The 144,179-nt window shown below is 41.8% G+C and overlaps 2 protein-coding genes across 3 annotated transcripts; both read left to right on the forward strand.

The window, feature by feature from the left end:
• The first annotated feature begins 8,689 nt into the window (after positions 1-8,689).
• LOC124291859 (keratin-associated protein 5-1-like) lies at positions 8,690-9,613 on the forward strand. The gene has a single exon (XM_046728926.1). The coding sequence runs from the start codon at positions 8,690-8,692 to the stop codon at positions 9,611-9,613; it is 924 nt and encodes a 307-aa protein (XP_046584882.1).
• Positions 9,614-25,361: 15,748 nt separating this feature from the next.
• Positions 25,362-119,570, forward strand: LOC124291836 (myosin light chain kinase, smooth muscle-like). 2 transcript variants are annotated; one of them, XM_046728906.1, is made up of 8 exons: positions 25,362-26,119; positions 82,426-82,565; positions 102,518-102,731; positions 103,291-103,317; positions 104,496-104,537; positions 114,000-114,290; positions 115,481-115,504; positions 115,826-119,570. In XM_046728906.1, exons 1-8 carry the CDS (start codon positions 26,065-26,067, stop codon positions 115,954-115,956), a joined length of 924 nt encoding a protein of 307 aa, XP_046584862.1. In that variant the 5' UTR covers positions 25,362-26,064; the 3' UTR covers positions 115,957-119,570. The 2 variants fall into 2 exon arrangements, with proteins under 2 accessions (XP_046584862.1, XP_046584863.1); XM_046728907.1 differs by lacking the exon at positions 104,496-104,537.
• The last annotated feature ends 24,609 nt before the right edge of the window (positions 119,571-144,179 follow it).

A 144,179-nucleotide genomic window follows, 5' to 3' on the forward strand; every position in this document is an offset into this window, starting at 1 on the left:
AGGTAACTCGCAACCCCACGCTCTGTGTCCGCGCTCCTTGGTGATCAGGCACACGACCTGAAAACCCTTTGTTAACTAGGACCTCGGCACTGGTGGGGATAGCGGCGACCGTCCTAGTAGGACAGCATTAAAATATGTCAAACTGCTTTAAAACGTCTGTGTCCGTGTTCCTTATCCGGGCTATGTATTTTGTAGTTATTTTGTATTGTGTCACTTGAGGCGAAATAGTGAGCCTGTGTCGACTCATTACAAATAAGTCGATCACATATTCATTATCATTAGCATCATATGCTAATTGCAATACAAGCTATTGTTTTTTTCTGCTACAGTATTCGTAAAATTACAGATTAAAAGGTTTCGTTACTTTGTATTCCTCTCTTCTTTTAGCGTATATTAATGAACGCGACGAAAAGCTTTCCATATTCTTAAGTAATCTCTGCAAGAAGCATTTGTGCAATCCCGAAGCATTTGTGCAATAAATAAATTGCGATAATACTACACGCTTCAGAACAACGTCTCATGCTCCACAGGTGCCACTCGTCACAAATGCACGAAAAAGCAAGGCAATTGTAGATAACTGGAAAACAAGAACATATAGTACAGGCCGAAAACCTTTATATGTCATAATTCTACATTATTAACGTCATACTTTATGTCACATATGACAAATATGTCATACTTGGACGTGTAATCTACGTCCACCATGAAACCGTCTGAATCATCCACCATTTCTTGAAGGTTGTAACCTTGGTCAAAGAACATTGCAGAGGGAGAGTCGTAGAACGCCCCTTAAATCTTCGGTGAAATTCATAGTCGGATTTGGCTCAGACTTAGTGAAATGTACACACTAAAAACCGTGTCACTGTTGTCCTTTACTTCCAGTTCAGGTGGGTTAATCAATGGAAGGGATTTGGCTATATGATTTATTCCAGATCATCGATATGTCATAAACCTTTGAAGATATAACTAACGGTCATCAATAAATGAAGGTTTTTCCACATGGGAGATAGTGGTGTACCAAATTCGAAGAATCATATAGGGTATTATTGTGATCCAAATATGCTTATATACATGTGGCGAAAACAATATGGTTTACTCCGTGGGTAATAACGACTTAGCAGTTTTCATATATGTATACACATGGGAAAAAGTATCGCAACACATGTGTGTTTTAACCTCTATATATAGCCATTTGTATTCGTATCATAATTATGTTTGTTTGCGTGAGTACTTTGACCATTGGGCGCACCATTCATTGATTTTAGATATGCACGTGCCACGATCAAAGGTGAGCTTCACGTGCAAAACGTGTACCCGTCAAAAAGCAAATATCAAGTTTCAGTAAACTGCTCTTTTCGCTCGATAACTTAGAAAAACATTAATTTCGTTGTTGGTAAGCAAATACGGGGCCTCCTCAACTGACAACTGCAAAAAAGATTGGTATGCGGAATTAAGTCATGTCACTGAGGGCTATGACACCTCACATCCATCTCACTGACCTGCAGTTAGGACAACGTCGGGGATCTGTATCTACGGTGAGGATAACTTTCAATAGCCTATTTTATTTACTTACGTCTGCGGGTTTGTTCAAATATATTTTGAATGTTAATTATGTTTTACTGTGATCTGTTGAAAAGGCTTCCATTTTTTGCATACAGGGGTGACCCAGCTGCACCCGCGGTCTGTGTTTGGTGTACATCATGAATGATGAAAGCTACCACAAGATGATCGAGAAACACCGCATGCACTGTTATCTGACAACACTAGACTGGCCCGTGTTCTGTAAACCAAGACTATAGAGAGTTATCATGAAAGCAGTGCAATTATCACCAACAAACAGAGCCACGTTAATAAAGGAGTGTAAGTATTCAGTTTTATGTATATGGCTTTTTAGGCTTGAAGTATTATGGGTTTTCAAAAGGAAAATGATAATGGACTTGATTGAGTATACATGATTGTGCTGCATTATTTACAGGTTCTTCAGGCGTCATCTGGCAGGGTAATGGAACTGTCATCAAGGAGGACTTTCAAGTGTTTCCTGAAGACCACCGCTGACACATTCTACAGAAGGTATACGACTTACTACGCTTCATTGACTGCATTATACGTATGTAACGTCCCACTCAAGTGAAACAAGTAGCTCAAATAATTCATCTGCATGCAGTTATTGGTTCGACTCCTACAGACATGATAAGGTAGGAGAGTGCGGTTGAATAAATGAAGGTAATGAGTGCATTGTGTTTTGTGAGAAAATGAACTTCAAAGATCAACAAACGAACACGTTACTAGATGCTCATTGTACGAAGAATGTTAATAGCACAGAAACTCTAAGGAAGTATGACAAATCAAAGCATGAACGTACTTACAAAGACGCAGACAAACTGCATGTGAGTGATTGAGTTTAGTTTTACGCCGCGCTCAGCAATATTCCAGCTATATGGCGGCGGTCTGTGAATAATCGAGTCTGGACCAGACAATCCAGTGATCAACAGCATGATCATCGATCTGCGCAATTAGGAACCTATGACATGTGTTCAACCAAGCCAGCGAGCCTGACCACCTGGTCCCGTTAGTCGCCTCTTACGACAAGCATGGGTTACTGAAGAACAATTCTAACCCGGACCTTCACGGATGACAGGCTGCATGTACCGATGTATAAACGAGGTGACAGACATAGTGTCGGCAAAGTAGCTGTATGCTGCCTGTAGATAGAAATTTGATCAGGACGCCGTATTGATATCTTACGCTGTTATTCGTTCGCAAATCGGTTGTTTAAATCAAAAGTGGTCATAGTGATTTGAAACCTCTGACTGATCAATCATAAAGAAATATTTCCAAATTTCATTTACGGATATTTTGTTAGGGTGAATAATGTACTCCTGCAATCCAGTTGCTGAAACTGTCTTGTAGTTCAACGAAGACCAAACTTCGTGAGGTTTTGAAAAGCACCACCTTCGGTATAATTTGATCGTTCTTACCTCTTGAGTTACGAGTTTTCAATGCCCCCGTGTCTTGATGTCTTAAATCACGCCAGGACAGCCAATAAGAACAATATTCCCCTTGCAGCCATTCAAATAAACCACAACACACCACAAAACGGTGAGTGCAAAAATTAAGCAAATCAATCCACCTCGGACCTCTCGAACTTTATGGAAATGTGTATGTGTGATGTGACACTCATGTAAATGACAGTGTTCGTTTTGCGGTTGACAGAGATCACATCAATATGGTAAAATATGGTGAATATCTGACACATGATTTAATTCGGATAAGAAATTCTATTTCAGAAATCGTATGCATGTGTACAAAAAGCTCCAACTAAAGTCATTACTCAGAATGTTTGAATAATTAACATTGGCGCAGTGCGCATCTTGAGGGTCATTAGGTTCTGAATGCGAAGCAGCTGGACTGGTGATAATACATGCTTCATAGAAAGAACATATGACTATATACATAGAGTAGAGGAGCCTATGCAGATGTGAGTGAGTGAGTGAGTTGAGTGGTGTGGACAGTGAGTGGACCAGCAGGTGGCCGGACGGGCGAGTATATGACTATGGTTGTCGTCATCTTCAGGAACACTTCAGCATCATCAGATTTCGGTCTCCTATGTTCCCAAAAGAACTCGGGTCTCGGTGCGTCGAGCGAACGCTTTTACTACTAGGCCACCCCATCACCCCGGTTTAAAGACCAATTCCCGTCCTGTGGTTAGTCACCCCCTTCTAAGTATAAATTCTAGAACAAATGCTGCAGTGATATGACGAACAGTAGAGCAGCCCGGTATGCGCGCGCACCTGTCCCACAGGAGTAGACCAGGATCTGAGAAATGTTGGTTGTAATCTGATTAGAAACAGCCTGACGTGCACAGTAGCACGAGTTTCTGTTCCAACCATTCCACTCTAACTGTTATAGAGCATGTGTTCCTGTTGTGTTTATGTGGTAATTTATCAAACTTCAAAGTCACGTTTGCATTACAACAGAAACATAAAACCAGAAAATACAAAACACATCTACCAATGAACGTTGAGCATGATGTTCTGATTGTCGACGCTGTTTCAGTACCACCTTGTCCGGGTGCTCATTAAAACATAATCTGAAAGTAGTTGCGAGCTTATTACCCAGAATGCTGTGGATGTATGTAGTGTGGCGATACAACATCCCAGCATGACTGGTTGAAGTTAACGCAGCAGACACAAGGTTGATCTGGAAGCTGAAGACTGAGCTGAAGACTGAGCTGAAGGCGCCAATACGCACGAAGAATACTAAATGTTAAAATTGAGATAACACGTTCACAGAGATGTTAGTAATTTCAGTAATTTGTACTTAACTAAGAAAGTTCAAACCCATACATAATATTTGACAATTTGACAATTTTCTAAAAGCTTTGTGTATTCAGGTACACTGAGGAAGGCTTAGTGTATATGCTCACCTTCCACAAGCATAGTTGCAGTTCCAGTGGCAGTTCCGTGTCCTTGTGCCCAGAGCTTCAGATCATCGTCATCCACCCCCAACATGTTCAGGTGGAAGGGTGGGTGATACTCCATGCCCTGGGTGTCAGACGGGTGACGTCATGCCGCGAGGATTGGTAACTTCCTGATATCGGTTAGTGATGGAGTTGAACCCGTAGGATCAAGAAAGAGCTGTTCTTTGTATACGGAGATGATGGTGCATTTGTCAAGCAGGTGTACCATTATCAAGCACTTGTTTGATAAAGAAACTAGAACCTGTACCGAAACAAACCTGAATACCGTCTCAGCATTTTTACACTTCATCTCGACCTTCGTATGAAACTGACGAGTGGCCTCTCAGACTCCTGAAGTGTGGCGTTCAGTGTTTTATTGGGAGATGAAGGGTGTGCACTACTTGTCAGTTTAGTGAACAGATAAAGGTTATGTGACTCCGCAATTTCTTCATGGCCACTTTGAGATTAATTATTTGTACTGACAAGGAATACCATAAAATGAGCAGTTAAGAGACGCGAGGTATTGACATGAAAGGCAATATGGATCTTGTTTGTCTCTCCGCCAGACAACTTGAGGAGTTTTTCTACTCGGTAACATGCTTTAACGGCCGTCGTCATGAAGTATCTGTAGATAGCACTCAGGCCGACATGGAAATAATTACCTTCATTTGTACTGACGTGAAGATTGCAAGGTGACTCACACAGGGATGAGTACAGGTGAGGGGAGCTTGGTTGTTTATTAAACAGATACAACTTACATAATACATGTGAGTTGTACTGGAACCAGTAAAATAAGAACCTATCAAAGGCCAGAGAAGTTTAAAATGTATGTATCAATAGAGTGAGTGAGTATTGTTTTACACCGCTTTTAGCAATATTCCAGCAGCATCACAGCGGGGACACCAGAAATGGGCTTCACACATTGTACCCATGTGGGGAATCGAACCCGGGTCTTCGGCGTGACGAGCGAACGCTTTAACCACTAGGCTACCCCACCGCCCCCTGTATCAGTAGAAATAACCAGAGCTGGATTAATAACATTCAACAGAGAGACAAGAAATCTTTGATTGATAACATTTTTGTATTTCCTTCCGTCGTCTCCCAAACCTAACGTCGGTAGGGAAGTCAGAAGGTTTAAGTGCTTGCTCGTGGGCTGCAGACTAGGATTCATCGGGTTCAGTGAGTGAGGCCAATTGTTTAACTCCCGTGGTGATATTTGTTCCGATATTGCTGAGAGCTACGTAGAACTATATTGACTCTTCCCTCAAACCCGAGTCATGTCTCAGTGTCTCCCAACTGTTCAGTGGATGTAAGTGGTGTAACGATTCATCGAGAGTATCGATGTTTGCATTGTCAACTACGCGATACGAATGCATCGATACAAAACACATTTAGGCAATATATCAGGATATTCATATCGCGAGGGTCCATGGTATATCGATGTATCGCCACAAGGGACGATATATCCCGATACTAATTTACGAAATTTACTCAAAAACATATATAAACAAATTAGAAAGCACATTCAATACCCCCAAAAAGATTTGAATTTTTCCTATGATCTTATTATGATTTTGTGATATCCATTCAACTGTAATTTTGGTGACAATTAATCTGATATCTTTGAAGAAATGGTTGTATTTCTGTATCCAGTATTTAAAGGTTTCGACTGTTTAAGGGTTTATTCGTTGAGCTCAGCTGAACGTTATAAGGAATATTGCATTAGGGATAGGAAAGGTAGGCTCTTTAAAATTCTTCTGAATTTTAAAAACAAATTGAACCCAAAATTTGTTTGTATCTGTTATCTTTGTTACATGAACTAAGGAGTTAGTGTATAAATGAAAGAGTGTTAACATTTTCAAACTCTGTGAACTGTAGAATACTTGCCTTCAACTAATTGAAATAAGTTTTAGTTGTTTGACAAATAACATCATTTATTGACAACTATGAATGATGCCTTAGCTTTGTTAAGAACAAAGATAAGGTAAAATTTAGAAAGCAGACTTAAGAGTTTTTTCAGTGATTCTGAATTCTGATATACATTACATTAATTGTTTGTGAAAGCATTGGTGTAGAAACACAACTTTCCTAAGGAAACTAAAGTACAAAAACCATCAAGGTATACTGAATATGTTTCACTACTTTCTTAAGCATTAAATGCTGAAATGGTATTAGATCAACAGCTTTGTAAGTGTGTGTGACTGCAACACAAGTTCTGCTGTATAACAAATAAAGTTTCAGTCATTTTATCTATCATATCTGTTTTATTTTTAGAAATTGTAAAGTATCGGGATACGTATCGTATTGCCACCATTGTATCGTGATGATAATCGTCTCGCAGGTTCCTTGCCGATACTTTCATGAAATATCGTCTCGCCTCATTAAACCGGTATCGGGATATATCGTCTCGCCAGTTAGGCCACAATACACAACTCTAGCACTGGCTATGGCTCCAACATCACCATCACCTCGGATATTACGGTAGGTTGCTGTTGCATACAGTATTTAAGAAGTCTATCTAAATCCTAGACTCGTTTAGAGAATGTAGTTTGAAGGGTGTCAGTTTGCTGAGGGATGAAAGCATAACAAGTCTTAACCATTCTTGATGAAACCTACGAGAATGTGTTCGATATACTGATAACCCAACAATCACAGTCAGGGCGAATCTGGGATTGGATCCCTGTTCCATGGGTTTCTCTCATACCTACGACATTTGCCAGCACCGAGAATTCAGAGCTACTCGACCATATTTGTTCCTGACAGAGAAATGTCTCAGTGCGAAACCTGCAGGTCTTGAATGGTAAACGGGTGATTGTACCAAAGTCCTACTGGCATCATAGTAGGTGTTTTACGATGGCGGCCATGCAACACAACATATCCATTGAACCGCAGGCTTTAAAACCGCTACTTCTGGAAGATACCTCTGAGTGTTACCTGAAAGCAGGCTTGTCTTGATGAAGACAAACAGGATATGCCCTCCGGGTGATTTGTGGTTCATTGTAAGGAGCAATGGTTTTAGTTGTCACATCCGGGCAGTTTGGTATACAGATGACATCAAAGCAGGAGATAATGGCGAGAGTGGCTTGGCCTTCTCGTGTCACCACTTGCCATGTATTTTGTGTTTTACTCGAGTAATAATACTCTTTGGCCCAATATCGCTTTTGGTTCTCCGTCTATGTGCAATTTTCTTTTCACATTACAACTCTCAGACAGCTCTCAGTGTTGTTGTTTATGTATAAAGTGTCATTTCTCCTCTAATCTCAGTGCGTGCACAGGTGAGTCAGTCATGTCACAGGTCCCGGATGTAAGATGTACCTCTGAATAAAATATACCTGCAGATGAGGCCACAGATTCGTGGACATTATGCAGTTCATTCAAAGTAGAATCAAATGGCTATGTAAAATGATCAGAATATAATTATATAATTATACCTCTGAATAAGATATACAGTAGATGAGACTATTCAAAACGAGGATATTCTGTAGGTCATTCACGGTAGAAGCAACGGTCTCACGGAGATGATTAGACATTGGTAGAAATTTATTATGTATTTATATTCTGAGTATATACAGAAGGAGGACAACAAAGGAAGCATGTGTTTCAAGAAACACATCAGGTGCTCACGTTTCAAAATGTGTTCAAGAAACATATATTGAGAGTGAGAGTGTTGTGTTAGCTCAATATGGGAGGTAGGGCCGTGGTGATGCTGGTCACATGACCTTGGTGAAATCTGCCAAGAACGAACCGGTGACATGGGCTGCGTGCCAGGGTGCTGGTGTATGCCGGTGCCAGATGATTATGCTGTGTGTCAATGTGCAGGTGTATGCCGGTGCCAGATGATTGTGCTGCGTGTCAATGTGCAGGTGTATGCCGGTGCCAGATGGTTGTGCTGCGTGTCAGGGTGCTGTGTATGCCGTTGCTAGATGATTGTGCTGCGTGTCAGGGTGCTGGTGTATGCCGGTGCCAGATGGCTGTGCTGCGTGTCAATGTACAGGTGTATGCCAGTGCCAGATGATTGTGCTGTGTGTCAGGGTGCTGGTGAATGCCGGTGCCAGGTGGTTGTGCTGTGTGTCAGGGTGCAGGTGTATGCCGGTGCCAGATGATTGTGCTGTGTGTCAGGGTGCTGGTGAATGCCGGTGCCAGGTGGTTGTGCTGCGTGTCAATATACAGGTGTATGCCGGTGCCAGATGGTTGTGCTGCGTGTCAGGGTGCTGTGTATGCCGTTGCTAGATGATTGTGCTGCGTGTCAGGGTGCTGGTGTATGCCGGTGCCAGATGGTTGTGCTGCGTGTCAATGTACAGGTGTATGCCGGTGCCAGATGATTGTGCTGTGTGTCAGGGTGCAGGTGTAGGCCGGTGCCAGATGATTGTGCTGTGTGTCAGGGTGCTGGTGTATGCCGTTGGCAGATGGTTGTGCTGTGTGTCAGGGTGCAGGTGTATGCCGGTGCCAGATGATTGTGCTGTGTGTCAGGGTGCTGGTGTATGCCGTTGGCAGATGATTGTGCTGTGTGTCAGGGTGCTGGTGTATGCCGGTGCCAGATGCTGGTGTATGCCGTCATGTGCCAGATGGAATGCCGGTGCCAGGTGGTTGTGCTGCGTGTCAATGTACAGGTGTATGCCGGTGCCAGATGGTTGTGCTGCGTGTCAGGGTGCTGGTGTATGCCGTGTGCCAGATGGTTGTGCTGCGATGGTGTGCTGCGTGTACAGGTGTATGCCGGTGCCAGATGATTGTGCTGTGTGTCAGGGTGCAGGTGTATGCCAGTGCCAGATGGTTGTGCTGTGTGTCAGGGTGCTGGTGTGTATGCCGGTGGTGCTGTGTGTCAATGTACAGGTGTATGCCGGTGCCAGATGGTTGTGCTGTGTGTCAGGGTGCTGGTGTATGCCGGTGCCAGATGGTTGTGTGTCAGGGTGCTGGTGTATGCCGGTGCCAGATGGTTGTGCTGCGTGTCAATGTACAGGTGTATGCCAGTGCCAGATGATTGTGCTGTGTGTCAGGGTGCTGGTGTATGCCGGTGCCAGATGGTTGTGCTGCGTGTCAATGTACAGGTGTATGCCGGTGCCAGATGGTTGTGCTGTGTGTCAGGGTGCTGGTGTATGCCGGTGCCAGATGGTTGTGCTGTGTGTCAGGGTGCAGGTGTATGCCGGTGCCAGATGATTGTGCTGTGTGTCAGGGTGCTGGTGTATGCCGTTGGCAGATGATTGTGCTGCGTGTCAGGGTGCAGGTGTATGCCAGTGCCAGATGGTTGTGCTGTGTGTCAGGGTGCTGGTGTATGCCGGTGCCAGGTGGTTGTGCTGTGTGTCAATGTACAGGTGTATGCCGGTGCCAGATGGTTGTGCTGTGTGTCAGGGTGCTGGTGTATGCCGGTGCCAGATGGTTGTGCTGCGTGTCAATGTACAGGTGTATGCCGGTGCCAGATGATTGTGCTGTGTGTCAGGGTGCAGGTGTATGCCGGTGCCAGATGATTGTGCTGTGTGTCAATGTACAGGTGTATGCCGGTGCCAGATGGTTGTGCTGTGTGTCAGGGTGCAGGTGTATGCCGGTGCCAGATGATTGTGCTGCGTGTCAGGGTGCTGGTGTATGCCGGTGCCAGGTGGTTGTGCTGTGTGTCAATGTGCAGGTGTATGCCGGTGCCAGGTGGTTGTGCTGTGTGTCAGGGTGCAGGTGTATGCCGGTGCCAGATGATTGTGCTGCGTGTCAATGTGCAGGTGTATTCCGTTGTCAGATGATTTTGCTTCGTGTCAGGGTGCAGGTGTACGCAGTTACCAGGCGATACACCATCCACTTATAACCCACTCGTCCTTGTCAGTCACCGTCGCCAGCAGGAACTATGAACAGATGAGGAGGTATGACACCCATCCGCCAGATCGTCACGGTTGTTGTCATTCCAGGGATTGATGTCAACGTACATCACTGCACTATGGGGCTCTTCCTCATTTACTCAGTTCCGTAATGTGGGTGTGGCTTGGTGTGGAGTGGCGTTATGATGTGTACATGTTCTGTTGTGTTGTTAGGGGGTGAGTGAGTGAGTTTAGTTTTACGCCGCTTTTAGCGATATTCCATCAATTTCACGGCGGGGGACACCAGAAATGAGCTTCACACATTGTACCCATGTGGGAATCGCACCCGGGTCTTCGACGTGACAAGCGAACGCAATAACCACTAGGCTACCCCACCGTCCCCGTTGTGTTGTGTTGTGTTGTGTTGTGTTGTGGTGTTGTGTGGTGTGGTGTGGTGTGGTGTGGTGTGGTGTGGTGTGGTGTGGTGTGGTGTGGTGTGGTGTGGTGTGGTGTGGTGTGGTGTGTTGTTGTGTGGTGTGTGTTGTGTTGTGTTGTGTTGTGTTGTGGTGTGGCGTGGCGTGGCGTGGCGTGGCGTGGCGTGGCGTGGCGTGAATGAGAACGTTTAACCACGATACCTGTTGCTGTCCTGTTTCTTTTACCACTACCCATGTGTTCTGGAGTTGTTTGACCTATAGTGTGTCCTTCTGGACACAGGCCCAAACGTAAGACTTGCGTTCAAGACCAGTTATCCAATTATACTATTGATCTATAGACATGACCCCAATCAGTCCCAGAACATGTGTACTGGCTTAGCCGTTATGTACCGTGCTTGTCTATTTGTAAAGGTCTGATCTTGCGATCATTCGACAGAAGCCAGATCAGACGACGCTGTGACGACTCAGTATCAAACGATATGCCATATATTCAATCATCTTTGGAAACAGCAAGATCTTAAAAATATTGACCTGGTGTTGCTTGTGATTGATGGATCTTTCAACAATAGTTTGTCTTGAAGTATTCTTGAATGTCAAGCTCAGCTGTTAGGTTTGTTTGTTTCAATTTGTCAGCCGTCATTTATTGTTTTGAACCACGATACTTCCTAAAGATCCGTTTTGCCATTTGTATATTCACTTCATCACCCACGTACCGTCCTGTCTCTTCTGGTTGAGTGTTTCATTCTGTAGGAGTTAAACATTATGTTCCTGCCAGTGCACATGTATAAGGGGCTCCAACTTCCACACAGCTGATGGTGACTGAGCTCAAGGTTCTAGTTGTTAATATTTGTGGCAAGGCGCAAGATGAGGACGGTGGTTTGAGAATCAGATATGGAGTAAGGTATGCATGTATCTAATGGTTGTAGAAGTATAGAATGAAGTCATGTGGAGAATGTCTAGTCTACCCGGGAGTGAAGTTCCTGGAGTGCCATGAATTAGTCACTGTACGTACTATTTACCACCTTGCTGGAGGGCAGGTGAGTCATTGAGTGTGTATATTTTATTCATAGTAACTCCACACAAAACCTTACTACTGAACGTGATGTGTATCAGCTGTTGTGATTTTCGTCTTTCATTTGAGTGAGTGAGTGAGTTTAGTTTTACGCCGCGCTCAGCAATATTCCAGCTATATGTCTGTAAATAATCGAGTCTGGACCAGACAATCCAGTGATCAACAGCATGAGCATCGATCTGCGCAATTGGGAACCGATGACATGTGTCAACCAAGTCAGCGAGCCTGACCACCCGATCCCGTTAGTCACCTCTTACGACAAGCATGGGTTACTGAAGATTCATTCTAACCCGGGACCTTCACGGGTCTCTTTCATTTGACGTAAAACTGACACTTCTGAGTAATGTAAAGATAAACGTTTCTTTTGTTCTGACTAACCAGTGATGTGTGTCAGAATATGTGATGTCCTGTTCGGAACATCACATGCTTGCTGTCCAGCCTATAATATACACGAGGGACAGCGAGCTCGGCGCGCCGGTACCCCCACGGGCCAGCACAGCCGTAAACTGTCCAGCAAAACAAAATATACACATGCAAATCTCATTTGACCAAAACATTACAAACGTAATCAAAAGTTATTCGACTGAAAACAGTCTCCGAGGCATATTTACAGTCCCGTATCAAATACATCACAGTTAATATCCTTCTCCTGCTTCCCATCATACAAAGGGGTATACTTTCTTTCGTCCGATAATTTCTCTTATCTGGTTCAATTGTAGGTTCCGGGATTTCTTGAAATCGTATTATCACAACCACATTCTTTTCCCCGGAGCATGAATCATGAGCATCGCCACTTTTGTTTAGAACCTTGAAACTGTGTGAGAGATACGACACAGTTTTTATGAGAACATATCCTTGTAGTTCTTCCAGCCCTTATCATGTAATCATAACTCTCTCATAAAATAGGTTTCAGTCATTAGTGCGAGACATTGTCACAGGTATGACAGTACTTGACTTTCTCTGACTATGTGTTGCTACAATCTGTATCTGTACACTGGTTTGTGTTTAGAGAACATGAATTTCTCTGACTGTGTTGCGACAATCTGTACTGTATCTGGTTTGTGTTTAGAGAACATGACTTTGACTGTGTTGCTACAATCTGTGTCTGTACGCTGGTTTGTGTTTAGAGAACATGACTTTCTCTGACTGTGTTGCGACAATCTGTACTGTATCTGGTTTGTGTTTAGAGAACATGACTTTGACTGTGTTGTGACAATCTGTGTCTGTACGCTGGTTTGTGTTTAGAGAACATGACTTTGACTGTGTTGCTACAATCTGTATCTGTACGCTGGTTTGTGTTTATAGAACATGACTTTCTCTGACTGTGTTGCGACAATCTGTACTGTATCTGGTTTGTGTTTAGAGAACATGACTTTGACTGTGTTGCTACAATCTGTGTCTGTACGCTGGTTTGTGTTTAGAGAACATGACTTTCTCTGACTGTGTTGTGACAATCTTTATCTGTACGCTGGTTTGTGTTTAGAGAACGTGACTTTTTCTGACAATGTGTTTCGACAATATATGTGGTGGTATCATAACTCATGGGAGAACATGACTATTAATGGCATCTTGAACTGCTTACATTACGGTGGCGGCATCGTTCGGGATCGTGTTCTACTGTTTGTGCAAATGCTGACGTCATGTTGCAACAGGGTAAAGCCAGCCTTGGTGTTGTAGGTGTTGTCACAGACTCAGGCAGCATAACACTGACATTATCTGTTTCCCAAAACTCCCCCATACAGATGATATCTGGGATTAGATGAATGGACACATACAACAGGATCAAAACCAGCCCGTAACGCCAGCTCCGGTTCAATCCATGGTTGACTTTTGAAACAACTTTCCCTGTCATGTTTCCAATCAGCTTTCTGAAGATTAAATTTACAGTAAAATATTTTGCAAAGGACAACCTCATATCTATTGGAAATTACTTAAATTATGTAAGCATCTTATATTATATGATATGAATATTTTCGAAGGTAGTTTACTTGAATCTCAACTTCTGATTATGTTATTCACGTAACACTATGAGAGTAAATACCGTTTGCAGTTCAACTTACAAAGTATATTGCAATTGTTTGGGACACACGTGAGCTGAAACAAATAGAACATCTTTTAACTGGTTAATTGTTGTTTCGTACAATAATGTAGATACTTTAGTCACAAGGAGGCGTCACAAACATGTGGTACAGATCTGTAAACATGGCTGCGAGTCCTTACAGCAGAGTCAATACATATGGAGACATGGCAACGCTTCAATGTTTGATTTAGACGATACATTATATACAAAAATCTGCTCTGCTAATGTTAAATTTTGGCGAGGGTAATATTACATCACAGTTCAACTGCAGTAGCTGGTAACCTGATTTCAGGAGAAGCCGAGGACAAATAAAAGCCATCTTTAATTTACGAGTAATCGGGCCACCCATGTTTAGCGTTAGACTCACTTCAAGGCGTCTGGTCTAGGCATTTCTGGAAAAGTGTCACTGATGATAAAGTTTGTGGAAAATGTTTACGTCATTATGAATATATTGCATTTAATTAATAAAGCAGCAAAGCAAAGTTGTTTGTTTTTGTTTCCATAAAACCGAAAATATGGGCCACTGCATCAAACGAACTCCTGCACCCTGGGCGGGGCTGAACGATGTCAGTGATTTCCTACTGTTGTCGAAGAAGGTTTTTTCTGCGTTGATGAAAGAAGGAGACTGTGAAGTTATTATTGTTGACGTATTTATTTATCTATAAGAATTGGCTTCCATCTGGTTTCGCGTTTATGAAGTTATAAACGGCGAAACTGGTGTGCACAGTTTGCGTAAATCTGCAGAGCGGTTTTTGTGTCAGTACCTTTCAAAAAACATATGGAAGTCAGTTCTTAAACGTCTTCGTGAGATTTAGAACTAACCCTTGCAAGCTTCCTTGAATATTCCACCTATTGTTTCTATGCAGACATTATAAAACAATATACTTTACTGAAGGGGAGTTTGAGATTTCACGTTTCTCTATTCAAGAAAGACCGTCCGTTTTCCTCCACCTGCTGAAGCTGCTATTGTTTCCTTTCTTCCAAAATTGTTCATCGCGGCGTACATATCTACCCCTAATATACCTCCAATAGAAAAAAACATTTTGAAAACAACCGAAGAGAAATAAATAAATTAGGCTGGTATCGATTTAAATGGAGATTCGCGCTATATCGCAAGGTTACTTGATGAACTAAACTTGAACGGGTTTCGTATTACTTCAGTATCACAGACTCACTGGTAAGTCACATTGCTGATTAGGACACGACAAACATCATTGGAGAACATTTGTCATTTAAGTCACAAAAACTGTACACAACCGGAAACAGATCATAAGAAACATAAAATCCAAATAGGCAAGGCTAATCTGAAAATATACTATCCCCAAAAACGCATAGGCATGGATGAGCTATTCATGTTTGAAAATGCACCATTTTCGCTACAGATTTCTGGGTTATGCGTTTCTTTTTTGGAATAGTATAGAATCATTTAGGTAAGTTTGGAAATAACGACTATCACAATAGAAACTACATAAACTAAATCACGTCTCAACTGACGAGATGGCATGATGACAAAATGTTTCCTCCAACAACAGATTGGAAACATTTATTTGTCGATAAAAATATTTTGGAAGGTCCCCTCCACATTTCATCTCAAAATACGTTTTGATAATTGTCCCATATATCCAGTCAAACAAAATATTCCACAACTTGAACAAATGTAGTTTCTTTGTTCTCCATATCGGGCAACCATAGCTTGATATTCCTGTGTGAGCTATTGTTCCATGTCCTGCCATTCCTTCTGGGTATGAGGACAGCGACTTGTAAATTGTTAGTAATACACTCCTAGCCGCCGCCATGGTGGAGCGAAGGCGTGCTGGCTCCAAGGCTCCTGATACACAGGGACTGCGGTTGGTTCACCTTCTAAGGCTGGTCATATTTGCCTGTTGGCGAGTTATTCCACAACGTCATAGACGTACGAATCAACCTGACTACTGACGGGAAGATACGTTCGTCACACCGCTGTGACTGGACTGTGGGACTTATAAATATCATACATCCATTTAGATTAAAATTATTGAAAACGTACATCATATCATTCGTAGAAAATGTCTAATCTTGTGTAAACAACCATCGGTGTCATACAAAGTTTATGAAATGAATACTAAGTGAATGCACTAGGTTTAAAGTTTGAACAACAATATGGCGAAGTATTGGTTCAGTGTCTGGCAGGATCTCCTTGGTGAAAAACAAGGACTGGTGCTAATAAACCATGAATCATGTTCAATCTGGGATTCAAATCCACGGTAATAGGTTTCTCACATGTCTCTACGTTATTTCACTGAAGGGACTGTAACGCTGTTGAAGTAGAGAGACTGTAATGCTGTTTAAGTGGGGAGAGTGTAATGCTGTTTAAGTGGGGAGACTGTAATGCCGTTTAAGTGGAGAGACTGTAATGCTGTTTAAGTGGACAGACTGTAATGCTGTTTAAGTGGACAGACTGCAATGCTGTTTAAGTGGACAGACTGTAATGCTGTTTAAGTGGAGAGACTGTAATGCTGTTTAAGTGGAGAGACTGTAATGCTGTTTAAGTGGAGAGACTGTAATGCTGTTTAAGTGGGAGACTGTTTAATTTGAGACTGTTTAATGCCGTTTAAGTGGGGAGATTGTAATGCTGTTTAAGTGGGGGAGAGACTGTAATGCCGTTTTAGACTGTAATGGTTTAAGTGGAGACTGTAATGCTGTTTTTAAGTGGACTGAGAGTGGACAGACTGTAATACTGTTTAAGTGGACAGAGAAACTGTAATGCTGTTTAAGTTTGAGGAGACTGTAATGCTGTTTAATTGGAGAGACTGTAACTTTAAATGGAGACTGTAATGCTGTTTAAGTGGAGAGACTGAGTTTTGTGTAATGCTGTTTAAGTGGGGAGAGTGTAAATGCTGTTTAAGTGGGGAGACTGTAATGCCGTTTAAGTGTAACTGTTTAAGTGGGGAGACTGTAATGCCGTTTAAGTGGGAGACTGTAATGCTGTTTAAGTGGACAGACTGTAATGTAATGCTGTAATGCTTTTAAGTGGACAGACTGCAATGCTGTTTAAGTGAGGAGACTGTAATGCTGTTTAATTTGAGACACTGTAATGCCGTTTAAGTGGGGAGATTGTAATGCTGTTTAAGTGGACAGACTGTAATGCTGTTTAAGTGGAGAGATGGTAATGCTGTTTAAGTGGAGAGACTGTAATGCTGTTTAAGTGGACAGACTGTAATGCTGTTTAAGTGGACAGACTGTAATGCTGTTTAAGTGGACAGACTGTAATGCTGTTTAAGTGGAGAGACTGTAATACTGTTTAAGTGGAGAGACTGTAATGCTGTTTAAGTGAGGAGACTGTAATGCTGCTTAATTTGAGACACTGTAATGCCGTTTAAGTGGGGAGATTGTAATACTGTTTAAGTGGACAGACTGTAATGCTGTTGAAGTGGAGAGATGGTAATGTTGGTCAAGTAGAGAGACTGTAATGCTGTTGAAGTAGAGACTGTAATGCTGTTGATGTAGAGAGACTTTAATGCTGTTGAAGTAGAGAGACTGTAATGCTGTTGATGTAGAGAGACTTTAATGCTGTTGAAGTAGAGAGACTGTAATGCTGTTGATGTAGAGATACTTTAATGCTGTCGAAGTAGAGAGACTGTAATGCTGTTGATGTAGAGAGACTTTAATGCTGTCGAAGTAGAGAGACTGTAATGCTGTTGATATAGAGGGACTTTAATACTGTCGAAGTAGAGAAACTGTAATGCTGTTTAAGTTGAGAGACTGCAATGTTGTTAAGTATACAGACTGTAATGGGTTTTTTTTCGGTTGAGAGATTGTGATGTTGTTTCAGTGGATTGATCGTAATGTTGAGTTGTTTGAAGGGCATTTAGAAGTATCCACTTTTGGGATATGAACTTTCTTGTCAATGTTTTCTAAAATATTAAAATTCAATAATCTACACGCTAAGAATTTCGAACGTGCATATAGACAAATTTTGAATTAACATGACATCACGTAGTTTAATCTGACAAAATTGTGAACATGTTATAATGTATCTTCAGGGATGCGCAGTCACATTGAACATGAGAGGAAATACGACAGTCGCAAATGTGGTTGATTTGCTTGTGGCTTTTTTTTTATTGTCATTGCCTTTCACGTTCTGCTCCAAACAGCGACGCCTCCTCCTGTAAGGGCTGTAGTGGAATGTAGCATGCGCTGTAAAAGAGCAATAACACCTTTCAAAGCGGAAAGACTGGGTGAAGCTGTGCATTGATTTCTCGCCATTATAAACTGGTGCGTATATGTAAACCAACGGAAACCAACTATGTCTGCAAATGAATATCTACACTTTTAACCACAGTCCTTTTACCTATTCAAGGTCCGAAAGCAAAAACCACTTATTGCTGTTGTTTTGTCCAAGTTTCCCTCCACTTTCATCAATAAAATGGCCTACATTACGCATGTCCTGATACATACACCTCGAAAGGCAATTATACCCCAGTCACTTGGCCAGCACTGGTGCTTGTCACTGCTGCTTGTACGTACAAAGAATCGCATCGATCGTTTCAGTTGAATGCAATATAAAAAGTAATCCTGTTAACAAACCACATATATAGGTCTCGTAGTTCTTCGTGTAATCTGTTTTAACATGCTCCCTTGTACGCCACCCCAGCAACCTGATCACACGATGTACCATACCCCCACAAATGACGTCTTGCCAGACAGGATGCAAGAGAATTCACAAAACTGTATTCCTGACCTTTGTCTGTTGCAATATTTATAGTCAGATATTTCCTCGGTCCGAGAGAAAACTCCATTTCATGGTAGTGTTGCAGTGTGAGTTGGCTAAGTCGCTGCAGTCTTCTGTTGTTGGCTGGGTCACTTGGGCGTGACACATGATCGCTGGTTCGAATCCCGGGACTGTGTTTGTGTGTCTGTAAACATCACCCCCTTGTTCATGGGTGTCGCTAAACGTCTCAGACCTACATTCGTTACTGTTTAAAACTCAGTTCTCTGTCACTGAAACCCTATCACTCATCACTAAGTTCTTCCATAACCGTGCAAGCCACAGTCAATTAAAGAGTGTCGACGGCAAGGTAAACGCGAAACGATAACGTCACTGTCGGTGAAGTTGTATTGCTCTCACGTCATTTCAACTGATTGCCATCTCGGGAAGATCGTAGAGCATCCAACATCAGGTCGGTGATTACCTCTCAGACCAAGCATTCACACACTACTGTCAGAACAAAGATATTTTTGCACAGAATATTCATCATGAAAATAACTACCAGTACTTTAATCTTGTGACGGTGTGACCTCATTTGTGACTGAACAGACTTCGTCACGACCGTGGCGTGATTGTGACAGTCTAAAGATGGATGGTACCCTTATAAGCATAATCTGACCAGTTCATGTGAGTCCGTTGGTTCTACGCCACTTAAAGCATCTTATCATCAATATCACGGTGGGAGGATCGAAGAATGGCCTCTAAGCATTCTTCTCATTTGTGGAATCGAACCCGACTCTTATGCGTGACTCGTCAACGCTTTAACTACAATACTATCGTTGCTTCACTAATCATGTGAGCAATTAAACAATAGCAATAAAACACTACATATGTACAACTGTACCCTGAATTCGTGGCGACTGTTAACCCGTGACGTCAGTGACCAAATGACCAATCTGCACAAGTGACATCGCTGTTGATAATGTAACGTCATCGTATCCCAATTGCGTACATCGATGTACATGCTGTTGATCACTAGATTATTTGGTCCAGACTCGAGTATTTACAGACCGTCGCCATATAGCTTGAATATTGCTGAGTGCGGCGTAAAACTAAACTGACTCACTCAATTAATCCATGGATGTGGACCTCAACCAGCACTGGCGGGAATCCATCTTTGAATTAGATTCGTGCACGTCATAATCACATGACGCAACACAATACGTCACCTGTCGTGAACCTCTTATCACTGTTCAAATTGTGTTTACTTTAGACTTCGGGCAAAGAAAATGCATACACAATCCCCATTATGCAATGAATAAAATCACCTAAAAACGTTGCTATACGACCCCCTGCAGTGGGATCTTGTGGTACACGGTGACGGCTAACTCATGCAGTATCACAACTTTAACGTTACTGGACGTGTCGGCAGCGGAGTTAACCGAGAACAAGGACTGACTGACTGACTGAGTTTGGTTTTACGCCGCTTTTACGCCGCTTGAGACCATGTGGGGATTCGAATCCGGGTCTTCGGCGTGACTAGCCAACGCTTTAACCATTAGGCTACCCCACCGCCCCCCGAGAACAAGGAACATTTGCAGGTTGACATGAAGGTTCAAAGCCGCCATCGGAAAGAATGGGTGGATAACATGTCTTCAGATATATAACATGTAAAATTGGAAAGCACAACAAACTGTTCCATGTAAAAGGAAATGACGCTTAATAAAAACAAAACAAAACCAACTACACAATTTCCCAACTTGGCCTTCTTAAAAACAAAAAGGCTTATTTATCTTTTTCTCCTACCTCGGAAAGTGGAATATCTAATGACGTCGCCTGGCAATGTAGCCGCAGACTTTAGTTTATCGTACTTTTCATATGTTTCCATGACAGATATATATATCACAAGAGTCTTTTTCCTTCATTGGCTTGGGCGCCTCGTGTATAGTTGTCGTTGTGTCTCTAGTCTTTAACTGGTTACTTCAATTTTACTTTTTGTTGTAAGTTTACATGGCATACCTCGTGAATTATTAACTCTTTCTCTCAATCGATCGCTTTAACATTGCATCCCGAATGTACTTTAGGCTATCATCCAAGATGACACACCTTAGTCAACGTGCACGTGAATGTACAGTCAGAACCCACATCCTTGTAACATTACCAGATTATAGTCAAATGGTGTCAAATGGTACCTGGCTTCACTGAAATCATGCTTACAAAACTCACAAACTCTTTCCTCTCTTGAAGTGTCCAGTTGGCACAAACAACCCCCATGTACACACAGTTACGGATCTGTACATAATACCTCACTGCATAACATCCCTCATAGGAACAATTTCTAACATTCCTTCACATTCAATGTCATTCACACACATCCGCTTGGCACCACACAACCCCCCTCCCTCACACACAACGCGCTTGGCACCACACGCACCCCTCACACACACACACACACACACACACACACACACACACACACACACACACACACACACACTGACCCCATCCACTCCCTAGCCCTTACACATCAATTACATTAGTGCGCATGTGTCCGTGTTCATGTGTCCATTGGTGCGTGCATGTGTATGCGTGTTCCCACTTCATGGTGTGCCTCGTGTTCATCAGCGAGTGACACGTGTTGTTGTTGTTTTTGCTGAGAACCGACTTCGGGTCTCTGAGAGTAATGCTTAAGCATTAGGGTCTTTACATTTCTCTTTCTTTTTCGTTATTATTCACGATATGTGACATTCAACATAGGCTGTGCCCACTGTGTTCCTCTACATAACCTGTGCCCACTGTGTTCCTCCACATAGCCTGTGCCCATTGTGTTCCTCTACGAAGCCTATCCCCATTGAGTTCCTCTACGTAGCCTATATCCATTGTGATCCTCTACATAGCCTATACCCATTGTGTTGCTCTACGTAGCCTATACCCATTGTGTTGCTCTACGTAGCCTATACCCATTGTGTTGCTCTACGTAGCCTATACCCATTGTGTTCCTCTACGCAGCCTATATCCATTGTGTTCCTCTACATAGCCTATACCCATTGTGTTCCTCTACATAGCCTATTCCCCATGTGTTCCTCTACAGCTCTACATAGCCTATACCTATTGTGTTCCACTACATCGCCTATAACCCTTGTGTTCCTCTACATCGCCTATACCCATTGTGTTCCTCTACATAGCTTATACCCATTGTGTTCCTCTACGTAGCCTATACCCATTGTGTTCCCTCTAGCATAGTTTAACCATGTGTTCCTCTACGTAGTCTATACCCATTGTGTTCCTCTACATAGCCTATACCCATTGTGTTCCTCTACATAGCCTTATACCCATTGTGTTCCTCTACGTAGCCTATACCCATTGTGTTCCTCCACGTAGCCTATACCCATTGTGTTCCTCTACGTAGCCTATAACCACGGTGTTTCTTTACGAAGCATATACCCATTGTGTTCCTCCACATAGCCTATACCAATTGTGTTTCACTACATAGCCTATACCTATTGTGTTCCATTACATCGCCTATTCCCCTTGTGTTCCTTTACAGCTCTACATAGCCTATACCTATTGGGTTCCACTACATCGCCTATAACCATTGTGTTCCTCCACATCGCCTATACCCATTGTGTTTCACTACATCGCCTATACCCATTGTGTTCCTCCACATCGCCTATTCCCCTTGTTTTCCTTTACAGCTCTACATAGCCTATACCTATTGTGTTCCACTACATCGCCTATAACCATTGTGTTCCTCTACATCGCCTATACCCATTGTGTTCCTCCACAGAGCATATAACCATTGTGTTCCTCCACAGAGCATATAACCATTGTGTTCCTCCACAGAGCATATACCCATTGTGTTCCTCTACAGCTCTACATAGCCTATACCCATTGTCTTCCTGTACATAGCCTATTCCCCTTGTGTTCCTCTACAGCTCTACATAGCCTATACCTATTGTGTTCCACTACATCGCCTATAACCCTTGTGTTCCTTTACATCGCCTATACCCATTGTCTTCGTCTACATAGCCTATACCTATATACCCATTGTGTTCCTCCATAGAGCATATAACCATTGTGTTCCTCTACATCGCCTATACCCATTGTGTTCCTCTACATCGCCTATATCCATTGTGTTCCTCTACATAGCCAATATCCATTGTGTTCCTCTACATCGCCTATACCCATTGTGTTCCTCTACATCGCCTATATCCATTGTGTTCCTCTACATCGTCTATACCCATTGTGTTCCTCTACATCGCCTATACCCATTGGGTTCCTCTACATCGCCAATACCCATTGTGTTCCTCTACATCGCCTATACCCATTGTGTTCCTCCACATAGCCTATACCCATTGTGTTCCTCTGCATCGCCTATACCCACTGTGTTCCTCTACATAGCCTATACCCATTGTGTTCCTCTGCATCGCCTATACCCACTATGTTCCTCCACATCGCCTATACCTGTTATGTTCCTCTACATCGCCTATACCCATTGTGTTCCCCTATATAGCCTGTACCCATTGTGTTCCTATACATCGCCTATACCCATTGTGTTCCTCTACATCGCCTATACCCATTTTCTTCGTATACATCGCCTATACCGATTGTGTTCCACTACATCGCCTATATCCATTGTGTTCCTCCACATAGTCTACAACCATAGTGTTCCTCTACATCGCCTATACCCATTGTGTTGCTCCACACAGCCTATACCCATTGAGTTCCTCTACATCGCCTATGCCCATTGTCTTCGTCTACATCGCCTATACCGATTTTGTTGCTCCACACAGCCTATACCCATTGAGTTCGACTGCATCGCCTATACCCACTGTGTTCCTCCACATAGCCTGTACCCATTGTGTTCCTCTGCATCGCCTATACCCACTCTGTTCCTCCACATAACCTATACCCAGTGTGTCCCCTACAACTCTACATCGCCTATAGCCATTGTGTTCCTCCACATAGCCTATACCCATTGTGTTCCTCTACATCGCCTATACCCATAGTGTTCCTCCACATCGCCTATACCTGTTATGTTCCTCTACATCGCCTATACCCATTGTGTTCCCCTATATAGCCTGTACCCATTGTGTTCCTATACATTGCCTATACCCATTGTGTTCCTCTACATCGCCTATACCCATTTTCTTCGTATACATCGCCTATACCGATTGTGTTCCACTACATCGCCTATATCCTTTGTGTTCTTCCACATAGCCTACAACCATAGTGTTCCTCTACATCGCCTATACCCATTGTGTTGCTCCACACAGCCTATACCATTGAGTTCCTCTACATCGCCTATACCCATTGTCTTCGTCTACATCGCCTATACCGATTGTGTTGCTCCACACAGCCTATACCCATTGAGTTCGACTGCATCGCCTATACCCACTCTGTTCCTCCACATAGCCTATTCCCATTGTGTTCCTCTACATAGCCTATACCCATTGTGTTCCTCTACATCGCCTATACCCATTGTGTTCCTCTGCATCGCCTATACCCACTTTGTTCCTCCACATACCCTGTACCCATTGTGTTCCTCTGCATCGCCTATACCCACTGTGTTCCTCCACATAGCCTATACCAATTCTGTCCCTGTACATACCCCGTGTGTTATTCTACACTATGCCTGACGACTCCTTGATGGACGATAGATGCCTTCGACCCCAAGCCGATGTTCCTTTGTCCACACACACAAACAAAGACACAGTTAGTTAACTGTCAGTGCATCTCGACACTTGCTAGTATGATTAGAGCTATGCTTGTATTTCTGTACATGTAACTGTAGCACAAAGTATCAGATGATTTCTGGTCTTCCCGTATTTTTTCTCTCCAGCTTTCATTTCGGCTGACGCTGCAAGTTATATTTCCGTTATCGGTAGCTTTTTATATCTTCGGATCTAGATTAATTTCAGAAATCACCAATAGATACAGAGCGGACTGGCATTAATTACAACATCGTGTCCTAGATAATTACTCTGAAAATAGATATTCAATGTGAGATAAATGGATATGAAATAAGTGTTGTAAGTAGACCAATGAGTCGCGGCTATGACCACACGAACCACGCTTTCTGCATATAGACTACTCAAGTTATTATAAGTATACAGTAATGAGAGTCGTTGTACAGGGATGAATCATTGACACGAATGGAACATACTTTCCTTAAAAATTATTTATCAATATCATATCGATATTCTTTTTAGTAATTGCCATTTATCCCTGGTAACTGATTATATGGAATGGCATGAGGATTAATCTGGATCTAGATACGGGACAGCCTTTGTGTGAGCGCCGTGTAGCGGCATCGTATTTCTGTCTTAGTCATAATGACTGAACGGCAAGATGCCAAACAAAGACACGCACAATGTACTGCCAGTGATGTGTTTTAGGTACTTTTAACTAATTTCAACATCTGACCCTTGCTATCATTTCATCAAATACTGATTCCATATTTCAGCAAAGCACGTGGGTCAGAATATTTTATTGACAGATGTTAATTTCATAGTAATGTTGTTTCCCCCAACAAAGCACTAGGTGTATTGACCGGGTGTGTATAATGAAGCGACGCGTCGGCATCATTAGCATGTTGGCTTTAAAGTGATCAACTCCATTTTAGGACATTTCAACTAAATTGATTCATTTATGAAAATTAACTAACTTTAAAAGTTTGGGGGTTTCTCCTGGCGTTGGGTTTAGAGTGGTTGTTTCCCATTCATCTTGCGGGACAATGACAGCGAATTGCGAATGCTGGTTTCTGATTGGTCAGAGGCGTGTCAATTTCATCTGACTCATCAATAACACAGCCACGTGCTCGAGCTCGGCAGAACGGCTCAGAGAGAGAGAGTGTACTCGCTACGGGCGCTGTGCAAAGCCTGCGCTACAACAGGGGTCGTGAGCGAAAGCTGGGATTTGAGATATGCTCCGGATTAGCGTACCCGCATTGTGTCAGCGCGGACCAACTGACCAATCAACCAGGGACTAAACTTACGAGAGGCGATTAACACCTTGTTAGAGTCGCCGACAACGCTATGTACATGTCTCGCTGAAAAAAGAAGTATTGTCCCTACACCCCTTTCACAGGAGTAGACTCGCCTGCCCGACAGTTCGAGCGATTATACTTCGCCGCATGTGGTACAATCCCATTCGAGTTTTTCGCCGATGCGAGGAATACTGTTTTAGCGAGCGTGGAACCAACTATAAGCCACTATCGCACCGTTAACTGACTCGGCCCACGGCTGGGAACACAGATTCAAAGGAAAAAAGGTGGAATATTTCATTTTATCTGTTTGACGAGATTTCGGTCTGTGGCGAGCTTGGATGTTCTCCAGCAGTTCCCGATATGTAACCGACGTTGTGTCATTCTATGGAGCGCCCGGAAAGCGACGTTTTAACCAAAATGTTGGAACTAAGCTGGGAGAGATTCCTGGCTTATTGAGAAGGCAATAAGCTCTACCGGAGCAATCAATAGTCACAGCGCTCTCTACCACCGGATTAACATAGTCGTAGTAATTGGAAGTTTTAATATACCAGTGCCATTTCTGTGAAAATGTTGGAGGAACTAAGGCTGTTGTTTCATCTCGTCTTGCTCGTGGTCGTCACAGGTAGGTACTGCATGTTTTAGGGGACTGCCGTTGGTGCATGTACAATGGGAGATTGTTAGACACACTTCATCCTGGTTGGGTCAGTTGTATACACTTCTGGGAACACAGACATGTATATATATACATAACACTTACATAACACATGCTAACTTTTGTGTCGCGTCTCTTCTGGGGATATCAAATTGTTGTTTTTTGTATGATACATATATCCACACACGCTGACGGATAGCATGTAGTATGTAGCGACGTAGGAATGTGTAAATATCAACGAAAACATCACGCAGGGGCTGTCACTAAAGTGAAGGAAGACCTGTCGGTTGGTTAAAAAACACCCACCTCGAGTTGTGACAGGCAGATACCAGAACCGATGTGACAGTGCCTGACAAATATCACCAGCACCATCTGTAATACGGGTGTTTATTGTCAGATACTCTACCACGTCCCAAAACATCCCCTCCCCCCAAACAACCCACGTCTTCCTCTACAGTTAGTACCTTCAGTGTCATATTGGAGACAGCTGGAATATAATATACTTTCTGGACGTTAGAGGTGTAGTGGACATAGATCACATCGACATACGGGTGGATTGGCAGTGTGTACTACCCAGCGTAACGGAAGAAAGGGGTGGATACGACAAGTTGGCTGTTGGAAGTGGGAAGGCGTGTGACAGTGGGTATAACCAGGGGTAATCTACAACAGCGTCTTCTATTCTCCCTGGTATAACGGGTGGAATTAGGTGTGTAGTTGAACCCCGTATAGGTTTGTAGTTCTGTAGTTTAGTACTTTTAAGAACGGGTGGATTGGTTGCGTTAGTTAGTGAGGTGGATAACGGGTAGATTGGTTATGTATTTTATTACTGATGAGAACGGGTGGATTGGTTGTGTTAGTTAGTAAGGTGGATAACAGGTAGATTGGTTTTGTGGTTTAGTACTGTTGAGAACGGGTGGATTGGTTGTGTTAGTAAGGTGGATAACAGGTAGATTGGTTATGTGGTTTGCCTAGTACTGTTGAGAACGGGTGGATTGGTTGCGTTAGGTAGCAAGGTGCATCTGACGGGTAGATTGGTTATGTAATTTAGTACCGTGGAGAACGGGTGGATTAGTTTTGTTATGTAGCAAGATGGATAACAGGTAGATTGGCTATGTGTTTTAGTACTGAGGAGAAAGGGTGGCTTGGTTGCGTTAGTTTGTAAGGTAGATAACTGATAGATTCCTTCTGTATTTTAGTAAGGTGGAACACAGGTAGATTGAGAATGCGCTGGAGAACAGGTAGATTCGTTACGTTTTTTGGTACAGTGCAGGACGGGTGGATTGGTTGTGTTCGATGTGTTACGTCGGCTAGTACTATGCAGAACGGGATATATTGGTCATGTAGTGCAGTACTTCAGTAAACGGGGAGATTGACCACGTTGGGTAGCGGGTAGATTAGTAACGTCGGGTAGCAGCGGAGGACGGGTGAAATGTGGGTGTGTGGACACAGAAAGGGATTAAACGCACCAACAACTGCCATGTGCTCCAGATACAGAGGATCGGTAGCTTTTTTCTCTCAAGTTGTCTGCGAGGTTACTTTTTTCAGTCTTCTTTAATAATCCTCAATCTAAGTATGATACTGTCAGAAGACTGATCGTTTTTACATACATACTTATGCAGATAAACATAAACCAGGTGTAGCTATAAATTCGTTGTATTATTAGAAAGCAATTTCACTCAATGTAGAAATTTACTGCAGCTGTCTTTTGTGCATTATTCAGTTTAATGAGGGAACTTGTCCTGGCCTCTAATGTTTTAACCCTGGGTAATTGAAGAAATGACTTTAGGTATTAAGGCTATGAAGATAAGGAGAAAATATGACATAATTAATGTAATTGTTAATTTTATTTTAACATATTAGTTCTCGTGTCTAAAATGTCGGTTGCTCTAAGTAGTAAATAATTCTGTGCGGCAAACGCGTGTGTACTTCGTGTGTACTCCATGTGTACTCCGTGTGTACAACAAGTTACGCCACGCAGCATACCAGGCTGTTAAACTCCACACACTATACACTGTATATCGGAAGATGCGTGGCATCTTATTGTCTGCATCGAGGGATGACAAATAAATTGATTTAACCTGACTCGTGGTGGGAGAATTTACAGAGCCCAACACCAAGGCAATAAACATCACTTGTGTTACAAGACATATTTGTGTGATGGTTTGTATGTAATATACATGAGCCCAGGCTCGGGACCAGTATTATACTACCGACACGGAGTGCAGTTCCAAATAGAAGCACAATTGTATTATTTACCGATCAATTGTGAAGCAATGCTGAATGCATCAGAAGTCAGGGCATGAAATATACATTTATACCACCATGTAGATTTCGGTAATTGACAGATTTATTTCCAATCGATAACATATAAAAGCTTTTCTACACAGAGAATTCGTGACATTTGACAGTCGTGTTACGAATCCATGCTATCCGCCATAAAACCCTTAAAACTGAAGATAAAAAGGCAGGGTTGTGTTTATTACGTTTAACCTCTTGCCGCGGGTTTACGAGATGTGAAGGTTGTCTGCCAACAACCTTTTTAATTGTTGAATTCTCGAGGTGTTGATATCCAGATTCGGCGATCTTGAGTAATGACGGTGTTTTGTGTCTACCGGCTGAGTACCGGCTAACAATAGTCGGAGACAGATGATCCCCCTGTCCCCCCTCCCATCGTCCCCACTCTCTGTTTCCAGCAATCATACCTACCCGCCTTAGCTTCGGAGATTGGTCCTAAACTTAATTTTCAGACCAGTGCTGTATTTTACGCTCTCGCCCTAATCAAAGTTTGGTCACCAGTGGTGATTCTATTAGGCTGTCGCCGCTGTTTAATCAGAAGTCTCAAGTTGGCAGGGGGCGTCCACCAAGGACTTTTTCAGAAGCATTGAACGCTGTCACTGGTATACATACCCAGCTTCTGGAATCTATCATCAAACATAACAAAATAAATACACGCTTCTGTGGTGGTTTAAACCTCAAACACGCACACATGCATGCACGCATGCCGAACGCACACACGCACGCACACTTGTAATTGTATTGGTACATTTATTCGCATGCTCGATTAACTCCAGGCTGATTATTATTTTTATGACGGTGGGGAACACATTTTTTCTGTTGGGTGTAGTATGAGATGTAGGGGTCGGGCGACGATCACTAGGGGGCGCTTTAACTTCAACCTTACCTCAGCCTTCCACAAACACGACCATACTTCCAAATGTTCTTTCTTGAGAAATGTTCCTGATACCTAATTAACGCTGCTCATTACAGGAGAAGATGCGGCGTGATCATTAGATGTATGATTGATGTTCTGTATACTGGATTCATTTGGACTTTATCGTTGTTTAAGCTTTATTAGTTTTATTTCCACGTGCGTTATTAAAAGTGGATATATACGATCGATAGATAGTCCAACCTTCAACGAGGTTCTAAAAGAGCAAACTTATGGATTACGTGTGAGGTAATTGGTGTTTGGAGATGATTTAGGCAGCACAATCGCCGGTTTTAAATCAAATTGAATAGTTTTTAATTAAGTTGAGGTCTGCTGTGTATTGATTGTAGCGCGAAGGTTTGTCCGTTTAGGGAATCTATTTGTACGAAGGAAAGAACAAATACCGAACTACACACGATCATCAAAGCACGGTTTACGACTCACGTGCATCACGCAACATTTGAATCAGCGCGGAATTTATTTTCCCTAACAATATTCTGAATCAGCAGTAAGTATAGCACTCTATTGACAGTTGGTTTGTAGAACTGATACTTAAAAATGATGTTATAGTATATTGTTTGTTTCAAAAAGGTGTTCTGAGCCGTTTGAAGTTTGCCAAGATGACTCCACTACAAGTACAAGTGTCTTGTTCCGAGCCGCGTGCAGTGCAGCGGGTATTCCATGCACAACAGCTGTCCCGAGTTTGCGATCCTCGATAACGTTAACCCGAGATATGGTTACTGTTCCGGAAATATATGTAATAGGTTAAGGACGCAAGGTTTTTACAGCGTGTAGTGAACATGCCCGTGTTACCACGAATCGCGGTATCCAGGCCGAAAGTGTATCGTGTATGCTGGAGTCCCCGGCAGCCGCAAACAACTGACTCAACTTGAACGGTTTTATATACATAAATCAGTGATATTTGGAAAGTCAATAAATCGTTGCAGAGCATTTCATCAAACAGGACCTGATATTATATCATATCATATCATATATCATATTATCATTGGTGGTGTTATGATTGTTTAAAATATTAACAAATAAACTCAGTATTCTCAGACCACTTGTATTATTCAACAAGCCATATGTGGGTTTTTGTTTTCAAACCTTTGGTTAAATTAATTTTCTTTTATTGGATGCTCAAATGCTATACTTCCATAGTGATATTGCAGGCATCAAGTGAGTGTTCTGTTCCAACATACCGGTCACTACCAATTCATGCGACAGGCGTCTGTATAAGACACACTGTATGAGACACACTGTATGAGACATACTGTATGAGACATACTGCTGATGATGCTTCCACAAGAGTTGAGGAATTCAGCCGTTCCACCTGCTATGCAAGGAAAGCTTATTGGCATAATCGTAGCACATGTTTGACAGGTTTTATGGCAGTTGACGTTTTTTGACAAATTCAATTTCATTGAAAAAGAATTTAAACAGCTAAGTTGTTCACACTTGATTAATTGCTTCTATGGTATACTCATCAGAGTAGCGTCTTCTCTTCACGAGGTGAAGAATATAGACCGCCAGGGAAATAAATATTGGTCTGTTGTTTTATCAACGCCTTTTCTGTGAGCTGAAGTGAAAGATCGTGTATTAAAGTTGTTTGGAGGAACAAGTTTAGTTTCACATTTCTCAGATTGTCCTTGACCCATTAAGTGAGATAGTTGTATGTTTGACGATGTGGACAAAGGTTGTGATTGGTGGTTGCATGTTTGATGATTGTATGTTTGGTACAGAAGGGTTGTGACTGATGGTTGTATGTTTGATGATGTACAGAAGGGTTGTGACTGATGGTTGTATGTTTGATGATGTACAGAAGGGTTGTGACTGATGGTTGTATGTTTGATGATGTACAGAAGACTGATGGTTGTTGTGACTGATGTACAGAAAGGTTGTGACTGATGGTTGTATGTTTGATGATGTACAGAAGGGTTGTGACTGATGGTTGTATGTTTGATGATGTACAGAAGGGTTGTGACTGATGGTTGTATGTTTGATGATGTACAGAAGGGTTGTGACTGATGGTTGTATGTTTGATGATGTACAGAAGGGTTGTGACTGATGGTTGTATGTTTGATGATGTACAGAAGGGTTGTGACTGATGGTTGTATGTTTGATGATGTATGTTTGATGATGTACAGAAGGGTTGTGACTGATGGTTGTATGTTTGATGATGTACAGAAGGGTTGTGACTGATGGTTGTATGTTTGATGATGTACAGAAGGGTTGTGACTGATGGTTGTATGTTTGATGATGTACAGAAGGGTTGTGACTGATGGTTGTATGTTTGATGATGTACAGAAGGGTTGTGACTGATGGTTGTATGTTTGATGATGTACAGAAGGGTTGTGACTGATGGTTGTATGTTTGACGATGTGGACAAAGGTTGTGACTGATGGTTGTATGTTTGATGATGTACAGAAGGGCTGTGACAGATGGAAATATACAAGATGATGGCCCCGTGACGGAACGGAACAACTGTTGTTACGGCTTAAATCTGCCATAGAGGATGTATGAGTTGAAACGAGAAGAATTTAAGCAACATCATCTCGGAGTCATTGGGCATGTCGGTATTCTGCCTCACAGTTCTTGAACCATATCATTTTCTCTTTCGCTAAGCCCTTTCCGTAATTCTTGCGTCAAATGCTACACAGCACACACACATACATACACATATACGCGAGATGTGCCTGCCCGTCCATGTCCCCACACCCTCTACCGCTCACCAGTTTAATGGAATTTATGTTCATCCTGATATTATCTACACACAGTTGTATATTTTAAGCAACCAGCTTGTAGCAGAAAGTTTTAAGCATAAAAGAACCTCAAGCCAGGTATATCTGGATGTGCTTGGGTTAACAGCGTTACGCCATCCGGATCGTCATCATCGATCCCTGCAAGGTCGGCACTAATTAAATAGTTGCGAAAATACTAATTTAACCCTTATGCCTTTAACACGATCTGGCGTTGCCTCGCCGCCTTTCCTTGCCTTGCATTATCGTGTTCCTGACCTGGCGATGTAAACCACTTTGTGTTGACTCAGGCTTTAGATGCCACTTGCATATCACATTTGCTCTTACGGCGAGTTTAATTGAGCTATTTCATACATAAATCAAACAGTTTGACTTTTATTGATTTCTAGGCTGGGATTAAGAGGTTTAGTTTTGAATAAAAACTATTTCTCACCACAACTCAAATCCAACTTTATGTACTAAGTGACAACGTGGTTCAGGTTTGTTATCGCTCCCCACCCCCACCCACCCTCACTTACCCGAAACACAGAGATCATTTGGCCTAGTTTCTGTATTGCGTGCAGGCGAATTTGTGGTATTGAGAGAACGGAGTTTAAATTTGTTTACTTGCGGCATCTAAAAAAAACCCCTAAACGTTCCTTGCCTGCAATTTTGTAAAAATGGGACACTTGGCATATGACCGGTGAATGTAAGGGACAGCAGGGAAATTATACACGTCTGATGGGATATGTCTCTCAACGTCAACGTCGCCACTTAGCGTGGCGGTACAGATGACCTCACACAGGGTGTTGTTACACATGATGTCTACTATCTTATCTGTGTCAAGGGCATACACATAGGGTAGGCGGTCTGTGTCAAGGGTGTACACATTGGGTAGGCGGTCTGTGTCAAGGGTGTACACATTGGGTAGGCGGTCTGTGCCAAGGGTGTACACATTGGGTAGGCGGTCTATGTCAAGGGTGTACACATTGGGTAGGCGGTCTGTGTCAAGGGTGTACACATTGGGTAGGCGGTCTGTGTCAAGGGTGTACACATTGGGTAGGCGGTCTGTGTCAAGGGTGTACACATTGGGTAGGCGGTCTGTGTCAAGGGTGTACACATTGGGTAGGCGGTCTGTTCCAAGGGTGTACACATTGGGTAGGCGGTCTGTGTCAAGGGTGTACACATTGGGTAGGCGGTCTGTGTCAAGGGTGTACACATTGGGTTGGCGGTCTGTGTCAAGGGTGTACACATTGGGTAGGCGTCCTGTGTCAAGGGTGTACACATTGGGTAGGCGGTCTGTGTCAAGGGTGTACACATTGGGTAGGCGGTCTGTGCCAAGGGTGTACACATTGGGTAGGCGGTCTGTGTCAAGGGTGTACACATTGGGTAGGCGGTCTATGTCAAGGGTGCACTCATTGGGTAGGTTACCAGTGCCAAGGGTGTACATATGGGGTAGGATGACTGGGTTAGGTGGGGGGTAATAAATACACCTATTCAATTAGGGGAACACTTAAAAAATATATCACATTAATGTGGTTTACAGGTTTACAGGTTTACAGATCTATATCCCTGAGTCCAAATCTGTTTACATGAACAAGAATGTTAAGTGGCTTGTTAGTGACTATAAAGCACAGATCGCATCAGCCATTGTAACAGTCATAATCGCCTTATCGCTTATCTTGTAGTACTTGATGTTCTCATGACAATGTGGCTAGTGATGTAATCGCTTGGCATATTACGTATTCAAATCTATATTATGCTATTTGCGTGTAATTATTTACACGTTCACTTATCTGCGTTCACAGTGTTACATGTAACAACACAGGGGGGATTTCGGGTCAGAGTTAGTTAGTTCCGAGCAACCACTGGCCGTTCTATGCATCTGGTTATAGGAGGCAGTGTAGTCTGTCATACAAACCCTGAAACAACTATAACCATTGAAACCCATGCAAGTGTGGAATATGTTGGCATGTCTAGATTACTGAAGAAATTCTCTGGGCTCCTTTGTAATTTGTATCATATCTACTGAATATAAGTTAGGGACTTTCTTTTCTGTAAAGTATGTTCATTTCAGAGACTAGATGTTAGTCTAATGTCCGGCTCTCTACTCGACTATTTTACACGCCGCGGAACGACTGACTGACTGACTGAGTTTGGTTTTACGCCGCTTTTAGCAATATTCCAGCAACATCACGGCGAGGGACACCAGAAATGGGCTTCACACAATGTACCCATGTGGGGATTCGAACCCGGGTCTTCGGCGTGACGAACCAACGCTTTAACCACTAGGCTATCCACCGCCTCTCCCGCGGAACGACGTCACAGAGCTGGTTTATTGCAGATGACTTCGTGAGACAATAACTACAGACCCGCTCACACATGACACCCTAACGCATGATAATACTTGCCACAAACATATGTTGACGACAGTTAAGCGACCACCAACAACCAGCAGCTGAATCAGCTGGCTGACGGTTATACTGGTGATTCGTTAATGCGACGACACTCGTTGACGGCCACATATGCCAGCTCACAAACTCATGTTTCAAACAGCGGTTAACATCGTTATGCATATCAGTGGTGACACTCGATATCCCTAATGAATATCAATGCGAGTTGAGTACAGTTATTGTGTTGTAATCCTGTTACAACGTCATTAATATTTCCATAATGTCACTGTCTTGACTTTTAAATATTTCTACAATGAAATTCAAATCTCATTAAAACATTTTTACAGTACGTGGTATTTCTGTATGCGTGAAGTACCATTGTGAATCATTTAGTTACATCGCATCATCGCCATATAAAAGTTTAACATCGCACTATGATGTGATGGTGTACAGTTACAGTAATCAATTTCACGACTCTGTGTCAGGGCTTGGCGATAAACTCCATTCAACGACCAGGAACACAAACACCGTACATCGCGGAGGGTGCACAAATTATAACAGTGCACAGTGTTATCAGTGTGTAGGATGGAAGAATCTGCCGCGGGCGTCCTTCACACAGGCTGCATGTAGAAACATCTTCAAGGTAGCACGGCCTCTACCAGCGTGCAGGTAGATGGGGGATGGGGACGTGTCGGGGGAGACGTTTACGAAGTTAATCGCAATGGGTTGATAGTATTCGTGAGTAACTGTTGCCATGGTGGCCACATGTGTGACATGACTGATGAACAACGTATATCTGGTTACGGTGCAATATACAGGTGGAATGTTTGATATATTCTACAAATTCATCATTGTTAATTCACATATGTTTTTTAAAGCCATCAGATATTTGTAATCATCAGGATTATCCCAATAGTTGTTATTAATGATTTGCTTCAGAGGTTTTGTCCTCGCTCTGAACATCGAAAATACGTTCGATTTTACATTAATTACAAACTGTTGACACTCTTTTCACAGGTTTGTAACCTGTTTCAATACGTAACTCATGACTGGAAATTATTATCTCTTCATCCTCATCACATAAAATCTTCAATAAACAGCCCAATGCATATTAGAATTGGAATCAGTAAACGTATTACGCAGGCGTGTCGAGAAATGAACAACGGATATCGACCAAGTTCACCAAGTGTCCTGCAAATGTTGTTTTCGCGCTGCATTAAATTTTCCAACCAAGACAATATTGTAGCCAAGTAATTAAAGCTGTCCACTGTGTCCTGGCCAGCGAAGAGAGCATTAAGACAGGGTAAAAACCCTAACCATTGCTAATCACGATGAGAGTGATTTGGACATAATCAGGCCAGTAGAAGACTGCAGCGTAGTCGCTGGAATTGAACAACTCGCTTCTGGGCTGCCCTTTAAATAACCACATCACGACACGAAGGCCGACTGAGGCCCATCAAAGGGGAGTCGAGAAATGAATATACTACGCAAGCTTTTGTCCATTTCCACTCCGTAATTGGGCAGCCAAAGGAAAGTCTGAATAATATTTTCGGCCAGTTCAGCGGTTTTGTGGTGGCAATTTCCTTGCATGTGTATTTCCCTCGTCATCTCGGCTACTTACAAAGACAGGGTATTAATATCTCTGGCAGATATTAACGGGATATGAGATTGATACTCGAATTATTCACACATCGACAGTCCTATTGACCAGACTCAACATCAATTTCGTCAGTTTACGGTCAGATGTCAACAGGGACTTTACAAAGGCATCTATCGTCTCTTGCAACACATCATCTGCAACACAGCCCAGCCGTGTGGAGAGAACATCTACTGTTACTACTAGTGGTGCTCCGCGGTCTTCTAACAGTACACATCAGTCCTTGTTATCAACTAGACCTCCAGGCACGGACTATTGGTTCCGACTAATATCTTGCCATAACACCCAGCCAGCCCGAAGAGACAGTTTCATCACCAATGTTCACTTACCGTCACGTGATCTGAGGGAGAAGAGTCTAGAAAAGAACAACTGGTTGAGAGTTCTGTTCAGGGGGCGGTAATTATACACGATTATCAGCTGAGGACTACGATAGGTGATAGCTAAATATACCAGGTTGTTAACACTTGAGATTTACAGATCCATAGTCTAGGTATAATATTTTACATGTGAAATATAGTTTCTATTTGCTATAAATCGATTTCCCAAGGGAGCTGTTCGACTTATCCTCTGAAATCCATTATGCACGTTTCAACTACTTCACGCTTACAATCAAAAGTGTGAGGCTCCAATTCTATATAGGGGCATTGTGTACTAGAATATCGTCATCCGACTCGTACTGTGAAAGACAAGACGCTAAATGAAGTAATAAGGACAGTCTCGGTTGGTTGCTTGACTAACATCTAGTATAGGAAATATTTTATACAACAGTCTCAACAAATTGGCGACGAATTCCACTATTTATTTAGATGTAAAGCATTGGCGAATGAACGTTCTTCTTTTTCAGTGACTGTTTCAATACGTAACTCATGACTGGAAATTATTATCTCTTCATCCTCATCACATAAAATCTTCAATAAATGGCCCAATGCATATTAGAATTGGAATCAGTAAACGTATTACGCAGGCGTGTCGAGAAATGAACAACGGATATCGACCAAGTTCACCAAGTGTCCTGCAAATGTTGTTTCGCGCTGCATTAAATTTTCCAACCAAGACAATATTGTAGCCAAGTAATTAAAGCTGTCCACTGTGTCCTGGCCAGCGAAGAGAGCATTAAGACAGGGTAAAAACCCTAACCATTGCTAATCACGATGAGAGTGATTTGGACATAATCAGGCCAGTAGAAGACTGCAGCGTAGTCGCTGGAATTGAACAACTCGCTTCTGGGCTGCCCTTTAAATAACCACATCACGACACGAAGGCCGACTGAGGCCCATCAAAGGGGAGTCGAGAAATGAATATACTACGCAAGCTTTTGTCCATTTCCACTCCGTAATTGGGCAGCCAAAAGGAAAGTCTGAATAATATTTTCGGCCAGTTCAGCGGTTTTGTGGTGGCAATTTCCTTGCATGTGTATTTCCCTCGTCATCTCGGCTACTTACAAAGACAGGGTATTAATATCTCTGGCAGATATTAACGGGATATGAGATTGATACTCGAATTATTCACACATCGACAGTCCTATTGACCAGACTCAACATCAATTTCGTCAGTTTACGGTCAGATGTCAACAGGGACTTTACAAAGGCATCTATCGTCTCTTGCAACACATCATCTGCAACACAGCCCAGCCGTGTGGAGAGAACATCTACTGTTACTACTAGTGGTGCTCCGCGGTCTTCTAACAGTACACATCAGTCCTTGTTATCAACTAGACCTCCAGGCACGGACTATTGGTTCCGACTAATATCTTGCCATAACACCCAGCCAGCCCGAAGAGACAGTTTCATCACCAATGTTCACTTACCGTCACGTGATCTGAGGGAGAAGAGTCTAGAAAAAGAACAACTGGTTGAGAGTTCTGTTCGGGGGCGGTAATTATACACGATTATCAGCTGAGGACTACGATAGGTGATAGCTAAATATACCAGGTTGTTAACACTTGAGATTTACAGATCCATAGTCTAGGTATAATATTTTACATGTGAAATATAGTTTCTATTTGCTATAAATCGATTTCCCAAGGAGCTGTTCGACTTATCCTCTGAAATCCATTATGCACGTTTCAACTACTTCACGCTTACAATCAAAAGTGTGAGGCTCCAATTCTATAGGGGCATTGTGTACTAGAATATCGTCATCCGACTCGTACTGTGAAAGACAAGACGCTAAATGAAGTAATAAGGACAGTCTCGGTTGGTTGCTTGACTAACATCTAGTATAGGAAATATTTTATACAACAGTCTCAACAAATTGGCGACGAATTCCACTATTTATTTAGATGTAAAGCATTGGCGAATGAACGTTCTTCTTTTTCAGTGATTATTATTATAAATGGCCTAACATGTCAAAATATAAGCAACTTGTTGGGAATAATAAGATTCATGTCCTGAAAAAACTGTCAAGATTTCTGAATGTTGTGTATGCCATCTTGCCGTAACTTCTATATAACTTTGTGTAAAATGTAACTCATGTACGACCGTTGGTGGTTCTTTGAGTAATAAAGTGTGTATACTAATCCGAGGTAGAGATAAGCTGCGTATCTGCGTAAATTACGCAATATTTATGTAAAAACTCAATTCCTGTTTAGTCTATCAATTTTTGTAAATACTCAATAAATCTGATCTTACATGCGTACAAACAAAAATAGATAAAATAACTGAGGTATATTGAGAGGTTCTGTTTCAGTACCTGAACTTGGCAACTTGCAATCTTTCTTATTGTTTCTCAGATTACAGATCCAACATAAATAACAAATACGTAAACCAGCATATAAACTTTATTATAATTTTACAATTAATGGAAAATGGCAATATACCCAATTCAGTTTGATAGAGGTAGGTACAATTTATTTGGTTACTCAAAGGAAAATTAGGATACCCAATTGAGATTGACACAAGCGAGTACATAACTCAATGACCCAAGAAGTTATCTGTAGCTCTGAGTGTATAGACACCAATTCACATCAAAGTCCAATCAGACACCCTATGTCTGACTCCGTCAATCAGACACCCTATGTCTGACTCGGTTAATCTGAACGCCACCCATTCGCACCAAGGTAATAAACACCTGTCTAACCCCATCAAGCCAAGGGGCACTATTTACACGATAGTTGAGCCAGAGACAGCCCCTGACACCCTGACACACCTGGACACACATGAACACCCCTGGAACACCCTCGCCTAACCCTGGGAGTCCCATGCAATCAGGCCATTAATGGTCACTATAGAGATAAAGTCACTTGTGATCTGATCGCTGTGAAGTCGCTAGCCTGCTGCCTTCTGTGAGGTATTAAGCGCCGACCTTAGTTTCATGTGTTATTCATCAGTTGGTTGTTGCAATTATCTGGAAGTGTTACAACGTCGGTGACGGCATGTGTGAACACTGTATGTAGTTCACCGTGCACGTCGATGTTCAGCGTCTCAACCAGTATCACACACCAACAGCTGGCCCCCTTTATGTCCTATGCAAATTGCTTCTTGGTTAATTACAGTATGTTGAAGCAATTACATACAATTGTAGCGACATCAAATAAGAAGTGTGATGCGATATTTACTTGTTGCTGTATTTTGTCCACACTGCTTCAGGCTATACATTACTGATAGGTAAATTGTAGTAATTGGTCAGTCTTCAAAAGGTTAGTCATCACTTCGTGAGCTCCGCAGTCAACGAGCCAAGTGATTATCCATATTGTACTTGAAAGTGATCATGTCCTTGGTGCCACTCTGCTCCTCCAGGCGTAGATGACGTACGTGGCGAAGATGCTGAAGAGGGCAGTTGAATATGTTGAATCGGTTTGTCAAAACACAATTTTAGAATATTATTTTCATTAACGACGGGACCAGAGTGTTTTGGGAGGGTTGTGTCAGTGGGTGCTCAGGTTTTCTTGGAAATACACTTGAAATAGAATGGTATGAGTAATAGCTGTGTTTGATTGTTGTTCAAAACCTGCCATAAATAATTGTGATATTTCTATCTTAACGGCATTAACATGCTCGAGAGGCCATTTACAAGAAAGTCATTCAAACACTTATTTTCTGAATCAAGTACTTTCACTGTCGCCTTAACAGTTCATTGACACGTCGACATTTCATCATTGACCGCTGCGTGGAAGTTGTCAGAAAGATCGAAGGTGCTGAGCGAGCAAGATTTCTACAAACTGGACAAAGCCGCTGCCCCTCACAGCAGGAAGACAGTGACACATCTTTAATAGCATAGGGTCTATACATGAATGTACATTTTAATATCTGTTAAATAAGATAAATATGGGGAAATCATGAACTATGAAATATGGATTAACTAGGTAGAATCAATACTCTTTCTGTTATTCTGTGACCAGCTGTTCGGCCAAACAGTGTAATCCTGGTTATCGTCAGGTGATTACCTGGGGTTGTTGTTTTAAGCTGACTAATGAGACATCTACCAAGTGGGTGGACACCTGTTGCCCAGCACTATGGGCGACGACGCTGTTACCGGCTGGATTACGGATGGTCATTTATTGTGGTGTTGTCGCATGTAGAGCATGGATGGGTTGCGTTCTTTGCTTGGCATGGGTACCTATGTGATAAGCATGTTGAGATTGTCACTGGGGATCCCGAAACAAGACTACCTGGTGCAGCCGTGAGACACACCTGTAACTAGTCAAAACCCCATTAACCTTCTGCAACCAGTCTGATGTCCCAGCTCCTATTATCAGAGAGACTTGTTGACATGCACTCTCATACAGCGCTTTTGTAGAGCGACGCCGGCTTCTGAAGGTCGAAACAACGTCTCATTTCGCGTTATCGCGGTTAAGAGAAGTGGTATTATTTTCAGTGAGCTGGTACACAGATAAGGCCAAATACCTTCGTCTCAGCTTGTCCACCCGCACTAACACGATATTCATGATCAGCACCGGGGTCTATCATTTCGTCATGAAACTTCTTCGAGCAGATGGGTGACTGACGTACCCACACAAGGTGGAGTGACCTTCTGGAAACTGAAGTAAACGCTGCAGCACTGGCAGGGCGTGGCCAGTCCCAGGGTATACTGATGGCGGCGTGACGTATACACTGTATTCTACTGACTCCCGCGTGACGTATATACTGTATTCTACTGACTCCGGCGTGACGTACACATTGTATTCTACTGACGGTGGCGTGACGTATACACTGTATTCTACTGACGGCGACGTGACGTATATACTGTATTCTACTGACTCCGGCGTGACGTACACACTGTATTCTACTGACTCCGGCGTGACGTATACACTGTATTGTACTGACAGTGGCGTGACGTATATACTGTATTCTACTGACGGTGGCGTGACGTACATAATGTATTGAACTGACGGTGGCGTGACGTGTATACTGTATTCTACTGACGGCGGCGTGACGTATACACTGTATTCTCCTGACGGCGGCGTGACGTATACACTGTATTCTCCTGACGGCGGCGTGGCGTATACACTGTATTCTCCTGACGGCGGCGTGACGTACATACTTTATTCTTCTGACGGCAGCGTCACATGTATACTGTATTCTACTGACGGCGGCCTCACATGTGTACTGTATTGAACTGACGGCGGCGTGACGTTTACACTGTATTCTACTGACAGCAGCGTGACGTATATACTGTATTTTAATGACGGCGGCGTGACGTATGTACTGTATTGTAGTGACGGCGGAACGACGTCTATGCAATGTTCTATATCTCCTTGCGATACTTTGACGCTGTTTGCACCATGTACGACTAGCATCGGTTGTTTCTGGGACGGAAAGATCAGAGGCTTCAGGATATAGTATAATTACATCCTTTGATAAACGACAAACATAATTGACGAATGTGCATTTTCCGTAAAAAATCCAATTAAAGTAGAACTAAGTGATTTTTTTGTGATGTTTGCAGCGCTTGTCTTTGACCGAGAATATAGCGAGGAGGTTGGAGCTCGTGCTCATTAATTATTGAGATTAGTTCTCGTCATCGGTAAATAGGCTCATGTCTCTTGTTGTGGGGCTGCCAGGCTACTCACATGTGCTACTTAGTTTAACATTATGTTTTCAGGTCTCCATAGTTCATGATAGTGATGTTTTATATGAATATAATGATCACCGCGAAGCCACTTGATTTTAAAGACGAGAGCGTTGCTGCTCTATGACGGTTTAATGAATCCATAAGCACTGCATTGTCCTGGCCGACAATAATACGCAGTGAGGATGTTGAACTTGCGGATCCTGCCAAGACTAAGATACTTAACTCCTGCCGCCATACATCACCGATTAATTCCTGCTATGGTCGACGACGTTGATGACTATGATGACCGTGTGTTATAATATCGTAATCAAATATATTAGATGACGATGACCATCAGGAACTAGAATCTGATTGTGATGATGATGTTGTTCGTGATAGATGCCACGTCAGTGATGTTGCTGCTGAACGATGACTGCCAGAATGCGTGAAGACATTGTTTATGTTGACGATATGAAGAGGGATCATCGCAATTCAGCCGCAGTTGCTTATATATGCAGAAGACCCGTAAACCCATTTACACAGAATTATGAGGTATGTTATTCCACACACGGACTGGCTGGAGACAGGCATACTGAATAGAAACTTAATTCAATCTCTCTCACTCAAGCTTGACAAAGACAAGATGAAGCCGAGTGAAATTCACCCCGAAGTTCAAAGCCAAGTCCGTCTGTGCCGAAGGCATGAATCTAATCACATCAGATATCCATATGTACCAGTGAAATGGGTGCATGTTAGCACACGTGTGAGGTTCGCACCTCCAGTGTAGTCATTATACGGGGCTATACCTTGTAATCACTCCATCAAGGTTCGATCCTGGAATTAACTGGTAGTTATCGTCTCGTTACGGTCGTTCAGACGGTTAAACAGATGCACGTAATCGCTACCAGATTGGGAGAATGCGCACAGATTATCTTAATAATGTTTTAATGAGTAGGTGGTCGTGGGCTGGAGACTGTAGAATGCTTGACTGTAGTTATTTACTTGTGTTCAGTGGTGTTTCTGTAGATCAAATACGCGATTACCGCGATTCGTGACACTGGTGTAATTTGTCTCGCCCTGCACTGCCCTGCCGTGGCCGATGGTGGAGCAGCTGCGTGGCCCATTTCCTTGCGACTGTATAACATCCTATATTACATCTGGTAACCCACTTGGTAACCCATTGTGTTTGTGCGAGACCGCGGATCAAGCACTGACTATTGCCCAAGTGCTGTAGGTATGGAGCTATGTTGAAGGCGAAACTAATGTGTAGTATGCTGGCACAAGGAGAGAATTCTAATGGGTTGCTGGTGTATCTTCCTCTGACTCCACGTTCCGTAGCCGGGACGTCACAGAACTAATACAGAATGTATAGAACACTATGCGGCATTATCATATCAATGTTCATCTGCAAGTAAGAAGCCATTCCTGCAAGTCATCAAGTCTCCAGATAGAGTGGCACCCAGAATCATGTGAATTACTTTCTTGCGAGGAAAATACGATCAATATGGGCCGACAAACGATTGAAGAATAATACTGAAATGTAAAACAAATTCAACGATTCGAATATCTTCTACTAGCCTACCAGTTATATTAATTACAGCAAATAGACAAAAAAATCTATCAAGCTCTAGAGTGGCTTAGTACGATGTAATGAGAGACACAAAGAGGTGTTAAAAAATGTATAGATTCTGATTAAACAGTGAAGACTACCTTGTCGATATTTTTGTATCGAAGTTGGTCACATCTCATCGCTGTATCAGAGTACAAATGCGCCATGGATGACAGTGCGATAGAATGAGTTACAATCAACTTCAAATACGCTTGTAACCCGTCTGTGGAAAGATTAAATATGGGTCAATGTTCACTGATTTTCAAACTGCATATAAGCATTTGGCATGGCAATCATAACAAATATTTTAAACAATTTGAATTTATTGCGATATTCTGCTGACGAGAAAAGCGAAAGCTGCTGAAATGTGAATTGTGAGATAGTGTAAGTACGTGTAATCCCTGAAGATGGCCAGATAGGATTTGGCAACATAGATAGCGCACCATGGAACCTCACATTTCGCCGAATATTATTTACTGTAAACAATTCCCTATAGTCTTTTTTACATAATGCCATCTTTCAATATTTTGCTGAAATATGAATATGTTGTGTTTGCACTAGTGACTGAGACGTGGGTATGTTGAAGTGGGTGTGGGGGTTGGTGATGTGGGGTGTGGGGGGTCAGAAGGAAGAGTCTGTTCACAGATCCATCGCTGATAGGTAATGGGCTGACATTTGTGTGGAGGCTCACGTCGGCAGGGTGTCGACAATCCAGCCCCTCTAAATGCCGGGCGTCGTTTAGGTGACCGTGTCAAGTCTATTTGTAGATGATGACAGCAGATGTAACTGGCATTTAACAGTTGAGTCGAGTTCAATAATGATTTATTCACAAAATACCTTGATGCAGGTTTTGGTGTCTTTGGTAAATTCGGCTTGATGGCTTTGAAACGACGGGAAGCTGTGTTAGTGAGAAGTGTAGATATGGCACTTAAGGGCACTTTACGACTTATCAGTGTTGGCAGACGTTGTCGCGGCCATGATGCAGCCGCCACTAACGTCATTGCAGCCGTCACCAACGCCCACAACAATACCCATGAAGCTGTGGATGTAGTCCAGCATGGTGGACTTCACTATGTGTGAGCAGAGTTTACACATTTCATCTGTCTTCACACATAGGACACCAATGAAAAGTAGTAACTATCGTGAATTCTTGAAAATCTACAACCCCTTCTGCAAATTCCGGAAAAGGCTCCCAGAAACCACACTGGTAGCAAGACTCGACAGAAACCTGTTCAGTATTGAAGACGTTTACTTTGTGTTATGTCGAATGATGTACCTCAGCCACGTGAATAACTCGGTGTTCGAGTATAAGATGTTCTGGTTACAAGTCCACTACACCCGATACTACCCTTCAGTTAAGCTAACTGATTAAGTTGAAAGTATGTCACATGATATGGTAACTACAGTAATGTAAATGTCAAACACAGAAGCTAAAACTGAGGATCATAATGACCGTATAATAACAGTATCGAGGATTGCATCCTCATCACGAAAAACCCAAAACCAAACGAACCTGAGCATATTACATCTAACATGTTGTAGAAATGAATTTATTATCCTTATATTTCAATAACATATTTACTGATGATATTTTTAAAAATTTCAATGCTGCAGTATCTGGCATAAGAGAAGAACCATTTATGACGTACGTCTCCGTGTTTACAGCGATCGATGTGGACTGGATGTAATAGATAGTCTTCACTCGTTATCTATCAACTTCTTTAGCACATAGCAATGCTTGTGTCGAACCTATCCGGTGTAGCAAATGATGTTAACTCGAATCAGCCATCAACTGTAAAGTATTAGGGTGAAAATTCTATGTACGAATATGAACTCGATATCTACGTTTTATCTAGCAATGATGTTGAATCTGCAAAAGTGACAAATAAATTCAGTAAACTCAGTATTTAGTTATCAAGTATCCTATAGTATTACAGAGACATACTGGCATCAGGGAAGATCTGACGTCGGGGTACACTACGTTACGCCATCTGTCGACGTTGATGGATGCATATGTCCCAGCTGATCGTCAGATCTCCCGGATGTAATGGACTGTTTCTGGTTCTTGTATGTAGATGCGCGTGCGGATGTACGATAACTTTGCCACAATGGCTGGCATCGAGCTGGATGCTTGGTGAGGTTGATGTATTGCACAGAATCTTCCGCACTTCCTCGTCGACCGGTCACGTGGAACGACATCGCGCTGCACATTTAGCACGTTGCGCTTCAATCTGCAAACGGTTTGGACTTAATCTCATTCAAACATTAGTGATTTCTTTTAAGTGCTTTTGTTTTTGATTACGTTACTACATGTTTTCCCTTTTAGAGTAGGTGGTATTCACCTTAAAATACAGCATCTATTTTGGTATATTGAACGCACGCTTAAAACGAACAAATCACTAACCACTGGGAAATGTATGAAAACATGAAACGTGCATGGCGTGACAGCCACTATTTCCCCTCCACGACTGGACACACTCGTCCCCTCCCAGGGTCCGTCACGAGCAACACAAATGAATTTTCAATTTTTTATTTGCTGCGAAGTGTATAAGATTTTCCTGACGCCTTTGCGTGCGTTGTACAGACACTTAGCTTGCAGTCCAATCCGAGGTTCGTTTTTATTGAAGACTTTCGCAATCCATTTACCATTTGACGGTTTCCGGCGTCAGAAAATTATCAATAGGTCTTGTATAAGATAAATGGTTATTAATCCCCAGTGGGATATAGTACAGAGATGGCGATTGGCTTTAGATCTGTGACTCGCCATTCTGTTCAATGGGTTTTCTATTTATATGACTAAATCATACACGTTAACTTGAAATGTTTCTTATTTATACAAACAAGTAGTCTCCAGTGTATCTGTGACTGAGTGGCCTCAGTGGGGAGAATTGTCTGGTAGACAATAAGGTGTCAATGTCAGCTGAGAATTATATTTCATTGTGGCCTCCGTGGTAACCTCAGGAGTAAGGTCATCGTATCTCAATAATAACATACTCAAATATTTCAATTTTCAAAATATTTTGGTATCAGTTGTAAATACCCTATCTCACTTATTTCATTCGTATAACTGATTTTTCAATTTTTGGTAAATTTAGCTGTGTAAATGGATTTACCAAGGGATTCCCACAAGCCGATATATGTCCCCGGGGTGGCAGTAAATGTGATTTCACTCACTGCGTTGAACGCAATGTTAAAATACCCCTGAAATAAGATAAATCAAATATTGAAAAACATCCCAATTTTGGACTCATTGATTCTATATTTCCCACCGGAGTCTTCACGTCGAAGAAGTACGGGATAAATCCGTGCATAATTATGTTACAGATCGTAGTCTACGATACCAGTGAGTCTTCCATTTCCAAGCTTTACATCATCATGATTAGTACTGCCACACTGTGACACAAACTGGACTGCCCAAGACAACCGCCATACAGAGTGTAAACACGTAGGATTCGACCCCGATTCGTGTTAGGCCGACACACTAACCAACACACCCATTAACGAACCTATTACGTGCCAAACCATGTTGGTGATTTGAAGAGCGCTTCAAGCGGAACTAATTTCCCATGCAGGATAAACTCTGTCGACTGCCAATGAGTCGTACCCAACGATGATGAGATATGTCCGAAGGGTATAACTGGCACTCTGACGCTTGTTTCTACCATTCCTCGTGGCATTAGTGTTCAGTTGTCCACCTAAGTTGTCTCAAACAGTGGTCAAGGAATAATGTATTAACAGCTGTGCTGGGCAGCGGTTGTCCGGGATTGTTCCACTCGGTACGGTGTTCACGTGTGGGCTGATGGAGGTGAGAGACGCACACGGGGACGGCAGCGCCTCGGTCTTGGAGGGATTGTCTTGAAAGACAACCTGGCACATTCTCTCACATTGCGTTGACATTAACAGCTCCCCACGTCCACTGAACACAATACAATCCAACACGTCAATGTACATTTCCACTTACAGCTTCTTTGAAACAATCACGCTGTGCCATACGGCATATTTGTAAAGAGAAACGATCGGATGTCAAATGTCAAGACCTTTTTCAAGCATTTACATTTTGTTGCTGCAGGGACTGCGAGTGAATATGACGAGTCGTTTTTTCCTGACAGTTGATGTAGAATATGTCGTAGTGTTCTCTTGGAAGGGCCGAAGGAATGTTTCTGAAACGAGGCTCTTATTATGTGATGAACAAAATTAAAATTTGTCGTGGTATACATACCATACAGGGTGGTAACTTGGTGTTTGGTCAGGTGGTGTTTGTTACGAGGTATTTGTGTATGACAGACAATGTATTTAGATTGTCACGTCTTGCTGTGTTAAGTAACGGGCCTGATTATTCAGACAGAAGCGACTGCCAGCAGACGGGTAATGAATGGATGGTAATTATCTCGTTGTACAGGAATGATAATGTTGAGATAACAAGACATCCCTCACGCCACACCCGTCATTTGTAGGATAACGGAAGGCTGTGTGCATAAAAGTGGCCAGATTGTTCTTAGTTTGAAAATCCACCTGAAATTTCCTTCAACCTATTTTGTATAGTTCAAAACCGAAATGTGGTTTCCGATAAAATCAGATTTACAGAAAAGTGGAGACTATTTGTCATGTAGGTAAGATGCACAGAATACCCAACGTCGCAAATCCACATTGAAACTGTGTGATACCTTGTCGTGGCGGATTTTTGTAGGGAGCCCTGCGGCATATATGTGATGGAGGACAATCGCAGTCAGTTGGAGAATGTGTTGAAGGGCAAGAACGACTGGTACAGAGATGATCATGTGCCACGTGTATTTCCAGCACACCTACCACCTTCTGCCGTGAACACCCCCATTACACTGGCTTCCTTTGTGATGCGTGGTACAACGGACATTATAGTTACGCATGAAGCCTTGTATGGACTGTTGAATTCTTTGTATGCCGACTTAGCCCTTCGATCGCGTTTTGGACAATGCAGAAACTGAAGGTCTTCCCGTAGGATTAAAGCTGTACATTCATGAACGTGTCCCGTAGGAATGCAGATTGGACATTCATGACAAAGAAAAAAACGAATAAGCCTGACGGCTTTCTACTGCTGCGTTTCATCTTCAGATTTAGACATGTTTAAGAATGTATGAGAGGCAGAAACGGCGGTTCATACCTGCCGTGTTCCCTGTCGAAACATTGATATTCTTCTTGCGCCATAATTAAGCAGGGATGCCCGTCGTCAATGTGTTTTCAATGTATGGATCAACTGAATTCATCTTTATTAGGTCATATGTTGGATATGGTCGCGGAATGTGTGGCAGCCATCCTGCTTGTCTGGTCGCAGATCCTGAGAGGGCTTCTCTTTAGTGATGCTAATCATGCAGAGATGCGTGCAAGGTATATTATTATCATACGTTTATGTGGCTTAGGCCTCCTTGGAATTCCATAATTAGCACAAGACGGAAGGAGTATCTCAGATGAACTGGAGATAAAATGAGTGCACTACATTGGTAGAGTGATAACAACTTGAAATGCGAAGGGAATAAATTCTTTCTTTTTATATCTTTGAGGTATTTTTAGTGTATCGGGTCAAATTATTCTCTTTTTGCCATTTGAGACAGAAGAGGAGTCATCACTGCCATTTTTCAAGATACGTGAAATGGTTAAAACCCTACTAAACATGCGTGGAAAAGATTTACCCAACAGCAATGACGACGTAATGCAGCCGTCAGTGGTGACGTATATGTGACATGGTAACTAACAGTATTGATATCGTGTACCATTTTGCAAACACCGCTTCTGGAACGCAGCCATTCAAGGTATTTAAATATCTTTCATACATTTACATAACCGAGAGCTCAGAGTTACGCCGGGTAATGGTGCCAAAATGTGCTGATCGAAAACGTTAGACATCCAGGCTGTCGGAAGGTAACACTCCCTCGTGTGTAGAAGGGCTCAGATATACACTAGATTTGGATGAACAAGGGGCCATTTCAAGGTGGCATTGTTGACAAACAATTCATTGAATACATTTTTTCTGTTTTTACCAACAGTGATTACTATGCGTGTCACCGTATGTGTGAAGGACATAAAGGTTAAACTGAAATATAATTCGACACTCTGACACATTTATGTATACAACTCGAACAGTTCATCCTGCACATTGACAGTTGTTAGAGTGCTTTTGTCGAACATGTACAACTACCAGTACACAATGGCCCAACCATTACAATTTAATCCACCTCAAGGTAACACATTTGAGATGATATTGAGACATATATGTTCATGTGTTTGGAGTATAGAGAAACACGTTCAAGCACGTTGCTTATGTTACTACAACTCTGGACATAATGCGATATAGAAATATTTACTATGTACGTGTATGTACGCTTGCAAAATGGTTGACACTGATAAGACACACAGCGAAGACACACAGCGAATCAGTGAAAACTAAAATGAGGGCGAGGCTTGCCTTATTAATGTAGATCTAGGGTAGTGCAACTATGCCGTAAGAGGGTTTTTTCTCACACGGACAACGGGACGCCATTTAGGATTTTGTGGGCATTTAGTTGACCACAAAGGTCAGCTGGTAGTCTGTTTCAGGCAGTTAGGCTCCAATATGTAGTCTGTGGCGAAACGTGAGACGACGGAACTGTCTAGTCCTTGCCGGATAGAAGCAATTTGCTGACATCATCCCCCTGTAGCACCTTATCACACAATACCGGCCGGTCCAAGGCGATCCATCTGAACCTCATGAAAGCCGAACACCAACTACCAAATAGCACTGCATGCAAGACATTCTAGACACACAAGAATGTTCTTTCGAGATATGTAGTCGTTTTGGGGTCTTGGTGTTACAACGAATATTACGGTTCGTGACCGAGGCTGGAGTTCTTCTCCTCCTTCTTCTTCTTCTTCAGTAGTCACATATCTCCATCATGTTCATTAGTTCTTTGATAGTCACTGTCACAACGATGGTTTCAAAGCGCGATGTACTCGGGCAATAAGTGAAGAATCCTTTTCATGATCGTAAGAAATCTATGCTGAACTTGAGCCTGTTTTACAATTCAGTCTATATCATGAGCACGAATAAATATCAAATAGTGATTATAGTTTGCCAAAAGGGGAGCGTATCCTGCTGTGATGTCACAAATACAGGTAAAGGCAAGTGAATTGTTTCCCTAAAAATCCCGGCTATATATGTCGGGGTAAAGCTAGACAACAGAGGATTGTATCATTAATCACTTTGTAACTAGTTCAGTACGGGAAAGCTCACCGCATGATGTGAGCTGTTTGAGAAAACTCCAAGATTGGTGAGAATGGCCAGGAGGTTACTCTAAACGCTAACAGTTATATTACAAAGCAAGGATTAATCTGGTACTGGACCCCATGGCAGCGGATGTGGTAGGGTAGATGTCACACCATTGCCCCTTTCCATTATGGATGGTACATGGAATGTAGACAGCCTACATGGTATTTAATGGTTTCATGTTTCCTCATCTCAAATACATGGTACATTGATGACAAAATGTGATCTTTTCTGACCGCAGACTTTCTTTATATATACTTATATAGGAAATCTATATCTCCTCTGACAGCGCTACACAGATTCATTGTGTACAGCTACTGGGTGTTATATCACAACCCTCAGCTTCAGATGGGATGCTCGAACCATTATCTAGAGGTCCCATCTTATCAGCCACCGTGCCCTTTAGTAAGAAATCAATGTTTTAACAGGCTTTGCTATATCTGATGTGCCAAGGAGTTCTCTTAAAATCAGTGACGTTATGCAAGCACCTGAGTGATGCAGGCAGCCTTATCGCCTCACCTGTTGGTGCTTGTCTTGTGTATCTGCCACTCCGCTAATTTTATGGCACAAGTTTGACGGTTGGGTGTATTTTGAAATATAACCGGACCTTTTACGCGATGAATATTATGATATTCCGACACTATGTGCCTTACGCTAAATACCAACGGGCTGTTCTTCTATCATGTGAAATGCATACACAGGAAATGATATCTCCAAATATATATAGCAGGAGTGCAGACAGCAAAGACAGCAGAATGTGTCGAACGAAGCCTATCTGACTTTGGGGGAAGGCCAGAAGAGGTGTAGGTGGTAGTATTGGGCGGGGTAAAGTATTAACTGCTTCAGTTCACAGAAGTAGCAGCTAAACGTGGGTTTTGGGCCCAAATTGTATCCGAATATGGTCCATGGTCTATCAATTCGCAGGTGTTCGCTGACAGATATTCGCTGAGAGGTGTTCGCTGGTTTCACTACAGTGGTAAACGTTCTCAGAATATATTCCGTTTTGCTTTTCTCCCTCATTAAGCCAACACGTCTGGAACAAAACCCAAATTCTGGGGTTGTAACTCCAACACCCTGACTCTATTCGTGTTGGAGCCGTTCACACAATCAGTGTCTCTAATGATTTGGCCAACAGGGTCGATGGTACGTTCACACAAGTTCACCCTCAAGTTCAGACACTTTCCATCTTGATGACCTCTGAAGTGCGCCATTAATGATGAAATAGTCAGCATCAAATAGCATACTCCAGAAACACTTAAGGGTTAAGAGGTGGCATGTCGCCCTCAATGAAGTGCAATTTGTCTTGTGATCGTGAACACCAAACAATATCCATCTTACAATCGATATGCATGTACCCAGCAATCCTGTCAGGGCAACATGGTTCAGCCCGATATCGTGATAACCAGCATGTCAGATTAGATTGTGAAGATAACGCGAGTGTCAAGTATTTTTTCTCGAGGTGCTATTAATCCTGATTCATTCCAGATTGTCCGTCAAACCCCTGCTGTTACATGGCCCGTGCTAGTGTGTCAGAGAGTCAAAGCATGTACAAGCTAATGTCAATCTGAAATGAAACTGGCTTGCCAGGATTACTTAAGATGATGGAACACACTTGCAAACTGTAATTGACCACAGCTCGTACTGCATCTAGTGAAATGAACATTCACCTACCAGGGGATGTTCGATTTTTGACGTTTCCATTTTTATCTGATTATGCACTACTGCATATGTATTAAAGTTGGACCGATGACCGAAGACATCAGAAGCTTTTCCAGTAGTACTCATGGGGCCTGAATACTTAACCTTGTATCAGGTATCTGAACTAATTCAATTATAACTGAATCCCAAACATCAGCGATATCGTGTAGCTCCGTAATGTATGTAAATGTCTTGTTCTCTGCAGCTATAGACTTCAGCGGCAGCCTTTCTAGACATTAGACTGACGACGGTAACTCAAGACTTTACCAGTCCTCTACGGCCACAATATTCTCAACTGTTTAAACGAACATCATTCATAGCATCGATGCTAATGTTAAGTATATCACTGAAGACTTGTGCATGGCTGGATCAGATATGTTGAGAAAGGTTTGCATAAGCAAACAGTATCGTCTGTGGTGTGATAAATGTCGTCAGTTATTGAAGAATGAACAATAGACTATAGTGTAGGAAAAGACAAAACAAACTTAGCTTCATTGGAAAACTATTTCCGATTTCAGAATCAGTCTCACAAAACTAAGAAAACAGTTGAATAGTATGCAATGTATTTCATCTTGATTTCCTGTTCATCTATCACGTAATTGGCAGGAGTACTACTATGTGGCACATGCAGAAATACGTGTGTTTGGGGGGCAATATTTGTGAATGGTGGGTGCAGGTAGGGCAGGGCATGCTTACCCTTTTAACGGACACCTGGTGTCTTCACTGCGACTTAGCAATCCATTAATGTAATTTTCACAATTTTCCCCTTTACACCAACGGAATTTCATGACTGGATATTGTTTTCCACTGTTGTTTATTTTAAGAATAACATTAATATTTTTTAAAAGTTTTTTGGTCAAAACTGAAAAAGGATCGTAACGATTCCACACAGTCAGAATAATATTGGTGTCGTAAACTTGTCTGATTATTCTAAAAAACATTTACTCTACACGATTGATTGGCTGTGGCTTTGGATATGCCATGAAGCATCTGATGATATCGACTTACACGAGCGTTTCTCGTCTAAAAAAGAAAACATGATATTTTGACGTTTGTGTACTTGGCATAATCGTCTCGACAACTAGAGACTGTATTATGGAAGATGTTTTGGCATTAGGGATCTTTGATGTTATACAAAACGTGCAATCTTAGTACGTCTAATTTAATTCATAAAATATTAATTGATAACATATATCAACCAACTGTGTTTTGAAACGTAAAGGCAATGAAATACTCGATAATGTCAGTTAAACTAAGCGTAACATGCTTAACGGAGAAATGTCACAACACGCCATTACTCTCTGATCATAAAGTATGTACTAACTTGGCAGTTTGTTAAACATGAGATTCTTACATGTAGATATTGTAGTATATGGACAGAACAGTACCCGGATAAAGCGTATCATTTCGTTACACTGCTTGTGCTCAGACCTTGACATATATTTACATTCTAAGTTGGTCTCCATCATCCCCCTGGGTACAATCAAGTTATTGATTCTCTAAAACTGTTTTTTGTAGAGATAATTGCTTAACGTAACAGCTATCATAGCTCGAATAACACATATACTATTCCCGATTAGGTTATCTCGAACACGTCACAGTGGCGGAAGACATATGGGTATTTTGAGAGAACACCGAGTTTGTCAGTTTGTAAACATTCAGAAACAGATCCATTATCGATAAATATTACATCTGTGATTCTTGTTGACAGAAGTTTGTTTGAATAAACACTATGTATGACATCTCAAGTTTTAAGAGTTTATATGTGTTGATATATGCGACGCGTTAGAGGCGCAAGAGTGAATCCAGTTCTGGATGGACTATCGTGGTCTCGATGTATAAACAATACATAGTACTTCATACTTCCCTTGTTGCCTCTCAGCCTTGAGTCTAATACTGTGGACATCGTAGACAACACGTGTTGAGCGCATTGTAAACACAGTAGACTGTAGACATAGGCCGTCACACAACAATACCAAACTCTTATGTTATTGTCCGCCTTTGTTAAAATAGTAACGGGATAGTTTGTCTTCGTATTAATTAAATAGCGGAACCTGAGCGATGTAAGGTGTGCGCACTTGTGTATTGTGTACATGTTCTGTACTGATGCTTGTGTCCAATCATCCATTTCCATGACGAACATTCCATCATCCGTCTCAGAGAGCCTTACTACCCATATCAAGGTTGTTTTAATATCTGGTGCTAATTTACTAATGCCATTTATTCTATTCATAATATCAGTATCTATTTTATATTATTGTGTTTGTATTTACTGTTATCCTAGAATTCTTTAACGGATAGATTAATAGGATTGATCTTTGTTGATACACAGCGAATTAATATTCTACCGGTTTCTTCTCAACACTGCCCCTGCCTACCTTCAGGAGATGCTTGTCCACTACAAGCCCTCTAGAAATCTCCGATCAGCTGACCAACTGCTCTTGACTGTACCTGAATATAAACTGAAATCTCGATCCTTCACTCATGCAGCTGCTTCATTATGTAACCCTCTCCCATTTAACCTCAAGAGTGGACAAAAAACATACCTCTTCCGACGCTACCACTAACTGCCATTACCGTTGTCTGTCTTCTGTCTATATGTATATATGTTATGATGCACTTTGAGCATGTACCTCAGTAATGTGGAACTAGCGCTTTATAAATTTCCTTATTATTATTAACTTGAAATGAAATAAAAAACGATCCAAGAGACGTCATTACCATCCCCCAAATAATTAATGTCATCGTTAGTCTGATTAATGATACAATTAAATCATAAAAGTAGGTAAAATATTGATATCAGATTGGTATCAGTGGAATAAACAGTCATGTATACACAATTGTAAATATCAATTATTGGATTCTTGATGTCAAAAACCCAGTTGATGGTAGCAATAGTTGAATAGTGATATCAGCAATTATGTTTACGATATCATTAATGATCATTTACCAATACAAAACTAGATTCAATTTGTCTTGAATACAGATCGTGTAATTATTAAAACAATCATACGCTCATACAAGGTCATACGCATGCGTCACACACTTCTTTAAACGCATAGTCGATTATGTTATACTCGTTTAATTTCCTTAACCGAAGAGTTTATACTATCACGAGTATCACGCTCATAGGTGTCTTTTTCCTACACAGCACCTGATGGTATATGTCTGTGGATCATATCAAGACTAAGCTTGTTATGGTGTCTATTATACTAATGATTTGAGAATGTCGGTTGTCTGTCAGTATTTGCGTTCGTCACGATATGGCTGAGATATTGCCGATGTGACGTTTTAAATATTAACTCACTCACTCAGTATTTGCGAGTGGATTCAGTCTTATCGGAATGCAGGTACCAATCGTGACGTCATTTATAGTATGCCATTGTATAATGACGTCACAGATCGAGCCGCAGATTAGAATGTGCACACAGACCAACGCGATAAAGAACACATACGTGCATGAACGGAGATAAATCTGGTATTTGCTGTGTTGTTCTGGGCTACGTATTTCTTCCAGTCTTGATTTATCTATTATTTCACAACAACAGCAGGGCAGTTAAGACAAACTGGACAGGCGGAGAGCTCGGCAGAATAAAGGAGTTAATCTGATTCACTGTCAAACCTAAGTTTGAAATCTGGACGAGGTAGAATCTTCTATTGATCAGACTGCACAAAAAAAAGAAATTATTTTTCTGGAAGGACTTGGATTATAGGCGATATGACAATTGGTCCAGGGCCCAGGGGAGGGACTCCCGCCTAGTTAGGTAGCGACTGCCCTGTGGGAAGGTCGGTAGACTTCCGCGGGGCCGGGGGAGAGCGGTGGTATAATTGTGTTACCTCCTTGCTTACAGGTATAGATACCGGGGCTTTGAAGTGGAAGTAGCAGTGCCAAGACACTTTCATGATGCTATTATTTTCTGTAATGAATTTATGCTAGACTGCTTTCTGAGAGTTATTTAATTAACAGTTGGACAGGAAAGGTCTGTCTGGCTTAGTTATGGGAAATCATACAATATTGATTATTATGAAACTTAGAAGAGTTAGGCGTAGTCGTCTTTCTATCAAGAACATGGCAGTACTGGCGGGAGACAGCTGCTCTGCAGTTCCGACACAAGGGTAATTTAAGGTTTGAAATTTATAATCATTGAAAGTATATGAAATTGGATGGATGTTTTGAGGATGAAAATCACAATTTGCACATGCACTGTGCATGACAGACAGACGAATTAACAGTGTTTATGGAGCTGATCCTTTTCAGTCAGACGCCAGAGCCTGGTGTTGATTGGGTAGACCTGTCTGAAAACCCCGCTGTGATTACCTTGCATCCCTATATTGACAGAGCTGATGTGGCTCGGCCCAACATCTCAGGTCCACACCATGAGCTGGGGAGCCGTTACTGGTGACGCAGAGGGCCTTTGGGTGCTTACTATAAATTGGGGGAATTATCGGTCGTAGAGAGATCAAGAGTGGCTATCACCTTAAAAGAAGACTGACCCTTACAGTTTCGAGCTACGTCGGGTTACAGAGCGGAAAGGTTCAACGCTCTGATTTACAAATACAGCTGTCAGTAATCTATCTGGCAAAAACATACACCATCAAACAATCTTGTGCCATATGCTTCCATGTTTTGTTTTCAGGTGAGGATGTGACTTGATTTTGCACGCTTTGTGACGAGTGAAGGGCAGGAAGCGACCACCTTTTTGCGAACACTTAGCTGGTATCAGGAATATTTGATAGTGATTAACACACACGTGCATATGATACAGTCGTAATGGTACCATGTTCTGTTGTAGCAGAGATGTCATTTTATAACGGTACCATCGCTTATATTTGATGAGTAATACAAATACCTTATGGACAATGCTTTTCCTTTGATATCGATTTCCATATAATGACCGACTCTTTACGTCCTGAATTCTGTTTTCATCTTCATCCATTGTGAAATTGATTTGTGCTCCGTCCTATCATCCATCTTTCAGTTTACCGTCGAGACTTTAAGTTAAGTACAACAAAAGCATCCTTAATCTAGATCGGTCCTGCTGCTGTGTGGGTTCACAGAAGGCCAGCGTCACTTTGAAGTAGCCCTATCCTACCTAATCAGATGTATTATATTTACGTACCAATGGTTTTCCTAAGATACATCAATTTCTCAGGGAGAATCGTGTTACTATAGAAACCGTAATATGTTCAGGACGGTACATATTTCCGATACCGATTCTGTTACATTAGTGGACGTCCTATTATGATAACACGTACTAGAAAGCAGGCACAATTAGATATTAGATGTGTGTGGTGCGCTTGAACCTACCGTGCAATACCTGGAACAACATGTGTAGGGTTTCATATCACTAACATGGAAATCTTATCGCCATAAAAATATAAAAATGGTATTGTTCTCAGGTAGAAAACGAACGTATTATTCTAGCACTGTTTATTCCCCAAACGTGGTTTACATTGTCGTGCAATATCTAGGGTCAGCGGTTCTGGTATGTCCCACCAGGTAGTTACAGCAGCTGGCGGTGCGTGTAGGAAGGGAATCACATTGTGATGCTTCTAGCTAACTTGAGGTTTTTGCAGCTTTGGGGTATAGCCCATTTGCCTTCTATACTTGTGTAGGATATTGTCGTTGAAGGACATAACATGAATCGGTGGCAATACCTACTGTCTGTACAAAGCCATTTCCTTTGAAAAACGGATATTTAGTTTTTGTGGCTGGCTTTTCAGTCTCAAGAAAGCAATACTGCAAACTCTTGGCACGTCCATCTATCTCTTCCCTTATGCCATATTTCTCTGTGTGACAATTTCTGTGTATGAGACACCGAGTCTGGTACTATTGATGGCGGAAATACAGTTTGGATTGTAACCTTTCGTGTACTGACGAAGGATGACGCCATCAAATGGCATTTCGTGGTTGTGTAGCTGTTATCCACCTCTTGCAAACGTCACTTTCAACAAGTTCTGTGTATAGATGGATTCGGAAAAGTCTTGATTCTCACTAGGATCAGTGTTCAGTTGTGCACAGGTGTAATCGGCCTTGTTTCTCACAGATATCACTGTTCAGATGTGTACAAGTTGAATCTATCTTGTTTATCACAGATATCACTGTTCAGTTGTGTGCAGGTGGAATCTACCTCGTTTCTCACAGATATCACTGTTCAGTTGTGCACAGGTGTAATCGGCCTTGTTTCTCACAGATATGACTGTTCAGTTGTGTGCAGGTGGAATCTACCTTGTTTCTCACAGATATGACTGTTCAGTTGGAATCTACCTTGTACAGGTGGAATCGGCCTTGTTTCTCACAGATATCACTGTTCAGATGTGTACAAGTTGAATCGGCCTTGTTTCTCACAGATATCACTGTTCAGTTGTGTGCAGGTGGAATCTACCTTGTTTCTCCAGTAGGCCAGTGTTCAGCTGTGGACTAAGACCCCCGTCGACCGCCATAGATAGGGGTCCCATTTACCACCTGTGCTGGTCGATTGATCTTATCCACCACTATGTAGGGCAACGTTAGATGACTGCTCGCCTTCTGTGACCGATGACGGGCATTCACAGCTGTCTGTAAGGTCGTCAACCATGATCTCACTGCAGCTAGTGAGTAGAGACATCGTCAGTGATGACCCTACAGTTACTTTTACGAAGATACGTAAACTGATCCATTATCTTGTCATTGGTCGTCAGTAAAGACCTACCCGTAAAGGTCCGGGTTAGAATATTGACCTTCAGTAACCCATGCTTGTCGTAAGAGGCGACTAACAGGACAGGGTGGTCAGGCTCGCCGACTTGGTTGACACATGTCATCGGTTCCCAATTGTGCAGATCGATGCTCGTGCTGTTGATTACTGGATTCTCTGGTCCAGACTCGATTATTTACAGACCGCCGCCATATAGCTGGACAATTGCCGAGTGCAGCGTAAAACTCAGCTCACTCACTCAGTAAAGACCTTTATTAGTATATGAACGTCAATGATCTTTGGATGATTATTCATCCGGCATGAGAAAAAGGTCATTGTCTAAACAATTGGAAGGGAAGCATAACCAGGGTCGGTGTTAGAGTAATGCGACCAGTGACATGTTTTGTCATGTAAAGGGTGAATCTTCAGCTTCCGCGTCCAATATAAAACACGGAGAAGCGGTTACCGAGGTTATTAGAGGTTATTTCTAGTCTCAGTATACAATGTGAAGGGACCGACCATCTGGCATAAACAGTAAATACTGGGCAAAATATACCTGTCACAAATATCACAAAACAATAGGATTGCTGACTGGAATCCCATATTGCCCAAATGATGATTCCTGGCTCGTTTCTCCAAGATGGTAAATGTCTACTGCCTGCATGTCTTCGTGATGCCAGCCTCAAGCCTTGATATATCTGATATACTGGTGTACTTGGCTTTGGAACCAATCTCCTCTACTAGCCTTGATATATCTGATATACTGGTGAACCTGGCTTGGAACCCATCTCCTCTATTAGCCTTGATATATCTGATATACTGGTGTACCTGGCTTGGAACCCATCTCCTCTACTAGCCTTGATATATCTGATATACTGGTGCACCTGGCTTGGAACCCATCTCCCACACTAGCCTTGATATATCTGATATACTGGTGTACCTGGCTTGGAACCCATCTCCTCTACTAGCCTTGATATATCTGATATACTGGTGTACCTGGCTTGGAACCCATCTCCCCACTAGCCTTGATATATCTGATATACTGGTGAACCTGGCTTGGAACCCATCTCCCACTAGCCTTGATATATCTGATATACTGGTGCACCTGGCTTGGAACCCATCTCCTAGCCTTGATATACTAGCCTTGATATATCTGATATACTGGTGAACCTGGCTTGGAACCCATCTCCCCACTAGCCTTGATATATCTGATATACTGGTGCACCTGGCTTGGAACCCATCTCCCCACGGGCTGCATGCAACGTGTGATATCTGCAGTGGTGATGATGCACATCGTCTTTATTGCCCCCTTGTTGTCTGGGGATCGGAAGGGTGGCCCGGGACTGTAGAAGATGTTCATATCACTGTCGGCAGTTGGTTAGCGGCTGCTGAGATATGATAATGTAATTATTGTTTGTTTACTTTAGAATCACAGTGATCAAACTGCGTGAGTCGGGTGAGTCGAAAAGAGTGGGCCGGTGCCAAGTACACAACCATGTGTTAATTAGTTTCAAAATAGCTTCACTATAGTAGAAAACCACACCGACTTGTGCTTCTTTCTTACATAATTAAAGCCGGGATTTGGAAAAGTCATTATTCTTATATTTCGTGAATGTATATCGACATATCCACAGCGAGTCCCGGCGGGAATATCACATGTTGGTGGCACCGTGGAATGGATGTGTATGTAGATCTCCCGTCTGAAGCAAGCATAAGGAAGGATAGTGTTACCAACATGGTAGTCAGTCTTGTTCAATGCACCGACTTCTGAACAACGTTTGTTGAGGAGCTTCTTTCTTGCATCTAAATGCACCAGCATCACCGAGGTCGAGTGAGCATCTGTTCCTGCAACCACTCCACAGTAATTCTGCTGCAATTCTTACTGGGATTCCGTAGAAACATCCGTGCTATCTGCTTAGGCTGTTTAATACGAAAGTGATGGGAACTGCGACATATTGTAAGGAAACCTCCTCAGGCATAATCCGAACCTCCCAGTCATAAGTGTAAATTAGCCGCTGACTGAATGATGAAATTTATAGAAGCTACCGACACGCAGTGGCATTTAATGTGGACACAAATCATTACTGATTGGATAAAAGTCACAGTTGTTTGACATGATCAGTTTCATTAATTCTGTGGAGAATATTCCCCGGTTCCCCGCCCCCCACGTGGTAACGTAACAAGCCACATCACGGCAAAGGGCATGAACATAAATCTTACAAAAACAGATAAAGTCATCGCACTGGTAATGATTTAATCTAAAATAATGTTTACATTTGCCATTAGGAGACTTATAGTCTTAACAACACCGGGCCTTAAGGAAACTGGGAAACAATCTGATTTTGCAGTTGGGGATTGAATATTGCCAAAATGATGCAAGTTATCGGCTCCAGCAAAGTCTTTTGCAATGGTTAGTGGTTTAGAGAAAAAGAAGCCGAGCCTTTTTGTGATATTCAGCGTGCGGTTCTCTGTTTCTATTCTAAAAATCAATATAATGTTGTTGCCAGGCCACGTTTTTCTACAAATTGTCGCCATTACTTGCAGTGTAATTGTTTTATATGTTGACGTATAGCGATAGGGTAATAAACATTACCTCGTCGTATGACTATTGAGACGCATGTTTAAATTGATTTGTATTTGAATAGCGTGTAAGTTCGTGTTTCTTATATGATTGGGTATTGAATCGGTGCAAGTTAACAGCAGGACATCCACTATAACTCGAGATGAGTAGAGCTTTCCGTGGATGAATTGAGATACTTAGATTCCTTCATCATTCTTCTTCCTGTAGGGCTTCTACTGCAGGTGCTCTGACGTACGACCCTTGAAGGTCCGGGTTAGAATGAGCCTTCAGTAACCCATGCTTGTCGTAAGAGGCGACTAACGGAATCGGGTGGTCAGGCTCGTTGGCTTGGTTGACACATGTCATCTGTTTCCAATTGCGCAGATCGATGCTCATGCTGTTGATCACTGGGTTGTCTGGTCCAGACTCGATTATTTACAGACCGCAGCCCTATAGCTGGAATATCGCTGAGTGCGGCGTAAAACTAAACTCACTCACTCACTCTGACGTACACCACGCTGTCAGTATATTCACTGCTCTTTGATCTACCTAGTCGCACATGTTTATGTACATGTTACAAGAGAGAGTGAGTGAGTGAGTGAATGAATGGATGTAGTTCTATGTCACTTATATGGATGTTACAATATTAGAGCAGTGGGCACCATATATGTGTTTCTAACATTGTACACGTTTGGGCAATCGAACCCTAGCCGCCTTCTCGGGTGAGAGCGTTACCCTCTGGGCTGTACTGCCGCCTGTTACTGAGGCATAGATTATATTCTATCAGTCTTTTGACCACGTCCGAGTGCTGGTGCGGGCATTGATAGATAGCCCTACACACAGAATGGCTACAGGAAGGTGGAAACAAAGGACAGCAAAGGAATTGACAACTGTAGAGCGCGAATTCTTTAACTGCCGCATTGACCACCCGTTAACAAACATTGGTGATTGCTGTACGTCGACTGTCAGGCCTTGGAAAACAGCAGCTCAATTACTGTAAATATCTCTGACATATTAGACGTGTCAATTATGATCCATTTCAATCCAATGTCCATAACGCTTCTAAAAGCCGCAAGGCAAGTGTCCGGAACTGAACCGAACGTGTACAATAGGGGACATTTACTTTGGCAGACAGCGGAACCGATTTGATCACGTGATCTGCCGCAAGTGAACTCTTTAATTGTCGTAATTAGTTTGGTTTTGCGATATTTACGGTAGATTTGCTGTCAGATTGCAGGAGGATTGACGATATTTCAAATGAGAACGATTGGTTTCAGCCGTTCCGTTCCTGTCCTTGAGATGTCAAGACAGCACAAAGGCATCTGCTACCGACAGACGCAGTTAGCCGGTTTCAGTGTCGGTCATACATCCGCGCTTCAGCGCCACCTGTAGCATAATCACTACCCCAAACTAAACAGTCGTAATGACAATAGCATGTGTAACAGATCCACTTATCATTTCCAGCAGATGGAACTCTCAAGAACAGGCGAGAAACCGTTATAGCTAATAATAGAAAGATGTATTTTAATGCAGTATTTTGTCACTTGAGCGAATGTAAAACGAGCAGATGGATCTTTATTGGAATGATATGCAAGCATGTGTGCTGCTGTATCGGGCTGTACAGCACAGGCGCCATGCTGGAATGATCTATCGCGCAGCTGGTTGTCAGGATGGGCAAGAAGCGTGGAGAAATGTGCTATGGAGGAAGAAGTGGTGGTGCTCATGGTTGGTACGAAAGTAAAATGTGCTATGGTACGAAAGTAAAATGTGCTATCATTTGAAAGGTGGTGTTGCTCAGGGTTGGTACGAAAGTAAAATGTGCTATCATTTGAAAGGTGGTGTTGCTCAGGGTTGGTACGAAAGTAAAATGTGCTATCATTTGAAAGGTGGTGTTGCTCAGGGTTGGTACGAAAGAAAAATGTGCTATCATTTGAAAGGTGGTGTAAAATGTGCATTTCAGGGTTGGTACGAAAGTACAATGTGCTATCATTTGAAAGGTGGTGTTGCTCAGGGTTGGTACGAAAGTACAATGTGCTATCATTTGAAAGGTGGTGTTGCTCAGGGTTGGTACGAAAGTAAAATGTGCTATCATTTGATAGGTGGTGTTGCTCAGGGTAAAATGTGTATCATTTGAAAGGTGGTGTTGCTCAGGGTTGGAAATGTGCTATCAAAGGTGTGCTATCATGTGAAAGGTGGTGTTTCTCATGGGTTGGTGAAAGTAAAATGTGCTATCATGTGATAGGTGGTGTTGCTCAGGGTTGGTACGAAAGTAAATTGTACTAGCATTTGGGCTAGGTGGTGAAGGCGCATTGGATACGATACTAGAATGTGCTACGTTTTGGTGTACGATGCAAGAATGTGTAATACTCGGGTTTAGTGTGGGACATAGTGGCATGGATTGGTAGTATGAGAAATGTTATAATTTGAGCTGCGTAGAAACTCCTCCGTGCCTGTGTAATGAAGACTATGTAAGGGGTCATCATCGTTATCTCTCAGCTACGTAACTACGGTGTCGATGGGGATGGAGCGCAACAAGTCAACTTCAACACCTGCAGGTGGCCACCTTGTGCACCACCTCGAGTACCAGCTCGAGTACCAGCTCCACGACATCATTGCGGAGTATACCGCCGCTCAATCTTGCTCTTCAAGCAAACCTTCGTTGCTGCTGTCTCCAACTGTGTCTCTAACCGCGACTCGCTCACCTTGTATCCCTTGGCCTGTCACTGACGTGACTATTTATTCTACATCACGCCATGCGATGAATTTTAATGAGATTTCACCGAACTAATTAGTCGACGATGCGTGTTGGGTGTTGGCAATCAGGGTTTATATATATATAAGAAGGCGTGAAGGTTTAGGAATTACCTGTACAGAACAGTTCGATCTGTGAAAAGGAATTAATTGTTGTAATAAAACTGCAAGTGTTTATCTTAGAAATGTTTATCTGTGGTATAAAGTGGAACAGTGTCTACACTTGGGTGTGCCGGTCAGGTACATGACTCGTCTGCCTGGGTGTGCTGGGCATCTCGGACGGTCCACTCATCCTTACTAACAATGGATGTTAGTGACTAACTTCGTTGTTCGATGGGGGCGGTGGGGTAGCCTAGTGGTTACAGCGTTGGCTCGTCATGCCGAAGACCCGGGTTCGAATCCCCACATGGGTACAATGTGTGAAGCCCATTTCTGGTGTCCCCCGCCGTGATGTTGCTGGAATATTGCTAAAAGCGGCGTAAAACCAAACTCAGTCAGTCAGTCGTTGTTCGATGAAAAGGGTTTAAACGCCCAACGCGCTCTGACACTTAAATTGGTATTATAACAATATGTGAAACGGCAAACATATACCTGAAAACGATATCATCATATTTGCTTCATTTGTCCCCCAAATGTCCCTGTATCTTAAGGAAACAAATACGAATGACATCAATCTCATTCGAATGCATGCCTAAGTTACCACATGTATATGTAGTGTGTTATACAAACTCGAACGTTCTTCGAGATAGTGTGTTGAGTCTTACCATGCCCCTGAAAGGCATAGACAAAGGACAAAACCTGTTATTAAATTGTGGTTTCTGGTTTACATGTTTTTGCGTAAATATGTGACGCTGAAAAAGAAAACAAATGTTTCTTTGCAATCACATGCTTCACATATTGGGCATTTGCATATTAACGCAATAACCCGTTCTGTCTGTGTTCCAAGCACCAAGTTTATAGTATCTGTCACAATACAGACTGAATTTGCTAAGTAAATTGATGCAGTCGCCGTGATGCGGATGAGTTGTGCCACAGATGCTATGAAACATGCCACATGATGGTACAACCGTACACAGCGCATCGTAATCTTTAGATACGTAATTATTCCGTTCCACAGCAAATACTGTTTCTTATCCACTCACACAATATATATATAAAGGTAGGAGCCTGAGATGGGTCTGGCTGCCACAAAGCAATTTGGCTGTGAACTGAAAGCTGCAAAAATGACAACCAAGGAAATTGTTTAGTTGTAACTGTTTCCAGAAACACAACACGCCTGTCAAGTTTGGACAGAAGCCGGGAATATGTCTTTTGTCTTCAGGTGAAACATTCGCTTCTTATTGGAATGGAATATCTGTCTGCCTATTATTTTTTCCTTTACATACAGAACGCTGATACTGTTCTGGGGAACGAGGGGTAGTGCTGACATATCATTGATGGAGGAGAACAGATCTACCCGGAAAAATGTGTTCATATGAATAGACAATAAGGTATTGACTGGAGATCTTCGTACAACTACGGGGAAGGTTATGTATTGTAATAGTGATTGAGAGTGACAGGTTTGTTGTAGGATACGTGGCCAAACGTCATCGACAGGGCCACTCAGCGAGTAACACACTGAAATTGCTTCATAAAAGATGCAAGTGACTGGATTATCGGAGCGGGAAATGAATTCAGCTATGTAATTGATGTAGGGTTTTGTTCTATGTACGGGACTTACAAAGGGCATGTTGGGTTCAGTGGTAAAATCCAATAAAAGCAATCGAAGTTAGAGAGAAAAATCTGTCGAAGTAAAATGTCACTTGAATGGAACTATATACGCCGTCGCCATATTAAAAATACGGAAGAAAGTTTCGTTGAGCAAACTTTATAGCGAGCATCTTACATCACAATAATGTGGGTGCACCAGGAGCATTGTATGCGTCATCTGTAGCCGACACACTACACGATGTTTGATATCTTGCCTGTGGTGTTTCATTGAAGATGTGCGTGACCAGGGATATCGGGTTGTTTAAAGGTTTAGCTTGAAAAGTGGTCTCTTGTTATATGTGAACTTACTAGACGAATGGTCTCTCATTGTGTGGACTTAAGTGCCCAGTGGTCTCTCATTGTGTGGACTTAAGTGCCCAGTGGTCTCTCATTGTGTGGACTTAAGTGCCCAGTGGTCTCTCATTGTGTGGACTTAAGTGCCCAGTGGTCTCTCATTGTACGTGGACTTGCTATACGTGTAATGTCTCATTGTCGACTTGCTCATTCGTGAAGATCCGCCTTAGAATTGATCTTCAGCAACCCATGCCAGTCGTATTTACACACAACCAGCTTATTGCTGGAATAACAAGTGCAAGATACAAACGAAATGTTGACTTGCTTGACAAGCGTTGTCTTGTAGTATGTGTACATGTTCAACTGGCAGTGTCTATTTAAGTGTAGACTTGTGTAACTGGCGTCGACACACTGTCAAGGCGATAGGATGATGGCTTTGGGATTACACAGGTTACCTTTCATTATTTATAGAAATGGCAAAAAGACATACCTACGCGAAAGACGTTCAAAGAAAACACAACAGACCAGTTTAAGTATTAATGAGTTCCTCTTATCACTTGTGATTAGACTGACAGGTAGCAGTGGCCAGGTGTTCTCTCCTAAAACATTGACTAATTGAACAAAATTACCCCGTGTGGTCCGGGGTTTTAAATAGACATAGACCCATGTTTACCGTTTAGAACAGGTTCCGAGTCTTTCACCTAAAGGAATGATAGGCCCTGTAACTTTCTTTCCCACCCATACACAAAAACTCTGACAGAAATCACGCAAAATGTTTTCATGGGAATCTGACTCGAAGAGATCTTGTTTGGAAATTGTACTTTCCGTCAGAATTCCGATTTGGTGAGTTTCAACATCGCTGTCGACAACTTCAGCAACTCTCGCATGCTTTCTGCCCCTGATTTGAAGGAAGGTTAACAAACGTGACACCGCTGTCTTCACGTTGGCCGTAAGAAATCTGCAGGTACTTTTTGCTTCACTGAAATCTACGTTGGAAAAGGCGTCCATGACTCTCTGAGAAACCTATGAAGAATTTGTGTTTAGAAAGGCTTACTGATATTTTTTTTTCTGTTGACTTTTTTCTTTGTGCTCAGTGCCTTAGAACTCGTGTGATTAAAGCATTTGAGCAGTAAAGTTCCCCAAATGGTATTTTAGGCAAATCCAACTCGTTAACTTTTTGTTGATACTGAGGTAGTATGCAGGCTGTCAGCGCCTGGAAGCTGTGCTTAAATGGAGTCGTATTTCACCACTTTTGAATCGGATTGGGAGTTAAGTTTGTTGAGCTTAGGTACAATTTCTTGCCAATCGACCTTGTATAGCCTGCTGAGTTCAGATGTGGCTGATACACATGTAGCTCTGGAACACACTAGTGTGAACATGTTTCCAGCTGAAAATATTTATCGCAAAATGTAAGCTTTATTCCATATGTGAATGCCAATTGGAAGTTGCATTTTTGTTTAGGAGTACATACTTTAAATCATTTTTTTGTCAATGGCTTTGGACAATGAAAAACAGTTCTCTATTAGCACCTGCCATATCATACCATATCACAATATGTCCTTCTAGTTACGCCTTGTCGTCTCGCAGGTACCCATCTTGTTCCGCCTTTGTCGTCTCGCAGGTACCCATCTAGTTCCGCCTTGTCGTCTCGCAGGTACCCATCTAGTTCCGACTTGTCGTCTCGCAGGTACCCATCTAGTTCCACCTTGCCGTCTCGCAGGTACCAACCAATTTCGGTCTGGATGGGGAACATGGTTCTGGGATTTTGTCGGATAGTTTTCTCTGAAAATGACATTTGTTCACTGGATATTCTGGGTGTGTTGTGAGAACATTTGGTTCGTTCCTCCTTGCAGAAACGTCGATTGGTGTCCGACTGGTCACCGACTATATGTAGGACAAATTCCAAGACCACCCCTACTCCATTCACCCAATGTTCACTTACGGGTCAGTCCCATACATCTGGGAACTGGGATCCTTTTGACGGGATACCCGATGGGAAATAGATTTCTATTACTGTTCAGGAACATTTTAGGAAAACTATAAGGGCAAAATTACGTCATCAAACTCTGGAAACAGGTGATATGAGTGTTTGGCCAAAAGTGGACCTTGTGCGAGACGGAGACTAATAATACTCACCCCACAGAACACTGTGTCTCAATAGGGTTGTATGAGAAGATTGATTACATTGATTTATCATCCCGTCATTGTAGCGTGAAAACAGCTGTTGTGTAGATATATTTGGGCTAATGGCTAAAATCTATCACTGACTGTTCATTAAAGAATCCGGAGTCCTATTTCAAGAGGTCATTTGTTGTGGCGGTCGTTTCGTGATGAAGTCAGGCAGCTGGCGAGCAGTGGATAGCGACAAATAGAAGCAACCACACATTATGTACAGATCGTCATCACGGTAGTTTGTCAGCTAAAAGGAGCCTTTCCTTTGTCTATCGAATCGTATCTTTTGAAAGCTAGTGGTTAATTTAAACATTGGTGTCTTCCGTCCAACAATGAAAGGTTTGAAAGAGTTTTGTTGTTGAAGTAAGAATCACCGGGAATACTGTCATATAGTGTTAGGGAGACGGACGCTGCATCAGGGATACAGCAGGAATATCGAGTGAATGATGTTACATACAATGTCACTGCTAAATGCGTGTATTCGTTTCTGGCCCACCCAGATCAGTAGTGAGTTGTAAATAGTTGTAAGGCGATATATCCAATAGTGATGATAGCATGCAGAGGTCAACAGATCAATGTGTGCTCATTCTTCATTCCCTGCTCCCTGGGGAGTATACCTCTTGGATGGCTCAACCAGTTGTAACGGCACTGGCAAGCTGCCATTCTCCCGGATTTACACTTATGTACGCACATAGGACAAGTCAAATGCTATGCCAAATTGGTAGTCCTTGTTTCGTCACAAGGTAACTGATGTGCGGGGTTCACGCACTGTCAGGGTGTGACGTAAGCTAGTATGTGAATAATGTTGACATTTGGATGTATGTAATAACACACTTGTTGGCAGCCTGAATGACAGTAGTACTAGGGTCGGTCTGAGAAGTAATTATCATAAACATTTTCTCTGAAATGGCTAGTATATACCACAGGCGGAATGCCATGTGATGCCCCCAACTCCGTCAGGTTGAACATCGTCTCGGGTTCCTGCCTGTGCCCCTGCGGATTTATAGAGATGAAGACGAACATCTAGGATTGTTTCTCAAGCTATTTCCGTTCGTTTCATATCATATTTTCAACTGACTTTGACATGTGGTATACAGAATTATCATCTCAGGGAAATGAACTGCTGAGCTTGGGACATTACGGCCCGACCTATCGCGCGGGGCTTGCTAAAGAGCACGAGCTAAAAAAGGTATATCTGCACATGCCAATAACATTGCAATCCCATTCAACTAAATGATAAGGTGGCAATTTGACTGAACCACCTTTAGTGACTCTAGGGAGATCAGGCCTGGAAAACATCACGTATTCAGAGCTACAGATAACTTCTTGGGTCATTGAGTTATGTACTCGCTTGTGTCAAGCTCAATTGGGTATCCTAATTTTCCTTTGAGTAACCAAATAAATTGTACCCACCTCACTCAAACTCAGTTGGGTATTTTGCGATTTTCCATTAATTGTAATATTATAGTAAAGTTTATATGTTGGTTTACGTGTTCGTTATTTATGTTGGATCTGTAATATGAGAAACGATAAGAAAGATTGCAAGTTGCCAAGGTCAGGTGCTGAAATAGAACCTCTTAATATACCTCGGTTATTTTATCTATTTTGTTTGTACGCATGTAAGATCAGATTTATTGAGTATTTAAAAAAAATCAAGCGTACTTGTACGCAATAGACTAAACAGGAATTGAGATTTCACATAAATATTTGCGTAATGTACGCAGATACGCAGCTTATCTGTACCTCTGCGTATTACCCAGTATAAGCAGAGGAGAATACGAAGGAGCCCTCACGTCGCTACTCTGAGGTTGAACGTGCATTTCGAGCGTATAAAGACACGATTTACTCTGGTAAGGATTATTCGGCAGATATCAGGTAGTCACTGAAATGGTGTTCATCATTGATTCAAACTATGGACGTCACATGATACATGGCCCAAAGATAATAGTGTTACACATCATTGGTGTGATGTGTGGACGTCATATGAGACATGGTCCTGATATCACGGGTTTTCCAAAGTGTTGCTATTCAATGGTGTAATGTGTGGACGTCATATGAGACATGGTCCTGATATCACGGGTTTGCCAAAGTGTTGCTATTCATTGCTGTGATGTGTGGACGTCATATGATACATAGCCCAGATATCACGGGTTTGCCAAAGTGTTGCTATTCATTGCTGTGATGGGTGTAACGGGTTTGTTGCTATTCAATGGTGTAATGTGTCTGATGAAATAAGGCCCAGATATTACCTGGTCACAGAATGTGTTACTGTTCATTGATGTATGGACTCCACAATATGTGTGGACCCATGGTCCTGATATCACGGGTTTGCCTTGCAATACAGCATAGTAGGTATTAACTATTCAATAGTGTAATGTGTCGACTCAACGTAGATAATGTGCGACTGCACGTTGTGATCATACCATCTCACTTATCCAGATATTACCTGGTTACACAATATGGAGTGTCGACTCAACGTAGATAATGTGCGACTGCGTGATCATACCATCTCACTTATCCTTACAGTCGTAATGGAAGAGAGAGGCAGGGCATTAATTTAGAGATGGTCACGTTTGGCATTATAAGTGGTCAGCTGTACTACTCTCTCAGACAAAGAGGAGACAGTAGCTTAGTGCATTAGTCATTTGTGTCAGATTGTCTCTAGATGTTATTATCTCGGTATTAATGTTGTTGAGGTTATCCAGTAAATATTGAAGATATTTGTGATTGGAGAGTGAATCACGTAGTTATTTTATTGCAAAAAGGAACAGAATGTGTCCCCGACACGAAGCACGTCATCAAGAATAACATGATATCTGTGAATCGTTCAGAAAGTCCACGATTGTACAATGAATATATGAATATACATTTTGAATACAGGACGTCTTATGATGAACAGACATTCCACAGCTGCGTGTAACAGTGTATTTGTTTGGAGCAAGCGGTTGACCACTGTCCCTCTCCGTCCGAGGTCTGGCGTAGCTTGACTAAAGCTTGGCTAAACAAGCTATCTCCAGCCGGACGCTGCCACGGACTCCGAACGGATGTGAGTTAGTCCATACATTATAAGATTGATGCAGTCAATATCTGTCACTTCAGACCACTCCACGCTGAGATTCACAAACATTTACATAGGCTCACTTTAGTCTCATAGGGTAAGGAACCATACGATGAGAAAGCCGCAATGTTTACAGTTTTCGTGTACATAGTATAGTCGTATAATCTGATTTACAGTTCGTGTCTCTTCTTCTGTGGTGCTATATAGAGTTTAGAATCTATATTGATAACGCATTTTGTTGAAGGGCTTTCTCGAGAGCATCGCAACAGAATAATACTGCAAACGTTGTAAGACTCTGAAGATGAAGATGGTCCTCTTAGCATCATGTGCGGTGCTGTACCTCCAGATCTCAGTCATCTTGCAATCAACAAACTACCTTTTTCAGAGCGTTGTGAAATAATGTTTGAGTGAGGAGATCAATGGCGCTATTCTTCTTCTAGATTCTATTTTGTGGTAACCAAGGCTCCAGAATAGAGTGCATGTTACAAGAATGGTCGCATGAAGAGAAAAGTACCCAGGCATAAGTGCATTTCCAATAGTCCGAATAATTCATTAAACGGCCTGGATACTGTAATGTCTACTTGAAACGATTGTTTGAGATTTGGCGTTTATCACACGCCGATAAGCCTTTGAAATTTTCTGAAGTGCGTTTCTAAGAAGATTTCTTTGTTATACATCGAATATTTATAATGTGAATGTTTTCTGTATCAATAGAATGAAACAACGATTCGTCTTTGAAAGCGTAGGGCAAAGACTGACTAATTTGTCTGTACTAGCCATCTACATATGCCCCTGGATATGGCTGTCTAGCGTGGTGGCATAGGTCCTTGCACTTCTCAGATGGCAGGTGAAACCTAAAGGTCTTACCTGATTAGGAGACGCCGTGTTGGTTTGGGGCTCTGTCTGCAGTCGCTATATGTTGTCAAAGCCAAGCATAGATTATAATGTATTATCTAGGCGGTGGATGCACGTCCTTGCCCGATACACCTGCAGCATGGCGTTGTCTGGTAAAACATAACCATCATCTCAGCGGAGTAGGGGGAGTTGCATCAATGGGTTCCTGACGGGTGCCACTGTCCAGAGTTGATTATGTTACTACATACATTATAGGTAGCTGCACTCCATACAATACAAAACACGAGGCCAGTCAGACACCACACATGTACCTTGTGTGTATAGTATTCAAAATACTTTCATTTTGTGTGAGTTCATTGGCGTATGGACCTTGAAACCAAAATGAAAGAGTGAATGGCAAACCTGTGGACTCGTGTCAATTAGGTGTCTAACTGATGACACGCATACAATTCACAGAATATGAAAACTGGGTGTCCAATAGCTACTGAAGTAAATCCATAGATTGCTGGAGCATGTTACTGACTCGATAGGTCGGGTGTAGTGTGTCCGGTATACAAGGTATGAGAAATACAGCATGGAGCATGTTACTGACTCGATAGGTCGGGTGTAGTGTGTCCGGTATACAAGGTATGAGAAATACAGCATGGAGCATGTAACTGACTCGATAGGTCGGGTGTAGTGTGTCCGGTATACAAGGTATGAGAAATACAGCATGGAGCATGTAACTGACTCGATAGGTCGGGTGTAGTGTGTCCGGTATACAAGGTATGAGAAATACAGCATGGAGCATGTAACTGACTCGATAGTTCGGGTGTAGTGTGTCCGGTATACAAGGTATGAGAAATACAGCAAACTGCCTTTACGGATACCTGTACAAAACGACCTGTATATTCTCTTGTCGCGACCACTTGCTGTGTATTTTAGTCGAAATTCGTGTTCTACGATATACTACTGATACTACGAACTTTGGGTTCGTTATACTACTGATACTACCAACTTTGGGTTCGTTATATACTACTGGTGCTACGAACTTTGGATTCGTTATACTACTGATACTACGAACTTTGGGTTCGTTATACTACTGATACTACCAACTTTGGGTTCGTTATATACTACTGGTGCTACGAACTTTGGGTTCGTTATACTACTGATACTACGAACTTTGGGTTCGTTATACTACTGATACTACGAACTTTGGGTTCGTTACACTACTGATACTACGAACTTTGGGTTCGTTATACTACTGATACTACGAACTCTGAGTTCGTTATAACCACAGTTTGCTGTGCATATTCAGTTTCTTCTTTTCGTTTCTACCTTCAAACATACCACTCATGACCTAAATCCTATACCGGCATCCCAATATTTCCCAGATACAGTTCTTCGTACAATGCATTCTACAAACCCGACAGTCACACGGGGTCAGCTGGTTGGACATAACATGGACACATTCGTCATGCTGTTATTTCCATTATTTCCTAGCCTAAGTATATTAGAATATTTACTGTTCTAATGACTCTATCCGAACGTCTGGCCAGAGAGAGGAACGTAGGTGGTAGGATCCCAAACCTCGACATACCACAAATATACGTGGTACTTGTTGTTCCTGTGACTGGCGCTCGATAAATCAGATTGGTATATACTGTGTCTTACCAAGGTACCTTCGTTAATCTACGAAGTGCTACATCAGAGGGTTCGCACCATATGCTGCGGACTACGACAAGCAGCTACGTTACACTCTGGAACCAACCCCTCCTCCCCCCAATAATCCTTCTCAGTTGGTAACATAATATAATTGCGTCTTGACATTTACATTTCTTTTGCTAATTTCAGATCTCCAACTTCGAGTTCCCTCGATATGTCTCATTTGTCTAACGTGAAAGTTGTTTAATTTCAACTTGCCTGTTATTGAGAGTGAAATCTGATGAATGTTAAAAATTTTGAAAGTTCATTTCAAATTTATATCATATTCCGTAATAAGCGTATCTCAATAACGTGCTCTTTATTCATTTACTGTTTAATTCCCACATCATGAGAGTGAGAGCGGATGGTTTGCCCTGTGTGAGAAGCGTGCATTTTACCAGTGTTTTTAAACAGCAGACAAACACAGCTAATTTGGGTTTTACGCTGACACTTTCAATGACAGACACGCGTTGCCTGTTTTCTCTTTACCAAATATGTTATGCAAATGTTTGCCCACTTTTCGTAATTGAAAAACTGCAGACACATTTTGTCCGTCATTTACCCGACGTTTTTCCACGCAATGGCTCTTATTCCCCAGTAAATGGGTATGTTCTGTTTTAGATTCGCAACGGGATCTCAAACATTGATATGAAATTGCTTCACTCTGGATTTATGATTTAATATTGGGAGTTGTGGCTGTGTAACTGTACCTGCAGTAACGCTAAACCCCTTGATCAGTATCGTGTGTCGGGACTGCTTCAGGTCCCGTTCTCCCCCGTGTATTGCCAGGATGGGGAACCTCGTGCTGGGTACAGTGCCCGTGTTGCATGTTGGGCTTAGGGTCAGTCCTGTGCATCAAGTGGACAACCTACTTCTTCACTCATATTCTCCACTCATCGTCAGAAAGGTTGAGCTTTACTGAGGCGAATTAATGACGACTTTGCAAAGACTAGCAGCACGAACTAGCACAATACATATATATATTATAATGATAGCCATTTCAGAAATAGTGCAAATCGACAGTAAAGGTGAAATCTCCACTATGATTACACGTTTGTGACATTTCCATATACCGATTAACCTATTAGTAAGACATTATGTATCTTCATGTGGTGTAATAATATGTGTTAATGATCATGACTGGACCTTCAGTGAAAATTATGCTTTGACTTTAAGGTATCGATTCCTTATGGCACGACGCTGTTTAAGAATTTCTTTTCACAAATGCTTGGGGTTTGGTGAATTTTCTTATTCTTTCCTGACGCGATTTGGCAAACAGACATGGGAGTATGGTTGATGAAATGAGATGCCATGGGTTTCATTAGACTCCACTTGACCAATACTGAGGGCAGATGAGATGTATAATTGTTTCAGTGAGCGCAGATTCAATGATACAATTCGAGTTGTATTGTACTGGGGCAGATTCACTGAGACAACTCCGAGTTGTATTGTACAAGGGCAGATTGACTGGGACAACTCCGAGTTGTACTGTACTGCGGCAGATTCACTGGGACAATTCCGAGTTGTATTGTACTGGGGCAGACTCACTGGGACAACTCCGAGATGTACTGTACAAGGGGAGATTCACTGGGACAACTCCAAGTTGTATTGTACTGGGGCAGATTCACCGAGACAACTCCGAGTTGTATTCTACTCGAGCAGATGCAGTGCCAACCAAAGTGACAATAATATGTACTATCTGGCTCAAAGCAATGTTGTGTCAGGTAAAACATGTTCGATAGTATTGACATGGACATAGTTTGGAGTGAGATATAGCATAACACGCAGCCCGCCGACATGGCGCATCCAACGTATGAGGTCAGACAGGGCGTGACGTCATATCCTCTCCTTGCGTACAGGTATATGTTTACAGTATGTTGCAATATGTTTTGTTAATTTTTTTCAGCATCGCTGTTTTGTAATTTTACATGTTTCGACGCATGTCAAGGAGGCCAGCTTATTGATAGTGTTCCCGTTGATTTTGCACGTGAAGTTATTTGGGGATCTAAATATTTTTCTTTCTCCGAGTTCGCACAGTGCCTTTCAATGCTAGCTAGAGCACGAAGGCTGTTGTCACGAAGATCTGCCTCGAAATAAATGAAAGTTGTAGCTTGGGAGATGAGAGGTCCACACAGCTTGCTGTTTTTGTCTTGTAAAAGTCATGCAACAGGTGATAAGAGCATGGTTTAATTCCGTGTGGAGTAACAATTCCATCGTTATGTAGTGTTGAGGAGCTACGTCGGGACGAGCAGCACGGTGGGACTGTAGTGTATTGATACTCGTTCCCCAGACGTGATGAAGGAGACAGCGGGAGACATATGTGTCGACTGATACATCACACACTACACACCACTATTCATTCCTTTTTTTGACGTAACATTTTAACTCACTCACTCCTTTCTTAACCAGCTCGACAGAACCAATGCTGATTTTTCCAGGTCACTTTTACGCCTTGCGAGGAGAAGCCCATTTCTGGTGTCCCCCGCCGTGATATTGCTGGAATATTGCTAAAAGCGGCGTAAAACCATAATGAGTCACTCACCCACTCACTCACTCCTTGTGCGGAGTCATTTCCGACATTTGTTTTTCTCTGTTCCACGTATTTTCCACATGGAATATTACTAAGTGGGGTGTTAAGCATCAATTAACTTAATGTCCATGGTTTCTTTAACACGGTTTCGTCACGAGTGGTTGGTTTTGTGATTTCTTATTTGAATAACATAACTGATGAGTGTTGTCCGATGTGTTTTCTAAACCTGACAGATAATGAGTTATCTCTTCTGTATACTTGTGGTCAGTATGCACCGAATTCCAGAGACGGTCTGTTAGCTCCTGGTTCCATCAGTTCCACACGAGTTTCCTAGTCGCGACATCGTATTTACTCTTGCTTGGTACCACATACCACATCTATTTGCATAAAAAAGTGCCTTTAATGTCAACGACTGGCAAACACAAGAAATGAAGTGGGTTGTATTTAATCGAACCAACTGAAGATGTACATACCAGACCTGTTTTCCGACATTTCCAATGATCTCTCCCACGATCGATTTTGTTGTGAAGAATTGTTTCAGCCTTTTTGGCGGAGTATGCAGGATATGTCAATATTGGACCTCATTCACCCTTCCTACGTCAAGACACCCACGTTTACATATTCTGAATTAATATATAAGACGCAAGTGCAAAATGGCGAATCCTAATTTAGCGACGTTGTAGGTAAGAGGAACATTAAAGTTTGATAAAGGGTGAAAGCCCCAGGTCACGTGTACGCAGTGCGATACCAATGCCGTCCGAGTGCCTGTACTGCTTCACGTGGAAATCAAGGGTCTTCTTTTAGGGATCACAGTCCACTGCGTTCAGAGATACTGTGGAATCTTTCCTACTTGAACTACTCGTTAAGGTTCCAACAAAAGTCACCCGTCAGTTCTGCTGACGGTAAATTGTATTGATAACGCTCTTCGAAGCGGTTAGTCGCCGAAAAATCTATTACCCGCCAACAAGTTGAATTGCCTTTTACAAGTCCATTACTCCATCCAGCCCATGACTCGGCAACACGTTCAATACAGTAAGTCATTTAATTTCCAGCAAGTGGAAGTTGTGCCAACATCTTTGATAACTCGCCAGCACGTCAGTTACTCGTCACCCAGCCCTTTACTGGCCAACAAGTGGCGCCATCAACTCTGATAAACACAAGCACGTCCAGTACTCGCAATTCAGTCCATTACTCGCCAACAAGTTCAATAGCGTTCGAAAAGTCCGTTACTCGTCGAAACGTACATTGCACGCCACTGAGCCCCCTCACCATTACGGTCAATAACTCTCAACAAGGCCATTACTCGCGACCAAGTCCGTTACCCCCAAAAGTGTATTACTTTTCATGCAGTCAGTTACTCGCCGACAGATAACTCACAATAAACTCCATTATTCGCCAACTTTTTGTCAGCTTCGCCTATATGTGATATGGGAATTAAGAAAATGTGAAGATCATGGTCAAAGGTTTGGCATCTTGGGATTGGCATGGGTAAAACATTAGTAAGGTTCAATTAAACAAGAAACAAAACTTTGCTGTTTTACAAACGCTAAATCGACTGTACAGATGGCTGTCTGGTGTGGTGTTTTCTGTAAAAAAGCTAAATATTTACTATTCTTAAGTAAACACCTCTTCAACAAACATCACCATAAACGATACCAGTACAGTCGGGGCGAGAAAGATGTTCTCGTTAATGGGCCTAGCTTAATTGGCAGCTTGCAACAGCTCAACTTGTATTTTCCATCTCCGTTTAATGATGTTTGTGAGGCAGTTACGATGTGAATCTGCACTATTTCAGAGTGCCGCCTCAAGAGTTCCTTTGCTGCAAATCAATACATGGTGTATCTACATTCTCGATATGATGCCGACCTCATGCCTTGTTCTGTGCAAGGGGTTTGCCATTCACGAATCGTGTTTAACTTGTAATGCAGTGGAAATAAGTAATTATGATGTGCTGGTGATTATAGAAATCTAATCAATCGATTTAGGGACTGATCAGAACATTCTCTCCTCTTTCCTTTTGAAGTGAGTCAGCCAATGTTCTGTGGGGTTCGTTTTGAAAGGCAGTTCCCCGTGGTGTGAAGCACGTCCGAGGCCTATCATCTCTGATCAAAGTAGGGTTATGCATTACCTACAATAAATGAGCTTAGAGGTCTGCTTTCAACGATGGAGAAATGGGTCGTTCATTTTAAAAAGGATTGCTTGTTGCTTAACGTCTGCACCTGACTTCTATGAGATGGTTGTTATAGAGATGGGAAGGTTTCATGTCCGTTATCGGTAATCTTGCCAGTTTTAAGTTTAGGCGTCTGAAAAAGTTTATTGGGAAACTTAAAAATGAGTCAACATCAGCATTGATATTCAGTGTTTTCAGTTATCATAACCTTCCTTCAAAGGAAAGGAGCTACAACATTTCAGCATCGTGGACTCAACAGACTAACAGTCTCAAAACGTTGCGACAACGTGGACAACCAAATATGTCCCACTGAAGTTGCTGTAATATGGGCGACGGAATATTGCCCCGATTGTTTGTATAGTCCAACCATATGACGGCAGTCATAAAATACTTCTTCCTAGACAAAACTATCCAGTAACTGCTTCAATGACAAGCCGATCACGTTTCTTGTCTCTTGAGGAAAAATCATTGGTTGCTGAAGGCAAATTCTAACCCGGATGGTAGACTGACTGAGTTTGGCTTTACGCCGCTTTGAGCAATATTCCAGCAACATCACCGCGGGGGACACCAGAAATTGGCTTCGCACATTGTACCCATGTGGGGATTCGAACCCGGGTCTTCGGCGTGACGAGCCAACGTTTTAACCACTAGGCTACCCCACCGCCCCTCCGGATGGTAGAAGTGTGCTTGGCGGTCTCTGTGTAGTCGCTGGGTTCGCGACGATATCCCCGTGGAACGGTATGTTGACATGTTGACACCAACCCTGTCAGAGAGGAACGGTAATTATGTACACACGTCCAGTGTGCCACATTGTAATGGAGAGTTACACATACAGCAGCGTACGACAGGTCGCAGCGTAAGAGTGGGCTATTAGTTTGGCGTTCATCGGGTCATCACGCCATGACTTACATCAGATCGCAACAACATGAAGATCATCATAGCGTCACAACATGACAAATATCAGAACGTCACCACGTCATTTTACTGTTGACGCACTTGGTTCCAATAACTCAACTGCGACTCTCGACCAACATGGTCCCGGACTGATCCGCCGAGAAGTGTTTATTATCGCATGTTTCAGAAGACCGAGACGAGCGATAATTATTAATAAGAATTTGAAAGCACATTTTTGTCTTCAATGTTAACTTTTGGCTGAGGGCAAATATCGAATAGCCTTTTAACTTAAGTTGGTGGCGCTGAATGGCGGAGCCTGGCAGTTACAACAACAAACAAACGAGAAGTCGATCGGCTGTTTCTTCAACGGCAGTCGACTGGGCGACACGGGAGGAAATATTTTGGCTTTACAGTGTTGAGACAGTAAGCTCGAGGCATTCTGTCTTCCATCTCGCAATGCTGAGATGATGTATGGTTATTTAATGAGAACACTCAACTCTTGTGGGAATCTCCTCCTTGAGGTACTGAAATCAATCTATTATTATACAGTGTAAACACAGGGGTAGACTGACGTAACACGTAATGGCGGTCTTGCAGAGGATGGAAGGAGCATGGCCACTATCAACTTCTTGGCTTCAGTGTCTGATTTGTGACACCAGAACCAGTATTGGGATGATCACGTATTGGTGTGTTCAGATTGCCATTAACCAAGTGATATTATGGCTCTCGAATGTGACTTTGTATGGCTTCGGCAACCGGTCAGGCAAATTGCGCCTTGCTGTCGGTGGTATGATGCCCAAATTCCCCCTTCCGGTGTGTTGGCCGTTCACTTCCGTCTTGTGCCTGAAGTCGATATTTTTTCCTTAAGTCAGCGTCTATAGTGACTGCTCACCGTGGTAATTAGTACGAGCCCCCTAATTCCGAGCGTTTAAGATTAACCTACATCCCTGGGGAAATCCTCTCATGTGGAGAAATTCTTTCCAAAGAAAATGTTCAGTATTTTAAATAAGACCATCTCGATCCAATGTTCACGCCTGAAGGCCTCCTCGTTAAGTCGTCGTGGTGTATATGTCATGCTGTCAAGCTGCACTGTCGTCTGTGATGGCACCGGGGGAGTCAATCGATCCCAACCAAACGTGCAGCTGTGCATTTGGAATGGCGTGATTTATATGTTAAGTTCACCGATACGTGACTGTAGCATTCACTGATATATGACTGTAGTATGTAGTATTCACTGATATATGACTAGTATTATGTAGCATTCACTGATATATGGCTAGTATTATGTAGTTTTCACTGATATGTGACTAGTATTATGTAGTATTCACTGATATATGACTAGCATTATGTAGTATTCACTGATATATGACTAGTATTATGTAGTTTTCACCGATATATGACTAGTATTATGTAGTATTCACTGATACATGACTAGTGCTGTGTACTGTTCACCGATACATGACTGTAGTATTATGTAGTATTCACTGATATATGACTAGTGTTGTGTAGTGTTCACCGATACATGACTGTAGTATTATGTAGTATTCACTGATATATGACTGTAGTATGTAGTATCTACTGATATATGACTGTAGTATGTAGTATTCACTGATATATGACTAGTATTATGTAGTATTCACTGATATATGACTAGTGTTGTGTAGTGTTCACCGATACATGACTGTAGTATGTAGTATTCACTGATATATGACTAGTATTATGTAGTATTCACTGATATATGACTAGTGTTGTGTAGTGTGCACCGATACATGACTGTAGTATTATGTAGTATTCACTGATATATGACTGTAGTATTATGTAGTATTCACTGATATTCTAATTGAAGAGGTCCATGGGTACTTGGTAGTTAGTAATTCTCTGACTCGTGTGTATATGAACCTATTGCCACTCCACACCGTCCCCACTTCGTTCACCTGACAATATATTAATAATTCTCATGCGAGGTTTTCACTGAATCAGGTGCTGAGTGACCGAACGTCAGCAGTTCCGCGGAACAGCCCAAGTCAGCAACTCAATCCTTAAACACAATCTCGTTCTTCTCGGCTCCTCTCATCCACTCATTCACTCTACTGAAGCAGTACGACATCTCTCTCATCCTTCCTACATCATCTCAAGTCATTCGCCCTAATTCCATCCATCCCTACTCAATCGCCCTTCGTCCACCTATCTCGTCCACTCACTCACTCCATTACAGATGATGTAATGTCGCTAAGATCGTTGTTAAATGTCGATCACGCACAAACTATTTTTTACATCAGATCTGGTTTTGTTAACGTGATGGTCTTGTCTCTCTTCCAGCCTATGACAAACCCTTCGTCCAGACGCCGACGTGGCAGGCGAAACCCCCTGCGTTTGCCCCCACCCCCGACAACTACACCTACGAGGCGGGGAAGCTGGCGCTACTGAAGTGTGAAGTACACAACCTCGGCAAGAAGAAGGTAAGTGCACTGTAACAGCGTGGAATGGCCGGTATCTTGCATGTCTACAAGATGTGCAGCACCTGCAGTACAGATATAGGGAGCATGTGTCTGCTAAGCTGCATTATAATCTGGCACAACATTAACATGTTATGCATTCAGACAGATTATTGACGGATTAACGTTGAATGGTTTCACTGTTGTAGATTATGGGTCAGCCCGGTAGTAGGGCACCTCACTTTAGAGAATCGCAGGAGTAGGGGTGAAGCGAAGGGCATTGCAAACACAGGGCTTCTAAAGTACCTCTCCGGAGAAGGATATCACTAATATAGAAATATATCGAGTACGGCATCCGTGGTATACAGCTTCTCTGGGGTGTATTTCAGCTAACTCTATCATATACTTCGAGGGCAGGGTATCTGTTGAGCAAGGTATCCCGAGAGAAGGGTGTTTCTTGAATGTGGTGTCTTTAAAATAGGTCCTCTCCCAGTAGTAGGTCCTCTCTTTGTGGTGTCTCATCTCTGTAGTAGGACATCTCTGGAATAGGTCATCTCTCTGTAGTAGGCCATCTCTGGATTTGTTCATCTCTGAGTAGGGCATCTCTCTGTCGAAGTCCATCCCTGGATTTGGTCATCACTCCGGAGTAGGGTATCTCTGGATTTGGTCATCTCTGAGTAGGGCATCTCTCTGTCGTAGTCCATCCCTGGAGTTGGTCATCACTGTGGAGTAGGCTATTTCTGGAATAGGTCATTTCTCTGTAGTAGGCCATCTCTGGATTTGGTCATCTCTGAATAGGGCATCTCTCTGGAGTAGGTCATCACGGGAGTAGATCATCTCTGACCCTGTTCACTGCCCCATACAACATTCCCTGCCGGGAGTCCGGGTAACCGGACGCCAGTTTGAAAGGCGACTTGGTGGCTCTGTGGTCAGGCAGTGTGACCAGCTTGATGGAGGGTCATCGATCCCCGACGGAGTGAATCGTGTATCGTGATATCAATCTGATCACTCTCTCCTAATATTAAACCACAAAAGTGCGTATCGGAGACAAGCGGGCAGCATTTTACAGAAGTGAAAGAAACAATACATAAGATAGATGTTGAATTAATAATTTTATGCTTTATTGTCGGAAATACTCGTTGATAGGTGTCATTTAGGGCGTTGACGTCATTATTTTCTAAAATGACTGACTGACTGACTGAGTTTGGTTTTACGCCGCTTTTAGCAATATTCCAGCAACATCACGGCGGGGGACACCAGAAATGGGCTTCACACATTGTACCCATGTGGGGATTCGAACCCGGGTCTTCGGCATGACGAGCCAACGCTTTAACCATTAGGGTACCCCACCGCCCCTTTCTAAAATGAACATAACGTTGTGTATTCACTTGAAAGAGTCAGAATTACCCCTGAAACGTCGAATAGGAATAACATGAAGTTGTTATCCATAAAACGTGTCATGTATTCGTATCACTTTAAGTTGTGTATTGTGGAGTTTGGTTTGTATATAAATCCTTGTCTGCATGTCTAAACTATCAGTCTTTGTCTAGCACTATATTCAAACCTGTCTGCTGACTGTAGCTGGCGCACTATGGTATGATATTCACTATCTTCAATAATGTTGGAACAAGAACGAATTCTTTGAAGTAAAATCATAGGTACTGAAACACCATTTTGACGGAATCAAAGGAAAAGCCAGCAAGCCACAATGCACCTACTGCCCTGGACCGCTCAAGAAGGAGCTGGAATACAAGCATTAGAACGCCCAATGGACTGCTAGCCACCAAGTGTTTAGAACGACGAAGTAAAATACTAACAATGCTAGTAATTCCTATAATGGATAAAACTGCTCGTTAAGTGAGGAAAGATATACCCCACTGGCATAGCTCGACTCAATTAAGGCTGTAGTACCATCTTAATTTGTGTTACTAGGTTACTGAAAGAAGCCCCCTCCAGCAATATACCCCCAGATACCCATAGGCGCTTGGATACTGTTCGCTTTCAGATCCGATTAATCGTCGCTCAGTCACAGCTGTTTTCCTGCAGTTTTTCGTTGGTTTGATTAGCTGAATCTTTCTCTTAGGCTAAATATTGATCCATTGAATTCAAACTTTATTCAGCTTTACATCTGTTTTGAATAGAACGTGTTGAATCAACCAACTAATGATTTAGGTCAGGGTTTTAACGCTGAGCCCATTTTATCTCGTTACGCTCAGTTTTTCGGGTGTGGAAAGATATTGAACAGTTGTTGAAAACCTGGTAGCATATTTCATGGAAGTGTCGGAAGGGAATGCATCATTTACTGTTATGATCTGTACAGAGGGAACTTTTAATGAGTTGGTATTGGTGAGTGTGTTTTCTGTATCATTCAAACACATGTAACTGAGAGATCGGAACTCGACAAAGCCACGCGAGTGACGCGAACATACCCCTGTCCCGTCTGACATGCATACCCTGAGCTAATGAGAATGATATGATCTCCAGTCTGTCAGCACATACCCGTGCCCGTGGGTTTCAAACGCTGACCTGTATCGGGCTTCACTCATCTGTAAGGCTGACAACTCGTCAAGTCCGTGTGAGAATTAGCCTGCAACCAACGCTTGCCTTGAGATGAGACTAACGGGATCGGCCCGCTGACTCGCTGGTACAAGTCGCCGTGTCCCAATTGCGAGGTTCGATGCCCGGGCAGCATTTTAAATTTTGTGTGTTTCTCATTGCCCGATCGACCCTTAAATAATAATAATAATATAATTTTATTGCCACCCCAACCCCCCACACACACACCAAACAACAACAACAAAATCAACCCCCAAAAACCCCAACAAAACACACAAACAAAACAAAAAACAACAACAAAAGTAAGCTAAAATCTAAAGCAAAAACACCCCAAAAAAACCACAATAAAAGCAATCCAACACCACCGACTCGAACCTTAAACGTACCGCCTCGTCATATGTATGTCTAACTTGTAATCAGTCGCTGCCACAATTCCAAGGAACGTGAGAAATTGTAATAATAATTATAATAAATGACAATCAAGAACTTTATTCAGATAATTTTGTCTTTATTAGGTTTTTTCCCCGACCGACCGACCCATGTTCAGAATTTGGTGGCTACGTGAAACACAAAAAACCAAAAATGATGCCCTTATGTCTGCTTCTGGATTACATGGTCCAGGCTCGAATATTTACAAACCACCATCCAAGAGCTGCAGTATTGCCGACTGTGCAATAAACATACATGAGGTTAAACCCAACTCACTCACGACCCGATCGGTCGTCTCAAAGGCATCGGTCGCCGGGAACCAAGTCCAATTCCCTCACGACTCGTTGTTATTCCCCGCAACGCGTTTTGCGGGGGTATTAAAATGGACTCCGTCCGTGCGTCCGTGCACTTTTGTCTTTTCCGGAGCAGAACTCTAAAACCGTTCAATGTTTCTTCACCAGACTTGGCACATGGATAGATCTGGTGGTGTACTTGTGCCTTTTGGTAGTTTTGGAATCCTGAATAAAAACTTTTTGGCATTTCCAAGGCAACAAGTTTGACTTAGTCTGAAATTAGTGGTAGTGCTGTTTTCCGGAGCAGACCTCTAAAACCGTTCAATGTTTTTTCACCAAACTTGGCACATACATACATCTGGTGGTGTACTGGTGCCGTTTCGTAGTTTTGGTATTCTGAATTAAATATCGTTGGCGTTTCCATGGCAACAAGTTTGACTTAGACTGAAATTGGTGGTAGTGCTGTTTTCCGGAGCAGAACTTTAAAACCGTTCACTATTTCTTCACCAAACTTGGCGCGTAGATTGGTCTAGTGGTGTACTGGTGCCGTTTTGTAGTTTTGGTATTCTGAATTAAATATCGTTGACGTTTCCATGGCAACAAGTTTGACTTAGACTGAAATTGGTGGTTGTGCTCTTTTCGGAGCAGAACATTTTAAACCTTTCAATACCCCCCTTCCACTTTTCTATATACACACCAAAACATTTGACATAATCATAACTCGTGAAGAGAATTTTGACATTGCGGGGGGTATTGATGACTTTGTCTTCTTGTTGCTATGTCACTGATGCTGTTTGTAGACATCATAAATTAGTCACTGTTTTCAGTGATCACTGCCTAAGGTCAAGATCATCGTTAAGGTTGCTCATAGAGTAAGTGCTTTCTTGAGCAATCTACCTTGTACGTTCAGTGGTTGTATATTTCACCCATTCTAAAGGAAAGGGTTATTTATATTATTGATATAAAATGAAGTGCACGTTTTCCTACGCTAGTTTTATTACTACATATAAATGAATGGTTGGGCTGGTAGGGTCTTCACAAACAATAGCCATGAGTTCCTGGAACATATGCTTCTCCATTTGTGTTCATGTGGTGTGTCGCCGTGTGCCGATGGCGTGGAGGCTGTACTGTTGAACATTGCTGACCAGTAGGAAGGCTTCACTCACTTTTATTTCTGTATTCAAAAATAAGCTTCACCAACTGGACCTGTGTATGGTATTGACGCTGACCGCGGGACGAGCACACACTATAAGTGCCCACTTCCACCTCTGCACATACAGTGATCGTTCCGCGATGTATAAACACACTGTTGACATCTCTCACGGCGATAGGCTTAGGTCACTCTGTCCTCCGCAATCACAGACGCCAGTTTTTCTATCTGTTCTGAATGAAAAGTTAAACATGCGTCTGAGACATCGTCCAAGATGTAATTGGATTTATCTCTGACATCTATAAACCTAGAGAAGAGGAAAGAACCAATATCATTGAGACGGGGCCTACCTCGTTAAAGTCTCTTTCGGTACAGAGGTTGCGATTAGCTCTGACAAAATGTCTGTAGTCAGACGTGGGACTTTAGTTCAAAGGTATGGGGACGTCTCGCAAAGGTTGATATCAACGTCTTAATTGTGTTTAAACTGACCATATTCAGGGTAACACCCAATGATGAGAGAGCAGACCAAATTGACCAACTCCGACCGACCAAATCTGGCGATAGGGGGTTCCTTTGGGATGGAGAGGCAGGGGATTTGTCTCGGTAGCCCCATAATTAAGAAATAAAGTTTCAGTCAGGACAAATGAAGACATTCTACGTAAGATGTTCGCCTGTGGCATCTACGCATCTGAGATCGTAATCTCATCTATCAAGGAGGATGCAAATCGATTGACATGTAATTTTATTTAGCGCCAACTTAAAGTGGAAAGCTGAAAAGATCAAAAAGCTTTTTAAGTGGGTCACATGACCACTGAAGACATCTAAAGTATGAACACCCTCCTATGATGTCTTCTGATTTGCAAATTCTCGTATATTAAAAATCAATCTCTCTTGACCCTACTTCGATTTGTTGTAAAACTTTTAGTATCTAATAAACGTTGGGTTCTCCAAGTCACTTGATAACGGCTGTAGTTGAGCGAAGGCTCACGTGTCATGGCCCAGGTTTGATCGCCCCCTGGAAGCTGTACTGGTGGAACTCAATAGTTTATTGTTGATCTGACGTCAGTGCTGGTCACTGTCACAGTAACTACAGACCGCGATATAGCCATTCAGTAGGTGCAATATTTATCAGACACTGACCATTCGTTAGAGCAATATCATGTTTATGGGTCCAGGACACTGATGTTGACCCAGGACAACCGCCGAAGTGAATATTAGTTGTTCGGATCTCTAAAATACTATTCTTTAATTTTAAACTACAAAACAACAACACAAGAATATTTGAAATACAACAGTAAAAAACTCGTTCACAAGAGATGATTACAATGATAGACTAAGGCCTTTACTACTTTTCATCGTTGCAAGCCATGTTAGGTCTGAGGACAATCAAGCGTTTAAACAATGTGACCCTTTTACAACCAATTAAAATACAGTGAGTGACTGAGTGAGTTGGGATTAACGCCGCTTTTAGCAATATTCCAGCAATATCACGGCGGGGGACACCAGAAATGGGCTTCACACATTGTACCCATGTGGGGAATCGAACCCGGTCCTTCGGCGTGACGAGCGAACGCTTTAACCTCTAAGCTACCCCACCGCCCCATTAAAATACAGATATAATTTGGGCCACTATAGTTTGTCTTACTGCGGTGTGAATCAACATTCACTCACAATGTGAACATCACATGTATTTTGATTAATATTTTTATTATGATGACTACGGTGTTTATCATTGAATAAAGACGCGTATCCATGAAGTAAGATGTAAGCTGCTAAGTGAATGTGCATATTCGTCATAGGTTAAGGTGGACAGGGTCACCCACAACTCCATTGGTTTAAACTATTAGTTTGAGTTCTATTTCTGTGAACGAACAGAATTTATTGGTGAGATATATTTATGCCCTCCTGGGATTGAAACAATAGACTAACAAGTTCATGTAGTGGGGAAGGATAGTTATTTGTTAAGCTTTACAGCAATACAATATAATCCTTTTCACTTAGAAGACTTTGCCACCGCATGACAATCTCCACAAACAGGAAACCTCAGTACTGAAATAGTTCGATCAATCCCAGCAACATAAGTCTATAGTACCAACAAAGCCTTGCACCTAGCCATCATCAGACCGACCTACGTCGACTGCCTCCTCACGCCCCCCGTATTGCACAACCACACTGGTTCCCTCATTGATTCCCTTCAGACCGAGTCACCTATATACGTGTGTATCTCCGTTAACGGACTAGTCAGTGTCGGGTCACTCCTTGTCTTTCATGTGACAGTTGTAGTCATAAAAGTTGCAACCTGACTGACACTGCTGGCGTGTATGTACGCCGTTAATCCTGCCTGCTCGGTACAGAAGGTGGGTGCTTATGTCGTGGTCTTCTTATCACCAGCAACCATCATGTACAGATAACATTGTTTGGGTACTAGTCTCGGCAGGCTGTTCGTTTTACACCTACTTTTAGATATTCTTTTCATGCGGAGAGGAGGACGAGGGATAATGATCGTGGCTCACGAATACAGTCAGCTGTAGATAAAACGAATTCGGATGTATGGAATTATTTGGTGTGGGGAAATCAATGACGATTCCCGACGCGAAAATAGACGTCAATGTTTGTGTCAATGGGCGAATTACCATCTGATTTGACGGTATTTACGGTGTTATATGTACTACAGTGAACGTGTTATCGCAGGAATAGACGTTACACCATATCGAATATATAACTCACTTTGCCTGCATCAGCAGCAGCCGATGGCATAAACATGTATACTGAGTAGGGCGCTAAATCAAGAGTGAGTGAGTGAGTGCGACTTTACGCCGCTTTTAGCAATATTCTAGCAATATCACGGCGAGGAACACTGGAAATGGGTTTCACACATTGTACCGATGTGGGGAATCGAACCAGGGTCTTCGGCGTGACGAGCGAACGCTTTAACCACTAGGCCACCCCACCGGCCCCGCTAAACGAGAAAATACCAATTAAACTTACAAAGAAACAAACGGGAGGTAATATATATTTTATTGCATATGGTACTAGGACGTTGTCCTTTTGCCTTTTGTGGCCGCTTTCTGTTCATTTGAGTTAAATCAAATTTTCAAATCTGTTTTTTTTTGGTCAAAACTGACATCATGGCGTAACATTTAAGAAATAACACTAAAGAAGCCAGTCAGCCAACTACTTCTGTTGTGGATCAGTAATCAGGAATTCGAAACACAAATAATTCAGAAACATCAAACATTTTGTCGCTGATCTTGGTTTGTTCTGCTTGTGTCTCCGTGGACATCGTCTTGACAGATGTTGATGCGAAGAAAGCACAGCTGTCGTCCACGTCCTATCCAGGCCTTGTCATTGACAGTGAGGTTCGGCGTGATAGACATTATGTTCCTCCCGCCGGAGTTGATGAAAATAGAAGTTACCATCAAAGACGATTTTTCACCTTATATGGGCATTGAAAACATCAGTTTCAAATGGAATCCCGAGCATATAGGAACCATCAGTGATTTGGCAAACCCCAGAACCGATTACCATTTTCACGTCTCATCGGACGCGTTATTGAACTGTGAATACCTAAACATTTTAAGGAGAGAATGCAATTAATCTTCCTCGGTGGTCGGCTAACAGACTGGTTTTCGTGTAGGGACGAGTGAGATCGATTAGGTTAATGACATCTTTAGCTCATTAGCGCGGAGCTGTGACAGGAGAGGTCTGATGTTAAGACATCCTTGTGTTTAGAGGCATGAACTGGGATTTCCTACTTTGTGAGTTATCCCCCTTTGATGAATGACCACCATTTCGTATTCTACCTTATTTGTTTTGATTAGTGAACCTCGCTTTGAAGGTGATGGCAACACCTTTCATGAGATTGCATATCAAAAGCAAAGCACAATCGATCGCCCTGATCCGGAAAGAAGTTCATCCTCTCTTAAGACTTTAGTTCATTTATGAATGAAGAATTCGAAAATGATACCTATATAGTTTCCCCGTAGAGAGTTTCCGGGCATTGTCAAAACAGTTTGTTCGTTAGCAAGAACACTTTAGCAAATTTATGTTCTGTAAAACCTACATTATTATGTCTGTCGATATCTGTGCACCATAAAATCTAATCTTGTTAGGTTTTATGGATTGAAGGCATACTTATCAGTTCTACATGAATATGAACAGGGGGAATTCTATGAACCGTTCTTCTCTCTGCTACCTGAAGAGTGTGATATTTAAAAGGGGATGATGACTAAAGAGTTACCGATCCGGTGATCTCCGTTGTTAATGAGCGCCATGATGGATGCAACACTGTGCTACCACCCACACAGACCTTGAGCACTGTTACCCGAGCTGAGGGATTTGTACGGAACATTGTGGAACTGGAGGTATTGGTGAAATGACAACATCAGTAGGATATCAGAACGACTACAGAAACGTCTCCAGTTCACACAAGTACAGAAATGCACTAGATACACATATATCTCAGTAACATAGTCGAGTAGCTCCATGTGTGTCTTCTATCGAGAGAGAGATCACTGCTTCCTGTGTGTCTTCCATCGAGAAAGATCATTGCTACAAAGAAAACGTTGTCCTGCTATTTATTCTTCATAATAATTTGACTACTTTTAATTTGATCCTTCTTGCAACATTTTAAGAAAATAATAAGAATGAGTTCCGGTGACAAGGGAATGGGCTGGATCATTCCGTAATCAAGGGACTAATGCAACAAAGTACCAGAACCCGAGGAAGTCCGGTCATTTTTTTCTGGTGACGTGTGAAGCATTGTGGTCATCCTCCCACACCTAGTGAAGCACGTCCTGTCCGTGTTAACTACAGCAGCCTTGCTCAGTGACAGGGGTTGGACAGGGAAATTAGGGTGTCATCCATGGCCTTCTTGGTCTATTAGTCTAAAAGTGGCGGGGATTGTACGGAGAGATTAAATTTATAACAGAGCGAAGCAGCTTCATGTGATAGGCTTAAGGTAAGATGAAATATCTCAGCGTAACAGAGACTGTTCCGTCTGCGGAAACGTCCTAATGGAAAACTGGTGTGCGTCATGTTGAACGCCAATTACGCTTGTTATCTCAAAATCTATACACGGAATTAAGGAACTCGCTTAATGAAGAATCTTGTGACAAGGGATCCTGTAATGAAGGATCCCGTAAGTGACAGATCTCATAGTGAAGGACCTCATAATAATGAAGGATCTTATAATGTTGAATCTTATAATGCAGGATCATATACTGTTGAATCTTATAATGCAGAATCTTATAATGAAGGATCTTATAATGTTGAATCTTATAATGCAGGATCTTATAATGTTGAATCTTATAATGCAGGATCTTATACTGTTGAATCTTATAATGCAGAATCTTATAATGAAGGATCTTATAATGTTGAATCTTATAATGCAGGATCTTATAATGTTGAATCTTATAATGCAGGATCTTATACTGTTGAATCTTATAATGCAGAATCTTATAATGAAGGATCTTATACTGTTGAATCTTATAATGCAGGATTTTATAGTGTTGAATCTTATAATGAAGGATCTTATAATGTTGAATCTTATAATGCATGATCTTATGATGCAGGATCTTATAATGTTGAATCATATAATGCAGGATCTTATAATGTTGAATCTTATAATGTTGAATCTTATAATGAAGGATCTTATAATGTTGAATCTTATACTGCAGGATCTTAAAATGCAGAATCTTATAATGTTGAATCTTATAATGTTGAATCGTATAATGCAGGATCTTATAATGTTGAATCTTATAATGCAGGATCTTATAATGTTGAATCTTATAATGCAGGATCTTATAATGAAGGATTTTATAATGAAGGATCTTACACTGTTGAATCTTATAATGAAGGATCTTATAATGTTGAATCTTATAATGCAGGATCTTATAATGTTGAATCTTATAATGCAGGATCTTATAATGTTGAATCTTATAATGCAAAATCTTATAATGCAGGATCTTATACTGTTGAATCTTATAATGCAGGATCTTATACTGTTGAATCTTATAATGCAGAATCTTATAATGCAGGATCTTATACTGTTGAATCTTATAATGCAGGATCTTATACTGTTGAATCTTATAATGCAGGATCTTATAATGTTGAATCTTATAATGCAGAATCTTATCATGATGATCTTATAATGCAGGAATCTTATCATGCAGGATCTTATAATGCAGAATCTTATAATGTTGAATCTTGAATCTTATAATGCAGGATCTTATACTGTTGAATCTTATACTGCAGGATCTTATAATGCAGAATCTTATAATGTAGAATCTTATACTGTTGAATCTTATAATGCAGAATCTTATAATGTTGAATCTTATAATGCAGGATCTTATAATCGTATAATGCAGAATCTTATAATGCAGAATATGTTGAATCTTATAATGCAGGATCTATATACTGTTGAGGATCTTATAATGCAGGATCTTATAATGTTGAATCTTATAATGCAGGATCTTATAATGTTGAATCTTATAATGTTGAATCTTATAATGAAGGATCTTATAATGAAGAATCTTATAATGCAGAATCTTATAATGCAGGATCTTATACTGTTGAATCTTATAATGCAGGATCATATACTGTTGAATCTTATAATGCAGGATCTTATACTGTTGAATCTTATAATGCAGGATCTTATAATGTTGAATCTTATACTGTTGAATCTTATAATGTTGAATCTTATAATGCAGGATCTTATACTGTTGAATCTTATAATGCAGGATCTTATACTGTTGAATCTTATAATCTTATAATGCAGGATCTTATAATGCAGGATCTTTATGTTGAATCTTATGTTGAATCTTATAATGCAGGATCTTATAATGCAGGAATCTTATAATGCAGGATCTTATAATGCAGAATCTTATAATGCAGGATCTTATACTGTTGAATCTTATAATGAGGATCTTATAATGCAGGATCTTATAATGTTGAATCTTATAATGCAGGATCTTATAATGTTAAGAATCTTATAATGCAGAATCTTATAATGAAGGATCTTATAATGCAGGATCTTATAATGTTGAATCTTATAATGCAGGATCTTATAATGTTGAATCTTATAATGCAGAATCTTATAATGAAGGATCTTATAATGTTGAATCTTATAATGAAGGATCTTATAATGAATCTTATAATAGAAGGATCTTATAATGTTGAATCTTATAATGCAGGATCTTATATAATGTTGGATCTTATAATGCAGGATCTTATAATGTTGAATCTTATAATGCAGGATCTTATAATATAATGGATCTTATAATGTTGAATCTTATAATGCAGGATCTTATAATGTTGAATCTTATAATGCAGGATCTTATAATGAAGGATCTTATACTGTTGAATCTTATAATGCAGGATCTTATACTGTAGAATCTTATAATGCAGAATCTTATACTGCAGGATCTTATAATGAAGGATCTTATAATGCAGAATCTTATAATGCAGGATCTTATAATGAAGGATTTTATAATGAAGGATCTTACACTGTTGAATCTTATAATGAAGGATCTTATAATGTTGAATCTTATAATGCAGGATCTTATAATGTTGAATCTTATAATGCAGAATCTTATAATGAAGGATCTTATAATGTTGAATCTTATAATGCAGGATCTTATAATGTTGAATCTTATAATGTAAAATCTTATAATGCAGGATCTTATACTGTTGAATCTTATAATGCAGGATCTTATACTGTTGAATCTTATAATGCAGAATCTTATAATGCAGGATCTTATACTGTTGAATCTTATAATGCAGGATCTTATACTGTTGAATCTTATAATGCAGAATCTTATGATGCAGGATCTTATACTGTTGAATCTTATAATGCAGGATCTTATACTGTTGAATCTTATAATGCAGGATCTTATACTGAAGGATCTTAAAATGAAGGATCTTACACTGTTGAATCTTATAATGAAGGATCTTATACTGTTGAATCTTAAAATGCATGATCTTATAATGAAAGATCCTAAACGGAAGGATCTTATAATGAGGGGTCCTATGATGAAGGATCTTATTATAAGGATCCTATAATAATGGAGCTGATTCCTTCGAGACTGGAGATGTGGTTTGATGTGATCTGAACAACATGAATTGCCACATGTTCCAGTGCTATGTCACAATGCAGTGTCGAGTTCCTAAAGTAGACGAGTAAATAAGTAAATTTACCGTAATTTGTCGTGACTGAAACATTCCAGTGTCAAAAACCCAAGCCTATTTCTGAGTAATAAATGATTTTGATGAACAGATCGCATTCAGGTGAATTTTGTTAAATCTCTCTTTGAATATTTTGCAGTTGTAATGTTGTTTTTAGCTAGAATTGCGTTAAGAGTGATGAGTCAGAAGCTTGAAATATAGGATTTTCGATTTTCGATTATAAATTAGGTGTACAATTCCTGATTGTAAGTCATTGAGGAATGTCAGATTCTATTTAGTATCGCTGGTATTTTTACGGCTGTGTAATTTGTTACAAGGTAATGCATGGGGACCAAACGAATTCATTTGACTTTCGATTCTGTTTAATTCTCTGCCTGGAATAGATCTTAACAGGGGGCGGCAATGACAAGTGCTTGTTGCAAGTATAGCACGAATGTCCGACCTATCTAAACTACCGTTTTATTGGATTATTCAGTGTGCGAAAGGTATTTATCTAACCTTCGAAAATATTTTTCCTTCGACAATATCGATAAAACAATGAAATACTGAAGAGAAATAGAGACAGATTTCTTACCCTCTTCCAAGACATGGACATATGGTGCAGCCTGGAGTGATGCAGTCTTTTAGGTCTTGTATTTAGTTCATAAAGGTTCCGTATCCTTATCATCCTGTATAAATATTACATTCTGTTATCGCCACTGGATGCCAACACTTGTACGTGGCGGGTGAAGGTTGGAAAGGTCTTGTAATGTGTGACCAGAGACACATATCCGGAGTAAACTGAGTCGTTTGTAACTGGTTCATATACAGCAGCTTTAGACATGATGGGTCCACGTCTCTCAGTTGTTTCTCCCTCGCTTGTTTTGTAAATGTTTCAGCAGGACTTGTCCAAAACTATAAGTAATACTTTCCGTCAGGACAAAACGCCAGTTTGGGAAATGGATGTCGAGCGATCTGTCGGGGCTGTCATTGTTTGCAGCGGTATAAGCATTTTTTCAGGTTAAACACGTGCATGTCCTTCCTCAGATATCACTCCTCACAGTCGTGTGAGGTAATAGCACTGTCCTTCACCCACGGTCTCGCTGACCGTGACATTGTACACTCGACGATCATAAATGTTTGATGGGAAATCTGTGGATATTTACTAGCAAACTGCCCTAATTCGGTGTCCTAGATACATATGATAGTTCCCAATTGCGCAGATCGATGCTCATGTTGTTGATCACTGGATTGTCCTGTCCAGACTCGATTATTTACAGACCGCCGCCATATAGCTGGAATATTGCTGAGTGCGGCTAAACTAAACTCACTCACTCACCTATGATAGCGTTTCGAATCCCACTATTTTGTTTTTACGTTTGTCTGTGCCAAGCCACCGCTACGGCCCTTCACATGCTTTAAACGACTAGAACCCGCCTAACGTCCCTCGTGAAGCTGACTGTGACAAGATAAATACATTATTGTTAAAACTAAACTCACTCACTCACCTATGATAGCGTTTCGAATCCCGATATATTGTTTTTAGGTTTGTCTGCGCCGGGCCACCGCTACGGCCCTTCACATGCTTTAAACGACTAGAACCTGCCTAACGTCTCTCGTGAAGCTGACTGTGACAAGATAAATACAGTATTGTTAAAACCAAACTCACTCACTCCGGACAGGTAGTTTAGAATACTGTATTTGGATCACATAATAAGAAAGGGTTTTAGCGACACAATTGACAACACGCTAACAGATCCAGCGATTGGTTGATTTGTCTCTTTGGTGCTGGTGTCGTGTGTTGTGTTTGGAAAAACATAATCATTAACTTCCAGCTTCTTGTGCGGAAAGCCCAAAGGATGGAACTGGCACTGGGAGGGCACATATCACCTTCTATTGATTGGATGTGTTCATAAAATTAATGTGAAAAAGTAGTGTATTTTGAAGTCATGAGTTTCAAATTGTGAGAAATAATCGTCTTCGTGGAAAACTTAAAAATCAGCGCTGCAACGAGACCCAGGTGTTTTCACGTTATGAATTAAACATATAACTTGTGAAACAAATTGAATATTGTTTTAAAGTTTGTGAATATTCTATTCTGGAATGTCACTGGGCACGGATGTCGGGGTAATGAGGACGGCATACTTGTCGGGGAAAATGTTAGCTTCATTATCATAATGGTTTTCCGTAGAGTGAGGAACTGACGTCGATACTGTGGAGGTTTGTCGAGGTATAAACGTAACTACCGGTGTGCACCGAGTAAACCGCTTACACAACCAAAAGCATAATATGCCAAATGTCAGGGAAACAAACCAAAAACAACAACACAATGTAGAAGTGAATTCATACAAGTAGATATGTCACATTCATCGGTTTACAGACTGCTTATGTAACCATTTGCACACGCACACACACGCACAAGCACACGCACGCACACAAATCTAGACAACGAAACAAACTCACTGACACTGTTCAGCACAATAATGCAATACAAACCCCGCCTATTCTATTTTTAACCTTTCAGGAAATGTAGTCCCTTGGGCGTTATTAGTGGACCTACATCTAGTCTCTGAAATAGACATGTTTTTAATAGAAACAGTTGCTAAAATATATTCATAACATATAATGAAAGGAACCCAGAGACTTCTTCATGTACAGAAACAGTGGTAATCCAGACTTGCCCCATATTGTAGACTTTCATGTGCTACATTGGGTATATATATTTCAGTGTCTGTATAGCAGATTAGCTTTAAGGAAGCTTAAACACAAGAATATCTCTTTGGATAGCAAACGAAGTATGATATTGCTCGCGTTCTCCGAAGGTTTGGTTATTGCCACTGAATACTGTAGTGTGGTTTTGACTTTGTGGTGTAAGTTTCTTACAGTTTGTGACATATTATTGCGAGTTTCCTGGTGAGCTTCAGACCACAGGGGCGTGTCACGCTTAGAAACAGCGTTAGAAAGACATAGGTATATAGACCCTACCCTAGTACTATATATAGTACCAAGGTCTATATAGTACTAGGGTAGGGTCTATATACCTATGTCTTTCTAACGCTGTTTCTAAGCGTGACACGCCCCTGTGCTTCAGACCCCATATGAGTGAGTGAGTGGGTTTAGTTTTACGCCGCACTCAGCAATATTCCAGCTATATGGCGGCGGTCTGTAAATAATCGAGTCTGGACCAGACAATCCAGTGATCAACAGCATGAGCATCGATCTGCGCAATTGGGAACCGATGACATGTGTCAACCAAGTCAGCGAGGCTGTCCACCCGATCCCGTTAGTCGCCTCTTACGACAAGCATAGTCGCCTTTTGTGGCAAGCATGGGTTGCTGAAGACCTATTCTACCCCGGATCTGCACGGGTCCAGACCCCATATCATATAACACATGTGTTGCCTGATTGTCGGGATGATGACCCTGGCAACGGGTGGGTTGTTCCAGATGTTCGGCGGTGTCAAGTGTATGGTCAGTCGAGCGATAACAATCACGTGAACAAGTCGATAATTATTCTGTCTGGAATGAACGTAAGGCGTAAACGTGAGTGAAGTGTTTTGCACAAGGGGTGACTATCAACCGATTTCTTTAAAACCTGCTTTAACCATCAACCCCACGTTGTGTTTGAAACTTCTTTTTCCTCAATGCAGATATGATTACACGAATCAGTTCCTGTCGAGAATGTTAGATAACGCGGCTTTCATAAGACCCTTTTTCAGTTTTACGTACTACTCTCTGTTTATGTCCACGCGCATAGCGTTGTTTGACGTTTATATGCATACAGAAGTATCATTTAGTGTTTATAGTATCAGAAAGATAGGCACCGTTATACCGTCGCCGATTTTTGCTAGCTGCTGCAGAAATAAATTGTCAGTGAGATCAGGGATGTACTTGCTGTGTTGGTGTCGCTGCTGGAGATTGTCCCGTCCTTCCTTCACTGCCGACGGTCCATCATTGCCGGGATGGTGTAACACTGCTATACAGCGCCAGGCTCTGTACGCCACACAATTTATGTCACGGTGGTATGACCATATATTGCACTGGCTATCCGACGAAGGCTCTTCCCAAATGTCAGGACAGCGCTATTTAGGAAGACAAAAATTAATTCAACCTCGTTATCTATGAGGCGAATATAATGTCGATAAACAGGAAATGGACGTAAAAACGACAGCAGATTTTTATCTGGGAAATTGATGAGACCGAGTGTAGTTAACTGCATAATCGGAATACCACGCGAGTGTCGTAATGTGCCCGCGTTATTTCCAGGCAAAGGTCACGCTTGGTCGGCACATGCCTGTACAGGTCAGTATTATACATGTCCACATGGGTGGTGCTGGCAACTTACTGAGGTATAACATAACTCATTTTCTCATCATACCTGATATGAAAGGTCTTTCAAGCCAACTGAATATTTTCGAGCTGTGTCTTTTGGGAAATCTGATGGTTTTATATGTAACTTTTAGCTTCGAATTTCAAAACAGAAGATCCTTGCATTTACATTAAGTAATATGAAAGAGTTGTTTCTTTCTGAACAATTGTATTTACTGACATTATCAGACATTTCAAGGAGGATGGTTGTCTCACCTTTACCCTACATTGAAGGACCTGCTGTTCGGCTTGTCTTGTCCGTGATAACAAGGCACCAACATTAGCCAACAAATTTCATTATGGCCGTGTGATTTAATTTCATAAGCGCTGGCCCCAATCCGAAGGACGTTGAAGGTTTTACCTTGAAAGAAAGTTGGAATGAGATGGTAAGCGTGGTTTGGGAGATCCTTTCATCCGGTATCCCGACATCATGAACAGAAAACCATGGTTTTATAGGGCGTCGTGGACATGTCGGCAGTACATTTGCATGTGAAAGGATTGAAGTGACACATAGAGACTCTTATTACATGCTTATTTCTTTGTTCTTGTAGTTTGTATGCCGATCATCCACATACTTAGCACCGACTTTCCCCGGGGAATGGTCGACAATTCCTCCTTCGTGATGTAACTGTTGAAAAGGTCGCAGATTGTGGCGAAAAATCGAATTTGTTCATCGGGGGGTTACTAACGTAAGAAAATTTACACCACGCCGTATTGATTGATTCGAGGGTGAAATGTCGCCCCCTGACGTGTACTTCTTCTCTCTTGCTGGTTCAAATTGAGCAGACTAATTTTGAATTACCATGTTGCGCTCTGGTCTTAGTCCTTGCTGCCAACGTCATAATTATTTTCCTGTGCCGTACACCCTTTTGAGAGGATAACGTGTCATTATCTTTCCCCTCGACTGATCACTGGGTACTCAGCTGTCGATCTTACAGGGAAGGAGATCATTTTCATTAGCTCTGGCACTATTCTGATAGGAAAATATGTCATAAAGTCAACTAGGTAAAAGGACGCAGCTTTGATTATAGATGGCGTGCAGTGTATTCAATTTTATGTCAATAACAGTAGAGATGATGTTTCACTTGAGGAAACTAACATGCTTTATCGTATTAATAAAGTGATGCAGTTTGGGTTCCAAACCGGATTTCCTACTCAAGAAGGCTTAAAGAACTTTTGAAGTTGCGAGGTGTAAAATTGGCTTGCCATTGCTTTAGAGGAAGAGGAATGCCCCGTAGTTAAGCTAATCGTATCACTCGTTGCTGCAGGTACCGTCTTTGTGGAGAATTATTTTGCCATTTAAGTGCATCGTAACCGCACGCAATATCCATGCGATTCCCAGACATAAATAAGGTAGCAGGTGTGAGACAATTAAATATAGACCCAGATACATTGGCGATAAGATGTTGGTAGAGCGTCGCCGCATACTTCGCCATCCCCGTCAGCGCCTCACCACCAGCAACTCTTCATGACGTCAAGCCGCGGTGTATGAAATTAATTTAGTTAATGCTATACAATGCCAAACTAGTGGAACTACAAAAAACCCTCTCCCATAAGGTGCTCCAGCTTATTTCTTTGTAATAAGGAATCATTTGATTTGTCTGCTTGTGTTCCGTGGGGAAGTGAAACTTAATTGTGAAGACTGAAAGTAATCAATATGCGCTGCCAGATAATCACTCGGATCCATCGTCATCAGCTGAAACACACTTCCCAAATATTAACCGCATGGCTGTGCAATTTGCGCGAGGAGTTATTTACTAAAGCTGTGAGACTTCTTTCTAATTTTTCAACTAAAGGTGTGTGGAAGAAGAAATGTTTATTCCACAGAAGCGCCTTTGAATTTTCTATAAATTCTATTACAACACATTTGATTTTTACAATCCTAGAATCCGTTACTCGGCAGCAAGGGAATCGCGTAGGTTACCCTCATTGTGAGAACCATCGATATCTGAATACTCTGTGGTGTGGTGTGGTGTGGCGAGGTGGTGATGTGTGGTATGGTGTGGTTTGTGGTTTAGGGTGGTGTGCTGTTGTGTGATGTATTGTGTGGTGTGGTACGTGGTAGTGTATGGCGCGGTGCTGTTTTGCATTGTGTTGTTAATAATTGGTAATTGTATCGCTAACAAAGCAAAAGTTAGTTATGGCAGCAGGTGCTTGCTTTCGAAACACTGTGAGAGTCCTAGTGGCGACACCAGGTGTTCCACGGGGTTATCCATTGTTCCAGGACTGGATATTCAATGTGACATATATTATCTGTTTACTACCAATTGAGCCACATCATTAATCGAAACAAATCCCTTTCTCTTCTTGTTCTGGCCTATGCTACATACATAGAAGGATGTTTTGTAGTCATATCCTGTACGTGATGTAGCTTAAAATGCCAAGCTCATCATTGTGATCGATCACATATAAGCACATCGATCTTTCAAGAAGCAAATCAAGTATCGGTAATCGAAGACCTTTCTACCTTTAATAATCACGTCGTATTGGCATGTCACGGCGTATCTTGTCAAAACATCCACTACTTCAACTCAACTGTATTTGTAATTCAAGAGGCACATAATTTTGCAAGTATTTTCTGGAACAATACAGTTGAAAAACACTGAAGATTTTCCAAAGTTCTGTCGACCCGTGAAGATCCAGGTTAGAATTGATCTTCAGTAACCCATGCTTGTCGTGAGAGGCGACTAACGGGATCGGATGGTAACACACGCTGACTTGGTTGACACATGTCATCGTATCCCAATTGCCTAGATCGATGCTTATGCTGTTGATCACTGGATTGCCTGGTCCAGACTCGATTATTTACAGACCGCGGCGTAAAACCTAACTCGCACTCGCCAAAGTTCTGTCACTTAGCTCGAATGATATTTTCCTGATTAATAGGTGGGGTGGCGTCGAGTGTAACTCCTTAATTTCCTTGTTTACAGGTAACATGGCGTCGAGTGTAACTCCTTAATTTCCTTGTTTACAGGTAACATGGCGTCGAGCGTAACTCCTTAATTTCCTTGTTTACAGGTAACATGGCGTCGAGCGTCATCACCGAACCCTCTAACTATCGGCACCATGGCGTTTGTGGAGGACGAAAGGATCACCGTTGAACATCCGCCCTCGACTGGCGAGTGGAACCTCATGATCAAGCGGGTGCAGATCGAAGATGCCGGAGTGTACGAATGTCAGATTGCTTCAAAGGCGCGCCACCTCCGTAAACACGTCCTGCTGGTAGTGAAAGGTAGGACTGAATGTCGGTGGACTTACTGCGTTGTGATTCTATTTTTGTAACTGCAATGTAACTTTGGGTTACTGTTTCAAGTACACTAACGTGGTGTAAATGGTGGAGCAGATGTACAGTTTCACTTTTTGTTTTTAGTTATTTAGCATGTTTGATTTATGCGCCAGAGCTAATAATACCCGACTGAGATGTCCTTTAGTTGTCATTCATCTCATTCATTGAGTGTAGAACGTAACCGGAAGTAGCATCTGTCTCTTGTGACTGTGTCACTGATTGCATGGACGGAGACTGAACCCAGTTCATTGGTGAGGCATCGGCCTTATGTGAATTGATGTAAACGTGACGAAAACAATCCTAATCGTTCATGTCTTCCACACAATCATTGTGTTCAGTTGTGAGTATTTTTCTACGAAGTCCTTGACAACCTGGCCACCAGATGCAGGTGAATGTTCCTTGCCGCATGCTAGTTGGAACAGGGCGGCACTGATGGCATGCTTTGTATTCACATAAACATTTTACCGTAGCTCTAATAACGTTGGAAAATGTTTGTTCTTTTCAGAACCAAAAATACCGGAGACTAAACATAGTGAGTATATGAAATCTATTCGTCTCTACTCTAATCTTGGAAATTCTTGGGAGCTATTGAACTTCAAGAAGTCACTGGGCAATATAACTCGATCAAATTCTGTATAACGCAACTTCATCGAACACCTCATTGTTACTAACGGCTTGTTTTAGTAAATGTGAATGGGGTAGTTTTGGTTTGCAAATGAAACGATGTTTGGTTTGGATTAAGACTGCACTGCTTTGAGCCTTATGTATGTCGGTTTCCACATTCATTGCATCTTGGCGTACCTCTGATGCAATTAAACGGCAGATTGCTGGAGCTGGACGCGGGACGTCCCCCGTGTTGCGCTGGTCAGATGTGTCAGCCCATTTCAGATTATACCTTGTAAGGATATCCGTGAAGAACAATGTTTTAGCTGCAGGAACCGCTTGTTAAGGATTGTTGGTGCACCGTTATGCTCTGTACTGATGCCAGACGTTCTACACCCTTTGCTTTTATGACTGTGATCCAGGGTTTGACATTCATCATAACATGAACATTTATGATGAAGAGGGTCTCTAAATGTAGATATCAGAGAATCAGTTCGGTCCTGAATACTCTACGCGGAAAGCCTGGCAACCTACCGTCCTCTTCTTAGTACAAATAAACGTTTACTTCTAATATATTTCATTCGGGCAGATAATATGGTGTGGGGTCGATAAAACAGATTCATTATGTAGAATGCGGATACACTTATGTATTGCCTTGTTTTCAACAAAGAGCAGACTTTCGGTGGCATAATGGCATATTTGCATGAAGTATGAAGTGCTATGACTTGATGAATAAGTGAAACTGGGAATTAGACGCTGTATAGGTAAGAAAAGGATGTTTTCTTGTTGCCGAATTGTGTCTTTTACCACGTCCTGACACATCAGAGGAAGATTTTACGGATTCCATTCGTGGATTGTATATGCTAAAAGCCAACGTGGTAAGATAAGTTAGAATGGGTTTTCACGTCAACTATAGAGACAATGTAGTACAAAAGACGGGTCGGGAAGGGGAGAGGGGAGGTAGCGTTGTAAGGGTTAGGTAGCGACATGCACTGCCCACACGTATAATAATGCGGTGATAATTAGAGGGATACGACGCCTAGTTTATCCGGAGTTAGTCTGTAGATAGTTATTACCATATATCTCATGGTCTTAACGTTTTTTCAGTGCATCGTGTCTCGGCTACTGGAATTAAAGATGATCTTTATGGTAAACCAATTTTGTTCTGCATTTTGAATAGTTTTGTGAATAGCTCGAGTTGCTCTTTTCATTTTATTTCTGTACATTTCGCCTTCTTCGTCAACCCACTTCAGTGTCCACAAGACACCTTCCAAGGGAAACCAGTCGCATAGTCAGCTTCACATGTCACCTTCACATAACGCAATGTGACACGTTCCACTTGAGCATCTATTCACACATGCCTGACAACCCGTGGCGTGAATCCGTGTAAAGCAAAGTAATGACCACTCTAGTTCATTGTGAGTGAGGGATGCTTTCAGTAGCTCCCCCGGATTTCCGGCAATGTCAGGAGCTGTTCAAAACGGTCGAAAAGTAACACGATGAGGTTCAGCTACGAAGTAATGTAGCTCTGTTATCGAGCGGTCAGTTCATCCACAGAACAGCGTTGGTACCAGTTCGATCATGTCCATGTGATGGTCACGATACTCTGCTATCAGATGATCCATTAAACTGAAACATATGTGAGCGACTCGTCTTATATCTCTTGCAACTGTTTTTACCCACCCTCGGCACCACGGAGACTAAGTACATAGCTGCACGCACATAGCATATTGTGTTGTGTTTTTACTGTTGACAGATACAAGCCAGACTGTGATACACTCCGCATTCCCTACATGACTAATACTTTTAGCTTTTTATGTAACGTACACTTTTGTAACTGTATGACTGTGCAATGTTGGTCCAGTCTGTGCTTCGTGGTCTTTGAAAACGCTGGAGCGCATGCGCTGGTTTGATTGTCTGTATGACATTGTGATGTGAATATTCTTAACTATGTGGCAAGACTTCCTACCGAAATGTGTTTTGCCAACTGCTCACTCTCAGCACTTTGCACTCGGCACTTGAGCTGTAATTGTACTTCGGGAGTAACATTTCTCTCCTATGTAATACTAATCTTACAAGACCCTTGTCGGAATGCTGCCTATGTTATACGTTGTGGCACGACATCAGGCACGGCAGACGGTGGCCTAGTTAGTGACAACACCCTCGTCATCATGACACTGGGGAAAAAACTGATAATTACTTCAGAGATTTCTGTTAAAAGAAACTGCTTCACGGGTTTCTGTACATAGCAAAAAACATCACAAGCGACATTTGGAGCTGATGATGAATATATTGACTTGGCTTTTCTGTTTGTATGTGTGCGACCTGCGTTCTGGGCTGCTGTTCACAATTCGCTACACGACTAGCATACCACAACGTGCATGCTCGCAATAAGAGCGAAAAAAGCCACGATATATAGAAAATAAGAGTAAGTAGAGTTGAAGCATCAGGCGCCTTAATGGCTCACCTCGGCCAGGGCTGTGACTGCGGAATATATTAACAATGTTTTATTTGATTCAAACCCCTCACCCCTCCCCCCAAAGAGAAAAAAAAGATGAAAAAAATCCAGCCAGCTATATTTCCACATATGATATCTGCCAAGAAAAGAAGTAAGAAATTCCCTGTGTAATTACAGATTTCACAGATTGTTTATTTGGTTTTGACTGAGCTTGTATTGCATATGAATCGAATCTCGCTTATTTTTTTAAGTGTTTCTTCATACGGCGTGAAGCCTCGACATTTGCATGCTTTTCTATCGCTGCATTGAAACCAGATTCAAATTATTGTGAGTGTAATGACACATGAAACATGGTTTTAATCAATAATACCATTTACCTGCCACAGTGTTCAGCGTTCCCCTATTCTTAGGACCTTTGTGCTTGCCAGAAAATATATGGGTTTTTCCCAAACAAATGTAATTAGTTGGTAAGTTAACTGATGGGGATCCAAATTAGAATACAAACGGGCAATTAGGATCTGAAAGACATTCTGATGGATTTGGGAATGAGGAACAAGAACAGGTTGCACGTAGAAACTTGGCTAATGAAGTATTTTGTCTGGCCGGGCTGGTGATGAACCTTCAGGCAACTTCTCCGGAAGCATCAAGGCCCAGTGTTCTCCCTGTGGAACTCCGGAGAAGTATATTGTTTAGACCTGTTGGAAGTGAACAAGAAGAAATTACTGCAAACTTCATATGTAATGCGTGGATATGCTAGATCATGCATCTGACAGGTGTGTGTGGAGGGACGCGGAGCCATCTGTAATGTTGTAATGACCTCCGGCATGCTAGCGTTGTTCCCGCATTGTATGTCCCTCTGTATTCTATACTTCAGATTTACAGTCTCTGACCTGTACTTTAATGACCCGTCTCGTCAAGCATACATGAAGTCTCAACAGTTTTACTGTCCGTACTATCCAATTTGTACTTGCATCATCGTATTTAATGGTAGCAAATATATATCTGTGGCACGATTTCAGCCACGCATATTGTTGCGACTCTATGTGTACCTCCAGAAGACGCTGTGACGTCATGTGTATCACTAGGAGACACTATAACGCCATGTGTATCGGTAGAAGATGCCGTAGCGCCGTGCGTGATTCCAGAAGACGCTGTGATTTCATGTGTATCGCCAGAAGACGCTGTGACTTCATATGTATCGCAAGAAGACGCTGTGACTTCATGTCAGAAGACGCTGTAACATCATGTGTATCGTCAGAAGACGCTTTAACGGCATTTGTGATTCCAGACGATGCTGTAACGTCATGTGTATCGTCAGAAGACGCTTTAGCGTCATGTGTGATTCCAGACGACGCTGTAGCGCCATGTGTATCACCTGGAGACACCGTGACGCTATGTGTATCACCTGGAGACACCGTGACGCCATGTGTATCACCTCGAGACGCCGTGACGCCATGTGTATCACCTCGAGACGCCATGTGTATCACCTGGAGACACCGTGACGCCATGTGTATCACTTGGAGATGCTATAACGCTTTGTATCACTCAGAGACGCCATAACATAAAGTGTATCACCTGAAGACGCCACCATGTAATGTGTATCACCTGAAGACGCCACCATGCCATGTGTATCACCTGGACACGCCATCATGCCATGTGTATTACCTGGAGAAGCCACCATGCCATGTGTGTGACCTGAAGACGCCCCAATGCAATGTGTATCACCTGGAGACGTCACCATGCCATGTGTATCACCTGGACACGCCACCATGCCATGTGTATCGCCTGAAGACGCCACCATGCCATGTGTATCACCTGGAGACGCCACAATGCCTTGTGTATCACCTGGAGACGCCACAAATCGCAGGTGGTGCGTGGACTCATATACATTTTATGGACATACTCGCCTCATGTTTGATAAGTGGGCCCTGTCTGCCGGAACTTGTCCTGTGATAAACGTCTTGATGTTCTTAAGGCTGATCAGCTGTTATCCTTTGTACTACAATTAGGTCGGAAGTCCATCTATCACACTACCTTCTCAGTTGTTCTTTGAATAAAAAAACCCAAGACAACCAAAGGGATTAAGCTCCGTCGGAGACTATTAGAAGGCTATTTCCTGCGTCAAATCGAGTCACTTACTCGTAATTAATTTACCTGTGGAACAGACACGACCATTAGTTAGGATATTTAACGCTGGTTTATTATTAGAGAAGGAGCCACTATCGGGTAGTTAATTTCGCAGACCGTCCACTCTGATACTGAGCTATGTAATAATATAATGCCTGGTTGTGCGAACTTCTAAGCTGTACCTCTCCATCATGTCTATCCTGCACATCCTGAAGCTGCAGCTGTAAATCTAAGGATAAACTTCCACATTCCTTGGCATACTGCATGTTAGTCCTTGCTTGTCAGCTGAGATGTACACCTTTAGAAAGTGTGAGTCGTCCACATGGTGGTGTTATAATTTACACATTTTTTCAGGTTTAGCAATTTTTTTGTTGAATGCTATTCATAAGACACATGTGCACTTGCAACAGGATGCTGAGGTTACTGGACGGTAAACACAATCACGGTCACAGTTTCTTCTCAATTAGCACACTGCTTTTATTCAAATGCGACTCAATCCAACAGTATAGAGTCCACGTGGCTGTTCGGATCTGCGTCAATTTTACTTTTTAATTCATTTCACTAAGTCCAGTTCTTTCATGTGCAATGTGTTATTTAAATTTGTCTTGAAATGTAAATGACCTTTAACTAAAATAATAATTTGTTATCTTGTTCTCATGCGTCAATCGACAAATACATGTGAAATTATGTACATGTGGATATGTCTGTGAGTCAGTTGTATTACCTAAATAAGAGACACATAATTGTATCTTACTTTTAACCGACAGTACTCCCCATCTGCGAGAACCACATGCAAGTAGTAACCGACAGTATTCTCTACTAGCGACAACCACAACTCTTTATACCGTACAGTACAACCCTTTTTCTGACAACCATCTCTCTTTATACCCGACAGTACAACCCTTTTCTGACAACCATGTCTCTTTATACCCGACCGTACAACCCTTTTCTGACAACCATGTCTCTTTATACCCGACAGTATTTTCCGTCTTGGAGAAATATATCTATGTAGTACCCGACAGTATTTTCCGTCTTGAAGTAGTATAACTATGTAGTACCCGCAGTATTTTCCGTCTTGGAGAAGTATAACTATGTAGTACCCGACAGTATTTTCCGTCTTGGAGATAACTATGTGGTACCCGTATATCTTGAAGTAGTATATCTATGTGGTACCCGACTATTTTCCGTCTTAGTAGTATAACTATGTGGTACCCGACAGTATTTTCCGTCTTGGAGAAGAAGTATAACTATGTGTAGTACCCGACAGTATTTTCCGTCTTGGAGAAGTATAACTATGTAGTACCCGACAGTATTTTCCGTCTTGGAGAAGTATAGCTATGTAGTACCCGACAGTATTTTCCGTCTTGGAGAAGTATAGCTATGTAGTACCCGACAGTATTTTCCGTCTTGGAGAAGTATAGCTATGTGGTACCCGACAGTATTTTCCGTCTTGGAGAAGTATAACTATGTAGTACCCGACATTATGTCTTATCTTGAAGTAGTAGTAGTACCTATGTGGTAGTAGATATACCTATGTGGTGCCCGACAGTATTTTCCGTCTTGAAGTAGCATAACTATGTGGTACCCGACATTGACATTATGTCTTATCTTGAAGTAGTATACCTATGTGGTACCCGACAGTATTTTCCGTCTTGAGCATAACTATGTGGTACCCGCAGTAGTATAACTATGTATTTTCCGTACCCGACAGTATTTTCCGTCTTGAAGTAGTATAACTATGTAGTACCCGACATTATTTTCCGTCTTGAAGTAGTATAACTATGTGGTACCCGACAGTATTTTTGGAGAAGTATCTTGAAGTAGAGAAGTATAACTATGTAGTACCCGACATTATTTTCCGTCTTGAAGTAGTATAACTATGTGGTACCCGACAGTATTTTCCGTCTTGGAGAAGTATAACTATGTGGTACCCGACAGTATTTTCGTCTTGAAGTAGTATAACTATGTAGTACCCGCAGTATTTTCCGTCTTGGAGAAGTATAACTATGTGGTACCCGACAGTATTTTCCGTCTTGGAGAACTATATACGCGACAGTATGTGAAGAAGTATATGTAGTACCCGACAGTATTTTCCGTCTTGGAGAAGTATAGCCATGTAGTACCCGACAGTATTTTCCGTCTTGGAGAAGTATGACTATGTAGTACCCGACAGTATTTTCCGTCTTGGAGAAGTATAACTATGTAGTACCAGACAGTATTTTCCGTCTTGAAGAAGTATAGCTATGTAGTACCCGACAGTATTTTCCGTCTTGGAGAAGTATAGCCATGTAGTACCCGACAGTATTTTCCGTCTTGAAGTAGCATAACTATGTAGTACCCGCAGTATTTTCCGTCTTGGAGAAGTATAACTATGTAGTACCCGACATTATTTTCCGTCTTGGAGAAGTATAACTATGTAGTACCAGACAGTATTTTCTGTCTTGGAGAAGTATAGCTATGTAGTACCCGACAGTATTTTCCGTCTTGGAGAAGTATAACTATGTGGTACCCGACAGTATTTTCCGTCTTGGAGAAGTATAACTATGTGGTACCCGACATTATTTTCCGTCTTGAAGTAGCATAACTATGTAGTACCCGACATTATGTCTTATCTTGAAGTAGTATACCCATGTGGTACCCGACATTATTTTCCGTCTTGAAGTAGTATAACTATGTGGTACCCGACAGTATTTTCTGTCTTGGAGAAGTATAACTATGTGGTATCCGACAGTATTTTCCGTCTTGAAGAAGTATAGCTATGTAGTACCCGAAAGTATTTTCCGTCTTGGAGAAGTATAGCCATGTAGTACCCGACAGTATTTTCCGTCTTGGAGAAGTATGACTATGTGGTACCCGACAGTATGTTTTATCTTGAAGTAGTATAACTATGTAGTACCCGACAGTATTTTCCGTCTTGAAGTAGTATATCTATGTGGTACCCGACAGTATGTTTTATCTTGAAGTAGTATATCTATGTGGTACCCGACATCATTCCCATCTTGGAGAAGAACGTCTATGTAATACCCGACAGTGTTTCCCATCTTGGAGAAGTAAATTTATGAAGTACCCGACAGTATTTTCCGTCTTGGAGAAGTATAGCTATGTGGTACCCGACAATATTTTCCGTCTTGAAGTAGTATAACTATGTGGTACCCGACAGTATTTTCCGTCTTGAAGTAGTATATCTATGTAGTACCCGACAGTATTGTCCGTCTTGAAGTAGTATAACTATGTGGTACCCGACAGTATTTTCCGTCTTGAAGTAGTATAACTATGTGTGTGGTACCCGACAATATTTACCGACTTGAAGTAGTATAACTGTGTGGTACCCGACATTATGTCTTATCTTGAAGTAGTATATCTATGTGGTACCCGACAGTATTTTCCGTCTTGGAGAAGTATAACTATGTGGTACCCGACAGTATTTTCCGTCTTGGAGAAGTATAACTATGTGGTAGCCGACAGTATTTTCCGTCTTGAAGTAGTATAACTATGTGGTACCCGACAGTATTTTCCGTCTTGGAGAAGTATAACTATGTGGTAGCCGACAGTATTTTCCGTCTTGAAGTTGTATAACTATGTGTGTGGTACCCGACAATATTTACCGACTTGAAGTAGTATAACTGTGTGGTACCCGACATTATGTCTTATCTTGAAGTAGTATATCTATGTGGTACCCGACAATATTTTCCGTGTTGGAGAAGTATAACTATGTGGTACCCGACAGTATTTTCCGTCTTGGAGAAGTATAACTATGTGGTAGCCGACAGTATTTTCCGTCTTGGAGAAGTATAGCTATGTAGTACCCGACAGTATTTTCCGTTTGGAGAAGTATAACTATGTGGTACCCGACAGCATTTTCCGTCTTGGAGAAATATATTTATGTAGTATCCGACATTATTTCCCATCTTGGAGAAGTATATCTATGAAGAACCCGACAGTGTTTCCCAACTTGGAGAAGTATAGTATGACCAGAAATTATTGAGAATTTTAGGAATATGTTTAATTGGATTTCTAGTATAAACAACCTTGACCAGCTATCAAGTGCTTGGTTTCATTCAAGAGAGACAACTCCGTTAATCCTTTTTCATTAGTTTGTGAAGAGTTATTCCCCTTTGTTTACTTGCTAGCAGACGACATTTTCAGTGATCCTCAGTATGGATGATTTAGAGAAGAGGAAGTTGATTTTAGAGTATTATAGCAAGGACATCAGATCAGCTAAAGTGATTTCAAGTAGAACAGGCATCCCTTTGTCCACTGTTTATCGTGATTTGAAACATATTGTAAATGGATATAGCATTGAGCACCAGGGAGGCGCAGGTAGGCCCAGAAAATTGACTGTCGGTGACAGGAGGCGGCTTGGTATTTTTGTTTCTAAAACCAAACGAAGGAGTTTAGAAAACTTAAGGCTGGATATGATTGATAGAGGAACTATGGCTGTCTGTAAGGAGACAATTAGAACTGAGCTGCATGCAATGGGTTTGCAGAAAAGTCGAGGAATTCCATCACCGAACATGAAACCTGAACAAAAGGAGCGTAGGTTGAACTGGTGCTTATAGCATTTTAACAGGGACAATGTGATTTTGTCAGATGAAAGTTCTGTGTGGCTGTTTCCTAATACACTGAAATTCTGGACCAAACAAACTGAAAAACCTTTGTATCAGCGCCCAAAGTACAGTCCGAAATTTAACGTGTGGGGTGGCATATCTGTGTTAGGGGCAACGCCCCTTTGTGTATTTGAAGAGAATATGAACAGTGAGCGGTACACAGATATTTTCAAGGGACTTTACTTCCATCAGCTCACGTGTTCTATGGAAAGTTTTGGACGACCCAAAACATCGTTCAAAGCATTCACAGGCCTGGTTTCGGACCCCAAGTATGACATTATTAGATTGGCCAAGCTATAGCCCTGACCTAAATCCAATAGAAAATGGTTGGAGACTTATGAAGGAAAATGTCAATAAGACAAATCTGACAAATATTGCTGAAATGAAAGAAGAGGTGGTCCGATATTGGGACAGCATGGACCACGACTTTCTAACTTCTTTGATCAGTAGTATGCCCCGCCGCATTGAAGCCTGCATTGCTGCCCATGGTGACTTGACAAAATACTAACTGTTCACCTGTCTTTGAATCTAGAGTTGTGTTCTGCTAATATTCACATTTAATACGTGAGTAATGAGTGAAAAAAATTTAAAAAATTACAATCTTAAATTCTCAATAATTTCTGGTTTTACTGTATATCTATGAAGTAGCCTACCCGACAGTGTTTCCCATCTTGAAGGATTATGTCTGTGTAGTAACAGACAGTATTCCACATCTGAGCGAACCTTATATAAACCAATCTTCCCCGCCATGAATAAACATCAATGCGATAGTATATAATATAATATATATTTCTATTGCATGTTTCAATCCCATGACTTGGTCGATTTGCCACAACACGCGGTTTCGTCTTCGCAAAGAATTGTTTTATATCTTTAATATCCTTGGGTATCCTCAAGTCAGTCCACTGTTACATTTGCCACCTGCTGATAGCCTTTACCTTTCACCGCGTGACTGTTCGTGCCATTGTCCCGGCCATGTTCATCTATAGCAGTGCTGTATCAGCTCTTATGACGAGTGACATACGAGACCACTTCATGGAGTGTACGTCCCCACGTGTGTCTGTTGAACAACTAACTGCATGCCTGCTTCAGCTTACAGTGTTGAGAATGAGAGCAACGTGTTAACTGCATGGAGCTTTACCATTTCAATGTGGTCCGTGTTATAACAACTTTGTGAGATGTGTATATGTGAGCTGTGATCTTAATATCAACAAACTCATTAGTTACACAAAATTTAAGAATGTATAATAAACACTATTTTCAAATGTTGTGATAGTAAATTTGCTCTACTTGACGGTTCCTGAAAGGTGTTAAAGGTGAACGTCCTTGTAGTTGAGAGTCAAACTTAAGAAAATGTATGGTTTCTTTGTAATAATGATGTCTCTCGTTTTGTATTTAAATGTGAAAGTATATTTGCAGATATCCAGATAACCGGCGAGGAGTTTGTGGAACAAGGGAAAAAGATCTATCTCATCTGCAATGCCACGGGGAAAGAACACTCACCCGATGACTTGGACTGGTTCAAGAACGGAAACAAGCTAACCACAGAATTTGTCCGGAAGATCTACATACGGAAATTTGTTTCTTTGACAACGAAAACTATTGTTAGCATCCTGGAAATAAAGAATGCTAAACTGAGTGACGCTGGGATGTATGTGTGTCGGACGTCGGACCTGCAGATCACCAGTAGAAGAATCAACGTATTGAAAAGTAAGTGTGGGCCGTTCTATTGCAGTGTTCAGAATCACAGTCACGTACACAGACACTTCACTCACGGCACTTTCCTGGGTGGCTCTTCTGAATCGTTGGAATCTGCTATTTCATAAATCTAATTGCACTTTTTGAAACGTCAAACATAATTTGAAATGAATAATATCTTAAATTGTGAAATTGTTATATGCCAGACGCGTTGATTAACAGAGGACAGCGAACCTGTAGCAGATTTCTACAATGTGTGGAAACTCACGGCGACTGTTCTGTACACTTCAGGAAAGTTCCTTATGTTACTCTATCTTCATGTTGGGTGCGCTTTGCGTTTGCGAATTGCTTTTAGTCAAATGATCAAATGCTACATCTACGAATAGTGGTCTTTCTTTGGCTATACTTACTACTGACTGCATTCAGAACAACATCAGTCCATGATGAATCTCCACAGGAACCCTGGTGTTGCAACCTGTCCCAGCACCGAGGGAACACACTGGCGCATATTTGATATCTGGATTGCTGCAGTGTTTATTTAATAATTCCCTGAAAAAAACCCAAACCATCGAATCTTACACGAGAGACAATAAAACCCCAAGCAGGTTTCCTCGTTCACTGTTCATAACACAACTATCTCTACATCTATCCTTACACACTCTTCTTCTTTCACACTTCCTGCAATCGGGCGGATCTCCGTCACAAGACAGTTTGTGGTCCAGCAACTTGGATCCACAAGCTTGTCTTCCCCAAACCCCGTCTCTCTCAATCACTGTCTGAGATGTATTCATCATAATGATGACCATTGATTGAATGTATGTAACAGTTACAAAGTATGCAAACACCACTACAAAAGACATATGCACTGCTGTCGGAAGACATTGAAACACTACGCACGGCTGTTATCAGCATCACGAATAGATATGGGAATACATCAATAGTGGGCATTTCTTATAAAGAAATACACAGCTGCCAACATATTTCATATTCCTAAATGCAACACAGTATGATATTTTGAGGCGTTTACTCTGCGCTGCCTATAAGATTGAAAGTAAGAACTTTGCATATATCATTAGAGCGAATAGAGTGTCTTCCTGTAGAATGTAACTGTAGACTCTGCCAAGCCCTGAGGGGCTTCCTGATATTGCCCAGCGGCACTTCTTGATTGATTTCATTAAGTGTTCTGTTCTTTTGTCTTTCAGCTAATAAAGACAACGTGAAACGAGGTTAGAGTTATTACCTTTACTTTTTACTGATTTCACTTCTGCCTTGCTTCCAGTTTGCAAGTCTCGTCCATTAAGGTGTTGTTGTGGTACAGAATAAATGTTTAAATTCTTAACGTGAAGTACCGATCACAGAACCTACTTGAATAACTTTTACATAATGTTTATTGTTATCTGTGTAATGTAAAATGTAAAACAATAGTTGTAATTGTAGTTTTTAAACACTATTGTGACGTAATGCTCAGCTCATCAGCATGTGTCTCCTGAATGCATGAGTCATAGTCATATCTTTGCATATAATTAGCAACCGTTCTTATGTTCCAGGAACTCCCAAAGACCATTCAGATTCTAATTCGGGGAGGACATTGTTTGGCAGCTGTTCTACGAGCTTAGTGTTAACATTAATATCATTATTGACAATAAGATACAGACTTGAAGTGATGGTGTTGAGATGATTTGGGAGACTTGTACCGTGTTGTAAGTAAGCCGAGTTACTGCTACATTTATCATCATAGCACATGTACATTCCGTTCGTTTCCGACCCTTGCAAGGTGCATACCTCTCTCTTGGTGGTAAACACAGGTTAGTGCATTTCGACTATTAGAACCCATCAAACGGGAAAGGAATGGATCCAAAATTACGAAATCGTATCAAGAATCAACATTAATGGACTCTGTCGATAGGCAAAGAGGAATTATGACAAGGTTCGTCTATTGTGGTTGTGATGGTGGTGCTGATGGGGGCTGTGGATGATGGTGAAACTGACACGACACGGCGGGAGGACATCCCGTACAGGACGACATCAACAACGGTGAAACGACGCCCAGGGATACCAACGCGTCGTTTGTGTCCAGTCGTATTTCTAACTTTACATCCAATGGATACTGTGTAACAAAAGACGTGTTTCAAAACAAAAGACATGTTTGTACATAATGTATTACTCGAGGTGGAGAATCTGCCTGTAATACAAGAAGGTGATATGCGGGTGAGATGTAGTGATTGATCGTTGATTGTAATTCTATATTTCTACACAGTGAGGACTATGCTTGTGATGTACGGATTGCTACTGTTCTCAAAAGAAGAACTAGGGTGACAATGTATCACCCGAGTGAGACAGCTGTAATGATATGTCCATTATGTCTGGTCAGAGGAGCTGTTCGTGACTATGTCACACCCGTGTTAGACAAGTGTAATCACATACAGAAGGGCGCATAACCTCTCCCCTTTCGGAAATAACGCAACATGCAAGGGCACATATCTGAAGGTGGTGTACGACAATGGACATAGGGCATTGGAGCACCACCGGCCCAGTGTCCGGTGTTTGAGTCTACTGACCAGCGGTCTCTATTATTGGACAGGCGTCATTCTCCCGTTGGGGAACCAGGCGGATGAGAAGAAAGGAACTCACATGTGTATAAATTTATGTTTCAGTTCAATTGAAAGTTTCTCAAAGTTTCCTGTTTGAAACAAGTAACCTGACAAGTTGACATATTTCTTTAGGTTGCAGATTGTCCATCGACCTACTGATGTTAATTTTGTGAATGTTTTCAAATGTGCATGACTGAATAACGAGTTGACACGCAACTGGTAACCAATGTTGAGGGTAACATGTACATTTATATATTTGTTAATAATCTTGTAACATGGAGGGTGCTTCAGGGGAGGGCGTGGTTTCCCTGGGGTCCGAGCATATCTCTAACGGGACAATACATCCTGAGTTCTACCGTCTCATTTTAATAATTTAGGAGGTATTTGGAGTTGTGTGAGTTATTTCGTCTTAATGAAAAAAGGCCTTTTAGAGTTTATTACAAAATGTCAAAGTATTCAGAAGTTCTCAAATACCCATGTTTACACTACAACAATCCCCCGAATGTTGGTACCGCTAGGAAGCTTCCGCACAGTGGGGCGACATGTGCAGTATCTGGTACCGCTATGTTTTAACAGTTAGAAGAAAATATTTCATACCTCATAAGTGTATCTTTTTACTTCGTGGTAATGCGTGTAGGCATAGCAACCGATACATTTTGAAGTGTATGCCTCGGATGTTATTTATGTATCTATATATATAGTCGATGATCGTTTGCACATATTATCATTTTATAACCATACGTTATGCCTCGTTCCCGGCGTTGTTCCTGAAGACAGCCGGTCGTCGGTTGTGTCTCAAATGAAGCTGTCATAAATCAGAAACTTATAAATTCTTTGGAAGTATACATTTGTAAGCAAATGCTTTGAGTCTGTTCACCTCGCGGTTTGTGTGGGGAGGGCATTGGAATGGATAATAAGCCGTAAAACACTCGACAAAATCACTTTTGTCGTTTACCCTTGAGTTTTCGCACTATTGGAGAGCGTCTGGTGTATCTCATACACTGTCGATCATTCAATGTAGTGGGCGAACTGAGCGCCATGTGACGTCATTACCTTATTTCCACATCAGTAGACGCCGGCCGCCTCGGTTAGGTTTAGTACATTCCTAGCTGCATTCTGCACTGGCAAAAAACCAAAGATGTATGGGATGAATATTTTAACAGAGAACAGAACTGCTTTCCGCGATTAGAGGTGTCTGCTGTCGTTAAAACCTAAGCCTTCTATTTTTCTTTTGATGTTTGGGCGTTAAAGTACCCATGGCCAGTAATAGTATACTCTTAAGGCAAATACGTTTCCACGAGGTGAATCTATTACTGAGGCCTGTCTCTGAAACGTGAGTAAAAGGTGCTGAGCGATCGGGGATATGAACTCTTAGAGACGGCCAGTGTAGATTTGGACATAACTTAAGCGGTTAGATTCCGGAGGTCAGGTCATTCTTGTGACGTAAATATACCCACACGTTTCTCAAGTGACTTTTTCTGTTTAAGCAATAAACTCCTGATATCCTGTATTATACCAACATGTGCACAGACAACCGGCAATACGTGCCCATAATCTAGTCAGTTCCCGCATCAACCTCTCTGATCTCTTCCTACCATGTATTCTGTGATGATAAACTAGCCTTATATCTGAGAACGGGTGACACAATGTAATCTATATATATGTTTGAAGATCTTTTCGACAGTTGTGTCTGTTAATACAGCTGTGTTACATGGTGTATGTGGCAAGCAACAGGGTGTTTCAATATGTAAGAGGCAAGACACCGGGTGTTCCAATATATATATATATATATATGTAGTATCCCGTTAATGTAAGGCCACATGATGTACCACGTTCTCACCACCAACCTTCCAAATGTTTGTTTAGATGTTTATTAGCTAAATGTTTTGTACTTTCATATTTCAGTCCAATACATATGCGAGACATAGCAACATCATTGGATATGGAATAAAGATCAGCTTTCCAAATGAAATGATCAAAACATTTCGCATTGCTGTGACGTGTGATGAGAACAAATGCTTTCATATGTGATGAGAACAAAAGATTGTATTTCATGGGGCCTACAGTGGAACGGGGTCGTTGCTAACGGTGCAAGATGATATCGTTAGCCGCTACATATGATTAATACGACATCCATCTGTTCGTTAGAATGATCAACGTACAAGCGCCATCCAACACTTGATCCTCGTCTCATAGCACAACTTGCAGTAACCCTATGTGTATCCCGGGCCTGTTCATTGCTTCGATCATTGTGTATACAAAATCTGTATGTTTTTTATTTCTTAATTGTTATGTTTACATAGTTTTATATTTATTTTCACATTTGTTTTAAAGATGAAAAAGAATATTTAAATATGGGCGTTCCGTAGTCGTAGCTGATTGAAGTAGGAAAATCTTGTACATAGGTGATCACCAGTAGTACTGTGTAGTTAAGCTGTCCAAGTAGTCCAATTACACTAGCATTGTTTGCACATTTGAGGAGCTCTATCCGTTATGTTCACGGTACATTTCGTTAATTCGCACTGACTTGGTAGAATGTGATCATTTTCTTGTTCAGACAATCTTGTGTTGATTCCTAGTAGTGAGATGTACGACATGTCCATGTCTGTCAATCATGTTGTCATATCTCTACAGATCATTGTAAATATCCTCAATCATTCTTCACTCACAAAGAGATTACCAATAAAGTTTTTTGAATGAACAACGTATCTGTAGTTGTGTCCAGATAACACCATAAAATTTGGTGTCTGTATTTCACACCATGCCCTATGTTGGTACTGATGGCCACGGGTATGTCATCTGACCAAACGCGCTCGCTCATTCCTCAATCTCATTCGCTCTTTTAAGAGGCGGTGGGGTAGCCTAGTGGTTAAAGCGTTCGCTCCTCACGCCGTAGGCACGGGTTACATTCCCCACATGGGTAAAATTTGTGAAGCCCATTTCTGGTGTCCCCCACCGTGATTTTGCTTAAATGTTGCTAAAAACGGAGTAAATCCATATTCAGTCAGTCGCTCTTTTAAGGAGAGGGCGTGGTTTGATTAATGAGTGAGTGAGTTTGGTTTTCCGCCCCGTTCAGCAATATTCCAGCAATACCACGGCGGGGGACACCAGAAATGGGGTTTGATTAATGTGATGGTTCTTCTGAATGGAGTTTGATTAATGTGATGGTTCTTCCTGACAGAATGTAGTGTGCCTCATGATAAAATCAAGGTTTTACATATGCAGGGCATATTTTCAGTGTCAATATTGATGTTCATGTAATTACCAAGATTCTGGTAAACAGTTGCAAATAAGAGGAACTTACAAATGTCAGTTTTGCATCCGAAGGATGAAATTGTCCAATTTGCGATTGTTTTCGGTGCCTGGGGTTTGGTACCTACCGATGTCTTGAATGACATAGAGAGAGTACCTGGGTTAGCTGTCCGGATCACAGCCCTTCTGCCAGTCTGGGTGATGCTGAAGGCGTCACGTGTCACCAGACGCCGCCTGTCAAGGAAGTGCAAAGTGAATCGGGGCTTATCTGTAATCATTACACGTGTCCAGCGATATAAAAAGACGCCAGTTTCCTCGTTGTGAACATCAATGGCGTCTGTTGGCAATATGACTCTCAGGCGCGTAGCAAGCCAATTTTTTTCGTGTAAGCCCGATAGGTTGCAAAGCTTTATATTTAGGTAGTATTGAGGGCTTGTCCAACCTTTTTAACAACAAGTATGTGTAAGCCTGGGCTTTTTTCATAATGGTAGCTACGCCCCTGGTAAGAGTTGGTCGTTGAGGTAGGAGGAGAGCTACATAAGAACGAGTTGTGATTGTCAGGTCCGTAACCTTTACTTTAACAGCCTCATGTAAGTCTGAAGCAACTTGTTCTCTGTCAATGCTCGTTCGATTTCATGCATCCTGGTTTCGGATCAATCGACCATGCACTCTTGTCATTGGTCTGGGAAGCCCCGAGCGGTGTCCTTCGTCAACATTTAAGGTGTGTTGCTATCTCTTTCGCAGTCGGCTTAACTGACACTTAAAAATGGAAGGTATAGACCACTGCAAGCTGACTTTTGTCCGTTTCAGCGTTCAAATAGCCCGCAGGAGCCCGCTTGCAGGAGCCCTCTGTATCGCCAGTTAATACACAAACAATGAATGAATTCAAGTAAATAACAGCATGATAACCTGAACAAATAAGATTGACAGACAGAATGTTCCTCAGTGATTGATCGGCCTTTCTTAAAAGTGTCAAAAGCCATGGCCTACACAACACATACGTGTCTGACGCTGGTGCGTGCTGCGTGTGTAAACTATAGCATGTGTTCTGCGTTACGATTTTAAGAGTAAGCGTTCTTTTATGGAATGTTTGCCAAGTGTATATGAATCACAGTTATTGTGAAGATTTACAAGATGGAACTCAAATGTTAACCCGGAATCAGTTCGCAAAAGAACTCCGGGCGAAACCAATAAACAACAAAGAAATGTGATGTTACCAACAATTGTATTCTACATCAACCAAATCAATACACAAATCAATACACACATCAATACACAAAACGACAGATGCACCAATACAGCAATATGAGTAAGTGAGTGAGTTTAGTTTTACGCCGCACTCAGCAATATTCCAGCTATATGGCGGCGGTCTGTAAATAATCGAGTCTGGACCACGCAATCCAGTGATCAACGGCATGAGCATCGATCTGCGCAATTGGGAACCGATGACATGTGTCAGCGAGCCTGACCACCCGATCCCGTTAGTCGCCTCTTACGACAAGCATTGGTCACTGAAGATTCATTTTAACCCGAACCTTCACGGGTCTACAGCCATATGAAATAGTGAGTGAGTTGATATCGGTATCATTCCAGCCATACAGCGACGCGACCACGTTTACACATGTACACAAGTACAAGGTAGATGTACTTGTGTGTAAAAATGGCGACATTCAATATACAAGAGCAGTGATTATAGCAGTAAAGTCGATGCTCGCAATATTTACCCCTCAGCAATAGTAATTAGGTTTTTGGCAGAGTATCCAGGGATATAGAGTGATCACACAAAACGTTGGTCTCCCAGCTTGAGATGTCATGTGAGATGAGAGGTATAGCGTTAACTCCACTTATGCATATAAGAACAACATGCTAGACAATTCTGTACATTGTATAACACTGCCTCATAACAATATGACTGTATACCCATACACACACACTCCAGATAACATGTGTGCTGGTTTTGTCCAGGTAAATATAAAGCGTCTGGCCAAACAGATCCTCTTGATTGTAAAGGAAAGTAATGATTGAACTATTATGACATGCATCAGGTAAACAGTCAAGTAATGGACACGAAATCTAATCATGATAGCGCATGTGGTGATGTTCGTTGACATTAATAGCTATATTCTAAGTTAAAATTACGTCTGCTGTGCAGAGATTCTGTTGGTAGTAAACGTCAGACCAACGAAACATAATCATGAAGATACAATTATTTCTATTAAAGTATTTAGGGAGTAGGTTTTAAAGCCTAATCTATCTTTTTTCATATTGAATATTTTTATGTTGAAATATTTGCACTAATGTTCCATATTTTTCATATGTCCAAAACAAACACACCTTGGCTTCTGTCCCTTGCAATATGGCGTCACTGGTGCCAACTGATTAAATAATGGCATCATCAGAGTTTACAAATTCTTGTATCTCTCTGCACAGCCTACTTCTTAACTCCCCAGATGCCACAAGGACATATGTGTCCGTCCTCTTCAACCCTCACTTTCATGTCGAATAAAATTCAAAATACATCACGCATACAAATTCACTTCGCGGTTTTGAGTTCTGTTTGACATTACTGTTGTATCATTCACAAAATCACGTTTCACGAATGTCGGGTTTTGAGACGCCTTGTACATCATCTATCACTCCTATTTTAGCATGGTAAGTCTGGTAGCCCTGGTAACTTTGGTAGCCCTGACAATAATGGTATCTCTGGTAACTTTGGTAGCCCTGGCAATAATGGTAGCTGGGGTAACTAAAATATAATTTGTAGTTCCCATTTATCAACAAATAACCATCACCGGCAAAAAAGCCCCATTCGATTATGCGTACAGCAAAATAACTGTGAAGTGTATATGATTTGATCAAAAACAAATCGTAATGACACCAAGTGTTTGCAAAAAGAGGCAAATACAAAATGAACGCAATGAATAAATCTGTGTATGATGCATGGTTAGCATAAGCCATAAGAACTACTGCCGGTGTTTTTACGGTAATAACATTTTTAGAAAAAAGACGCATAGCTGTTAAAATTTCTTCACACTTTAAGTGGTTATGTATATGTGTAGTGCTGAATGTTTGGGCTGATGAAAGGAGCGTGAGTGTTCTTGGCTGCTGTGGAAATGAGGCCATGATCTTGTATTATCCGAAAAGAGGAAACGTGTATTACCCGTCTTTACATGTACACGTGACTACACCAACTGGAGTCTCTTCATCTTCAACACTTCACCAACCTTAATATCATTAACTTTCTCCTCACATTCCTAAAAATTGATTATCAATTTTAGGAATAAAGTGTGTTATTATTGATAACTTTGATATTTATGAGTAGTTAGTCTTGAAGACGTTGATTTTTCCTTTTGATGAGGACGATAATGTTATTGTCGCTTCACATGTTTAAGGAACAGAATCAGATATCAGACATACTGGTTTGTGTATGGAGAGTGGGCGACGGTTGGCCTGCCTGAAGATGAGGATAATAGTATACAGGAGAGACGCTATTAGTCACCACTGGCTACCCCTTCACTTGTAATTCCACCCTGGTGGGACCAATGCTCCATCGGTACCATATCAATGTCAGCTTGATCAAGTTACGCCTTGTGTGTGTATTACGAAACTCAATTAACAAAACAGAGTAATGCAACGGATCGAAAAATTAATTTGTGATTTTAGAAAAAGTCTTTAACTGTTCGCATCGAGCATATGAGAAATCCATCTCCTTGGCGCCAATGTTACATCAAGGGATTTGAGCCACGCTCCTCCCTCAGCACGGTTTTAATGAGACGAATAGTAACCACAGTGTGTTTTATTGATATGTCTGAATTATAGACTGGATAAGTAGCTCCGTAATATCTTGGAGAGACGCTCAGTGTAGCAATGCGATTTACAGAACATTTATCAGAATCTTTGGGGATAGCAATAGTTTGTGATCATTTTAACAGCAGGATATGCACAAATTTAACACTTAGATGAACGTTAATGTGTGGGTATGCATGTGTGAATAATGATCCCTTAGCATTTCAAAGCTAAACTTCCTTTCGTGTGAGCGGAATCATGTGTAACTAAATAAAGTCTAGATGTCTCACAGTTGAACTAACCTTGTTTGAGGGGATTCATGTGTGACCAAATGAAGTCAAGGTGTCTCACAGTTGAACTGACGTTGTTGAAGGGGGGATTTGCGTTTGGCCAAATGAAATCAAGGTGTCTCAGAATTGAGCTTAGGCTGTTTGAGGGGATTCATGTGTGACCAAATGAAGACTAGGTGTCTCACAGTTGGAGTAACGTTGTTTGAGGGCTTTTGTGTTTGACCAAATGAAGTCAAGGTGTCACACAGTTGAACTTAGGTTGTTTGAGGGGATTCATGTGTGACCAAATAAAGTCAAGGTGTCACACAGTTGAGCTAACGTTAGTGTGGGTTCAAATGACGTCTAGGTATTTCACACAAAGGATTTTTAAACATATAACAACAATATTTGTCTGGACAGCAGATTGAGATGTTTATATTGTACCCATGAGGGGAATCGAACCCTGGCATTTCACGTGTCGAGCGATCTCTTTTCCCACGAGGCCACCACTCATAAGAGTATGTCTGGATGGCCATTAATGGGGATTAGCTTTCTCGATTGAATAAATATCTCGGCATTAATGCGTCATTTATAGTATGTGTATAATTTCGAAATATATTTTATGCAAAACAAACTGACGATGCTGTTAATTGTTGTAGGAGCATGACAAAAGATGTTTGTCTCTAAAAGGCGCTGCAATGCCTTGGTAGGGCATTGCAAACCTTATCGTTTTATGATCCGAACACACCTGTGAAGGTGCTCTCTCTTGAAGTACATACCATTTCAGCCTTGTATACCGTTGTTTGCAAAGGTGATCGTGTGGTGTCGTAAATACGATACATCTTTGTTTGAATGCTTTGAAACCAAGACTTATTTAGAACATGTTATCTTCTCCTTTTAACGACCATGTAGCACTTCAAACAACCGATTCCGTCAATGTGTTTAAGAGACGTATGGAATCCGAATCATAAGTGGGTCGAACAAAATTTCACCGCTGGGTCAGCTACTTACCGTCAGACATGGGTATATTTAGATGCAGATATTTCAGTCTTACTTGGACACATGGACACAATGAGACAATAGGTGTGAATAAACATTGATATTTGTTACTGATGGCAACAGAATGCCCCGACATCCGTGAATCATATACATCCCTGCAATGCTGAATAATGGTATTATTGAACAGGCAGCTGATACACAGAGATAGGATCCGACCAGCAGCTGATACACAGGGGTAGGATCCAACCAGCAGCTGATACACAGAGATAGGATCCAACCAGCAGCTGATACACAGGGGTAGGATCCAACCAGCAGCTGATACACAGAGATAGGATCCGACCAGCAGCTGATACACAGAGATAGGATCTAACCAGCAGCTGATACACAGAGGTAGGATCCAACCAGCAGCTGTTACACAGAGGTAGGATCCATTCAGCAGCTGATACACAGAGGTGGGATCCAACCAGCAGCTGTTACACAGAGGTAGGATCCATTCAGCAGCTGATACACAGAGATAGGATCCAACCAGCAGCTGTTACACAGAGGTAGGATCCATTCAGCAGCTGATAAACAGGGGTAGGATCCAACCAGCAGCTGATACACAGAGGTAGGATCCAACCTGCAGCTGATAAACAGGGGTAGGATCCAACCAGCAGCTGTTACACAGAGGTAGGATCCAACCAGCAGCTGATACACAGAGGTAGGATCCAACCAGCAGCTGATACACAGGGGTAGGATCCAACCAGCAGCTGATACACAGATATAGGATCCAACCAGCATCTGATACACCGAGATAGGATACATCCAGCAGCTGATACAAAGAGATAGGATCCAACCAGCAGCTGACAAACAGAGATAGGGTCCAACCAGCAGCTGATACACAGAAATGGGATCCAACCAGCAGCTGATACACAGAGGTAGGATCCACCCAGCAGCTGATACACAGAGATAGGATCCAACCAGCAGCTTACACACCGAGATAGGATCCAACCAGCAGCTGATACACAGAGGTAGGATCCATCCACAGCTGATACACACAGGGGTAGGATCCAACCAACAGCTGATACACAGACAATGCAGCAAGCAGGTATATCTATCAACACGTACGTATACGTACGACGAAATATTTTTAACGTTTCGTCTCAGTAGATTTAAGACGACCGTTTATAAGGTCAAACTGGTTGTTGGAATTGAAATGAAACCTCAAAACGAATTGTACTTCTACCATGAGCAATAGACGGCTGATTAAAGTCAGACGAAATCCATCATTCAGCATCGGCTATCTCCCAAGAGTATTTGATTTAACATCAAATGGAAGCTATCTGAAATATTTCAAAACTCAATTGACTGGGAAATGTGGCACAATTCTGTTAGCAAAAGTTAGTATGCTATCAAAGGAATATTTGAACTTTCTAACCAAATGGATCAGGAGCCCCAGATATGATGCGAATGCTTACATTAAAATAGGGAATGAAATAAATGTCAGTCTGAGACTGGCTGTCTGAGCCCCTTGTACCACGATCTCTCCTGCTGTTAACAGGTAGCTTGACATTCCTCTTAAAGGTCCACTGTACTGGGCCGACATTAGCTAGATCCCCTAGATGATTGTAACGCATTCACACAACCACTTTGTCCGTTCATGACAACCTGCCTCTTTTCTCAAGTGGGCGTGCAATTGGTAAGATTCATACTGTTCGTTCTTCAGATTCTTGTGGAACCCCCTTCCATTACATCGACAGTATTCCATGTACTTGGGGAATGAAGGGGCTGGTGAAGTCTGCGAGCTTCTCAAACGCATCGTTAAGCTCTCCGGATTTCTCAAGTAAAGCAATACCCTTCATTTCCCACTGCATGCTGGAAGCAAGTCCCAGGAGGGACCCCCGGAGTGGCGCCATATGATTCTGATAGACACGAGTGGTTTGCACTGCCCGTTATATGTGAACGCTACAGGTACGTTAAAGGAGTTAAGGACACCTGTTTCCCTTAAATTTATGTTACTAAGGACGCACGCTTCAGCCATTACAACACTGGTCACTTCGGTTAGGATGGATTCGACTTATATTGCACACTAGCGTAATTTAGATGTTGTATTTATTTATAAAGTCAACTTAAACAGATACTCTTACCTATGATTCCTGTCATTGCGATACCTGGTAGAAACACGAGGTACCGCCCATCTGATTGTGTTGGGTGAGCCAGGGATTGTTTATGGAGACGAGAGTGCTACAACTGCCAAACCAGATATTTTCTCAAGTACATGTATGAGTTTAAATATATTTACAAAAAACTCTTTGCACTCTTTTTGTGGGAGACATTTTCTAGACTGTCTGAAGCATAGAAGTATTTTCAAGCATTTTCAGGGACTATTTATGTTTTTTCAATGAATCATAGTATGTATAGGTTCACATACACTTCCATGTACAAGAGGTCACGGAGACGTTCTGTGCCACCTTGAAGGATATGCAGCGGGCCAAGGTAAGACAAACATTCACCTGACTCCACGAAGGAACATGTTGATAAAATACTTGGAGTGATTCGGGATGACCGACACCCGACCATATGTTGAATAGCCAACACAGAAGCCATGAGAGAAGTTGACAACATTCTGTGGAATGAAACTGGTATGACAAAGGTTTCAGCAGGCAGGATTCCAAGGTTTCTGGGGCTTCTTGACGTCGTGTTGAAGCAGACCTTGCTAATGTTGTAGAACAGTTTGTAACCATGGATTCGTCTGTGTCACCATGAGGCAGGGGCTAGAAAACCTCGGCGTCTAGTCGGTTTTCCGGATTTCCAAAAGAATTCTAGTAGACTGTACACCAAAAGGCCTGACCATGCATGGAATTTATCAACAGGTGTATAAGGATATCCAGGCAGACCGCTGGATAAACTCACTATTGGTGTGTTGTTCCGCCAGAATAGAGTGAGTGAGTGAGTTTAGTTTTACGCCGCTTTTAGCAATATTTCAGCAATATCTCGGCGGGGGACACCAGAAATGGGCTTCACACATTGTACCCATGTGGGGAATCGAACCCGGGTCCTCGGCGTGACGAGCGAACGCCTTAACCACTAGGCTACCCCACCGCCACCGCCAGAATAGAGTTCTTACAAAGGCGGCAATGGATAATTGTCGTTTTAAACTCATGGAATATCCCCACTGTCCACTACATTGGGCATGGTCAGATTTCTACTAGTAAATATAGTTGAACGATAAAGTAATTCAAAGCATGATGACATCACAGCTGCTTGGAGAACGACCAAGAGGGAGCCTTCTATAGTGACACAATAGGCGTGTGGACCAGTTTATTATCAAAATCAGTCCGATTCATCATTGAAATGATGTAAAATAATGAGTTTCCTTTGCTACGTTTACAAGAACGTTGATACATTTCATATAAAACACACCCAACGTCATTACAAATTATCGATCTGAATAATTTCAATATTGCTATAAATTCAGCGTTCGAAATCTGTGAAAAACGTCACTCCCCATTAATGTCTAATCATGGGATCAAACACGCGGATGAACTAATGCCTAATCTTGTACAGTAACTAAATGTAACTAGGTAAAGCGTTTACGGACATTGTAAAGAAATTCCTTTATATCGTCCCAAGTGAAACAAGACGTCTTACATTGCGTCCTACAGTTAGAAGGTTTGGACTTACGCTCCTACACCATACACTACGTTCTCCCAAACACAAAAAGTCCATGGTGCGTCAGAGCAGTGGAATGGAATAGTTTGATAATAAATGAAATGTGCTTTTAAGTCACAAAGATTTTCAAATTGAATCACCTGGGGCTGGATTTGAACATTGAAACATCAGAAAACCAATCTGTCTCCCGAGATGTGACTTGATCTCACACGAGCGATATCTCTTTTGGGAATGAGAGATGAATGGTAAATAAGGTTGTTTGACGGCAAATGTTTCAATCTAATGAAAGAAGTGCACTGACATGTTCATGTATTTTTATGCAACAACAATTGCAAAATGGTTTTATGAATCGATTTGGGCTCGAGGACATAACTTTGTTTAGTAATTCATGAATTCCATAATAGATATTACAAACAGGTTTGACCGTGGATGAACGTAGTTTATTGTGTGTTTGTTAGACGAGCCGTTCTGTGAGCCTGGGACATACATGGTTGTTACAATGGGTGTGGGGACAGATGTGTGCTAGAATGCTAAGTAATAGTAAGTTTGGGTATATGAAGCTAGAATCATATACAAATGGTTACAAGGCGATTCCCCAGTCTGTAGATCAGTTGGCCGTATCATTGTAGTGTCAGCATCCTGGTTGCATTCACATAAATAGCCTGTCATACACTGGGATCTTGGTACACGTACCAACCACACGGTCACTGATGACTGCAGCCTGTCATACACTGGGACCTTGGTATACGTGCCCACAACACGGTCACTGATAGCTACAGTCTGTCATACACTGAGGTCTTGGTACACGTCCCTACTTCACGGTCACTGATAGCTGCAGCCTGTCATACACTGGGACCTTGGTATACGTGCCCACCACACGGTCACTGATAGCTACAATCTGTCATACACTGGGACCTTGGTACACGTGCCCACAACACGGTCACTGATAGCTACAGCCTGTCATACACTGGGACCTTGGTATACGTGCCCCACCACACGGTCACTGATAGCTACAGTCTGTCATACACTGGGACCTTAGTATACGTGCCCACCACACGGTCACTGATAGCTACAGTCTGTCATACACTGAGACCTTGGTGTACGTGCCCACCTCACGGTCACTGATAGCTACAGTCTGTCACTGATAGTACACGTCACCACACAGTCACTGATAGCTACAGGCTGTCATACACTGGGATCTTGGTACATGTACCTACCACACAGTCACTGATAGCTACGGGCTGTCATACACTGGGATCTTGGTACACGTACCTACCACACAGTCACTGATAGCTGCAGCTTGTCATACACTGGGATCTTGGTACACGTACCTACCACACGGTCACTGATAGCTGCAGCCTGTCATACACTGGGATCTTGGTACACGTACCTACCACACGGTCACTGATAGCTGCAGCCTGTCATACACTGGGATCTTGATACACTACACACGGGCCTGATCATACACTGGGATCTTGGTACACGTACCTACCACATGTACACTGAGAGCTACAACCTGTCATACATTGGGATCTTGGTACACGTACCTACCACACAGTCACTGATAGCTGCAACCTGTCATACACTGGGATCTTGGTACACGTACCTACAACACGGACACTGATAGCTACAACCTGTCATACATTGGGATCTTGGTACACGTACCTACCACACAGTCACTGATAGCTACAACCTGTCATACACTGGGATCTTGGTACACGTATCTACCACACAGTCACTGATAACTACAGGCTGTCATACACTGGGATCTTGGTACACGTACCAACAGTCACACGGTCACTGATAGTATGTCTACCACACGGTCACAGCCTGTCATACACTGGGATCTTGGTACACGTACCTACAACACGGTCACTGATAGCTACAGCCTGTCATACACTGGGATCTTGGTACACGTACCTACCACACAGTCACTGATAGCTACAGCCTGTCATACACTGGGATCTTGGTACACGTACCTACAACACGGTCACTGATAGCTGCAGCCTGTCATACAATGGGATCTTGGTACACGTACCTACCACACGGTCACTGATAACTACAACCTGTCATACACTGGGATCTTGGTACACGTACCTACCACACGGTCACTGATAGCTACAACCTGTCATACACTGGGATCTTGGTACACGTATCTACCACACAGTCACTGATAGCTACAACCTGTCATACACTGGGATCTTGGTACACGTACCTACCACACGGTCACTGATAGCTACAGGCTGTCATACACTGGGATCTTGGTACACGTACCTACCACACAGTCACTGATAACTACAACCTGTCATACACTGGGATCTTGGTACACGTATCTACCACACAGTCACTGATAGCTACAGCCTGTCATACACTGGGATCTTGGTACACGTTCCTACCACACAGTCACTGATAACTACAACCTGTCATACACTGGGATCTTGGTACACGTACCTACCACACGGTCACTGATACCTGCAGCCTGTCATACACCGGGATCTTGGTACACGTATCTACCACACAGTCACTGATAGCTACAGCCTGTCATACACTGGGAACTTGGTACACATACCCACCACACGTACCCACCACACGGTCAGTAAGAGCTGAAGAAAAGGAAAATTAAAGGGACTACTTGTATATTAATATGTGGGCGACCTCTAACTGCCAAGGTTGATTAGTTGCACATAATATAAGTTAAGTAAAACGTATAAAACAAAATTGAGCTGTCACTTGTGGTTGATGAGAGCTCAGACCAGGCATTATGTTAAACGTGAACTCACACGAGGTGTCACTTTTCTGTATGAGCTTAGACGAAGCTTTAGAGTGCATAGACGAGGTGTTAGATATATTTAACGTGATCTTAGACGAGGTGTTATGTCTTTTGAAATTAGTATACATATGTTCTGTGCAGCTGAAAGAACTGCAGACGAACTACCACTTGCGTTTTATGTGACCATATAGGCATTATACATGTTCGAGGTGAGCAGAGACGAGATGATGTGTGGTTGATGTGAACATCCACGACGTGTTATGTGTAGTTGATGTCGGACGAAATCCATTGAAGTTATTTTCATATACATGAGCAGTGAAGTTCGTTCAAATAGCCCCAAGTGATGCACATTTAAGTCGGTGAGTAATGGACGTGTTCTTCAGGTCTCTGCAGTTTATGGGCCAGGTTGTGAAGCTCCAGTGTGGCTGGCGACATCGTCACTTGTATTGCCCAATAACCCAAGGCCTTCTTTGTGCAATCCGCTTACATGCTGCACTTTCAGGATCCTTAAGCGCGAAAGAAGAAAGCGTCGTTTGGTCGTAACACAAATTGCCACAGATTGGTGGTACTATACTTGCTGTAACCAGCAAAAACCAACTCGGTAATAAAAACATGTAAGAGAATAATAGAACTGAGATGAGCTTCTCGCGGGAGTTGGAAAATAGCGCACTCAAGCTGGTATCTATGACTGTGTTGGTTGCGGTGTCAGCACATCTTTCGTGAGACGTCTGTGCACCACGTAGACGCAAAGAAAGGAGAGAAGTGTGTTGAAAGACGGTGTTGAAGTGGTATACATGCTGTGTACAGCTTCACAGTGGGGAAACAGAGCACGGAATGTCCGCCTGGCCTGTGCTGTCATAAATATGCATGATATGCAGATAACGGGTTCCAAAACAACGTAACATTGAGATTCATTAGAAGCTATGCATTATAACATATGCTAACAGCCTGGAGAAGCCAACATTCTCTGGGTATACGGATTAGTAGTAGAGATGGAAGAGTATCTAAAGCAGTATTTTAGTACACGTGTTTTTCTCAACATGACGGATATTCATTTATATTTGGTGCTGTTAGTTCTTTCTTTAGTTCTGTGCCTACACGGTGAAGACACAGGGTATGATGGGACTCACTTTGTGTATGCATACAGGGGTAGAGAAGAGTGCCCAGGAAGAATTTACTACTTGAGAGTTTGAGAGGCTATGTTAAGCGGAATTTTCGTTTTTAACTCACCTGTTTTATCTCACAAGTGGCGCGTTGCCCCTTTCGCTTTTAAACCGAGCATTTCATTGTTGAGAGTCTATTCTTGTTTAATATATCCTCGAAAAAGTGTTGTTCATCCATTTTCTGACAAAATGTGTCACACCCATAATATACAAAGATATTTCATATCAACTATTTGTTTATAACAGTGGGGAATAACATTTTTTGTTTAACTTTTCAGCCATGTAATGTTTCATTTTCAGAAAAATATTATTCTCGGTCCAAAGACGAGAGGTGCTTGAGATGAAAGACGTAGCTCGACAGACTTTCTTGCCACATTCTGACCCACTTCAACTCTCATGCGCAGCGGATTAATGGAAATACATGGCCCCATCAGCATAACACGCTCCCCGGTCTCGGGACAGCATGTTGATGGCGCTAGTCCTTGTAGTTATCAACATGTATTATTGCAGGGAGAGTCGAACGTGCAGAACATAACTGAAATTGACAACATATACCCTCTTTGCTTTTATGGTCCGTCGATGCTTTTATAGCCTAAATGTCATCGCTTAATGGGAATAAGACTACACGGAGCAAGCGCGCTGCAATATAACAAGTAATGATCCTCTTAGTGGCTCAAAGTGAATGGTGAATGTTTGAGATTGCTCGGCATGATTATGAACAATGCCACCCTCTTATGGTTGAAGAATTTTTGTGGCTTTCATCTTTATCAAATTCTTCAAAAGGAGTATCTTATAGAAACCTTAAAACGGTTTCAATTTGAAAGTTATCTTCACATTTCAGCAAAGAGAAATTTAAAATAGATCGTGCGGGTGCCGCACTACTAGCCATCGCCCCTATGCGAGGTTAGAGTGAGTGAGTTCAGTTTTAGCACTTTACGCCCAGCAATATTCCAGAAATATCTGGGGACACCTGTGTTATTATGTTTGGAAGATGGACGACGGGTGTTTCAAATAATGATAGACTGAGAAGTGGTACAATAATTCTAGCTTAGAGTGAGTGAGTGAGTTAGGTTTTACGGCACACTCAGCAATATTCCAGCTATATGGCGGCAGTCTGTAAATAATCGAGTCTGGACCAGACAATCCAGCGATCCACAGCATGAGCATCGATCTACGCAAATGGGAACCGATGACATGTGTCAACCAAGTCAACGAGTCTGACCACCCGATCCCGTTAGTCGCCTCTTACGACAAGCATGGGTTACTGAAGATTCATTCTAACCCGGGACCTTCACGGGCTCTAGCTTAGGTGAATTACATGATGTTGATATATCTACAGTATCTGCACGTATGAGAAAATGTACGTACAAAGTTCTATTATGAAGCGCTAATATTGTTACATTGTGCGGCGTATTTCGAGATGAAAACTGTGTACTCAAAAGTACTTTTCAAGTATATTTAGGATAACGCATACGTCCTCGTTGTAAATTATGTTCCCTTTTGCCATGCCAAAGTATGTGGTATCTTTCTGTTCTGTCGCCAACTTACAAATGTAATGTTTGTTTTTATATGCTGCCTGTTCTGATGTAAACACAATTTTGTGTCTGTCTGTCCAACTCTGGTGATTCCCTCCTCAACAGGGATGCTGGAAGCACGCAGGAGAATGTCTTTGCACACAGTAAAGATGACCATGCGCCGTTAATTGTTTTATCGTACATGGAAACGTGTTGAACCTGTCCACTAAATGCCGTTTACAAACAGTGTACATCTCATATTCGCAGTGGAAAAATACCTTGGGAAAATACAAATTGTTCCCTGAGATGAAGGCCAGACACTATAACTCTCCAGATGAAAACTCTCTGTGATAAACGTGCCGCACACTGCCTGGGTATGGAGGCGATGCTTGTGCTTTAGTTCACCCATGAGGAGACGGCGTCATCCGGATTTTCTACATCTTTCTCATCCCCAACCTCAACCAAAAATTTAGAAAAAATACATAACATCCATAAACGTATTTCACTAATTTTGTCATTTTTTAAATGTAATTTCAAGATCTAGATCACTTGGTAATACTCTTTATATCAATTTATGACGTAGACCGACCGCTTTCCTTCCAAAACATTTTTTTGAAAGTCGATGAAGAAAGATAAATTTGAACTAGGTTTTTTAATGGATGTGCAAGGTGAGAGTTTTTTTTCTCTTCGGGGCATAAATTTCCATAGCAGTAGGGAAGATTGAGACACGAAAAGTTTTTATTACTTTCCGTCGAAATGAAACTTCAGCCTTTTCGGGCATTAATAAACGACAATGTGTGACAGCGAAAACGCAGAATGAGACTGAGTTAAAAAGGTCTGTTAATATGACAAAATGGTCGACTAAACACGTTGAACGTCAGATTCAGTATAGCTCTGTGACAAAATATGTGGATTTAACAATAGTTTAAGGTGATTGTCAGACCCCGGATTACAGAAGGTATTAAGTCATTACCGTATTTATGTAGACGTCCCCACCAGTTATGGAGTGAGAATTAGACACTAGATCGCCATAGACGTCGTTACCAGGCGATTACCTGACCTTCTCTGACCCTCATTACATGGGTGTGAGTAAGGCGCTATGTGTCACCAGTCGGCTGGATGGGACTTTACGACCGGTCTTGTTCGCCATGACACCGACTGGTGTGCACGAACTTTCAACTCATGAAATCCCGCATATCCAAAATACCAAACAGTTGACACTGGTTTGGTTTGAAACAGGTAGATGTGTCAGTAGTACTCGATTCTCCTCAAATATCACTTGGAACACTATTAAGAAGTAGGATTTTCTCCCTTATTTCTAATATTCAGAAAAAGGATGTAGAACGTAATGCCGAGTAACGCTCCAGTCCTTAAAAATAATGGAACCGAGGCTCCGGAGAGTGATGAGGATATTGCCCTACTTAAATTCCATTCAAAGTTTTGGTAATATTTCTGTTTTCAAGATAAAATGTCAAAATGTCAAAATAAAACAAACAGTCTTACATTTGAAACTGGTACACATCGCGCCATTCCTAAACAAATAATGGAACGAACAGACAATGGAATGACGTCGCAAATGTAATTTTATTCCAGTTAATCCTCCATTATTATCTTCAAATTGTCAAGGGCACGTGGGTGTGAAATTGCAATTTTGAATTACAATTCTGGCAAGTATTTTGATTGGTTGTTGATTTGAAGCTCATAGACGAGAGTCATTTTGTGCTTAATCGGTGATGAGATGGATGGTGATATTGATATCAAATCTCGCCTATGGTGGCGAAAGGGTAATAGGCACTTATAGAATTGATATATAATACACTCAATTGATGATGACGAGGATTCGAACACTTGGCTTAAGTGTGTCGCTACTTCATCGTCTACCATCCCCGAAATAATTCAGAGGGTTACCCTGGACCACGAAAAGCTTTTTATCCAGTAGCGCGATAGTAAATCAGCTCAGCTATTCCTGGCCGATGTTTCAATGCTATCTACTTTATTGCTTTAATCGTGTTACATGTATCTATACTTGTCCATCATGTATATATTTATCTAAGAGAAGATTATGTTTTTTCTAAAACGCATCTTACTGTTTACCATTTCGCAGTATATGCACCCTGTTATAAATACATGAGCACTTCGGTAACTCTCATGAGTGACAGGCGATGTCAGGAGAACACTCCTTGAGAATTAATGCAATGATACACCATTTGATTATATGTGTATAGAAATAGCCTTTGTTTGTAAATATGTCAATATATTTTGATCAAACAACAAAGTCTGGCGGGATATGCATGTTTTCTTCAATTAATATGTATTTTCGGAGCGAAGTGATCCATGTTTACATGTTTTTTTCGTTTCGCGGATGCTTCTCCTTCTTTTTATGTTTCCTCGCTGTGGATCATTTAACGTACACCGATAATACGTGGCGCAGTAGCGCCATGATGGGCTTTCTGCAGCTGAGAGGCCTACCCAAGCGGTATTTTAAGTCTAAATACAAATTTAATCAATTAAACATCAAAGTGTTTTGTTAAGTAGACCCCCATATAATCAAAACAATGCTATGTTGACTCTCAACATAAGGGAACAAAAAGAAGGAATCGTAATTTGGAAACGAAATAAGGGCTTCTTAAACTAACACTGACTTACTGTATATGATTTCGAATAAATTGCACCTTGTCTTTGTGTCGAGTGAGAGTATATTCTTCATAGAATAATACTGGCGTCAAGAATCACGTGGTCAATACCATTAATATTATGACTAGAATCCACAGTATACGCATAAATACATGGTGTTTAAAACGTAAACAGAGACTGGAAAACACACCTCACAACACACTGCAACGTCTTCAGCATTACCCAAATCCTAATAACAAGTAACATCCGCGGTTTGAAAGTGTCTCCTAATTTGATGGGTGCGACATAGATCTCGATATTGCTTCAATTTGGCGTATTCAACAAGCCGATTGATTTTGCTCTTTTCGGTCTGAATTAGCATGTTGCTATACACACCTTCAGCAATCACCATTCCTGAAATCGATAATCAATCGATATGCTTGGGTGTTCACTGCATGCAACTTAACTGTGAAATCGATGGAATTCCTTCACTTTTTTAGCGTCGGAAATCTTTGATTTTTTATGATGTGTCTCATTAAACGATTTTTTTCACCTTATTGAAATGGAATGTTTACAGAAATACCAACACGGTATCAGTTTCGGGGTATTGACATGGGGGCTGTAGATTATTGGCGCGAGGGACGGGTCAATTCCATGACGTCTGCACACGTCTTCTCCCGCACCAGCCAGACACGTAAGTAGGTCAAATACTAACCGATGATGCCAACAATTATCAAGGACGTTCATTTGTAGGGTCAATAACATTATGTCACGCTTCATTAATTGCATTTGGAAATTTGGACGTAGTCTTTGAAGGTTCCTGCAACAACTTCATTATCCACTAATCGATGTCTAATAAATCACTTGATCAGCGTTCGCGACAACCTTTCATTATGTCCTTGCATCAGTCATGGTAATAGCATCCCAGAGTTCCAAAACACATCCATACTTGTTGTCTAACCTCTCACACTGTAGAATGCAAATCCAGTGCCAAGCTACAAAACCAAACTCTTTTTTCAAAGACCTTTATTTCGTCACGGTGCCACCGCCAAAGCCTGAGGCGTTGAGGGAAAAAACATAGAAACAGTAAATAAATGTGCACGATCCCAGCGGTGCGTGGAAACTATGTAATATGTATGTGTTTTCAACTCAGACGTGAACGGGTTTCGATGGGTTTTCACGGGAGAGTACGAACATCAACAATAAGTGACAGATGCAAGTCTTCGTGAATAAAAATAACGCCTTCATGGCCTCATAAAACTTACATTTTCCACGACAAGTGTTGTCTAACCTCCCTGTACCCGTCACTGACTGACTGAAAGGGAACTCCACAGTAATTGAATGGTATAACGTTCACTGATTTATGCGTCTGTCGGCCTTTCTCTCCATCTCTGCCAGGAAGACATCAGTGACGTATTACAGATGATGTCTCAGTGGGACTCTGTGGGAGAACCGCCATACTAGCTCCGTATTTAACCGGCCAGGGGTATGGTTGGAACGCTGCACCCTGTGCTATATATATGTACATGGCACAGATAGCTACCAAGGAATACTAAGTTAATATGTATATAACAGGTGATAACACGGTTGCCAATAAAAGGTGTATATGTCCCCAGTGATAGGTTGTATAAACCAAGGTGTATATGTCCCCCAGAGTGATAGGTTGTATACAAAATGAAGGTGTATATGTCCCTACAAGGTGTATATGGTGATGATCTATACAAGGTGTATATGTCCCTCAGTGATAGGTTGTATACAAGGTGTATATGTCCCTCAGTGATAGGTTGTATACAAGGTGTATATGTCCCTCAGTGATAGGTTTGTATACAAGGTGTATATGTCCCTCAGTGATAGGTTGTATACAAGGTGTATATGTCCCTCAGTGATAGGTTGTATACAAGGTGTATATGTCCCTGAGTGATAGGTTGTATACAAGGTGTATATGTCCCTCAGTGATAGGTTGTATACAAGGTGTATATGTCCCTCAGTGATAGGTTGTATACAAGGTGTATATGTCCCTGAGTGATAGGTTGTATACAAGGTGTATATCCCTCAGGGTAGGTTGTATACAAGGTGTATATGTCCCCTGAGTGATAGGTTGTATACAAGGTGTATATGTCCCTGAGTGATAGGTTGTATACAAGGTGTATATGTCCCTCAGTGATAGGTTGTATACAAGGTGTATATGTCCCTCAGTGATAGGTTGTATACAAGGTGTATATGTCCCTGAGTGATAGGTTGTATACAAGGTGTATATGTCCCTCAGTGATAGGTTGTATACAAGGTGTATATATGTCCCTGAGTGATATGGGTTGTATACAAGGTGTATATGTCCCTGAGTGATAGGTTGTATACAAGGTGTATATGTCCCTGAGTGATAGGTTGTATACAAGGTGTATATGTCCCTGAGTGATAGGTTGTATACAAGGTGTATATGTCCCTCAGTGATAGGTTGTATACAAGGTGTATATGTCCCTGAGTGATAGGTTGTATACAAGGTGTATATGTCCCTCAGTGATAGGTGACAAGGTGTATATGTCCCTGTATGATAGGGTACAAGGTGTATATGTTGTATACAAGGTGTATATGTCCCCAGTGATAGGTTGTATACAAGGTGTATATGTCCCTGAGTGATAGGTTGTATACAAGGTGTATATGTCCCTCAGTGATAGGTTGTATACAAGGTGTATATGTCCCTGAGTGATAGGTTGTATACAAGGTGTATATGTCCCTGAGTGATAGGTTGTATACAAGGTGTATATGTCCCTCAGTGATAGGTTGTATACAAGGTGTATATGTCCCTCAGTGATAGGTTGTATACAAGGTGTATATGTCCCTCAGTGATAGGTTGTATACAAGGTGTATATGTCCCTCAGTGATAGGTTGTATACAAGGTGTATATGTCCCTCAGTGATAGGTTGTATACAAGGTGTATATGTCCCTCAGTGATAGGTTGTATACAAGGTGTATATGTCCCTCAGTGATAGGTTGTATACAAGGTGTATATGTCCCTCAGTGATAGGTTGTATACAAGGTGTATATGTCCCTCAGTGATAGGTTGTATACAAGGTGTATATGTCCCCCAGTGATAGGTTGTATACAAGGTGTATATGTCCCTCAGTGATAGGTTGTATACAAGGTGTATATGTCCCTCAGTGATAGGTTGTATACAAGGTGTGTATATGTCCCTCAGTGATAGGTTGTATACAAGGTGTATATGTCCCTCAGTGATAGGTTGTATACAAGGTGTATATGTCCCTCAGTGATAGGTTGTATACAAGGTGTATATGTCCCTCAGTGATAGGTTGTATACAAGGTGTATATGTCCCTCAGTGATAGGTTGTATACAAGGTGTATATGTCCCTCAGTGATAGGTTGTATACAAGGTGTATATGTCCCTCAGTGATAGGTTGTATACAAGGTGTATAAGGTCCCTTTAGCTGATGTTTACATACACCTACAGGAGATAGATGATGCTGTCGTGTATTGATACCATACCCTCAGGCTTCACAGACAGCAGGAGTGCAGCTCATGGAAGACGCCCACAGTCACACATCATGGCAGATTGAATAACTTCTATCTCAATCTATTATGATGGGTTGTGAAAGAGATGGAGTGGCCTGTGTGTTCTGTCAACGCTGATTACAAGTGGCCTGAATGTAATAAGTGGGCTTGTTGCCTGAATGACCATATTGTACTGAGATGGTCTGTCGTTGGATGTTGGTATATGCCCTCACCTCCATCCCCCACCACACACGCAAGCACACATGCACGGACGCAAGCACGCACACACTCGCCAATTTCATTCAAGTGTTTGTCACAGGTGCACGTGGCCATGCCATTGACAATAGATCCAGAGATTGTTTTAGGGGTGGCTCAGTAATGTTGGGGTGGGTCACGGTGACTGGCAGGACACCTCTACATGTTTTTCACGGGTGTGGCTCTGGGCAGGACTACCGTGACAACATCCTGGAGGCATAAGTGGTGCCATTTGTGCGCCGACGTCATTTGTCTTTGAGAATGAGAAAACAGGAGCACACAGGGTCCATATTGTTACTGAGTACCTCCAACAGGAAAAGAACATAGCCACCTTACACAGGGTTCATATTGTTTCTGAGAACCTCCAACAGGAGAACATAGCCACCTTACACAGGGTTCATATTGTTACTGTATACCTCAAGCAGGAGAACATAGCCATCTTACACAGGGTTCATATTCTTACTGAGTACTCCAACAGGAGAACATAGACACCTTACACAGGGTTCATATTGTTAAGAGTAACTCCAACAAGATAACATAGCCACCTTACACAGGGTTCATATTGTTACTGAGTACCTCCAACAGGAGAACATAGCCACCTTACACAGGGTTCATATTGTTAAGAGTAACTCCAACAGGATAACATAGCCACCTTACACAGGGTTCATATTGTTACCTTACCTCCAACAGGGTTCATATTGTTAATATTGGTAAGAGTAACTCCAACAGGAGAACATAGCCACCTTACACAGGGTTCATATTGTTAAGAGTAACTCCAACAGGAGAACATAGCCACCTTACACAGGGTTCATATTGTTACTGAGTACCTCCAACAGGAGAACATAGACACCTTACACAGGGTTCATATTGTTACTGAGTACCTCCAACAGGAGAACATAGACACCTTACACAGGGTTCATATTGTTAAGAGTAACTCCAACAGGAGAACATAGCCACCTTACACAGGGTTCATATTGTTAAGAGTAACTCCAACAGGATAACATAGACACCTTACACAGGGTTCATATTGTTACTGAGTACCTCCAACAGGAGAACATAGACACCTTACACAGGGTTCATATTCTTACTGAGTACCTCCAACAGGAGAACATAGACACCTTACACAGGGTTCATATTGTTAAGAGTACCTCCAACAGGAGAACATAGCCACCTTACACAGGGTTCATATTGTTAAGAGTAACTCCAACAAGATAACATAGACACCTTACACAGGGTTCATATTGTTACTGAGTACCTCCAACAGGAGAACATAGCCACCTTACACAGGGTTCATATTGTTACTGAGTACCTCCAACAGGAGAACATAGACACCTTACACAGGGTTCATATTGTTAAGAGTACCTCCAACAGGAGAACATAGACACCTTACACAGGGTTCATATTGTTAAGAGTAACTCCAACAGGAGAACAAAGACACCTTACCATGGCCAGCACTCGGTCCACACTTGTCACTCATCTAACGTGTGTGGGATATCCGACCACTCTCAACGAACCCGAGAGGCAATGCTGATATAAATCCAAGGTAATCGGGTAGCACATCGTTTTAGCACATCGTTTTAGCAGCACATAGAGTTGGATCCACATCGTGTGAGAACAACATCGTGTGAGAACAACATCGTGTTAACAGCACATTGTCTTGGAACAACATATAGCTTGATAGCCAGATTTAAACTTGATAATTACCATGATTTTGAGGAAGGCTATGGTCTCATTCTATGTTCTTATTAACTTCCAAACCTCCATTTTAGTTTGAGAATTTAGAGACTTTCTAAATATTCACTACATGATAAATCCAAATGATCAATTACTTCCATTGTGACTTCTTGGAAAGACATTTTGAACTTGGGGCACTAAGGAAGGATAACAATATATGGGCGAACAATTTCTATATTACAGTGAGTGCAAGTGATAATAACTTGCTTGATAACAGTGTTAGAACCTACACCGAAATGTCGCTCACTATAATGAAGAAGTTGTTCATCCATATAATGTTATTGTTCGTTACGTCTTTGGTGTATGACAGCTTCTGACAAGAGGTTTTGCGAAACGACCGTTGAGTGATTCAAGTCCCGGAGAGTCTAGGGTAAGAATATATTTGTATCGCTATGTTTCATGATATGGTTCTACACGTGATATCCACCTTGTCGATATCTTGATATCAACACGGGGCAACAACAGCCCCGTGGCGGGGGTAATTTACAAAGACATTTACACATGACGATTGACTGCAATCATGTAAACAGATTTCAAACAGACATCGTCGTTTGTTGCAGTCGGTTTACTCCCCAAAGGGAGACATATGTGTTTCATCACAAAGGGGCCGTCAGCTATCGGAGACTACGATGAGGCAAGCCTTCTAAACGCACACCACTAAATCTAGAAATAGGGCTATACATGCTAAGTGACAGTGGGGATTTCTCGTGGATGGTGATGTCTTGGTGTATTATCGACATATCCCACCCAACACTTGACGTAAATGGAGACAGACATGGTCGCGCCTGATCAAGGGTTTTTTCACGACCATCCTGCGCTGATTTCAGCCAGACTAATCTCTTAAAATCTCAGAGGGAGTCGATTGTCTTCTTTTGGGAGTAATGGCGTTTTTACCCATCCGTATACAACTCAAGTTGATCACACGGCCATCCAACTGTTCTTCTCGTCTTGTTTCCAGCTATGTTTCCGGACATGGAAATGTTTGTCCATTTTGGGGATGTGTGTAATTCTCTGCAACTGGAGTGTGCTTTGTCTTATTGCTGTGCTGTAAAAATACATACCTCTGGCTGTGACAATCGAGGTTGTTGGTGCTGTTTATTATTTATTAGAAGTAGATTGGATCTACGCTACGAGACACAAGTTCCCTTCTTATTCGAAAAAGGGAACGCTATTTTCGTTAGGACTTGAGAGATAGTAGTCAGGATTTATACGTATATCCACTGGCTATAGTTTGACACAGTATGCACGCTAATGCCGGCCTCAACTCCAGCATAATGTAATAATGCTCCCGAATCAAACGTCACTTTTATGCCAATGCCCTCTACCGAGGAAGGAAATGCCATTACGCACTACAACTGCTGCAGATAGTGTTGTTATGTTACCGCAGAAAGGACTCTGTTGATGAACAAATATTCAGTTTTCATGAAGCAGTTATTTTGGTTTCGGTTTGATAAGATGTCTACATATGTATTCAGAAATCGTCAATACTTATACGTTAATGGAATGCATGTTTTACAAATTTCGCCTGAATCTTCTTGAACGAACAAATTCATGAGTTTGATTTGGCCTTACTTTCTAGTTCTATTCAATTAATCAAACGGAGAGTCCGGACATTGCCCCGAACGCCACAGAATTACATCTTTCAAATGTGAATAGACGTTCGTCAGAACTTACTTTGTCTCTCAACTGAATTGATTTCGTTATTTCAATAGCCACAGAGATCACCATTTACGCCACAACTCTCTGATGCTAGATTCTATCCCTGTAGACCGTGAGATGACAACACGACTAGTATATTTA

The sequence above is a fragment of the Haliotis rubra genome, unplaced genomic scaffold (assembly GCF_003918875.1).
Source record: "Haliotis rubra isolate DU_JTF1 unplaced genomic scaffold, ASM391887v1 Scf50, whole genome shotgun sequence".
Lineage (NCBI taxonomy): Eukaryota > Metazoa > Mollusca > Gastropoda > Lepetellida > Haliotidae > Haliotis > Haliotis rubra.

Excerpts from the sequence above, each read along its gene's own strand:
- LOC124291859 (XM_046728926.1), top strand. The coding sequence starts at position 8,690 with ATGATTGTGCTGCGTGTCAGGGTGCTGGTGTATGCCGGTGCCAGATGG.
- LOC124291836 (XM_046728906.1), top strand. The coding sequence starts at position 26,065 with ATGTTGGAGGAACTAAGGCTGTTGTTTCATCTCGTCTTGCTCGTGGTC. Across the intron at positions 82,566-102,517 it reads ACAACCTCGGCAAGAAGAAG|GTAACATGGCGTCGAGCGTC; the intron begins GTAAGTGCACTG and ends CCTTGTTTACAG. Across the intron at positions 104,538-113,999 it reads AATTAAAGATGATCTTTATG|ATATCCAGATAACCGGCGAG; the intron begins GTAAACCAATTT and ends GTATATTTGCAG.